General features: G+C 38.6%; 1 protein-coding gene across 1 annotated transcript; it reads left to right on the plus strand.

Moving 5' to 3' along the window:
- Positions 1–31,419: 31,419 nt before the first annotated feature.
- On the plus strand, positions 31,420–87,307 carry STMN2 (stathmin 2). The gene is made up of 5 exons (XM_008000946.3): positions 31,420–31,606; positions 58,191–58,286; positions 62,808–62,980; positions 76,077–76,268; positions 85,962–87,307. Exons 1-5 carry the CDS (start codon positions 31,588–31,590, stop codon positions 86,019–86,021), a joined length of 540 nt encoding a protein of 179 aa, XP_007999137.1. The 5' UTR covers positions 31,420–31,587; the 3' UTR covers positions 86,022–87,307.
- Positions 87,308–144,179: the final 56,872 nt, after the last annotated feature.

Here is a 144,179-nt window from a genome sequence, read left to right on the forward strand (position 1 = left end):
GCGCTCTTCTAAAGGAATATGCAGGAATCAAAAATAAACTAAGAGCTATATTTTCTTCAGGTTTATGTTCAATGAATTTGCCTAACTCACAAATCCTGTTAGTCTAGTATAGATGAATCTTCTGTCTCTTTTGAGGATTGCTTCTAATGAGTGGGCTGTGCTATGAAGTTTGAGTGCACATGCTTGTGCTGTGGCTATAAAATGGTCAGAGTGATTTCTATTATCTACAACAAAAAACAGTCTTTCCATTACACGCACACACACACACCCCATAGTAATTTACATATAATTTTAATACACTGAGGGCTACCTCAGCCAGGCTGCAGGAGTTCTTCTAGATTCTAGCTCATCATCAGTAAAGATTTCTTTACCTCCCTCCTTTCCATGCACTTATCTGTTCCACATTTCCACACCACACTACTGCACCTTTCCAAGGTCCTCTTCCTAGAAACTCTACCCCTAAACCCCAGAATCCCCTTCTTATCCCTTCATACCAGTACAATGATTTCTGGCTTGCAGGACACCACTTCCTAAATTGTGAAAAATAAACTAGTAGCCTGATGAAGAGTCTCCACTCACACCTTTGTGTATTTAGGCAAGCAAGGAGGAAAGGTAAGTTACTGACATCCCAAGTTAGAATTCCAAATGTAATTTTTCAATAGAAGCAATAATATAAATAAAAATAGGTATTTAATGTTATTCGTATTGTTCTTCAGTTTCTTTCACTCATTTTATTCGTCTATTTATTTAACAAAACATTTTATTGTCTTCTGCATTCTAGGTACCACTCATGAATCTGGAGATATGATCATAAGCAAACAGATAAAATTATGGAATGTTTTATGGATTGGTTTTAATACATAAGCATGATATATAACATTGATTCTATAGGAAATTGTGTACTGAGTTCCTGACAACCAACTTACAGCATACAAAAATCCTATCAATTAGTTGAGGAATTCATAGATATGTCTGTATCTGTGCATATATAAATGCTAATTTCTCAGTCAACAATGTAATAGTCCATTCATTCATTCATAGACACACAGATAAATATGCATCTATCCATATAGTACGCCATAGGAACTGGTGTCCAGACCTCAAATCACTGGTCATAACCTCTTCTCATTTTTCTCCAAGACACCATATCAAATTTATAACATGTATTTTAAGTCTAAAACAAAGTTCCAAATCTAAATACTTTTTAGGTTTCTCTATGAATAATGCATGGTTACTAAAGGCATGTGCTTTAGAATCAGACAGATCTGGGTCCAAATCTTAGTATTTTTGTTGCTTTGCACAAGTTATTAGACTCTCCCAAGCCCTAAGTTTCCACCTATTAATATTACCTATTAATGTTTGCCTATTAATATTAAGTATTCACCTATTAATATTAAATGGGAACAACAGTACCTATCTCATAAGGTTGACATGACAATTAAATCAAACCAAATATAAGCATTACAAATATATCTTAAGCCACTAGTACAAGGTAAATATTTTTTAAAATTATACCTATTTATATGAAATGGTTATACTTCACCTATTTGTGAGCCAACATCAGAAAAAATTAATTGATTTGGAATCCAGTTAGGAACAATAGGCTCTGCATCCTCTTCTAATGAAAGTACATAGGAACATGAAAGTAGATAAGTCCTATTTTGTAGTTAGGTAATTTTATTTTTCTTTCCATCTCTAATTCTTATGATTTTATCATGCTTCATAATATGTGTTTAAATATTCCCTTTTACAAGACTCAAAGGAGGCAAAGATAGTAATTCCATGAATACACTGATATGGTTTGGCTCTGTGTCCCCACCCAAATCCCACCTTGAATTGTAATTATCCCTATGTGTCAAGGGTGGGACCAGGTGGAGGTAATTGGATCATGGGGGCAGGTTTCCTCATTCTGTTCTCATGATAAGTGAGTGAGTTCTCACAAGATGTGATGGTTTTATAAGCATCTGGCATTTTTCCTGCTTGTACTCACTCCATCCTGCTGTGCTGTGAAGACAGTGCCCCCTTCTCTTTTGCCTTCTGCCATGATTGTAATTTTCCTGAGACCTCCCCAGTAATGTGGAACTGTGAGTCAATTAAACCTTTTTCCTTTATAAATTACCCAGTCTCAGATATTTCTTCATAGCAGTGTGAGAACAGACTATTTCAGTATGTTGGTACCAGGAGTGGGATGCTGCTATAAGGATATCAGAAAATGCAGAAGCAACTTTGGAACTGGGTAACAGGCAGAGGTTGGAAAAGTTTGGAGACCTCAGAAGAAGACAGGAAAATATGACAAAGTTAGAACTTCCAAAGACTTGGTGAGCTCAGAAGACAGGAAGATGTGGGAAAGTTTGGAACTTCTTGGAAACTTGTTGAATGGTTTTAACCAAAATTTATCAAAACCAATGGTTTTGATAGTTATATGGGCAATGAAGACCACAAGGCTGAGGTGGTCTCAGATGGAGATGATGAACTTCTTGGGAACTGAAGTAAAAGTGACTCTTGCTATGCTTTAGCAAAGAGACTGGCAGCATTTTGCCCCTGCCTTAGCAATCTGTGGAACTTTGTACTTGAGAGAGATGATTTACGATATCTGGCAGAAGAAATTTCTAAGCAGTAAAACATTCAAGAAGAAGCAGAACAGAAAAGTTTGAAAAAATTTGCAGCCTGACAATACAATAGAAAAGATAAATCCATTTTCTGGGGAATTCAAGCCCATTGCAGAAATTTGCATAAGTAATGAGAAAACAAATGTTAATCAACAAGATGATGGAGAAAATGTCTCCAGGGCATGTCAGAGAACTTCATGGCAGCCTGGAGGCCTGGAAGGAAGGAGGGAAAAATGGAAGGATGCCTAGAAAAATGGTTTCCTAGGCCAGGTCCAGGGCCCACCTGCTCTGTGCGGCCTTGGAACATCGTGCCATGCATCCCAGCTGCTTCAGCTCCAGCTGTGGCTTCAAGAGGCCAGTGTACAACTGGAGCCATCACTTCAGGGGGTGCAGACCCCAAGCCTTGGCAGCTTACATGTGGTGTTGAGCCTGGATGTCCAGGCAAAAGTTTGCTGCTGGGGCGAAGCCCTCATAGAGAACCTCTGCTAGGGCAGTGCAGAAGGAAAATGTGGGGTTGGAGTCCCCACACAGATTCCCCACTGGGGCACTGTCTAGTGGAGCTGTGAGAATAGGGCCACCGTCATCCAGATCCCAGAATGGTAGGTCCACTTACGGCTTGTATTGTGAACCTGGAAAAGCTGCAGACACTCAACTCCAGCCCATGGAAGCAGCTGGGAGGGATCCTGGACCCTGCAAAGCCACAGGGCTGGAGCTGTCCAAGGTTGTGGGAGTCCTCCTAGCATCAGCATGACCTGAATGTAAGACATGGAATCAAAGGAGATCATTTAGGAATTTTAAGGTTTAATGATGGCCCTATTGGATTCCAGACTTTCATGGGACCTGTAGCCCCTTCATTTTGGCCAATTTCTCCAATTTGGAATGGGTATATTTACCCAATGCCTGTACTCCCATCATATCTAGGAAGTAACTAACTTGCTTTTGATTTTACAGGCTAAAAGGCAGAAGGGACTTGTCTTTTCTCAGATAAGACTTTGGACTTGGAGTTTGGGGTTAATGCTGGAATGTTAAGACTTTGGGGGACTGTTGGAAGGGCATGATTGTGTTTTGAAATGTGAGGACATAGACTTGGGAGGGGCCAAAGTGGAGTGATATGATTTGGTTCTGTGTTCCCACCCAAATCTCACCTTGAATTGTAATAATCCCCACAGGGAGCAGGTGGAGATAATTGAAATATGGGCACAGTTTCCTCTATGCTGTTCTTGTGATAATGAGTGAGTCTCAAGACACCTAGTGGTTTTATAAGCATCTGGCATTTCCCCTGCTTGCACTCACTTCATCCTGCTGCCCTGTGAAAAAGGTGCCTGCTTCTCCTTCCCCTTCCACCTGATTGTAAGTTTTCTGAGGCTTCCCCAGCAATGTGAAAATGTGAGTCAATAAAACCTCTTTTCTTTATAATTACCCAGTCTCTGGTATTTCTTCATAGCAGTGGGAGAACAGACTAATACATACACAGACCTGAGAATTCATATGAACACTCCATTCAAACTCCAAAAAAACAGCTAAAAATCATATTTTTTTCTTAATTAAATATTTAAATCCATTTGACCAAACCTAGGGGTCAGAAATGGATCAAAATGATATATGAATTGTCAAATAATCACTCCCACAAATGATTTCCTTATAGGACTTAGAAATTACATTGATTGAAAAATGCATGCTATTTATCACATAAGTCTGTTAGCTAAGACATCTCCTTGTAACACAGCTTTGTATCACCTCTTTCCCCAGGATAGCATTGCAACATACACAACCGGCCTAGGATTGAGATTGTTCTGAAGGAGAAATACGTTTGCCTGCCACTCTTCCTGAAAAGTTTCTGTGGTAAGGACACAGGTTTGTATGTCTTTGTCCCAGGAATCCATCCTCTAGTTCATTTTCTCAGCCTTTGACATTTGAGGAAAAGTTCTTGTCACTCAAACACCAAGCAGGAAAGAACCAAAACTGATGTTTAATTAACCTTCTTAGTGGAAAATTAAAACCACTCTTTTCCCAGTAATAAAAGTCTTTTTAAACCCTGAGAGAGGGAGCAGTGGAGTCAATTAAAATTAAAAATCTTTGGCAAAAGCAAGAATACCTGACCCCAGGGTTGAAAGTGTTCTATCTAATCTGGCATTGTCAATGCTGGAGGATGAAACCTCTTCCTAAATGGTTAAACTTTTAGACACCGAATATAAAGAGAATTTGAAGTTTCTCTGATTTCACACAGTACCCTGGCCTTAAATGTGAAGGGCAGAATTCCTTCTTCACCAGAATTTTAAGAATTTATTATCCTCATGCGTTTCCTTCTGCACAAGTGATTTTCCCCCTCCTTATTTGTATGTTGTGCTTAATCTGCTCGTTTGATTTGCTAGTCTTTTAGGTCTATCTTGAAAATAAGAATTAGGACAACACTAATAATATCAACAAATAGACATAAAAGAAACACAATCATTTTGTTTTACCTGCATAGTTTCTTCCATCTTGTTTTTGAAGAATCCATGTCCATACATATATCTTTGCAGATTCTGTGCATAAATCAATAATAACTTGTATATTGAAAAATACATTGAAACAATTTCATTGTATATCTCTTTCTCTTATTAAGCTATAAGATCCTAATTACAGAGTCTATGTCTTATACATCTTTGTAGCATGGCATATGATAGTATCTGGAAATTTTACTCCTGTTTTTAATACATTTACACTTAAATAAGAGCTACCATGAAATATTTACAGAAAATTCAACGATGAGTTTGGGTTGAAATTATTTAAAATGAAGGCAGTTTGTGTCTGTCAAATATTGAAAACAACATCTAGTTCTGATAACAGAAATGTTTGTATGAACTTTTGAACTAGAAAAGTATATCATTTTCTATGACAAAAGTGACATTGTAAATCAGTGAGGGAAATATAGGCACAGTGGCATGCACCTGTAGTCTCAGCTACTCAGGAGCTTGAGGAAGGAGAATTCCTTCAGCCCAAGAACTTACGGCCACCCTGGGCAACACAGTGGAACCCCATCTCAAAACAAAACAAGACAAAAATCAGTGAGGAAAAGATAGATGCTTTAAAATGATGCTTGAGGAAAAAAAAGATAAAACTAAATCTTCATTTCAAACTGAAAGCAAACAGATCAAAATGGAACCAAAAAAGACCCTGCATTGCCAAGACAATCCTAAGTCAAAAGAACAAAGCTGGAGGCATCACGCTACCTGACTTCAAACTATACTACAAGGCTACAGTAACCAAAACAGCGTGGTACTGGTACCAAAACAGAGATATGGACCAATGGAACAGAACAGAGCCCTCAGAAGTAATACCACACATCTACAGCCATCTGATCTTTGACAAACCTGACAAAAACAAGAAATGGGGAAAGGATTCCCTATTTAATAAATGGTGCTGCAAAAATTGGCTAACCATAAATAGAAAACTGAAACTGGATCCTTTCCTTACTCCTTATATGAAAATTAATTCAAGATGAATTAGAGACTTAAATGTTAGACCTAAAACCATAAAAACCCTAGAAAAAAACCTAGGTGATACCATTCAGGACATAGGCATGGGCAAGAACTTCATGTCTAAAACACCAAAAGCAATGGCAACAAAAGCCAAAATTGACAAATGGGATCTAATTAAACTAAAGAGCTTCTGCACAGCAAAAGAAACTACCATCAGAGTGAACAGGCAACCTACAGAATGGGAGAAAATTTTTGCAATCTACTCATCTGACAAAGGGCTAATATCCAGAACCTACAAAGAACTCAAACAAATTTACAAGAAAAAAACAAACAACCGCATCAGAAAGTGGGCAAAGGATATGAACAGACACTTCTCAAAAGAAGACATTCATACAGCCAACAGACACATGAAAAAATGCTCATCATCACTGGCCATCAGAGAAATGCAAATCAAAACCACAATGAGATACCATCTCACACCAGTTAGAATGGCGATCATTAAAAAGTCAGGAAACAACAGGTGCTGGAGAGGATGTGGAGAAATAGGAACACTTTTACACTCTTGGTGGTACTGTAAGCTAGTTCAACCATTGTGGAAAACAGTATGGCGATTCCTCAAGGATCTAGAACTAGAAATACCATTCGACCCAGCCATCCCATTACTGGGTATATACCCAAAGGATTATAAGTCATGCTGCTATAAAGACACATGTACAAGTATGTTTATTGCAGCACTATTCACAATAACAAAGACTTGGAATCAACCCAAATGTCCATCAGTGACAGACTGGATTAAGAAAATGTGGCACATACACACCATGGAATAGTATACAGCCATAAAAAAGGATGAGTTCATGTCCTTTGTAGGGACATGGACGCAGCTGGAAACCGTCATTCTCAGCAAACTCTTGCAAGAACAGAAAACCAAATACCACGTGTTCTCACTCATAGGTGGGAACTGAACGATGAGATCACTTGGACACAGGAAAGGGAGCATCACACACCAGGTCCTATTACGTGGAGGGGGGAAGGGGGAGGGATAGCATTAGGAGATATACCTAATGTAAATGACTAGTTAATGGGTGCAGCACACCAACATGGCACATGTATACATATGTAACAAACCTGCACATTGTGCACATGTACCCTAGAATTTAAAGTATAATTTAAAAATAAAAATAAAAAATAAATATCAAAAATGTAAAAATTTTTAAAACCATATAATAGAAAAATAAATGAGGATAAATCTTTTTATAACCTGCGAGTTGGAAATATATTCCTAGTTCAAAATTTAGAAGCAATAAGAGAAGTAAAATCTGACTACACTAAACAAGAAATTAAAAATTTGTATGCAAAAAGATTAGAAACAAAGACAAAGGACAAACTAAGAAAAAAATACAAGCAATTTATGTCACAGACAAAGGGATATTTCTATGGTACGTAGAAACATGGGCAAAAGATGTGAACAAACAGAACACAGAAGAAGAAATGAAACACATGAGAAGATAATCAACCTAACTCACAAATTAAAATTTAATTAAGATATCACTTCACACCTATAAGACTGGCAAAAATCCAAAAATTAGACAATACATTATTTAATTGTCATGGAGCAACCACGTAAGAGTTGGAAATGCAAAAAGGTGTAATACAGAGGGGGATTTGACAGTATCTAGAAAAATTACTTATACATTCTCTTTTTGACTCAGCAATATCATTTCTAGGAATCTGCCCCAAAGTAAAACAAAATTATGAAATGTTTTATGCAAAAGATTATTCACTATAGAATAATTTTAATACTTAACTGGAAATAACTCAAATATCGTTAATAGAGACTGGCTAAATAAATTACGGTAAATTAATACTATATAGCCATAAAAAGGAATAAAGAAGATTGCTATACACTGATATGAAATATTATCTAGGATATAGTATTAAGTGAAAAAAATGCAGAATAACATATACAACGTGCTATTTTTATATAAGAAAAAGAATTTGCATTTATTTAGCAAATTACATTTATAAAGGGAATTTTTTGTACTAACCAACAACTTGTTATAAAAAATGAGTAAGAGTAGCGACCAGGTGTGGTGGCTCACGCCTGTAATCCCAACACTTTGGGAGACCGAGGTAGGCGGATCACGAGGTCAGGAGATCGAGACCATCCTGGCTAACATGGTGAAACCCCCTCTCTAATAAAAATACAAAAAAATTAGCCGGGCGTGGTGGCAGGCACCTGTAGTCCCAACTACTTGGGAGGCTGAGGCAGGAGAATGGCATGAATCCAAGAGGTGGAGCTTGTAGTGAGCCAAGATTGCGCCACTGCACTCTAGCCTGGGGGACAGAAGAAGACTCTGTCTCAAAAAAAAAATAAAAAATAAAAGAGTAGCTACAAAAAGAGAAAAGAAAGAGAATGCAAGGAATTGCAATTGAACCAAAAGCCCTAAAATGTGAAAATAAAGCAAAAACAAGCTAATTGTATATCAAATTAGAGATATAAACACAAAAAATTATTTATATAGTATTTTGATTTTTCATATTTAGTGGAATATAATATGTTTCATAGACAGAGTCTGAAAGAGATCTTAACAGCAACCTAATCATTAATAATAACAATGTTAATTTTATTTTGCTATTCTATACGTATTAGAATAATGCAAATATATAATTAAAGTTAATGTTAAGTAAAATTCGATCTCACCTAAAATTTAATCATTGAATAATTTAATATTTGATTTCACTTAAATTTAATATTGCATTAAAATTAATATGTTAATGTTATTACATAATTTAATATTACAAGCAAAATTTAATATTATTGAGCAATAAAATACCCATGTAAGAGAAAAGCAATAAAAGTATATATTCAAAAAGTTGAATTAATCATATTACCAAACCAGCATTATCCTAATATCAAAGCCAGAGACAGACAGAAAAGAAAATTACAGACCAATATTCCTGATGAGTATAGATGCAAACATCCTCAACAAAATACTAGCAAACCAAATTCAACAGCCCATAAAAGGATTATACACTCTGACCAAGTGGGACTTATTTCCGGGATACAAGGATGGTACAATGAATGCAAATCAATATATGTGATACACTACATTAATAGAATAAAGGACACAAATCATATGATTATCTCAACAGATGCAGGAAAAGCATTTGACAAAATTCAGCATCCTTTCATAATGTAAACTGTCAACAAATTAGATATAGAAGGAGTATTCCTGAATACATTAAAGCTACATACGACAAGCTCATAACTATCATCAGAATCAGTGGCACAAAGCGGAAAGATTTTCCTCTAATATCAGGAACAAGACAAAGATACTCACTCTCACCACTTCTATTTAACATAGTAGTGGAAGTCTTGGCCAGAATAAGGAAGCAAGAAAAAGATAAAATGCATCTAAATTGAAAGGAAATAAATAAAATTGTCTCTGTTTGGAAATGACACTATTTTATATATAGAAAATCCTAAAGACTTCACTGAAAAATTATTGGAACTAATAAACTAATTGTGTAAAGTTGTAATATACAAAATCAACACACAAAAATTAGTAACATTTCTGTATACTAACAAGTATCCAAAAAGAAATCAATAAAACAATTCAGTTTACAATAGCATCAAAAATAAAATAAAATACTTACAAATGAATTTAACCATGTAGATGAAAGAGCTATACACTGAAAACTATAAAACATTGATGAGAGAAATTGAAGATGTAATAAATAAAGGGAAAGTTATTTTATGTTCATGGATTAGAAGATTTAATATTGTTAAAATTTCTATACTGTAATTTTGATGTACAGATTCAATGCACTCCCTATCAAAAAGTTTAATGACATTTTTCACAGAAATAGAAAAAAAAATTCTAATATTCATAGGGAGCCACAAAAGACTCTAGTCAAAACAAACTTCAGCAAAAATAACAAAGTCAAAGACATCACATTACCTGATTTCAAAATATACTTCAAAGCTGTAGTAATCAAAACAGCATGATACTGGCCTAAAAACAGACATACAGACCAATGGAACAATTGAAACAAATAGAGACCCCAAAAATAAACCCATGCATTAACATTCAATTGATCTTGAACCAAGCTGCCACATAACAAAGCTTTATGGGAAAGGGACACACAATGGGGAAAGGACACTCTCTTCCAAAAGATTTTGGGAAAACTTAATATTCACATGCAGAAGAATGAACTTTGACCTTTATCTGACATCATCCACAAAAGTCAACTCAAAATGGATTAAAGATCTAAATATAAGACCCAAAAAGGTAAAACTACTGAAAGAAAACACAGGGGAAAAATTCCTTGACACCAGCCTAGTCAATGATTTTTATAATATGACTGCAAAAACAAAGGAAACAAAACAAAAATAGGCAAATAAGATTGCATCAAACTAAAATCCTGCAAAGCAAAGGAAATAATCAAGAGTAAAGACAATGGAAGAAAATATTGGCTTTCCTATGGAATGAGAGAAAATATTACACACCATATATCTGATAACAGGTAAATACACAAAATACATAAATAACTCAACCAACTCAATAGTGAAAAAACAGATAACATGATTTTTAAATGGGCAAGGAACTTTAAAAGGCATTTCTCAAAAAAAAGACATACAAATGAACAGGAATACGGAAAAATTGTCAATATCACTAAATACCAGGCAAATTATATCAAAAAACTATGAGATATCATTTCACACCTGTTAGAATAGCTGTTATAAAAAAGATAAAAGATAACAAATATTGGCGAGCATGTGGAGAAAAGAGACCCCTTCTACACAGTTAGTGGAAATGTAAAATAGTACAGTCACTAAGGAAAATAATGATCCAGCAATCCCACTACTGGGTATATATTCAAAGGAAATGGAATTAGTATATCAAACAAGTATCTGCACCCTCATGTTCATTATAACATTATTCACGATAGCCAAAATATTGAATCAACCCAAGGGTACATAGATAAATGGATATGGAAAATATATTGTATATATACAATGGAATATTATTCAGCCTTAGAAAAGAAAGAAATCTTGTCATTTGTGACAACATAGAGGAACCTAGACACCTTATGTCACCTGATATAAGCCATGTACAGAAAAACAAATACTGCATGATCTCAGTTATATGTGGAATGTAAAAAAGTTGAATTCGCAGAATCAGAAAGTATCAGTGACTTTATCAAAATTGTTGCCAGGGGCTGGAGGTGGAGGGTTGGAATAGAGAGATGGTCAGATGGTACAAAGTTTCAGTTAGAATGAATAAGTTCTGGAGACCTATTGTATAGCATGGTGATGATAGTTAATAATACTATATTATACACTTGAAACTTGCTAAGAGAGTAGATATTAAGTGTTCTAACCACAAAAAAAGATAAGTATGTGAGGTGATGGATACGTTAAGTCACTTGATTTAATAATTTTCTAATATTCTTGGAATCTTCAAAAAGTTCATGGAAATGTGTATTACAGAAAAAGCTAAGCATGGATTTCAAAATGTTTATGTACCAAAATAAATTCATACAAACTTGTTATAACTTGTCTGAATAAGCTCTAGTTTGAGGCAGTAAGAATAATTCATCAGTCTGAAAAGAGCCCCTATCACAGCAATATGGATCCTGCTAAAATTAAAGTAAGAACAAACACCAAATTTGTGGTGTAGCTTGGGTGGGAGAATGATGAAATCACTGATGCTTTACAAAAAGTTTATGGAGACAATGCCTCAAAGAAATCAGCAGTTTACAAATGAATAACTTGTTTTAAGAAGAGACAAGATGATGAGGATGAAATCCACAGGCACAGAACATCCACATCCATTTGTGAGGAAAAACTTAATCTTTCTCATGCCCTAATTGAAAAGAACTGATGATTAATGGCCAACACCATAGACATACCAATTGGTTCAGCTTACACAATTCTGACTGAAAAACTAAAGTTGAGCAACATTTTCTTCACTGGATGCCAAAACTGTTGCACCCAGACAGTTTCAGACAAGAACAGAACTTTCTATGGAAATTTTAAACAAGTGGGATTAAGATCCTGAAGCATTTCGTTGAAGAATTGTAGCAGGAGATTAAACACTGCTTTACCAGTATGATCCTGAAGACAAAGCACAATCAAAGCAATGGCTACTAACTGGTGGAAGTGGTCTAGTCAAAGCCAAAGTGGACCAGTCAAAAGCAAAGGCCATGGCAACAGTTTTTTGGAATGCTCAAGGCATTTTGCTTGCAGACTTTCTGGAGAGCTAAAGAATGATAACATCTGCTTATTATGAAAGTGTTTTGAGAAAGTTAGCCAAAGCTTTAGCTGAAAAATGCCTAGGAAATCTCCACCAGAGAGTTCTCCACCATGACAGTGCTCCTGCTCATTTCTCTCATCAAACAAGGGGGCTATGTTGCAAGAGTTTCATTGGGAAATTATTAGGCATCCACTTCACAGTCCTGATTTGGCTCCTTCTAAATTATTTTTGTTTCCTAATCTTAAAAAAATCTTCAACTGGCATCCATTTTCTGCAGTAAATAATGTAAAAAGACTGCATTGATAATGCCAACTTCCCAGGACTCTCAATTCTGTAGGAATGGACTACATAGCAGGTATCATTGCTTACAAAAGTGTGTTGAATTTGATAGAGCTTATGTTGAGGAGTAAGGTTTGCACTTTTTATATTTATCTTTTAATTTCATTTTCCACAAACTTTTAAAGTCCCCTCGTACATATATCAAAACATCACATTGTACACCATAAATATATACAAAGTTTATTTATCAATTATAATTTAATAAAGCTGGGAATTTTTTAATTTTAGTTAAAATATTTTAATATTAATTCTGAATTTTAATTAATATTGAATTAATATTTGAATTCGAAATATCATTATAAACCCATGATTTTTTTCTTTTTTTAGAAAATACAAATTTCCTAGCTCTGTCCACTGAAGAGGTCTAGAAGCCTCTTGAATGACAACCAAACAGCACTAATTCTTTAAATGCCATTCCCTACTAAAAGAATTCAGGGCCTTCAAAAAAAATAGTAGATTCTAAGTGTGTATCTGGAAATATACAAGATGAACATTTTGCTATCCCAAAAATCAAGTAAGTTATGAAGGTCAAAGTGTCATTTTCAAAGGGCACACAAGTCAACATGAAAGAATGCCCCCTGGCCAAATTTGAAATGATTTGAATATCAGAAATAATAATGAATGTAATAGTTTAAAACACATCGAACATAGATATGTTAAATGAGTAAATAATAATAATAATAATAAAGAGAGAAAGTAAAAAAACAAAACCTATTTACTAAACAGCATTTTTAAATTTCTACTTAAAAAATATCAATCAGAAGGATGAAATTAAGGGTCTATTCTTACTCTATTAACTACATTTCAGAGTAACAAAATAACTCTGCTTCATGAAGGAAAATTCTTCTTTACAGAATGATGTGGGTGAAATTTTAGAATTCTTAAAACCACGTTTTATTACTCCAAATAAAATAACCAATTCAATCATCATCAATGGATGAATCATTAGATTGTGGGGAACTTTACAACGGAGGGATCAGGACATCACTACCCATAACCCGCTGATCATTCTTAGCGTCACAAAAATATGGACAATTCATGATTCTTAATTTGTTAATTTTGCCAAGATTTCTGAAGGAATTATAATTAAGGGTATGATACATTCCTGGCTTAACTAGAATGGAGACACCAAAAGCCACACTCCAGTAGCCACTATCTAGAAATTTATATACCACACATATTCCACAGTCAACAAGATTTCTTGAAGATCCCATAAATAACTGAAAATGCCTTCTCTAATAATTCCCAGTCAACTCCCAGACAGACAGCTCTCCCTGAGATTTTCAGCTAGGAAGAAGAAGGGAAATTTTTTCACCAGAGTCTATACTGCCCAAGGCAATCTATAGATTCAACACAATTCTTATCAAAATACCATCATCATTCTTCACAGAACTAGAAAACAACAATACTAAAATTCATACAGAACCAAAAAAGAGCACACACAGCCAAACCAAACCTAAGCAAAAAGAACAAATCTGGAGGCATCACATTACCCAACTTCAAATTATACTACCAGGTGGCCGGGCGCAATGGCTCATGCCTGCAATCTCAGCACTTTGAGAGGCCGAGGCGGGCGGATCACGAGGTCAGGAGATTGGTACCATCCTGGCTAACACGGTGAAACCCTGTCTCTACTAAAAATACAAAAAATTAGCCAGGCTTGGTGGCGGGTGCCTGTAGTCTCAGCTACTCGGGAGGCTGAGTCAGGAGAATGGCGTGAACCTGGGAGGCGGAGCTGGCAGTGAGCCGAGATCGCGCCACTGCACTCCAGCCTGGACCACAGGGCGAGACTCCGTCTCAAAAAAAATAAATAAAATCAATCAGTCAATAAATCAATAAATCTACCAGGCTATTGTTACCGAAACAACATGGTATTGGTATAAAAATAGGCACACAGACTAATGGAACAAGATACAGAACCCAGTAAAGCCAAACACATCCAACAGATCTTCGACAAAGCAAACAAAAACATAAGGTTACCCTATTCAGAAAACGGTCCTAGGAAAACTGGTAAGCCATATGTAAAAGAATGAAACTGGATCCTCATCTCCTTGTACAAAAATCAGCTCAAGATGGATCAAAGACTTAAATCTAACACCTGAAACCAAAAAAGTATAGAAGATAACATTGGAAAAACTCTTCTAGACATTGTCTTAGGCAAAGAATTCGTGACTAAGACCCCAAAAGCAAATGCAACAAAAGCAAAAATAAATAAATGGGGCCTAATTAAACTGAAAAGCTTCTGCACAGCAAAAGAGATAATCAGCAGAGTAAATAGACATCCCACAGAGTGGGAGAAAATATTTGCAAACTATGCAATCAAAAAAGGACTAATATCCAGAATCTACAAGGAACTCAAGCAAATCATCAAGTAAAAAACAAATAACTGCATCAAAAAGTGGTCAAAGGGCATGAATAGACAATTCTCAAAAGAAGATATACAGCCAATAAACATATGAAAAAATGCTCAGCATCACTAATTATCAGGGAAATCCAAATTAAAACCACAATGAGATACTACCTTATTCCTGCAAGAATGGTCATAATTAAAAAGTTAAAAAACAATAGATGTTGGCAGGACTGTGGTGGAAAGGGTACACTTTTACACTGTTGGAATATAAATTAGTACAACTACTATGGAAAACAGTATGGAAATTCCTTAAAGAACTAAAATGGTCTACTATTCGATCCAGCAATCCCACTACTGGGTATCTACCCAAAGGAAAGAAGTCATTATATTAAAAACACACAGACACATGCATGTTTATAGCAGCACAATTTGCAATTGCAAAGGTATTGAACCAACCTAAGCGCCTATCAACCAATGAGTAGATAAAGAAAATGTGGTATATATACACCATGGAATACTACAAAGCTAAAAAAAGGAACAAAATAATGTCTTTTGCAGCAGCTTGGATGGAGCTGGAGGCCATTATTCTAAGTGAAGTAACTAGGGAATGGAAAACTAAATATCGTATATCCTCACTTATAAGCGGGAGCTAAGCTATGAGAATGCAAAGACATAGGAATGCTATAATAGACTTTGGGGACTCAAGGGGGAAGGTTAGGAGTGGAGAGAGAGATTCAAGACTACATATTGGGTACAGTGTCCACTACTTGGGTGACAGGTGCACTAAAATCTCAGGAATCACTACTAAAGAACTTATATCCCAAAAACTATTGAAATAAAAATAAAATTTTCTAAAATAAAAAGATAATTAAAAAATAAAAAAGAGCAAAAAGCAATAAAATATAATACGGAGAAGCAAGAGAGAAAACCAACAAAACCAAAAGCAAGAACTGTCAAGAAAAAGAGAACAGACAAAAGGTACCAATGTCAAGAATGAAAGAGGAAACACAACTAGAAATCCTCTTACAGATATTACAAGGATAATAAGGAAGTAATACAAACATTTGCATCCTTGAAAAACAAATAACTCTGTTTGTATGATAATTGTATGATTATGCTGGAAAGGGAATGCAGATGGAATATAACTAATTGGTTCTGGGTTGTCTGAAGCTTCATGATCTCCCATGAAATTTGCACATTTTTACTGCATGATTTTTTTCTCCTATTTTCAGAAAAGAAATAGGGAGTTCCATAGAAATACACAAAATAAGCCAAATTAAAGCATAAGGAAAGCTTTTAGTGTCAACAAAAATTTAAAGTTGAGCCCCTGGTTTGACTTAGGGAAGGAAGTCTACTGGAAAATTACTAGAAAGCAGCATATACTGAAAGAGGGGGAAATCTCAATGTTTCTACAGTGTGATAAGGTTCTTCAACAGAGTGAGCAATGAGATATGTTTCAACAAACATATTGCCATACCTTTGTCTATTCCAGGGAATACTAATAAATTATAAATTATCTCAAATTGAGAGGAGCTCCTATTATATGATTGCCTTCTAAAGCCCTTATGTAAACTAGCCTAGAGAAACAAAAACTCCAAGAAAGCAAAGTAGAAAATACTTTTTAAATCCTGGTTATTTAAGAACCACACGAACTAAAATTCATAGGAAGAAAAAGGAGTTTGAGTTTAACTGTGAATCACACTAATGGGAATTTAGTTGCTAAGTCACAGTATAAAAAGAAAATAAATACCAGTTTATGTCAGGCTAACAAATAGTTTATCCTTTATTCTAAGTAGAACTTTTGTTCTTTAAACAAAATTTAATAACTTTTATTTTTGGACATATAAATACAGAAAATCCAATTAGGATATATTTGAGTAATTATTCAAGCAAAAGAAAGTCCCACTAAAGTAATAAATAGTGTATAGTAGTTCTCTTTCCAGTTTTCTTTGTAAGTGGAAAGGATCAAAATTTACTTTTTAAAAAAGTAGATATTAATATAGGTGATACAGTAGTTGCAAAGAATACCATAGTTGCATACTGTTACGTTAAATGGTGGATGTGTTTTATCATCTTATCAAGGGAATAGATGCAAGTTTATTAGGATGGCAAACTCAGTGAGGGTATCAGTTGTCCTGGACATACCGATAAGGCTGCCATTTTTTTAAAGTTCAAGTTAAATGCATAAGCAACTGTATGTAAATTTGTATATGCTTAATTTACTACAGAAATCAGCATATAATTGAAGAGGGAGAAATCCTACATTTTACATGTTGTTTATGCTTAAATGCATACATAAAAGCTTATCTTCATTGTTAAAGAAAGCTTTATATGTTAGTTCAGAAAAAGGTTGATCTTGAATATAACTTTCGTTACAATTCCAAATCGCTTTTTAAATTTTTCTCTTATTTTCAATTGTGGCAAAATATACATAACAAATCAATTTTATTTTAAAATATTTAATTGACAAATAAAATTGTATATATTCAAAGTATACAATATGATATATTGATACAGATATACCTTGTATAATGATTACCACAAATTAATGAACACATCCATCACTTCTCATAGTTACCACTTTGTGTGTATGTGAGATGAGGACATTTAACATCTTTCCTCTTATCATATTTCAAGTAAACAATATAGTATTATTAACTATAGTCACCATGGTGTACATTAGACCCCCAGAACACATTGATTTTATAACTGAAAGTTTATACCTTCTGACTGACATTCCCCCCTTCCCCCACCTGTCTTCCCCTGAAAACAGCCATTCTACTCCCTGATTCTACGAATTTGATATTTTTGATTCCACATATAAGTAAGATCATACAGTATTTGTCTTTCTATGTCTGGTTTATTTCACTTACCATAATGTCCTCCAGGTTCATAGATATTTTCACAAATGGCAGGATTTCATTTTTTATGGCTAATTAATATATTCTAGTGTGCGTGTGTGTATATTTAGAGAGAGAGAGAGACAGAGAGAGAGATTTTTCAAAAGAAGACATACAAATGGTCAACAGGTACATGAAAATGTGCTCAGTATCAGTAATCATCAGTGAAATAAAAATCAAAACCACAATGAGATATCACCTTACACCTGTTAAGATGGTTATTATCAAAAAGATGAGAGACAAATTCTCAAAAAGGCAAGGATGTGGAGAAAAGGGAACCGCTGTGCACTGTTAATGGGAGTGTAGATTGGTACAGTCATTGTGGAAAACAGTATGAAGATTCCTCCAAAATTGAAAAATAGAAGTATCATGTAAAAAATACATGCACATATATCACTTCTGTGTATATATCCAAAGGAAATAAAATCAGCATCTCAAATAGATATCTGCACCCCCATGTTCACTGCAGCATTATTCACAATAGGCAAGGTATGGAAACAACCTGTGTCCACCAATGGATGAATGGATAACTTAAGTAATTTTTAATGAAAACTCCCTTTGTTTCTGAAAATGCTATTATTTCTAATATATGTTTGTACTTGTTATTGTGTTCGTTTTTAAAATTTTGCCTTTTCAAAACAACGTAATAATTTCCTAGCTTCAGGCACCTCTGGCCTGTGCTAATATAATGATGAAATGATCAGTTCTCTCTGAGAGATTTTTCTGATACTGTCTTTCCTAAATGTAGTCTCCAAACTCTGAACAATAAAACTCTTAAGATATACTTTTCACTCAAGTAATCCTTGTTGCTTCTCAAATGGCCCACTCAGTTTACTTTTATACATTATAAGGGATGCATGCTGGAAATAATTAATATATTATATTATTCATATATTAGTTATCTCACCATGAAGGATACTAAAATAAATAATCCAGAGACACCTGTTGGGCTCTAGTACCGAAAGAGTCCTCTCCTTTCTTAAGTAGGAATTATAATTCCTGAATTCCCTAACTGTGTAAAACCCTTCTCATTATAGGTAAAAGAAAAAGCTATGATTTGTGGTGCTTATCCCTTAAAGTGGAACCCTGTCATAAGCCCATTGCTTTTCTTAGCATGTCTCTTGACTCTGTTAATTCATGTTTGTTTGCACGTGATAGTGGCAGCAGCTTAACTACTTGAAGCCTCAATAGAAAGCGTTCTGGCCTCACCTCTCATACCATGACTCCCTAATAGAGTGCAAGCCTCATTACTTTAAAATAACATCCAGCACCTCCTAGCCAAACTTATTCCCAGTTATAAATTTTTACTTTGCTGATTCCCATATAATAGTCAACTCTTGCTCCAATCTAAGAGCAGCTACCTTACTTTCTCTTCCTGGTAAAGATAAACTTCATGACTATTTAACTGTTTTTGATAATGCCCTATCCTGACTTGACTAATGTTTTCCTAAAAACTTCAATATGTTTTTGTTGATGACTCATCTCTTTACAGTTGTCTCTGTATATTTTGTGCTAGGCACTCTGTTACAGAAGCTCCCTTATTTAAAATTTTAAGTTAACATGCCTTAGAAGTTGTTCATGATTTCAGCTTTGTTGCAGGTTGGGTTCCTGAGAAACAAAATCTAAGACAGAGATTAGTTTGTGTAAGACATTTATCAGAGTGTACACTTGGGTTCAGCACCTCTGGAAGGGAAATGGAAAAAAGGCAAGATTGGACAGAGGATAAGATTGGACTGTGATGCATTCTTAACCAAGACCTCAGGCAACCCTATGGAAAGCTCTGAAGCTGGGATGACCTTTCAGAATTATTCCCCATTACAACAAGAAAATCAGACATTTTACTCAAAATCAATCAGTCACTGGAGGTAGGCTTCCCCTGAAAAGAGAGCATGACCTTGGACAAAACAAGTGGAGAGAGCAATTTCTAGGAAGAGTTGATGGCTGAGGGCCTAGGTCCTTCCGTCCTAATGAGGAATGCAGCTGCCACATTGCAGTTTCTCCTATAGGCATGACATAAAAACAGAAGTTTTCTAACTTCTTGAGATACCCCAATCAAACATAAGGAAAGAAATAACTTATTAGAGGCAGTTCTACATACAAAGGAAGTCTTAAATATTAATTAAAGCCCACACTTCTGATACTAAAAGGATTACTTTATCCATAACAAACTACAATGCACAAAGCACTTCTGTGAGGGTCAATTTTATGTGTCAACTTGACTGGGATACAGGGTCCCCAGATGCTTGGCTAAACATTATTCTGGATGTGTCTGTGAGGGTGTTTCTGGATAAGTACAACATTTTAATCTGTGGATTCCCACCAAAGAGGGTGGGAATCATCCAATCACTTGAAGGCCTAAATAGAACAAAAGGCTGAGCCCTCTCTGCCTTATGGTCTTCGAGCTGGGATGTCAGCCTTCTGTCTTCAAACTTGAACTAGGACTTATACCATCAGCTCTCTTGATTTTCAGGCTTTTGGATTCAGACTGAAACTTACACCACTGACTCTCCTACTTCTTAGGTCTTTGAACTGCAGAGCTTGGGTCCTCAGTCTCCATCATCATGTGAGTCAATTTCTTATCATAAATGAATGAATTAATTAATTAATCATATTTTAGATATGGAAATATATGTATAATATATATGTGGTATTGGTTCTATCTCTCTAGAGAACTCTAACATAACTCCCTATTGATTTTTATATTCTTGGTGTTAAAAGAAAGCTTCTCCTCTAATTTCATGACTCCAAAAGTACTTATTCAAAAATAACAGTCTTTCCCTCCAGAAAAGAAATCTCAGCATTGTCTAATGAACAGTGATGTATTTGGACATTCCCAAGACATTTACTCAATGGCACCCAAGTATATGTCCAGTCCTTCGGTGCACATGCTACATGAAATACCCACAATGGCAAAGGCAAATTGGTTCAAACTTTTCAAAAATATTTATAAAGACATTTCCCTTGAAAGATTCACAGGCAACCAAATCTTGCCTTTTCTGTAATTATAACACAGGAAAAATTGTAAAGGTAGAACAAAACTCACAACTCCACTTCAAGGATAATTTGAGTACTTACAAATGGATTTATTTACTTACCCAAATCACAAAGCCTTTAAGCAGGCTTTAAGTTTTATGATTAGATTGAAGCTTTCCCTTGCTGAAAGTCTAACATTTAAACTTTGCAGAGAGAGAAAGGGAGTTGTGTACAGCTGTGTACTTTATTTCCGTCTTTACAGGTGAAATGCTTAAGGGGCTACATAAAGCTTTTCCTTTAAAACAGAACCTTCATTGATTTCACTCTCAAAGTCCTTAAAGTGTAAAATGATATTTTATTTTTTATATAAACATTAAATAAATTTTAATGATTTCTATATTTCTATTTTGAAAAAATCCAAATTTATAGGAAATTTATATGAGCAGTTTAATGAATTCCTATATGCTCTTCACCTACATCACATTTGCACATTACTTTATATTTCTCCTTCTTTCTGTCTTTCTTTTATATACACTCATATATTCATATAAATAATAAAGTTATTATTGCTAATGTTCATTGCTATTACCAATGGTTGCAAACTCCCAGTCTTTATTCCTAAGTACTCCAGTGTTTATCTTCTGTAAGAATAGCAACATTTTCTTACATAAACCAACATGCAGTTATCAAGTTCAGAAAATCTAATATTGATATCATATCATAATATAATATACAGTTAGCATCCCAATTTTACCAATCATCCCCAATCTTTATGTGGTTTCTTTTTCTTGATCCAGAATCCAATCCAGGATCATCCATTGCAATTAGTTATCATCTCTCTTTAGTTTCCTTTAATCTGTAATAGTTCCTCACCTTTCTTTGCTTTTACGATATTGATATATTTGAAGAGTACAGGCTAGTTGTTTTGTGGACCTTCTCTCAATGTGAACTTCTCTGATGTTCTGTAACAATTTGTTTTTGCAAGTTTGGCAGGAATACCACAAGTAATATTGCTTCCTACTTGGTGCACCTTAATGCCAAGAGGCACATGATGTTAATTTATCACATTACTAGTGATGCTAACTTCAATCACCTGGCTCAGATGGCATCCACAAGGTTTCTCCATGTAGAATCATCAATATTTTCTTTGTGATTGATAAGCGATCTCTGGGGAAGTCCTCTGAGACAATGTAATTATCTGTTTCCCATCAAACTTTCACACAGTAGTTTTAGCATTTGTTAATGATTCTTTCCTGAGTCAATTATAACTATAATAGTTGCATAATTTTTTAACTATCTTTTCTTCTATGTTTATTATGTAACATTATATCATAATGAAGAATTTTTCTTTCTCTCCCATTTATTTATTTAGCTTCAGCATAAAGCCATAGATTCTTATTTTATTCAGTGGGTTACCAGATATTAGTTATATTTCTGTTGATGGTTAGATTGTCCTATAATAGATTTAGCCATCAAGAGACCTTCAAGCTGGTTCTTGTGACCTTTAAGCAATCTCCATTTTTCTAGAAATTCCGTACTTTTGGGCACAGTAAAATGCTTCAGACTCAGGTTGAGTTTTCTGTCTCAGCTCTGGATTCGGCTATGGCTTCAAATTATTCAGAAACCATTATGTGGTTTATTTAAGTCTACCCAGAGTGTTTGTTATTTGTTCCTTCAATATGCTCCCTTAGGAACTCTTTTTCCTATGTAATTAGATGGCCTTCCCATGTTGATCACATGAAAATGTGACCTATACTTTGACAAGATCATCCTGCCTTTCCAACATTCATCTTGCCCTAGTTTCTTTTAGTGGAGAATGGTATTTCAAAAACAAAATCTGGATGCCAGTTGTGCTCACTGTACCAAGGTGTAATTGTTTCTAAGCTCATTCAGTGAATAGAGCTAAGAAATATAGACTTTTAATATAAATGGGATATCCTTCAAATCATGAATTAAGAAATATATTTATTATTAAGAAATATATGTGTGTGTATGATTCTATCTCTAACTCCAATCTAATGCCACAAGATTCTTTCCTGCTTTCCCCAGTTCCATATATGTACCTTCTTCTTCCCCAGTGAGAACACTGGCACCCAACAATGAGATTATGTTTACCCACTTTCTTAATCCCACTAGATATATAAAATAGTTCTAGAATTTCCACAGCCATACTATACACACAAGAAACTATTAAAGAGTGTTCAAGATTTTTTGCAGGTTTTTTGTCTTTAAGGGTATGTAGCAAAGCACTGTTTAAAAGTATAAACTAATAATATTTAAAATTGTAACAATTAATATTTACAGAAGAATTCTATATATCTTATCTAAAATTTCCACCCTAGCCTTAATGACAATGTAATCTACATCACGAAATCCCCATAAATTCTCACTTTCCTTCTGACCACATTACCTTATTACGTTCTGATCTTGTCAGGTGTTTTCAAAATCTAATGTCATACACAAGAGTCATACCTAAGAGTTACAAACTGAATTTCCTAAAGAGACACCAATGAATACACCTCTACAGAACACACAACCAGTAGACATTATATGGGGAAAGACACCAGTGAGAGTCAGCCTTAGAACTATATTGAAAAGGGCCATTTCAAGTGTTTCAAGCCACTACTGCTGCTTGTAAACTCCAGAACACAGGACCCATGGACTTACACTTCTTAATGCAAACATATTAAGGATCTTACAACATGAATATTCAGCCCCACTGGAGATCTAACCCTGAGCTCACTAAAAGGCCTCCAAAAGTAAGAAACTTACAGAGGTAGGTCATTCAAACAGACAGTTTCTACCGCTGCCAACACTGCCAATTGCACAATTTTTTATATGGCTCAGGCACTTCTAAAAGGTGTTAACTCAAACACATCTATTCCACATGCCTCAACTCTAGGTCCCTCACAGTTGCTGTTACTTATATATCCAGAGCCTCAAAGTCATCTATGGGATGTCAGGATAGCAAGGAACGGGTGACTAATAATGCAACTTATCATTGAACTGTTTTGTCATGAATTAATTCAGAAACTTCACAACTTGTTTAAATTTACCTAGAATGTTTGTTCTTTGCAAGTAGACCAAATGCATTAAGGTGGCAACTGATAACAACTGATTATTTTTATGTCCCTTCTATATGCACCCAAAAGATTATTTTTCCTATTTAATTAGATAGGCCTCTCATGCTAATGACATTGAAATGTGACCTATTCTTTGTCAAGATCATCTTTGTAAGGACTAAAAAATATTCTACTATTTCTCATATTTTGTGGGGAGCCTGACATGGTAACTTACCAGAAAATATGCAAGACACCAAATATCACTAGCATTTTTTCCTTAGACTGAAATGTGTGATCCGCATTTATAACTAGGACCAAAAACCAAATAACGCAGCTCAAGTTTGAGAAGTCCAACCAACCAGCATAAACGTATTGGCTAGACTAATCTAGCTAATAAAATTCTTCCTGACTATTTACAGGTCAACCATCTATTGAGTCAATACAGTAACCAATACCTGGATAAACACTTCAGGAAAAGTGGAGGCATTAATTTGATTTTTAAAAAAAGAAACATAAATAAGGTTGCCCAAACTAATCCATGGGACTTGTTCTCCTAGTTGGTTATAGACCATTTTAAAACTAAATACAAGACAGGATTTCTAATGTTTCTCTTGACATTTATGATGGTCCTCATACCTTTTGCATTTTCTTCTGAATGAGATGCAATTACTTAAAAATGACTATACTGCCATTATGCTAGGCTGACACTCAGCTATATCTGAATCTATGTAGGCTGCTATGACAAAAATACCATAAACTTTATAGCTTTTAGACAACAGAAATATACTTCTCACAGTTCCCGAAGGCTAAGATTTCCAAGATCAAGGTGCTGGCAGATTTGATTGCTGGCAAGGGCTTGTCTTCTGGTTCATGCATGGCATCTTCTAGCTGTATCCTCACTTGTGAAAGGAGCCAAGGAAGCTTTCTGGGGTCTTTTGTATAAGGTTATTAATCCCACTCATGGGGCACCCCTGCTCATGACCTTATCACCTACCAAAGGTGCCACCTCCTAGTACTATCACCTTGGAGGTTAGGATTTCAACATATGAATTTGAGGGGGGACATAAATATTCAGTTCATTGCAATTCTGCATCAAAAAGACTGAAGCTATCACAGCTCACTCAGCAGACTTTAACTAAAAGAGGAACAACGTTACTATAGTAGAGAAATGGTACACTCCTAGCTTAACTAAGGTGAAGGGCTCAGCAGAAGTCCAGCAGAGTTCAACAGCAGCCACACCCAGAAATAAAACATCACTTTCTGTCACTTTTAGTAACAAGATTTCTCCAAAAACTCATATAAATAAAGTTCCCTTCTCTGATAAATGCCAGTCTGCTTTGGGAAAATGCTCTCCTTGATAGGTTTTAATTAATCAGCTTGCCCATGGACAGAAAACAATATTTCACTGTTCCTCAGGCTGCTGTAGGTTTTGTTTTTATAACTCCCCCCTTGCCTTGGTTTTATGACTGATCTCCAGCACATGTGAATAAATATCAGCCATGCTTTTAATTAAACTGAGTTATTCTTTGGTGAGATTATCCTGAATTTAATCAAGCTTCAAAATTGGCTTTCGTTTGCAGAGGGCAGGAATAAGTGACTACATCGGAAGTAGAGAGTCATATCCAAAATGTAAGACAGTTTATAGGACAATTGACCCAGTTTCTACAAAAAGCCAATGATGAGAATTTTAAAAATGAAGGGAGGATTGTACCAGATTAAAATAGATTTGAGAATCACAAAAGTGAATAGAATATGTGGACCATATTTGGGTCCTGTTTTAAAAAAAGCAACTGTATTCTTGAGACAATCATGAAAATGCAATTATAATTGTTAAGTATTTTAATAGAATTGTATTTATGTAAGAAAGGTTCATGCTTTTAGAGATACAAGCTTAACTACAAAGGGTGAATTTAAATGATGATTGTCACTTCCTTTTAAAGATTTCAGCAAAGATGAAAAAAGAAAAAGAAACAAAAGCAATAAAGTTTTGGTAATTTCTTAACTTGACTAATACAAGTTCATTATTTGCTCTCTTCTGTCCATTTGAAATAGTTTATGACAAAAATATAAGTACAATACTTCTATATTTTGATGTAAATTTTCAAGTTATTGAAATCTTCTTTCCAAAAGAGGACATTTCCTGTACATTCTAAATAAACCCAAATAACACATCTGCAAATCTCTGGGAAGTTTCTTTTCTGCCGCAATAGGCAGCATTTGCCGCCTAACTGCACATTGCTCTGTTTTTGCTTAACTGAACTAAAAAGATAGGTGTAATTCAAGGAGTAATCAAACCAAAAACAGAAAAAGCCATTAAATATGCGACAAGAGAAAAAAAAGGAGTGGAATGGGGTTCTGTTGTCTACAGTTGAGTTCAAGTCTAATGTGTCTTTTTTTTCTTTTTCTTTTTCTTTTTTTTTTTTTTTTTTTTTTTTTTCCGAGACGGAGTCTCTCTCTCTTGCCCAGCCTGGAGTGTAGTGGCACGAACTTGGCTCACTGCAAACTCTGCCTCCTGGGTTCACACCATTCTCCTGCCTCAGCCTCCTGAGTAGCTGGGACTACAGGCACCCACCACCACAACAGGCTAATTTTTTTTGCTTTGTTTTGTTTTGTTTTTGTATTTTTAGTAGATACAGGGTTTCACCGTGTTAGCTAGGATGGTCTTGATCTCCTGACCTCATGATCCTCTCACCTCGACCTCCCAAAGTGCTGGGATTACAGGCGTGAGCCACCAAGCCTGGCCAAGTTCAAGTCTCAAGTTACTGTCAAATTAAATTTTTGATGACTTTTTTTTAAAAATACTACCTACATCCATTAATTCAATTCCATTTGATAAAACAGCAGGATGGGGGTGGGGGAAGTTCAGAGGGTCAGAAAATTAGTTAATAAATGACTAATGGGAGAATCTCCCAGGAAGGCAGTATAATAAAATGCTTTTGCTTTTCTCTTCCCTACATCATCCTCCTCCTCTTTTTAGCTTGATTTAGAAAAATAAGGTTCTTAGGCAACTAATGTTATTGTACATATAATGCAATCCTCACAGTAGGGGTTCTGTTTAAAAAGTAAAATAAATTGAGGCTTGTGGGATAAACAGAGTGAGTCACCCTTCTCCTAGATTTCTCTTCCAGGCACTTCAGCGTTGTCTCCACTATTTTCTCATTTGACGGTTGTAAACTAAGATGCTGAGTGAAATCTCAAGGGGAACCAACTTCCCAGCTTCAATGGTGTCTAACTAACGTTCTCCCTGGATTCAAGCTGTAAATCAACTCATGGAGAGAGGGAAAAAGTTAGTAACAGTAACTGCTGCCAAGATAGTGAGTAGTTTTCAACATTATCAATGTAATGTAAAGATTCAGCTCATTAAATTTATCTCAAGCCCTTCTTATGATTAGAACAAGTTTATTTCCAGAAAAGTTCAATTATAAAACTATCAATAGGATTTACTAATTTCAGTAAGTCATTTTGCTTCAGGGTGAATTATACCAATTATTAATACATATAAGTCCCATTTGGACATAAAGAGGACCCTAGGTAGATAAAAGAAAACAATAATTAACTAATAATTGTTCATTTTTAAATAACCAATTTAAGAAGAAAACAATAAAGTATGTTTGTTCTGTACTTCAGAAATAACTCTAACACACTGGCAAAATCCTGAGCAATACAGAGCTCACTGCTAATAAAGAACACTAGCTCTCCCTCCTTGGAATGACTTTCCTTTTGAATAAACCGTATTAGACAGTTCTATTAAAGGACATATGATCCTTTTTTTATTAATCCTTTTTTTCATTAATCTATAAGAATTTAAACATGGCAAAATAATCAAAATGTTAATAAGTCAACTATTTTTTCATGTGTGATTATTTTAGATGCATCTCTAAATATCTTCAGCTGTAACTATTTTATATCCTAAATTTCTAAACATCTAAAAAAAATTCAGTGGATTTTATCTCTCATACTTCTTTTGTAATCAACCGAGGTCAGATCAAAACAATTAATTTGACCTTAACAATGTTTCTCTTATCACACTAACTTTTAATAATCACTTTAGGATTCTTTCCCAGGCACTTGATTATAAATAGCAGAAAATCATATGACTGTGTTAGATGGCATCAGCTAATCCTCCAAAGCAACTGTTACTCTCTGGTTTGGAAATAAATCAACACCTCAGGCCTCCTCACAGAGATAATACACAATAGGCTGTAACCCACAATAATTAAAATTTCTGTTAGCAAGTCTTTGATTTCCACAGCTCCAGCTTACTGCTGTTAGAGTAAACAAAACTTAACAATGGCCATTTACTGTTGTGAGCTCCACTCATTTAGGTTCTTTGGGAATAGGGAAGGATATAAATAAATAAACACTGGTAAACAGCCTAATACCTGCTCCCAATACAAGCTAAGCAAAGGAGGTTAGAAGTATCCATATGGTTTCACTGGATTCAACCATCTTGAATCATTTTCAACAGTGTATTATTTATTATTTCACAAATTGTTTTTAACTATCTACCATGTGAATCATGAAACCAACCACTAGGAAGGGTACAAAGATACACACTACTCATTCTATACCCTTCAAAGGTTTAAATGTATTGGAAATACTAAATATAGTCATAGTACTTAAAATTACTAAATACCCATGATGGCTTAGACGGTTCATACAGGATAACCCTTCAGTCTACCCAAATCCCTGCAAGACAGATACTGGTTGCCCTTAGTTTACATTGTGCAAATGTAGTACCTATTCTTTGAGTGTCCACCCATTCCCATCAAAATCATTTGCTTCAAGAAAAGCCGATCTCATCTCCAGACCTCTGGTGCCAACTGTATCTCTATGGTTAGATAAAACAGCAAATGCACTTTTATTATTAGAGCCAGTTTGGGTTATTTTTTCAAATTTTTGCAACAAAAGGTGATCCAAAATACACAAGATCATATTCACTGCCCCAAATTAATATTTTCTTAAAGAGATACGTGTTATATTTTCCTTCACCTTCTATTTTTTAGACATTAAGGAGAGGCTTGGCTAGCATCACAAAAGTCTGAAACTTCATCAAATAAATATTTGTTGAATAAATTAGCTGAACAAATGAATGAATAAGTGAATAACATATTGAATATGAAATAATTTTCTGTTCATATTTTGCCCTTACTTTCCCATGTGAATATGCGTGATAGCATATTGTAATGATAAAAGAAAACAAAAAATAATTTGATAATGGCACAGCCATTTGAATTTATTTGGTTTTTCTTAGCTGATTGACAATTTTGCCTAATATCTCTTTATTCTATGGTAAACCATATTAACCTACTCTCTTCTCTGTTTGACATTATTTAAAAATAATTCATAACTGACGTTAGGTGGCTAACACCTAGAAAATCAGAAATAGAAAAGAGTCACACATGTGACACTTAGGGCAGTAGAATGAGGGTTTTGTTTTCCTCATAGTGATCAAAAGTGCAATCAATTTCATTCAGCAGCCAACTGCAGTTGTTAAAGACGTTAATGCTATGACTTAGGGCCCTTATTCTCCAAAGAAGCTGAAGAATGTGTAGAGATGACACACAGCCTGAGGGGAAAGGGTGTGGTGGGGAGAAGAGAAATACTTTGAAGATATTAGTCACACAGACATGTTGAAGATCCTTCACCTCATGAGTGATAACTACTCCAGTGAGAGGTGATTAACTCTTACATTTAAAGTGGGAAATGCCTATATATACAGAGAAAATGGTTATTTATTTCCGGACCCTGCCAACTTCCATATCACTCTCTTGCTGTGTCATAGTCACAGACCTGTTCAAAGACAGGAACTGTAATTTCTAATCTTCCTGTTCAAGAAATAATTTTATTGATCTCCACTTCATCTTTTATTTTCCCCATGATTCAGCAGGTCAAAATTGTTCCAGTTCCAGTAGCATCCTATCATTTAGCAAAATGTCTATGAGGGTAAAATCTCTTAAAAGTGAGTAGGAGGTGAAGAAATTTATTTCAGCACCAAGGAGAGTGCCCTGCTATTTTCAAATGGTTTTATGTGTTTGAAACTGTGTATTGTTCCAGAGGACAGAAAAAAAAATTGAAATGTGATTGGACAGAAAGCTGCTAAAAGCTTATTTTAATGAAAAGAAAAAATCTATTCATTTTTCAGAAATTAAAAACTTGCCAGGGTTTCATACCTGTTCATGATTGCAACAATGTGCTCTTCTTTCAGCTTTCAAGTATGTCAGAATTAGTGATTCTTTGCCTATTTTTCTAATATTAAAATCAGTTTCTGCATGGAATTAGACTGGCTCAATAAAGTCACAGAAGTGTTAAATTAGCAGTAATTAAAAGCTTCATGCAGCAACTGCTAAACTTTTTCTCACCATTTTCAGAGCTGTGCACATGGTAAATGCCTCAGTATATATTTAAGTCAAGTGAAAGAGAACAAATGAATGACTGGCATCCATTAAGTGAGAAGGAGAGACTAATGAATGCCTTGTTTGTAATGAAAGTCATTTTTTGCAACTAGTCTCAAAGATCCTCACATACGACATTGCTCAATCCAAAACTTGAACACATCTTTCCTGGGCCTGCATAAATGTAGTCTCTCTGGATCTCAGAAAAACAATGCCCCAGACCACACCTTTCATCTCTTCTAAGTTTTCCATGTAAAGCATTCTCCTTAGAGCCCTGGAAAGGTTACTAAAATTTTGACCCACTTAATCCTACACCTTCAGGGCAACATGGCATTCACCTGTGGTTTCCTTAATGCCCAAACCAGTCAGCCAACCTGGTTCTGCCCTGTTAACAAATGGACAAGACGCAGGCCCCAGAGGTTAAACTTTCCTCCTCTTCCCCTATGTCCCCAGGTGGACCATAATTACCATCCCTATTCTCAAGCAACCAGGCAGTCCCTTGCTCTGTGCCAAGGGAAGAAAACACCATGCTTCCCTCTCCTGAGAGACCTTCAAGAGTTTAGAGATGCCTAGGTCCAGCTGTGCTAAAAGATGAAGGACAATAATGCAAGTCTGCTCTGAGCTGCCACCATAGCCAGACATAGGGTAGCCCTGAAAGACTAGAACCAAGGACAGAGCCAAAGGTGAAAGAAAATATGAAAAAGTGAAAACACAGTGTTTAAACAGAATTTTCCAAAAGCCTGCATATAGTGAGGACTTCTCAAGCCTCTGAATCCTTTTCCATTGAATTGTGCAATGGCACATGTATGAGCAAAGTCAAGACTCCTGGCTCCTAGGTAGGCACAGCCCAGTTCTTAGCTCCTAGGAAGCTTCAGGGCTTAAAGCGCCACTCTACTTGGACTGTACTATCAGGCCCCCAAAATGGGGGGAGCCGGCGGGGAAGGACTGATTTCCATTTCAAACTGCATTCTGGTACTTTGTACTCCAGCACCATTGGCCGATCAATATTTAATGCTTGGAGATTCTGACTCTGCGGGAGTCATGTCAGGGGACCTTGGGAGCCAATCTGCTTGAGCTTCTGAGTGATAATTATTCATGGGCTCCTGCCTCTTGCTCTTTCTCTAGCACGGTCCCACTCTGCAGACTCAGTGCCTTATTCAGTCTTCTCTCTCGCTCTCTCCGCTGCTGTAGCCGGACCCTTTGCCTTCGCCACTGCTCAGCGTCTGCACATCCCTACAATGGCTAAAACAGCAATGGGTAAGGCACTGCGCCTCGTTCTCCGTTGGCTCTACCTGGAGCCCACCTCTCTTGAGCTCTAGAAGCATTCAGAGATATTTTATAAAGAAAAAGACGTTAATGGTAATACAGGACCAGGAAGGACAGGGCAGTTCTGGGGGAGGTGGGAGGGCAGAGAAGAGGTCTATGGAAATCTAAAGCGAAGAATTTCTTTTAAAAGGTAGAAGCAGGTAAGTTGCTCTCCTGTGGGTAGGGAATTTATTCTGTTTCCATATTTAAAAATTAGTACTCAGTCCTGAGGGGAGGAAGCTACCTTAACTGTTTGCTTTAAATGGGCTTAAGGGACGTTTTGGAAAGTGCTTTATAACGACCTTTTTTTTTTTTTTTTTTTTTTTTCTTCTCTAGTTTAAGAAGAAAATAGGGAAGGGGAAAAGGGAAGGTGGGAGAAAGGAAAAAGAAAATTGCAAAGTCAAAGAGGTCCCATCCCGCTGTTTGAAAGATGGGTGGAGACGGGGGGGAGGGTATGGAAAGAACAGGGCACATTTTACGGTATTGTCTGGTCAGAGAAACCGCTAGTCCTGGGGTGCGGTGCAGGGAGGTAAGACGGCGGGGGACAAGGGTGGGGGCAGGACCTCCGCTCCTTTGTTTTAGGGCAAGGGAGGGGAAGGAGAGAGGAAGTCGCGGAGGGCGTGGAGGGCGCGGGTGGGCAGCTGCAGGGGCGGGGAAGCGCGCGGTGGGGAGGGGTGGAGGGACAGCGGCTTCGAAGGCGCTGGGGTGGGGTTTCTTTGTGTGCGGACCAGCGGTCCCGGGGGGAGGCACCTGCAGCGCTGGGCGCACAATGCGGACAGCCCCACCCAGTGCGGAACAGCGCAGCCCCGCCCCCCGCCCGGTGCTGCATCTTCATTCGAAAGGGGGTCGGGTGGGGAGCGCAGCGTGACACCCAGAAGCCCAGCCCTGCGGGGACAGCGGCGCCACGCCCCGCGCTCCGCGCTCCCTACTCCCCGCCGCGGCTTCCAAGAGAGACCTGACCACTGACCCCGCCCTCCCCACGCTGGCCTCATTGTTCTTCTTTTGAGAGAGATGGGAAAAGTGGGTTAACATTTTTCTTTTCGGAAGCACATTACATAGAGTGTTTAGACATAGACACAGATAAAGGGTTCTTTGAAGACCTTTGATCGTTTGCGGGAAAAGCTTCTGGAACCTAGACATGTGTGTGTATAATAATAGAGATGACATGAGACCGTAATATAAAGCAAAAGAGGTCAAAGTCTTAAGTTGAGCCACGCGAAATTTCCGTTTTGTGGGTCAGACAGTGCCAAATACCGGCAATTTCATAAGCTCAGAGAGACAGACAGTAGAGACACAGGATGACCGGAAAAGATTCCAGATTCAGGGCCTTCATCCGCAATTGGCCTTCTGCCTTGAGTGCCCATGGTTCTGGCGCTCAGTGGCCCCGGGATGGACAGGCAGGGTGGGGCCTGGGGTCCTGTGGCAGCTGGAAGCACGTGTCCCCCGGGACTCGGTTGCAGGATGCGGAGACAGGGAAAACTGCCGAAAGAGCTCCATCTGCGCGGCTCCGCCCTGCCCCACCCTCCGCTCTGAGCTGGGGAGACCTCAGGCTCCGAGACTGGCGGGGAAGAGGAATATGGGAGGGGCAGTTGAGCTGTATGCAGTCCCGGAACCTCTTTTTTCAGTCCCGCAGTCCACAACGGTCCAAGCACCCCTTGATGTGCACAGACCCCCGGCGTGGCTCTCAGCCCCAGTACCGAGCTCCTCCCAGCGGAGCGGGTGGCTCTGCAGAAAAGCTGGCTGGAGCCCCGCCCGGCCACACAAAGGCGCGGCCCCACCCAGCCCCGGCGCGAGACCGCAGAGGTGACCCCTTCCCAGAGATTCAGGGAGGGCTCTCTCTTCTTGCCCACCCACGGTCCGCGGAGCTGGGGGCTTTTTTTCCCCCAGCCCAAGCCCACCGCCCACCTCTGTTCTCTATGATTTTCCGGAATGGAGACCCCCCGAGGGGCTTCTGTAAGGAAGACCCTCGCTCCTCCAGCAGGGCGCGGCTCGGCCCTACCCCTCCCAGCTGAGGCCCAGAGCCGCCTACCGCTGGCCGGGTGGGGGCGCACGTGGGGATTGGGTGCGTGGAGCGCAGCCAACCCTGCAGAGTCCCGCGCCGCGCCCTGCGCTCCCCTCCCCGGAGCTGGGCGCTCGCCCCCGCGGTGCAGCCAGGGAGACCGGTTTCTGCGCAGTGTCCTGAGCTACCCCAGCTTTCCACAATTCGCAGTTCACTCGCACGTCCAGAAAGGTTCTGAAAATGGGTGGTGGAGGTGACGATCTCGCTTCGCTTTCTGCACCCCTCAGAAAGGTTTCCGCTGCAGGCTAGCGGCTGCAAACTCATCGTCATCATCAGTATTATTATCATTTAAAATCATTATTATTATTTAATGATTAGCCTTATTTGTTCTCATTTGTTCAAAAGGGACGTGGATTGCTCTTGGTTAAGGATTAACCCTTGTTGCGTTCACTTTGCTTCCTCCTAATTGCCCTCATCCCTTTCCCCCACAAAAAGGAAATTTTGTCTCCAGATGTTCATTTTAAGTTATAAAGCAAATATATTTTTGCTTCCTGCCAGCATTATGTATGTTCATGTGGCTAAGATACATGTGCAGGTGCTTGCTAAGAGCAGGGTTTGTGTGCCAATGATTGCTGGAAAATTCTCTGCAGAGAATTGTTTGTGGCTGCAATGGATGAGAATACACATATATAATTGAGATGTTGTGATCTTCAACATAAGGTTATATCTATAAATATATAAATATAGTTTATGCACAAAATTTTAAGTTTTTTCCCCGCGAAACTATTCTTCCAACTGCTGATTCTTGATACAGCCTCAATCCTACACAGATACATGGTTCGTGAAATGGTAGCCTCCATCCCAATAAAAATCCCACCCCAAATACGACAAACGCAAGGATCCTTTCTGGCCATAATTTAACTACATTTGCAAATCATGAAAAGAACACTACTTCTGCAGTATTAATAGATTTTGAAATTAATTCCAATTTCAAAGACAATTAATTGTCAAGGCGAGTGCTTTTTTCCTGATTCATTAAACAATTACATATTCAGCATGATTGTAAGAGGTGCATATAATATTCCCCATTATCTTTTCTAATGAAGTGGGCACCTTCTGAATGGATCTATAAGTAACTAGAAATGAAAAGCTGAGGATTTGGGCAGGATTTCAGGATAAAGCTGAAAGAAATGGCAGTAGTTTATCAATTAATCTCATGTATTTAGTTTATACCAGGTGAGTAAGCTGAGCCTGCAATAAACACACTCTGACCCAGTGTAACACGTCGCAGGTAGCTAGAATGATAGGATAAATTCATAGACCTGGTGGTGTTTGTCTATGCGTGTTAACATTCTCTGAAAGAGAGTATCTTTTAAAATGATAATTAAGATTGGACAATTTGCGCTATTAAAATCTAGAACTTTAGTCATAATTCACAATGTTTTTACAATAATGTGACTTACAGATTTGTAGTACATTTTTCTATTCTAAAACAGAAATGAGTGGTTTTATTGTTAGAGCTATTACCTCGTTAATATTTTTAGCAAACTTTTATTTGTCGCATTGAAAGCAGTTTTAATTACTTTGGGTTTTTATTTTTCAAATTACTAATGGATAGACTGTGGAATAAGCATTTGATCATTTGGCACAATATGACTTCCCATCAAATAGCTCATGCTCAGTGATTAAAAAATGCTACAAGAGGCTACATTTTACTCAGATTCAGGAAATATCCTTTCAGAGTGCCACAAGGCTGATTCATATAATAAAATAGTTTTCTTCCCTATAATTTAAGATCAAGTAGTTACTTAGGTCTGTAAATACCTAGCAGTAGCTATCAAACAGAATGTTAAAGTTAAATCTGTACAACTAACAATGAAGTGGAAGATTACACTGTTATCTGTACAACTAACAATGAAGTGGAAGAATCAATTACATATTGAATGGAAGATTTTCTCATTGATAAATTCAGACCATCTTTAGGAAAATTCCGGATTTATCAATCACCATTATTTTTTACTTCAACTGAGTGTGACTGATCATATGCTCAGGCTACCTTGGTAGCTCATTGCTCACAAGAGCCAGAAAAAAAGCTGGCCTCCGAGCCCGAGGAAGCTCACAGCACAAACCTAGGCCTGGGCGTGGCCACCGGGAGCTGCTGATAGCGAACCCCAGCTCACACCAGTTTGGTTTTTGGTCGTGGGAAGAAAAACATATATTATCCTGTTGACACAAGATCTGTGACCTTATATGAAAAATGGTAGAATTTTTTCATTAAAAAAACAAAATACTGAATTAGCCAGTGACCCAGATGTTTTCAGAACCTAGACTGGTTCTGTCAATTGGAAAACCTCGGTGTCTGCATTAACTTTTCACCACACTAGAGGGCAATCATGTTCTCTAAAAAAGTAGATGATTGATGTAAACGTAGTTCCAAATATTAATTGTTTCATAAAATCTTTTCTTTTACCAGGAACATTCAACTGTTTATTCAATAAGCTGATGCCATGCTTTACCCTAGTGGATGAACAGAGCTTGTGCAATTTTCAAGGAGACAGGATGAAATGAGTGGTCATAATCTGAAAGTAGATACAGGCCCTGGTGAATAATTCCCTGATGGTTTTACTTCTCAGTTTTATTACATTGTTCCTATAATACCATTTATGTTACTTCTGAGATTTTGTAGTGGATAAATAGTAGAAAAATGTCAGTAGTAATAGCAAAATTATTTAGCAGCCGAATATTTTAATGCTTAAAAATAAAGGAATAAATTAAAGAAAATCATTGTTTACTTCTTCATCGATCTGAAATGTGCCCCCTGTTCAGAGCACATCTGAATATCAGAGTCTCCACCTGCAGAGAACATGCAGGTTAGTGAGTAAAACAGGCAGGTATGTGATACTGAGGAGGTGTACCAAAAACAGACTGCTATTATTTTTCCCATCTTCTAAGTCTGTCTGTCTTTTCCGTTTAAAGATACTTTTTTAAATCAAATCCAATGTGATTTCAATCTAATTTTATCAGATTTCAACAATTATTGAGCATCTCCTTGTAGTGGTGTTCTGTTTATTAGAAAATCGATGTTAATTTTAATGAAGTAAGAAGAAATATAAAGCATAATTTGGGGTATCATCAAAAATGGATTTTTTAAATGTATGCATTGATAGAATTATTTTTCTATTATATTTTATGTAACTCTAATCCATCTGTAAAATATTTAATAGTGTCATATTACTGTGTTCCTCAAACTTTGATGTGCATATGAATTACCTTTGATTTTCATTAAAATGCAAATTCTGATTCAATACATCTGACTTGAGGCAGACATTCTGTCTTCCGAACAAGCTCCCAGATGATGCTGATTCTGACCACCAAACACATCAGTTTTAGGGATATTAACTTGTAATATACAGGTACCCCTCCTAGTAAGCTCTGGTATTATGTCTTAACATTTTTAAATCCATGGCAATCTTTACAAAATATTTTACTTCTGAACTCATATACTTAGGGATTTTATTACTCTGGGAATTACGTGTTCTGCACCATCACTCTCTCTTAATTGGATTTTTAAAATTATATTCATATTGCAGGACTCAGCAGAAGACCTTCGAGAGAAAGGTAGAAAATAAGAATTTGGCTCTCTGTGTGAGCATGTGAGAGAGAGAGAGAAACAGAGAGAGAGAGAGAGAGAGAGAGAGAGAGAGAAAGTCTGCCTAAGAAGAAATGAATGTGAATGCGCCTTGTGGGACAGTTGACAAGAATGATAAATCAATAATGCAAGCTTACTATTATTTATGAATAGCAATACTGAAGAAATTAAAACAAAAGACTGCTGTCTCAATATATCTTATATTTATTATTTACCAAATTATTCTAAGAGTATTTCTTCCTGAATGCCATGTGAGAAAATTCTTAAGAATTTATTGAGTATGACTGTATATTTGAAAAGAGTGTGAGTGTTTTCTTCTGCTTATCTAAGTCAATAAAGGATCTTCATTATTCAATTCTAACTTTCTAAGAAAGTCAACTTACAGATAAAAAAGAGGATCTTCAAGGAATAACATCAAAGACATAGTCAGGTCTCCCATGCAGTGACTGGCTGACCATGCAGCCATCACCACCTTTCTGGAAATGTTATGCTGCAAAAATAATACGATACCTGAAATATCTCAAATTTAAAATATAGCATTTCCCAAATAGGGCACTAAAAACATGATCCCAAATAAAACTAGCTTCAGGGTTTGCAGAATATACTGTTACTCAACACAAAGTTGGACTAAGTCTCCAAGTTAGCCATTCAGTTGTTGTTAACAGTTCATTTCAGGGTCTCTCAGAAGCTGGGAAACTTTCCATTTTTGCAATTTCTTGTACATTGAAGGAAAACAAGACACACTAAGACAGCATTACAAAAGTAATTCATGTTTTAAATGTTTAATTCTGGCAATCGGGCGTGGCTATCTGTATAACCTCATTTGGAGATGACAAAAATCTAAACTTGAGGACCTCGAGTCAATAAGTCTTCCTAACTATTTCTTTACTCGAAAATTTTCCTGCAATGGTGCTTTCTTTCAAAAGTTTTTCTGGTGTATTCATACATTCCAGATTCTCTATGGGAAGTAACTTTTATCGATTGATTTAACCCTTGTATAGCACATATAACACGGAAGGCAGTGTTCTAAGAACTTTCCACATATTAATCACCTAACAATCCTAAGAAGTAGGTTCTATTGCAGATACAGAAACTGAGGCACAGAAAGTTGAAGTATCTTACCCAAGATCACACAGTTAGTCAGATCCAGAATTTGGACCCAGGCCATCTGGCTTCGGAATTCATGTTTCACCAATTCCTGCTAGTCTTGTGTCTGTTCCATGTTAGCGGTGCTCCCACTGCAGAGGTCACACCTGTGATACCACCATTTTATTTAAACAGACCTGAGATGGTCTTCTCCTTTCTGCTCACAGACTCACCTTGAAGAGAAAATACTTCTAAGTTGACGATTAGTTTTAACAGCTTACCTGGAGCTTATTCAAATAATTGTCATGATTTAGGCTTTGGGAGAAAGAGCTGTGAGGCTGTGTGGGTTGTAATGTATGAGACACGTGGCATTCTGCAGGCTCAGCACAGCATCGATTTCTGGCGTGAACACACTCTGATGACCAGTTCCAGAAATAACGTTGACTTAATCCCCTCAGTCCCGTCACAGTTAGCACATTTCAAAATGGCTCCTTAACTACTTCCATAGGCCACAGATATGTAGTTTTAACATTTTGTTGAATAAAATAAATTTACACATGCACATTTAATATAACAGATATTATTTCAAGATTCTCATCATAGTATTACCACCAAAGCAGGCAGGCAGGCAGGAGAGAACCGTAGGAAGGTTCTGAATCCCTTGTGAAACATTTTTAATTATCTTTAATAAAGGAATCGGGCCCTGTCATTTGTCAGGGAGACATCTGCAGTAGTAAAACTTGTGTTTATAATAACCATTTTTATTAGTCATGATTAAAGATAACATTTTGTGTACATTTGTTCTCACAAAACACTTTTATGTGAATGTAAAGGTTAATTAATGCATTTCAGCAATCATTTTGCTAGTCATCTGGAAATATAGCTTCTCTAGGAATTGTACTTAGAGGAGGAGTCACATATTATACTATAAAATGGTAACAAAAATATTTTAAGTTTTTCTTCATTTGTTGTTGATCTCCAGAGTAAAATATTTAATACTCTGGAAAATTGTAGGTTTCAAAATTTATTTATGGCAAGAAATAGATAATTAGAGTTCTCATAGAGCACATTTAAAATAATTTATTTTTATAGAGCAAGAATATTGCCTAGGACTGAATTTTTTTTTACAAAGATTGTAAAGCAAGGTCTGCAAGAGTGCCTATTTAGCAGTTATTCTTCTGGAATAATTATATTTTGGATGTTGGAGTTTGTACATTATCCATTAGGACAAGTACCCAATATAACAATAGATCATCAGGATAATAAATCTGTCTATCTTTTAGTTGTATGTCTTTATATCAGGATAAAGAGAATTGAGTAAAATTTATCTAAACCTAGTCCCACAAATACTTTTACAAGAGAGCGTGTTAAAGTGTAAATTAAATTTTTATTAGCATTCTACTTTGTCTTTTGGAAGATTTTTTTTTCCCTATGAAATGCAGCCATAAAGTTTAACTTCCATTAACAGAGCTGCTCACGGTAAACCTATTATAATAATAGTTTTCCAGTTTGGGCTTCCTAGTGAGGAACAACCTAACTCATATGAAACAACCCCAATTTATAATATATTGACTGTTACAAAACTGAGACCAGAAAATCCCATCATGATGGTACTGTTATCATTTCCAGACTCTCAGGGGAAGAACATCAATCATCACAGACATTGTTAGGATAGACTTATTGCAGCCTCCCTGGTAACTCTGCTTCAGAACACAATTATTTTTATTACTGCAGAGTTATTTTTTATTTCCAACAAATATATCTACTGTTATTATTTCAGTCTTACAGCTTTATCTGAGAATTTCCAATTAGCACCCTTCTCATAATAATTATTCAAACACATGAGAAATTACCAAAGTTGTTCTAGTCTTTTGATGACATATTACATGATCCTGCACTTTTGTCACTTTAAAAATTATCTTTTTATTCTACTTCTGATGATTTTTTTCTTATATAGTTTTTTAAAAGGAGCAGGTAAGCATAGAAGACTAAAAAATGTTCGAAAGAAAAATTAAACCACATGATCTATCTATATGGGACCTTGCCTTTTTTAGAAAACATTCACCTGCTTCATCCTTTTTAATCTTCATATAATCCCTCTGAGATGGGCATAGTACACAAGTTGTCTTATTTAAAGATTGGTGAATTTAAGCTCAAATAATTTATTCAGTGGCAAGCCTCAGAGGCAGACTCGGGACACAGATCTAATGTATATTATATATATATAGTAATATATATGTATTACATATAATAAAGTTGTGTATATTATTTGCCTATTATAAAATATTTATATGTAATATATAAATATGTTATATATCATGTATGTGCCTATTTCATACATATATACACATTCATACAAAATAAGGTTTAGCACTCCCTCCACTGTCCTGTAATAAAACATGCACAGTGAGAAAAGCCACACACTAAGCATATTTGTCTTTAGTTTAAAGTCATTCATAGTCAGTGTCACTAACTAAAGTAAAATGGATTGGAGCACCAACTTTGTTCTGAAGCCTGTGCTAGGTATTACAAGAACAAAAATAAAAATGTTCCTCACTCTTGGAGGATTTAGTCTTTTGCAGAAAAAAAAAGATCCTGTACATGTCAAATTTATAACTATAAATGGAAGTCACCATCTCACAATTTCACCATCTTAACAATTTTATTATACTGCCCTACAATATTACAGGATAGTACATAATGATACACTAGCAATATCAACTAGGAAGTACTAAGATCCACCAAAAGGCTGAAAAATTTAAATATTTAATGAGTCCATCAACCAATCTGGCCAGAGAATTCTTTAATTAAAATGCTTCCCAAATTTTACTGAGAATCAGCAGTGTTTGAGGAGCTAGCTTCCACCCCCAGAGGTTCTCACTGCATGGGTCTGAAGCAGGTCCCATGGATTTGCATTTCTAACAAGCTCTCGGGTGGTGCTGATGAGGCTGATTCCAAACCACACTTGGAGTAAACCTAAAATAGCAGTGACCTGTAAGGTCCCCAAGCAGCAGGCCAGGACAGCATGTGAGTTACCTCTTCTCTGGAACTCTGCAACAAGGCATCAAGAGGTCAGAGCCTAAGTTCCCATCAGCTCTGCCTTTCTCCACCAGTGCTGCTGGTGCTGCGTGGAAGGAAGAGCCCAGAAGGGATTCTGAGTTTTAGTCTTTACTCCCGCTGACTCACCTTGGTCAGGTCAGTTTTTCTCTCTGTTCCTCTAATTCAGCATCTGTAAAATAGCCATGTGAACTGCCTTGTCCATATCAGAAGGTCTTTTTCAGACTCAAGGAAACAAACGTGAAAGTGATTACTGTCTGTCAAGAATATATATAATATATTTTTGTGTATATATATATATAAATGCAAGAAGTTGAGTTTTTAAATTGTCATTAGATATAATATAAATACCCATGTGCATGCATTTAGAATGAGTAAAGAGGAAATAAGGAGCACAATCAAAAACTGAGTCATTTGCTTTTTGAAAAATACTTTCTAAGTAATGAAAAGTGAAATAAAATGTTACTTGAGTCCCTCTAACAACAGCATCAGACATTTTGCAGTTCTTGTGATTAGAACCCACCTGGCCAGCCCTTCTTCCTCCTAAAGAAGAGCCTTCTTCTTAAATGAACGTTGGCTCAGAAGAAGCAATTAACTCATCCGTCGTTTTATTACAGTCAGTCCACACCCAACTTTTCCCCAACTCAATCTGCTTTAAGGGAAGGGTGGTAAGTGGTGGCCCAAGATGGCAGCCATCAAGCTTAGAGAATCTCTGGAAGCAGGGGTGCCTCCAGCAAGTAGACACTGAAAATAGGAGAGGGATGATAAGCCAGAGATAAAACTCAGTACTTACTTTGCTTCTGGTGCATGTCTACCCCTTCCTGGCACCACCTTGACACTCTACCCTCTGGGTCCACCTTCCTGAGATGGTACAAACTCTGCTTAGACAAAGCAGCCCATGTCCAAATGTGTTAAAGTTTAGTTTAAAGCTGCCTTCAAAAGTTAAAACAGAAGTGTAAAGCTCTGTGCAATTAAAAGTAATCAGCTTGTCTTGGAACTCAAAAGAATGTAAAATCCTATGAAAATTAAAAAGCAGTACCACAAGTTCCCCCCAAAAGTCCTTAGGTCAGTAACTGTTCCTGTTACAGGTAAGAGAGAGCTCTAGTGGATTAGAGGCATGTGTGGGTATCCAGTGGGCATGGTTTTAAACCATGCTCGACTACTCACTATCTGAGAATTCTTAAGCAAATTTGTTAATCATTTCTATATTACAATTTTCTCAGTTATGAATGGGAAAACAACACCTAAATCACATGGTTGCTAAGTAAGCAATTGATTGTTGAGCATTTGGTAATCAAAAATATTAATCCCCTTCCCTGATTCCCTAGATAAATGATGAAAATACTAAATAAAAATAATAAAAATTTTTAAAGTAAACATCTCAATTCTTATACTTCATTAATTTCTACATGTATTACAAACCTAGAAATTACTTGGAATTGAGGAAATGATTACTGCTCAATAATTCTCCATGGTAGAAGGAGAGTTGGTATCATATCCATGAGACAGCAGCCAATATAGTATATCTCCAAGGAAAAATCCATTCTATGCAGTGCCAGAATTTAATAGTTAAGCATTTTATCTTGGTCACAGCACAATAAGCAAGATGGGTATTTAAAATAAAAGTATATTTATCTTGCATATATTTCTTATTTCATGTTTCCCTGTCATATTTTATATCTCACCCTACTTCAAATACCTATATGCCTTCAGTAAAACTGAGCCGTCTTGCTTACCCAGGAAGGTTCATCATTCATTAGAAATAAAAAATGACTTTAGAAATATTAAAATATAAAAGTCTACACTGAGGTCTTTTGAATGCAGGAAAAAGAATTATATCACACACACACACACACACACATATACATGCACGCATGCATACACACGCACAGAACCTCTCGTTCTTTCTTAACATCAATCCATCAGTTTCACTCCCACCCCATATCACCTGACTGTGCACAATATCTTATTGCCACCTCCCAGTCTCCTCCATGCCTGGCACCCTCCTGGCTCTCCTGCTTCTACTTTAAACACCCTTCCTTCAGCTAGATCTTTTCTTTCAGGGATGCTCCAGTTACTTTCTTATCTGGATCAATTTAGCCTTCCTCTTCTTCACCCATTAGTGGATGAGCACGACAAAGACACTTGAGTCAAATAATACAAACAGAATATACCTTAGAGGAGTGTGGTGACAAAAAGGATATGGATACTTAGAGTTTAGGACTATTATCTCAACCACGCATGAAAGCAATGCCTTTACAATCAATAGTGTTTCAGGTACCAATCAATAATCTGTTATTGCTTTTTTTTTTTTTTTTTTTTTTTTGAGACAGAGTCTCGCTCTGTCGTCCAGGCTGGAGTGCAGTGGCCGGATCTCAGCTCACTGCAAGCTCCGCCTCCCGGGTTTACGCCACTCTCCTGCCTCAGCCTCCCGAGTAGCTGGGACTACGGGCGCCCGCCACCTCGCCTGGCTAGTATTTTTGTATTTTTTAGTGGAGAGGGGGTTTCACCGTGTTAGCCAGGATGGTCTCGATCTCCTGACCTCGTGATCCGCCCGTCTCGGCCTCCCAAAGTGCTGGGATTACAGGCTTGAGCCACCGCGCCCGGCCTGTTATTGCTATTTTTAAAATCTATAAGGTATCAGTAAAATGTAATTGCTAGAGCAACAAAGATATCTTGTGAAATAAAATTAGTATTCATCTAGCATCTGAGTACAAAGGTTTAAGGGAGGATAACTACTAATACCAAAGCATTTTAAGCATTTTGTTTTGCCTCCAAAATATCAAATCATGTAAATGTATGGTACATAAACCAGGAATTATATTTATGACATAGCTGCAGACATATTAAGAGAAATATGTGCTTATACTTACTAGTATAGTACAGTTCTTTTTCATATTAGATACTGTTGATGATAATCTGCATATAAAAATCCTCAGTATTTTTTCACATTTATAAGCCATAAAATACAGGTAATAAAATATGTTCTACTCTCTCATAAACATGGAATAGTGACAAAGGAGGAGCTTTATATGAAAGCACCATTACAATTTAAACTCTCACAAGGTCATAATATATTGCACTAGGCAGGAGAGTTCAGCTTTGAAAAAAATGTAGGCATTTCCCTTACTTATTTAAAAAAAAGAAAAAAAAATCTAATGAGGTTGTGGAATGCAGAGCCAAAGCATGAAGGTGGAAATAAAAGAATTGCAAGTCTTATGAACCAAAGACTTGGTTGATGATGTTTTTCAAAAAAGGTTTTGTGGTAAAACAAATAAGGTAAATGAAATTCAGTATTTAGGATGAAAAGTTTTTCTAACTTCAGGAACAACATTGAAGAAATATTGAACTAAGCGACTTTGAAAGAATCAAATTCCATTTGTTGAAATTTTTCTGAGAATGAATTTTTTTAAGACAGTTTACACAGTTACAGTGTGTATTAGTTATGGATTGTGACAAGCTATATTACAACTTACCCAAGATAAGAAATAAGGAGGCCGGGCATGGTGACTCACGCCCGTAATCCCAACACTTTGGGAGGACGAAGTGGGCAGATCACGAGGTCAGGAGATCGAGACCATCTTGGCTAACATGGTGAAACCCTGTCTCTACTAAAAATACAAAAATAATTAGCCAGGCGTGTTGGCGAACGCATGTAGTCCCAGCTACTCGGGAGGCTGAGGCAGGAGAATGGCGTGAATCCGGGAGACGGAGCTTGCAGTGAGCCGAGATCAGGCCACTGCACTCCAGCTTGGGTGACAGAGCGAGGCTCCGCCTCAAAAAAAAAAAAAAAAAACTGGACTTTGTGTCCAGCTTGCATAGCTGAAAAGAATAAAAACCTGCCCACTTAAACTCATTGCAAAAAGAAGATGTCACTCCTACAAATAACAAAGAGCCATGAAATTATTCTATCCAGAAAACTATATGTTTCATCCCTTTGGATAAATTTTAGAAGTGAACTACGAATACATACGGTGAGGACAGCCAGCTGAGAAGTCAAGGAGGATTTCTCAAACTTGCTGCTCAGAAAGATCATGCTCTCCACAAAACAAATAATAGCAGGCTTTCCAAGTCAACCTTGAATCCAGCTTTCCTTGATCTTTCCTTCTTGTGAACTCTCACAAGTTTACTATCTAACAATGAATTTGACTACTAGCCATATACCATCTTGTAGCAATATTTGTTATCATGTTCCTTGTTATTTATCATTCACCTACTCTGTTTGAGCCAGCTACAAGTCACATGTCCCATGTACTTTTTCCTATTTGATTTTTATAGCACTTTGAGACATGTCTCATTATTCCTGATTGACAGGAAAGAAATACAGAAGCCATGGAAAGTTGAGTGACTTGCTCCTGATCACAAATGTGGGCCAGGGAAGAGCCAAGTTTCAAATCTAATGCTCTTTCCACTGCATTCTAGATTCCTCATTTTGAACTTTTTTTTTTTTTTTTTTTTTGCACTATAGACTTTTTTCCACATTTTGAACTATTTTTTTATTTTTTTGCACTATAAACTTTTTTTTTTCTCTTATACCCAACTATACTAATGACTTCTTTTAGACTAGAAACTTGTTTCACTTACTTTGTCTTTCTTCGCATTGCTGCATTTTTGACCAACATGTATTGGGTACTTACTGGGTCAAGTACTGTGATTGTGCCAAGTATCTTATAGGAGGATTATCATCCTCATTTTTACAGGTGAGAAAGGAAAGGAGGTAAAGTCACAGCCGACAAAAATGGTAGCACCAGGATTTGAAACAAATCAGTCTGACCCAAGTTGACCTCGTTAAACACTGTACACATAGTCTTTAAGAGACATAGTGAGAGCTCTAACTGTGTTTGGTGATTTGATTATTATGACAAAGTAAGTAAGAGAAGCAGGGAGAATTATAAGAAATAAGGCTCCACAACACTTGGCTATAGCAAAGCCCCTTAAAACTTCAAAAGGTCACCCAAAGAATAAAGAACAGGCAGGGCTCGGTGGCTCATGCCTGTAATCCCAGCACTTGGGAGGCCAAGGAGGGTGTACCACCTGAGTTCAGGAGTTCGAGACCAGCCTGGACAATATGGTGAAACCCAGTCTACTACTAAAAATACAAAAATTAGCTGGGCGTGGCGGTTGCCACCTGTAATCCCAGCTACTTGGGAGACTGAGGCAGGGAGAATCGCTTGAACCCAGGAGGTGGAGGTTGCAGTGAGCCGAGATTACACCACTGTACTCCAGCCTGGGTGACAAGAGCAAAAAACTCTGTCTCAAAAAAAAAAAAAAAGAATAAAGATCAATTTGGAGAAATTAATGCTTATTAGCAATGTCTTGTACAGCACATCAGTTTCTCAATACATTATCTAACTCAATCCTTACAACAATACCCTAGCCCCATTTTGTGGATAAATATACTCATGTTCAGAAGGTTGAATAAATTATCTAAGGTTGAATAGTTCCTGACCTAGAGCTCGAATCTTCAGTCTCTATCATATTCTTGCCCTTACCCTGGGGTAACTAACATTCACTCACTAGTATAGGAGCTCAAATAAGCAAGAGAACATATAAATGAAGACAAAGGAGACATTCACCTGCCTTCTCTTTTCCTTACATAGAGAAGGTTGATTAACTGCTATTGTGAAGTTTCCTTTTGAAGGATAGAAATGAGAATACTTCCTTAAATTTTGCCTCTACACCAAGAAATTAGAGTGGTACCACCAAGTAGTTCCATTTTCAAACTATCACTGTAGCTAAAGCTGTGTGGTGAGGGCCAAGGAAGAGAAGAAGTATTCCTGCACTTCAAAATGCACAGAAATACCAGTCAGTAGCATAATATAAAGGAATTTAGTGGACAGAAGAGTTGACATCAATCTGGCTCCAGGTAGGCTCTTAACCCCTACCCTACACTTCTTCTTCATGGGGAAGCCAACTGGGCCACTGGAAGATTCAGCAGCTACCATTTGCAGCTAAGGGACAGCCCCTCCCTGCTTAGCAACCAATGAATATGCATTTATGGAACACCAGCTAACTGCAACACACACTCGTCGGTACGAGGGAAAATACAGCAAATGTTAAAGAAGATGCCTTCCGTTGCCCTCAAGAAACTTAAGTATAGTTGCAAGGAAATGATTAGCAGCAAACAAAGCCATAGAGAAGGGCTAAGGTCTGTGAAACAAGCCTGGAAAATAACCTTGTCCTTGAAAAAAAGAAAGAAAGAAAGAAAGAAAGAGAGAGAGAGAGAGAGAGAGAGAGAGAGAGAGAGAGAGAGAGAGAGAGAAAGAGAAAGAAAGAAAGAAAGAAAGAAAGAAAGAAAGAAAGAAAGAAAGAAAGAAAGAAAGAAAGAAAGAAAGAAAGAAAGAAAGAAAGAAAGAAAGAAGGAAGGAGGGAAGGAAGGAAGGAAGGAAGGAAGGAAGGAAGGAAGGAAGGAAGGAAGGAAGGAAGGAAGGAAGGAAGGAAGGAAGGAAAAGAAAAGAAAGAAAGAAAAGAAACTCCAAGCCCCTTGTGATGGAAACCATTAAGTTTGCTTCACTTCTGTTTTTAGGAAAATACAAACCCAGTCTTAATGAACCTCAAGGCCACAACTACTGGAGACATTTAGGAATTGTTACCACATTCTAATCTATATATCCTCTGGCCCTTCTTGTTATTATTTTGTAAAACTTTTGAAGATCTGAGCAATGTTTAAAACCATGAATCCCACTTTTTTTTATAAGTAATATTTAGGCTGAATAAACAAGAGAAAATAGGACATAAAGGGGAACTAACATTGTGCCTTCATTTATAATGTATTCCCAAGTTGTGAGTTTGGTTTATCAGCAATTTATCATGCCAAATTCCAAGTCATATTTATCTATGCAGATCAAACACTTGATTCTATTTTTGCCTTAATTTTTTGGGGGGGGGGTATGTTTATGACCAAGTCATATGGTATTTTCTGTGACAGATAAAATGCACAGGTTATTCCAATCTGACTCAGCCAGTCATAGCAACATGTAGTCCTTCTCATGTCTTAAGAATGAATATCAAGGATCCAAATGGAGTTCCAGATGGTATCCAAAAAGCTTATATTTTATGCATCACTTATTCTGTCTAACAGTAGAAAAAGAATATTTGAAGCCAAAAATAGACCTTACATGTAGTATGTGGAAGAGTAGAAATTGCCCTGATAGTTTAACAATTTGAAATTTGAGATATTAATTGCTTTATGAAGCATTCGTCACGTCATATATAATATTTTATGCCTATCATATATATACTTATTATGAAATATAAAGAAATTATGCATTCTATCTAACTAAGACTTTGTATCCTTGGCCAATATCTTTCCATTCTACCACCTCCACCTTAGCCCCTGGAAACCACCCTTCTACTCTCTGCTTCTACAAGTTCTACTTTTTTACTGAGATCACGCAGTATTTCTCTTTCTGTTCCTGGCTTATTTCACTTGACATAATGTCCTTCAGGCCCATCCGTGTTGTCACAAATGACAGAATTTCCTTCTTAAGGCTGAATAGTATTCCACTGTGTATATGTAGCACATTTTCTTAATTAATTCATCTGTTGATGGACACTCAGATTGATTCCATATCTTGGCTCTTGTGAATAATGATGCAGTGAACATAGGAGTGCAGATAATCTTTTTGACATACTGATTCCACTTTTTGGGGATATATACCCAGTAGTGGGACTGCTGAATCATCTAGTAGTTTTTTTTTTTTAATTTTTTATTTTTATTTATTTATTTATTTATTTATTTTGAGACAGAACCTTGCTCTGTCGCCCAGACTGGAGTGTAGTGGTGCCATCTAGGCTCACTGCAACCTCTGCCTCCTGGGTTCAAGTGATTTTCCTGCCTCAGCCTCCTGAGTAGTTGGGATTACAGGCACATGCCACCATGCCCAGCTAATTTTTATATTTTTAGTACAGACGGCATTTCACCATGTTGACCAGGCTGGTCTCGAACTCCTGACCTCAGGTGATCCATCCACCTCAGACTCCCAAAGTGCTGCAATTACAGGCGTGAGCCACGGCACCTGGCCTAGTAGTTCTGTTTTTAATTTTTTGAGGAACCCGCATGCTGCTTTGCATAATGGCTCTAGGAATTACATTCCACCAGCAGTGCCCAAGGATTCCGTTTCTCCACATTCTGGCTAACCAATCTCCTGTCTTTTTGAGAACAGACATTTCAACAGGTGTGAGATGATATCTCACTGTGGTTTTGATTTGCATTTCCCTGATGATTAGTGATCTTGTGCCTTTTTTCATATAACTGCTGGACATTAATATGTCTTCCTTTGAGAACTGTGTATTCAGGAGAAAATAACCACTTCTCAGAGGAGCTTTTATTTCAAAGTATCCAGAAAAAAAAAAATGTAATGGAAAATTTATCTTAGAGTAAGTTGTCTTTTATATTTTGACCCTATTTGTAACATAAACTGGATGACAAAAAACTGGAATGCAAAGGCTTCAGGAGGATTACTTACTTACATTGTATATTGCCTTAGGTTCTTTGCAGAAAATTATACTCATTAAAGTTCAAGGCTGTGATGTGATAAAACCTGTTTCAGGAAATGAGTCTACATCGCAAATCTTGAGGAAGTAACATTTGAGTTTCAAAACAAAAAAGCAATTTTCAATGTCATATCTAGGTTAACCCAAAAGATTTATTTCACCCTATTTAGCTGCCTCTGAAATGGATGCTGAAGATAATTACACTGTGGAACAGACAGTACGATGCTTCACACTCACCTCACAGGCTCTGTTATTCCCACATACTGCCAGAGATACTCCAAAATAAAATCACTGCAACCTTTTGTGTAATATCAGGCAGTTATAAACCTTGACAGTATTATTTTCTATTTATATATAGTATATGTTATATTTTACAAGTATAGAATATAACATATTTTATAAATATAAAATAGAATATATTTATTCTATTCTCTTTGACACAAAGTGACCATAAGACATATTACTTAAGTATGACTAGCAAAATCTTGGGGCTTGTCGTTCAGGTGGAAACTCTTACCTAACTGTTCAGTTTTTCTTCACTGCACCATTTACATAAGGCAAACTAATGCCACAAACTGTGCAAAACAATGCACAGTGTTTAAATGAGTGGCTAAAACAAAACTCTAATGAATGGGGTTTGAAAAAATGCAACTTTGAGGACACTGTTGAGTAAATGCTACACACTGCACATTTTACAAAATTTCGTTGAAGAACACGTGGATATTCTTTTTAGGATTATGGAGGGAAGCAAAATTTCGGCTCCTACATGCAGCTTTTGTGGCCTTTGTCTGAAATAGTTATCTTCCATTAATTATTTAGATATCATTCCTAAGACAACATTTAGGGAGACTGCCTGAAGTACAATTTGTCCACTACCCAGATAAGAATTCTTTTTGGTGGAACGTTGATAAATATTACTTGGCAGTAACACCAAGTTAAAATATTTGTTTCACAGTTGATGTTAATAACTATTATATATAAAGTGAATTTTATAAGGCATACTCAGATCTAAAACAGCAATAGGGAGGCTCTTCAAATCCATTGAAACCTTATACCAGCCTACAGAAGTAAGGTTTTTATGCAAATTCTCCAAGAAATATGCTCTGAACTTTTAATTCCTTAGATTGATAAAGGAATTAAATCATGATATAACTAATAGGTTTGTGGTACATATTGCTGCTGCTTAATCTAACTCCGTGTCTTCCCACTGTTCTATATAAATTTGATATTTCATTATCTGAAAACAGTCAACCCCATCCCATGGTGATAGCTCTAGGACTCCTTTTGAGTTCATTAAATCTGTATTCTCAGTCTCCAAACTTCTGGTTAATTCAAGCAGAAAAGTCAACTAACCCATGAACTGAAATAGTGTCATCTGAATATTTTTTTATTTTGCAGTGTGATAAAAGTCTCACACTTTTTATTTCTAAAAGTTTCTGCTTTCATTGAGAGTATAATAGGCAATCCACCCTTATGTAGTCTTATATACAAAGTCATAGTCAGGCTAAATTCAAACACCCATGTGAGATAGAAGCCAAGGTTTATTTTCTGGAGAAAAGTCACACATTACAACAAAGTCAACAATGAAGCCAGCATCCTTATCACTGGTGACCAAAACATTTGTGACTCTGGGCATTGGCCCCACAAATGCAATAATCATTCTGCATAGGAAGTAAGTTTTGCTAATTAAAAATGGATCTAATATATTTTCTACTCTTCAGCCAAGAATTAAAGAGTAATAGTGAGAAATTTAAATCACTTGGGTGCTACATTGAGCCATTTTGGAGAAACAGTTCAGAGAATGTCATGGCAGCCTCAAATTGCTGCTCAGGAGCAGCCCAGCTCAGAAGATTATAGGAAGGGAAGAGCATAGTCATTCTTACGTGAGAACTGTCATTAACCAGATGAACAGACTCTCCATTTTTCACCCTGGCTTTGTCTCATTTAAGTCCCAACCAATCTACCTATCATTTTAAGTTTTACTATCTGGTAGTATTTAGGGGCTTGGCGTGGAGAGGAAACCCTCAATACTCAGAATTAGACTTGGTGATAAAAATCTTGACACATAAACAGAATAAGGGCTTTCATTACTCCTTTAAACCACAGTGTCATTCAGTCTCCAAAAAGGACTGTAAGAATTTCTTTCATCAGGGGAAAGAAAAAAAGGACAAGAGCCTGCATGATGTAGCGGAACTCTCATTAAACACAGCAGGAGCTTTAACTGGAATCCAGGGTAAGGTGAGGTACCAGGTTAGAACAATTTACTGCTTCTATTACAATTTTGATCACAAGGACTGATTCATGTCATCTAGTTTCTTTTCCTTGTCACTATCACTGGTGCCAAGAATACATCAAATTGAAATTTAAGAGCCTCATATGTTTCTGTATAACCCAGTGATGGGTTGTACTGCTTTGACCTTCTTCAATGTCCCTTTATTTGATTTGATATCTATTCCCATAGAAAAACTATAATGCTTTGCTTGGTCAAAATATTAATCTTTCAAAACCTCCCTGGCTTAGAAAACCATAATTTCTGTAGAGAGAGACGGGTAGAATGTGGACTGAATCTAATTTTATTCTAAAGCAATTAGCATTACATCATCATAGCAGAAATATCTAGAATATTACCTCATGTCAGTGATCTTCTGAGATGTTAAAAAGGAGTATTTAAAAATCTGAGTTATTTCTTTTTCTTTTTAAATGTTACATCATTAATTACATATTCATCAGCCAAAATAGTTTATGCTCCGAATTTGAGCCGATATAATATATAAGAAGTGTTCAAAATGAAATTATTGGCCGGGCGCGATAGCTCATGCCTGTAATCCCAGCACTTGGGGAGGCCGAGGCGGGCAGATCATGAGGTCAGGAAATCGAGACCATCCTGGCTAACACAGTGAAACCCCGTCTCTACTAAAAAATACAAAAAATTATCCGTGCATGGTGGTGGGCGACTGTAGTCCCAGCTACTCAGGAGGCTGAGGCAGGAGAATGGTGTGAACCCGGGAGGTGGAGTTTGCAGTGAGCCAAGATCGTGCCACTGCATTCCAGCCTGGGCGTCTCAAAAAAGAAAAAAAAAAAAGAAAAAGAAAAGAAATTATTTTAGTCTATTTTGTCTTTTAAAAAGAATATCACAGGGATGGACCTCCCAAAAGGATTTTTAAATGGGATTACATATCTGACTTTTAAAAAAAAAATCTGACCTTGAATTATAGTGCCCCAAAGTAAGCAAACTTCCAAACACACACAATATGATCAGAATTGAGTTAAAATTATCATCAGGGGCTTAATTTCTGAAATTAAAAAGGAAATGTTATTTCCTTACGGAAAAAAAAAAAGGAACCAGAAATGAACTGCAAGGTAGCTGATTTCTGTCTATGTTAAGACTTAGGTAATGAGAGAAAGAGAAAAGGGAGGACGGAGTTAGGAGAAGAGCAGCGTTTAACAATTGCGGGTGCAAGACTCAGGTCTTTTTAGAACCCATTTGCAGAGAACCTGGTTCCTCCCATTAACTGCTGCCATTTTAAATCCTGGCAGCAGCTCTGAGGACTGCAGGGTCCATAGCCAGTGCCCCACTCTACCCAGTTTAAAGACACCACTGCCTGGAAATGACAGGGGTTTTTTTTCCTAAGGAAAGAAGTGCTTTCTGCCACTGTATATATAAGCTGGCAAGCTTCAAATAAAGTGCTTTTGTCCTTTCTGTCTATCAGAAACCGTGCAAATCGAATTGCCGTAAAACCAAGGGCAAGAGACATCTATCCTGCATTCTTTAGCATCTGATTTTATCCTTTACTTTATCCCCAGGCACTTTTCAAAAGGAAAAAATGAGGTTGCATTTAAATTGAGTATTTAGGACTTACCAAGAAAACCTCCCACTAGGCTAATATGATTGCAGGGAAAACAAGAGAAAGGAAAAGTGGAAAGGGAATGTGCTAACAGATCTGGGCCTCATCAGCAGAGCCGTCCTGAACACAAGGCCATGGTCAGCCATCTGGTCCTGCAAACGACGTTTTCTTTATGGTCATTAAGAACACCAATGTGTCGGGACACGAACAAATATTCCTTTCAGAGATTATGACACATTTTCTCCCAAAGTAGTATCTTAATGACATTTCCAGAGCATTCTTTACTATCTTTTGTATGTGATCAGGAAGTCTAATACATATCGCTACTTCTTTTACAAAACACAGCATTAGCCAAAACTAAGGTGTCAAATAAAATTTTGCCTAGGATGAATAAATGGAAGAAATTCTTATGATACTGCACTATCAATTCCAAATTAAATAACAACAAAATGATAAGTGTTAAAATTCATGTTAATGGTTGTTCCCACACAAACTGGAAAAAAAAATCTTTCTGAGAAGAGTCTTTCACGAGTTAATCCTACCTTTCAAAGTGTTCAATGGCTCCAAATTCAGTTACTGTTCCCTATCAGTTCTTCTTTCATTAAGTCTCTTCCCTTTTTTTTCTCTTTGCACTATTTCCCTTAGCCAGGTACATAACCTGATGTGCCTTATTCATTTATGTCTTAAGTTTGTTTCCTGATGACATACCTTTCCAGCAATGCCATCTGGGGAGTTTGGGCAACTGTACCACGTTAGGAGGAAACCCTTCTTCACAGAAGAGTGTGCCTTTGCTTCAGGGAAGCAATCAGGATTTACTTGGACTGTGGTTGCAGCTCACTTTTAAGGATCTCCCTAGAATGCAAGCAACTCATCAATGAGAATCTGTGCAGTGGCTGTCACTGGGTAGCGTCATGCTATGTGGAGTCATAGCCTTTGATACAAATAACAGTAAAGATAAGAATGCTATTAAAGGAATCACCCACAGAGGTTAACTGGGTTTTGTCTCCAGACCACCTGGAACAAGAAAGAACATTTTTATCAGTCATTTTCTTAGTTTTAGCTGCTAAAACAAAGTACCATAGACTAGGTGGCTTATAAACAACAGAAATTTATTTTTTACAGCTTTGGAGACTGGAAGTCTGCGATCAGGCCACCAGAATGATCAGATTCTAGTTAGGGCCCACTTTGGGTTTGCAGACTGCCAATTTCTAGTTGCATTTTCATGTGGCAAAAAGAGATTGAGCTAGCTCTCTCTGGTCTTCTTATAAGGACACTAATCCCATTCATGAAAGCTTCACCTTCATAACCTAATTACTCTCCAAAGACCCCACCTCCAAATACCATCACATTGGGAATTAGATTTCAAATACAAATTTTGGGGGGACACAAATATTCAGTCCATAATACTAATGATTATTCATTACACATAGGGCTCTAAATGTGCTGGCTCCTGACAATTTTTACTCTAAACTCTCTTTATTAGCTTGTCAAGCATAATTAGGGCAGTGGCCTTAGTGAAAATTATTGAATTGTATTTCCTAAGGACAGATATTGAGGAGTTTTTCTTCACTAAAAATTCATGTTCTGCTACAGCTTTCATCTGTTCCTATTTTGTGAGATGGAAAATCTTTTCTTTTATTTTTATGTTTGGATTGACCCTTCTTAATAAAGTCAGCATGTAATATGCTTCATATGCTTCTAATATGTGCTTAATTTTGCAAAATGTTTTGGATACCAGATTGCATTTCTCTTCCAAAAAAAGGTACCAGCCTACAAAACCTTGCTGTTATTGTTTTCAATTAGTTCATGGAATTAAATGTATTAAATCACCAAATGTTTTATCCTCTGGCAGAAATTATGATTCTCACTGAACATCCATATGAATCTGGATCTGGCTGGGCCTTTATTAAGTGACACAATTTCACTAACCGAATAAACAAATGATACAAAGAAATTTGGTTTAGCCTTCTAAAATTCCAACGGTGTTCAATAAAGTGTCTCAGAATGGGTGTTCCAGGACTTTTATGGCACAAGACAAAATGTATTGCTTATTTTAAGAAAATAAGCTAAATAATGAGGAGATTCTTTTAGCAGATCCTCAGGATGTGTTAGGTTGAATCATAGGCAAATGATATTTGATCTTTGCACCTGTTAACACATTGAACCTCACCCTAGAAATGTAGAGCTAGAAGAAAGCCTTCTGGCAGTTTTAAAATAGATTGATTTACTGCAATTTATCCAGAAGCTTCACCGTTTTCACTGGCTACATGTGACTTTGGCCTCTGTGGAGCTATATCCTCATTTGTAAAAGTGGTGGTGAGGTAGGTGGACAGTTGACTAAATAATCTGTTAGAATAATTCTAATACCTGTGGATCTAAAGCATCCAGGGGTTGAATAGGTTTCTTTCTGGCCAAGGAAAGATGGACCTGTCAATAATACCCAAACTTATCTTCTGAGAATCCTCTTTCCCAAGATACCCACTCTCCCTTGGGTTATATTATCGTAATGACCAGAAGCCCCTGCCAAGAGGCAACTGTTAACCTGGGAGGTCTATATTTTAGGTCACAGTCATCTGCTTATACTTTCTCACAAGTTAGTGCACAGTATACCCATCATTTTCTTCCACTTTCCTTAATTTATTGATTTTACTAATTGCATAATTAATAAAGATAAGATTTTACCTCCTTGCTCCCATCTGGTAGTTTGCAGATACCTGGCCTGATGATAACTGACAGTGATGAGATACTCACCAAGTTTACCGGGGCAGGAGGCCTCCTAGAGGAAAATGAGAAAATGAAATGGGGAAAGGGAGTGAAGGACTAAGGAGGTGACAATCTGGACTCTTGCAATTGCATGGCAAGATCGGCACCCAAGCTGGGCTGCAAGGGAGGGAAGGAGATCCTCATCAGACGTAATCAGAGCTCAGATCCAGGGCTTTGGTGTGTGTAGAAAGAGGGAAAGACAAGAACTTAAAACAGAGCTACCATTTGACCCTGCAATCCTATTACTTGGTATATACCCAAAGGAAAATAAATCCTTCTACTAAAAAGACACATGCGCTGGTATGTTCATGGCAGCACTATTCACAATAGCTAAGACATGGAATCAGCCTAGGTGCCCATCTATTTAGGTTGGATAAAGAAAATGTGGTAAATATACAGCATGCAATACAACATGGCCATGAGAAAAAATAAAATCATGTCCTTTGCTGGAACATGGATGCAGCTGGGATCCATAATCCTGAGTGAACTAACACAGGAACAGAAAACCAAATACAACACGTTCTCACTTATAAGTGGGAGCTAAACACTGAGCACACATGGACATAAATATGAGAACAATAAGTTCTGTGGACTACTAGAGGGGGAAAGGAGAGAGGTTTGTAAAACTACCTATCAGATACTATGCTGAATACCTGACTGATGGGATCTGCACCCCAAACATCAGCATCAGTAATATTCCCATGTAAAAAGACTTCACATATACCCCTTGTATCTAAAATAAAACTTGAAATTAAAAAAAAAAAAAAAAGAGGCTGGGCATAGAGGCTCACACCTGTACTCCCAGTACTTTGGGTGGCCAAGGTGGGCGGATTGCTTGAGCCCAGGAATTCGAGACCAGCCTGAGAAATCTGGTAAAACTCTGTCTGTACAAAAAATACAAAAATTATCCAGGCATGGTGGAGCGCACCTGTAGTTCCAGCTACTGGGGAGGCTGAGGGGGGAAGATCACTTGAGCCCAGGAAATGGAGGTTGCAGTGAGCTGAGATCACACCACTGCACTATAGCCTGGGTGACAGAGCAACTCTGTCTCAAAGAGAAAGAGAGAGGAAAGAAAAAAGAAAAGATGGACAGATAAGAAAATGCCCTTGGAGATTAAGAGAAAGCAGCAACATAGGACCCTGGATAACGTGTTTGTTTAATAACCATCCTGATGAGTTCTCTGACTATTCCCAAATGAGTACGAGGCAATTCAGGCTGAACCAGCAGAGGAGCCCTCCAGAATCTTATTTATGTACAACAGACTTGCATGCACATTTACTAGAATGAGCCCTTCTCTCTGGTAGTCATGTCTGTTTCCACTGATTCCATCTGTTTCCTCTCTCTCCCTCCTATCCTGCTAGATCTTAATTCCTTCGACCTTCCCTGTTTTTCTAAGTCCCTTTCTTTCCCTTGTTCTTTAACCTGCTATACTATGCAATTCATGTCCTCTGCAATAAGGAACATGCACTTCAGAGTTCTGTTGACATCTTGTATTGATTTATATTTAGTGAAAGAATGCAAAGGAGTCTACCTGGCAATATTCACTCTGCAGGAAGCAATAATTATTATTCAAATTAAAAGAAGCAGTAAAGGGAAATTCAGAAAAAGTGAAATATACTAATCTTCAGCTTTTCATTTCAGCCTACAAGGAAAAAATGAAGGAGCTGTCCATGCTGTCACTGATCTGCTCTTGCTTTTACCCGGAACCTCGCAACATCAACATCTATACTTACGATGGTGAGTTACCTATGATAGACATGCCCCTGCTAGCTAGATCATTAAGAAAGGTTGATATATATTTGTTTCTCACAACTCCTGATATAATCATATCAATATTTTGTAGATCTCACTATTGACTTGCTGTGTCTAGCTATTATGTCCAATTGATTACCTATTGCTCAAAACAGTTTGAATTTGGTGCTAATAACAACACATCAATGTCTGTTAAGAAATGTGGATGGATTCTTATTAACAGCCACATACAGCATATCAACATCCACAATATGTCTAAGGCCTTTCTTTGCAAATAATATAATAGGCTAAGACGTAATTGGAGTAGATCATAATTTATAAGAAAATGCTTTATACTTAGAAAACTCAAGAGAAAGAATCAACAACCATCACTGTTTTTGCTTTATTGTAGTCTTTATATAGTTTCTATATTTGGTGTATACATATCAACAAGCTAATGATAGTAATAATCATTGACTCAATAAATAAAACTGACTTATGACTGAGGCCCTAGATAAAGAGATTCTGTAAAAAAAAAGCCTAAAGAATTAGCATGGCAATTAACATTATTGAGGTGCAACTCTTTAGGTTTGATTTATCCTGATTCATTTTGCTTACTTCGGCTCTGCCACAATCCACATGACCTTGGACAAATGGATACTTGGATTATCTGAGTCTCATTTAACTCTAGCATCTTTCTCTTGAGGTTGTTGTGAGGTTTAAATGGTTTAATGCAAGTCAAATACTCAAAACCAAGCCTAGCTCTTTATGTCACTCTACAATGATAGCTATCATTATCAACATCATCCTTACCTAATTGAGTTAATTTAACTAAAATATTTTATACAGTTCTATGTATCCTAGATATCCCTAAGGCATATTTTGCTAACTCTCAGGCTCACAATTATTTTTCTTTTCCACATATGTAAAGAAAGACATTAAGGACAAGACAAACTGACCTTGTGGCGGTTAACCCCTTCTGTGCCTTTAAAGCCTATTCGAGGACTCAAAGGCATTTTCCTTCCAAAGTTGTTCTATCATGGCACAAAAATCATAAATGCTAGTTAACTGTTCCATAAGGAAGTGTTCTCCATGTGAAAGGAATTCTGTCTCCAAACAAAACATTCATTAGAATGCAGGGCCAATGCCTACTTTGTACAAATTCATTCGGTCAGCAAATAAATTAGACAGACCTTTATCATTTGCTAGATGTAGCTGTGACAAAGGATCCAGCTATGTTTCTTACGAGACTCTAATGTCTAACTATGGATTGTCACTGAGGATCCAGAGTTCAATATGGCGTAGTCCTCACCTTTAAAGAATTCAGGGCTTAGTAGAAGAGTCTTACATGAACGATCAGAATGTAGAACACAGAGTAGTTAGGACAAAGGAGCCAGGGATGGTTTTTGCTCGGTTAGGGATTGAAAAAAGGGGAAGAAAAAATGTGAAGTTATGTGTGAGCTGATTCTTGAAATAAGCTGTTTTTATTTGCCTGTGTTCTCTCATAATCCTTTTCCACAGGCTTCTATAATTTTTATTGAGCTGTATTTAAAGTTGAAGTTAAATAGACAATTCAACAGTGCTTGTAAACTGTGCTTCCTAAAAGAGTCTGTAGAGAATTTGAAATTTCTGCAGTCTTTAACTTGACCTGATATTTCTATGTTGGATAATAATGTGACTTGTTTATTACAGGCAAACATTATAACAAGAAATTATTATTATTGTTTACATTTGTAAGCACTAAGTATTTGGCTTGTGCTTTGCATTCAGCATCCTTTATCTTTTAATCTTCACAACCACCTTAGAAAGAAGGTACTCTTTTTACTTCCATCTTTTAAATGAGGAAACAAAAGCATAAAGAAGTTAATTAACTTACCTAGTGTCACACAGCTATTAAGAGGGGCTTACTATTTGGATGCAAATATAGGCAGTTCTAATTCCAGAGCCTCTAACCTAAGCCATTTAAAACACTATCACCTTATCAAATAAGCTGTTTTTATTTGCCCTTGTTATCTCATAATCCTTATCCATAGGCTTACATACTTTTTATAAAATTGTATTTAAAATTTAACTATCATCTTGGATGCCATCAGGAAAATGAAAAACATTTTTACATTTGTGAAGGAAAAAGCCCACATCATTTCCAATATACTTATTGAGTTAGTTTTATCTAGACTATCTATTAGCAGCTAAGGATCTGAGGTCAAGTCCTGCCAGTCTGGCATTTTACTTGACCACAGCTTCTGTGTGCACTAACCAGGCTGCTAAAAGAACATTAATGGGAGCAGAACCTGCTGGCTTGGTTGCCACAACTTTAAAAAGATATTAATAAATTAGAGAGCACTTAGAGGTTAGGAAATAATACGGTGGTAAAGATCTAGAAACGGTGTCATTCTGGGGCACTTGAAGATGTTTAGCCTGGGGGAACAACTTGAAATGGAACATAACTGTTTTCAAATACTTGCAAACTGGTGGTGCACCACAGAGAACGGCCTAATCATGGGTAGCTTCACACCTCAAACAAGGATCAGTGGGCTAAAACCAGAGAGATGGAGTTTGGTACTCAAAGAATGCTCATCTGAAATTGAGGGCTGACCAACGAGGTTCTTTTAAAAATCATTATATTTTACTAAATTGTGAGTTCTGTAATTATAAATGTCCTAGCAGGTGCTAGTTATCATCTTTTCTATTATAAATTATACTATTTTATATTATAATTTCTATTATACAGGCTTAAAACATAAGAGTCTGATAATCTGCTTATCTTTAATACATAAGCCACTGATAGAAAAAAAATGGCTAACCATTCTTCAGTTCTTTTTCTTAACTGACAAATAAAAATTGTATATATTTGTGGTGTATGGCATATTTGGAATTATGTATATATACATTAGAGAATGGCTAAGTCAAGCAAATTCATGTATGAATTACCTTACACACCTATCATTTATTTGCGATGAGAACAAAAAATCTACTCTTTCAGTGATTTTCAAGAATACAGTACATTGTTATTAACAATAGTTAGCAGGTTGTACAATAAATCTCTTGTGGCCAGGCGCAGTGGCTCATGCCTGTAATCCCAGCACTTTGGGAGGCCAAGTCAGGCAGATCACGAGGTCAGGAGTTCAAGACCAGCCTGATCAACATGGTGAAACCCTATCTCTACTAAAAATACAAAAATTAGCCGGGCGTGTTGGTAAGCGCCTGTAATCCCAGCTACTCAAGAGGCTTAGGCAGGAGAATTGCTTGAACCTGGGAGGCGGAGGTTGCAGTGAGCCGAGATAGCACCACTGCACTCCAGTCTGGCAACAGAGTGAGACTCTGTCTCAAAAAAAAAAAAAAAGAAGAAGAAGAAGAAAAAAGAAGTATCTTGCATTTGTTCTGCCTGTTTAACTGAAATTATGTATTCTTTGACCAACATCTTCCCAGTCTCCACCCCTATCCCCTGGTAACCACAATCCTACTCTGCTTCTCTGAGTTCAATTTTGTGAACAGTCCACATGTAAGTGAGATCATATGGGATTCGTCTTTCTGTGCCTAGTTTATTTCACCTAGCATAGTGTTCTCCGGGTTCACCCATGTTATCAAAAATGACAGGATTTCCCCCAACTTTTTAAAGGCTGAATAGTATTTCATGTGTATGTGTACAAATTAGATTAGTCGATGTTGCCCCTCCCTTCTCCACCACAGTGGCTCTTTCCCTAGCTCCAGCCGAGGTACACTAGAAGAGGATATTCTAAGCAGCCACAACACAGGAGCAAAGACATTACAATGGGGTGTTGGCCTATTGACCCCGTTAGACTGTAAGCATCTTGAAGACAAGGACCCCATCACAGAGTGATGCTGTCATCCCTGGAGTGGACACTGTGCATGATTGATGACTGGAAGCAATGAATATACAGAAGGGCAAGACAGAAATCAGCAGGATGCTTTGCATATCAGCAGTGACTTTGCCAAATATGCCCAACTGTTCAGGGAGTTATATTGGTTCTAATGTAGCTTCTGTGATTCCTAAGCACAGGAATGGTGATAATATATATAATGGTGTATGCATATATATTCATATCTATATAATGATATCTCATTATATGTGAGAACTGGAGGACTCCATTATTTTTCTCGTCTAACCAAAAAGTGCCTACAGCTATGATAATTTCCAAAAAAAATAAATCTGTGCTGCTTGATTTTCATGCAAAGCTCATATTTATTCAAAAGGGAAATAAAGCTTAATTTAAAATCAATTTAGGCTAGGTTTTTCTAAGTATGCTTACCATTATTCAACTCCCTATAGGTATTGTCAAATTTCCCAATATTGTAAATATTCTGTTAAAATATATCCATAGTTATACTAAAGACAGAGAGGTCTTATATGTTCTAAACAACACAGAGTAAATGCTTATAAACAGCATTTTATTCCTATCTCCCAGAATAACAACACTACTTCCAATTGCTGGAATCTAAATTATTAAAATAAACCCATGCTGCAAGCTTTATATGCTTAACATTTCTCAAATGTTCATTTTTCAGATATGGAAGTGAAGCAAATCAACAAACGTGCCTCTGGCCAGGCTTTCGAGCTGATCTTGAAGCCACCATCTCCTATCTCAGAAGCCCCACGAACTTTAGCTTCTCCAAAGAAGAAAGACCTGTCTCTGGAGGAGATCCAGAAGAAACTGGAGGCTGCAGAGGAAAGAAGAAAGGTAACTTTTTCCACAGGTTTTCCTTCACTCTCTCCCTCCCCTGCTCCTCCCTCTCACACATGTGGGCACACACATACAGAGAACAATGGCAGCTGAACCTGCGCCATCCCAACATGTATAGGTTTTCAGTAAACACAGAGCTAGGCTAGTTGGGGTAAAAAACTGTAGATAATATGCTAATTTTAGGCTAGCCAAACCAGAGCTCTCAGAAACCCAAAGAACTTCAGTGCTGTAGTGCCCCTTCCCCTATATTGAATCCCCTTATTATAAAAGCCTCCCTTCCCTAGACCATCAGGCAGACGCACTGTAGAGAAAACACAGCCCTGTCAAACTCCAGTGGTGGGGAGGGGAAGGAGTGCTGCTTCCTCCCTCTCAGGATCTGTGTTGCCCCCTGTGTCAGGCGTGGTTTTCCTTAGAATTACAAATTACCAGATCTTCCTCCAAGATCTTTCCTGCCCGGATGCTGTTCTCTTGTTCTCTTGGCCACAGGGTAAGGGCCAAGAGCTTGCCCCTTTCCTCCTCAGAGTCCCACTGCCTGCCCTGGAAGTTGGTCCTTCCAAGATCAGGACCTTCTCTGAGAGCTTTGAATATGTTCTTTATCTTTTTCTAAGCCTTGATGATTTTTTTTTCTCTTTTTGCCATTGGTCCCTGCTTGTATTGAAGAGTTTTCCTTTTGCCAAATTTTTAATTTTCCATAATCACATGGCTAAGAGCCAAGGGTATTAATATTTGAGAACATTCAGGAATCCTAGGGACTCTGTACACAGACAGAAGTTGTCTGAATGTGCCTGTTCCAACCATGTGGTTATGGTAGTTAATCCCATCAAGGTACTCTTGATCATCCAAAAATTGAATTATTTTAGATAATTCATCTCCTACATTGTATTTCCCATTACTTTTTATGATACAATTTTAGAATCAGGTAATCACTAAGAACATGTTTCCTGCTTTTATGATGTTGTGTTTTTGATGTTTTCTGTAATTTTATATACATTTTATATACTATACATCTGTATAGTGTTCTGTAATAGAACACTATGCTAGGTGAAATAAGCTAGGCGCAGAAAGACAAATCCCATATGATCTCACTTACATGTGGACTGTTCACAAAATTGAACTCAGAGAAGCAGAGGAGGATTGTGGTTACCACGGGTTAGGGATGGAGTCCGGGAAGATGTTGGTCAAAGAATACATAATTTCAGTTAAATAGGAAGAACAGTTAAATAGGAAGTTTTATGATGTTGTCTGTAAAAAGTCAGCCAACACTTTGGACACTTCTATGTTGGATAATTAAAAAGAGAATGAAGATAGTCCTTCTCCTAAAGATTGAATTCTCCAAGAAAGAATGCAGGACAAACACAGATGTGCTGTGTATAGTATATGTGCATATATCACACATATATGTACACAAATATGTGTATTATCAAATAATGAGGCTCAAACGTTAGAAATCCTTAGATTAAATTTTCTAAACAAGAAAACACTAATATTTGTAGTTGAAATAAAATCTGCCTATGATGTGTAACATGCTGATCTCAATTTTCACCTAAAAGTTATGTTCTTCAAATGTCTGATGAGTATTTCATATATATATATAAAATTACAACGATAATTGGTATATAAAGATATCTATATTATAGATATATATAGCTATCTCTATATATTACATATACCAATTATAGATATAGATATAACAATATATGTTATATCTGTGATGTATATATGTGATGTATATATGTGTATATACTGTAATTATATATAATATTGGTATACATATACCATAATTACATATTAATATGTGTGTGTGTATATATATATAAAATACTAGTTATCGTTGTTCTAGATTTAAAAAGCAGGAACCTGAGCTACTAACTCGACTATATATATATAGGAAGTTGCTTTAAAACATTTATATCAGTTTTTTGCTGTTATTTATAGTTTATTCTCATAGTAAAGCTAAAATAAATTATTCAAAGTTAGCAAAACTTTGCTGCCAACAGATATAAGCAATGCCTAAAACAGTGGAGAGCATGTTGCACCCAAAGCAGTTTAAGTTCTGACCCAAGCACTGGCATCTTATAGGCAATAGGTAGAGATGTGAGTCATAGGTTGACATATATTGAGATGCTGTGACTTGATTAGAATACAGAGCCAGTGACTGAGGTGAAATTAAAACTCAAACCAAAATTCAACATCCTGATTTAGGATGTTGCTGGTGTTTCTAGGTAATATACTTAATTTGAAAGAAATAATTGAGGATAAAAAAAGAACTGGGATCATCAAAATTAACTAGGTGTTCTTATAAAAGTCCCTGAGGTTACTAATTAATGAATCTAATAAAGCTCCTGCACCCTGACAGCAAGAAATTATCAATGATTATACATTTAAATAATTGAATTGAACTAGAAACCGGCCACATGGTTAAAAGACATTTACAAATGTAATCATCCAGTGTTATGATGCCCAGAAAAAAAGTATTCCTTGGAACACTGTAAAAGCCGTATTCCATCACCTTTCCAGTTATTTGTTAAAAATTTTGTAATGCAAAAATCACCATACAGATTATGTCCTAGTGGTCGAGTTTTATTTTTATCTTTTTATTTTTTGTTGTTAATGGTAGAGTTTTAATTAAAAGAAAATACAACTAATTGGCAGCAAGTGCCAACTTTAAAAAATCACTAATTGATTTTACTCTTTTGGGTTATACTGACTTAATTAGCACTAATTTAAAGAACTATTAATTCTCTTTTAAGAGTCTTTAGCAAGTGCATATATCTCAGTAATTATGTTAGTAAGGACATGCCTATAACCAAAACCCAACTCAACTAGTTAAAACAAAAAGCAAATATGGAACCAAAAAGTCTAGGAGTGGCGACAGCATTAGGAACAGCTGGATCCAGGGATCACAGTATTATCAGAAAATTTTCTTTTAATGTCTGTCATCTCTTCCTGCACTTAATTGGTTTCATTACCAAGAAAGTTAAATTTCAATAGTCAGTTCCAAATTATTTTTCTCGCAACTTAGTGACTCTGGCAGAAACAGAACTTCTTTTTCCCAATATTTAACGAAAGTCCTGAAATTGAGTTTCAATGGCCTGACCTGGATCACATGTCCAACCTAGAATCAATCATTGTGGCCAAGAGGATGTAGTAGTTTGATTTGCTAGCCTGAATCACATGCCCACCACTGACCTGCAAAGGAGTTTAACTAAGATCTCTGGGGTACGAATTGTGGAGGGTAGTTCCCCAGAAGAAAATCGAGGTGTTCTCCCAAGAGGAAGGGGTAATGGATCTTAAGAAAACAAAACTATAGATGTCTACATTTTCTATCTATAAATGTTTAGTGTTCCTATAACAAGTAGAATAATTATTTAGTTCATACACTATTCAATTTGCAACACTCTTCTGTTGCCCTGCTACAGTTATTTTCTTATAGATGGAATGAAAACTATCAATCTAGGCAGCTCTGTGAAACAGTACTGTCCAAGGAATATAATGTGAGCCAGGCCGGGTTTGGTGGCTCATGGCTATAATCCCAGCACTTTGGGACGCCGAGGCAGGTGGATCATCTGAGGTCAGGAGTTCAAGACCAACCTGGCCAAAATGGCGAAACCCCACCTGTACTAAAAACACAAAAATTCACTGAGCATGGTGGCGGGCACCTGTAATCCCAGCTACTGGGGAGGCTGAGGCAGAAGAATTGCTTGAACCCAGGAGGTGGAGGTTGCAGTGAGCAGAGATGGTGCCATTGCACTCCAGCCTGGATGACAGAGCAAGACTCCATCTCAAAAAAAAAAGGAAAGAAAGAAATATAATGTAAGCCATATGTGTATTTTTAAATTTTCTGCAAGCCACATTTTTAAAATAAATGTGAAATGAATTTTAATAAAATATTCTTCACCCAATATATTCAAAACATTATTTCAATATGCATATAATCAATATAGAAGTATTAATGAGCTGTTTCACATTCTTTTATCATACTAAGTATTTGAAACCCAGTGTGTATTTTACATTTACAACTCTTTTCAGTTCATGTTAGATATATTCCCAGTGTCTAGTAGCCAAAGGCAGCCAGTAGCAGATACAGATATTAAAACAGAAAACATCTAGGGAATAATGGGGAAACTTTAGGCCTAAGTTTTTAAAATCAATACCAGATAATTATTCAGATTCAACTTTACTTTTACATATATATATTCTTTAAAAATTACATTGATATGGGAACTCGGAAAGTTCAAAATACATTTCCATTCTATGGCTTTAATCTTTACATCGTCAGAGCTAATGCAAGTGTGAAGTTTAGGATGCACTGTAAGTAATAGGATCTTCTAAATCTCATGCCCTCTTGTTCAGCTACCTACTCTATTTCTATTTCAGTTTCTCACTGTGGGGAGGGGACTTCTCTGAACCTGGGTTTCATCTCTTACTCTCTTTCATGGTAACCAGGTTTTCCTTTGTAGCACCTAGCACAATTAGTAAGTAATTAGTATTTATTGGCATATTAGTATTTATATGCATACGTATTTATTTAACCCTATGTGTCCCACTAGATTATAAACTCCATGAAGATAGAACTTGTCTTTTGTTTAATAGTGCTTGGCAATAGTTAGTACTACAAAAAATATTTTTCTTTCTTATTCAACTCCTGTTAGCCATTGCCTGAGTACTACAAATATTTTTAAGTGAACAAATAAATAATAACTTACAGGGCCAAATGTGAAAGTGGCAATATATAGCTTGTTTTGATTTTTTATTCCATCCTCCCATCCTAAAACAATTACAGGCACTAAGTTTCCAAATGACATCTGAAACAGCACTAAGGAATTCCTAGTCTGGGCAAAATCACTCAGTCAACAAATATTTATCAAGCACTTACTATTTGGCAGGCCCCGTTCTAGGCACAGGGGATACTCATCAACCTTACATTTGAGTGGGGGAGAAAGAGCTAATAAATACATATGCAGCATATTAGATGACACAAAATTAGCAGGACAAAGAGAACTGGGGGTGTGGGGGTAAAAGAAGCTATAATATATAATTATTACTATATATAATAATATAATTATTGGATAGTCAGAAAAAACCTCTTGAGTAAGAGAACATTTGAAAAGAAGCACAAAGGTAGCAAGGGAGTAAGGCAGGCAGCTCTTCTCTGGGACCTGAACATTCAAAGTAATGAGAGTAGCAGGTATGAAGGCCCTGAGATAGCAATGTACACGGTGCGTTTGAGAAATAGCACACAGGCCAGCATGGCTGAAGCTGAGAGAGCAGGGGGAGAGTGGTAGCAACTGAATTCAGAGGTAGCAATTAACGACTTTGACTTCGCATGAAATGGGAGATTATTAAGGATAATAAAACCATTTCACTACTTTATGTGAGTCGCAGCATCTTTTTAAAGAAGTATCTGTTTTTTAAAAGGGGGAGATGACTAGAAAAATAAATAGTATTAGATAAATAGAGAAAACAGGACAACGTTCTAGACTAAGACAGTGATTCCAGAACTACGGATCCACAGAGGCAAGAATGCAGAAAGTGTGTGTTTCAGAGAAGTGGGTAGACCAGTGGGTTTGGACTAGTGGATTTGGATAGGGAGTTTGAGAGTAGTGAGGTGAGGTTAGGGAGGGCTATGAATGCCAGGTGAGTGCGCAAATTCCATTATATAAGCAGTAAGGAGTCACTACAGACTTTCCAAAAATACATACACGTTCCACCTGGCCCACAGGTTAGCAACATTCCATTGCCCTGGACCTATTTCCTTTCCTATAAGTTACAGGTTTCTGAAGATTCCACCTAGCGAACATATTACTTTTAAATAAGTATTAATAAATTATCTTACCATGATTATAATCAAAGGAATCTGTAATTGCTAATTATTTCTGATTAAAAGATAAAAAGTTTTGCACTAAATTGACATAATTCTAACTCAAAGTAAATATACAGATAGACATGGATATAGATGTGAAATGTGATTTCTGTTAGGGCGTTTTAAACATAAAAAACCTTATGAGTTCTCCTCCCTCCCCCTACCCTTAATGCCTCGAAGGCCTCTTCCTGGGACTTCAGGGGTCCCTTCAGGGAACTAATGACCTAGGCTGTGTTTGGGGGGCTTTCTGGATTTATAGCTGGAAGGGTGCCACAGAGGCGTCTCTACTTGGGCTCAGATTCACTTTGTGTTCAATGTTTTGGCAATTTCCTCACCTCCCCACTCCATCTGTTGACATTACTGCAGCACTGACCATCTGGTTACTAGGTTGGAGGATACTCCCTCAGGCTTCTTTGAGGCAGAATTAATGCTCCAGTGATTAGCTAGTAGAAGAAGCTTGTCATAAAAAGAATAAGCCCTTTCCCTGCTTTTTCTCCATTCTTTGATTATTGCTGGTAGTCCGTGATAATCACTTCTGTGAGTCTGTATCAATCTCATCTGGGCAGCTTGAAGCTCATCTCCTGAAATCAAAGTTTCCATAATGCAGCTGACCCACAAGGGTAAAATGACATGAACACTTTAACCATCCATTTATCATTTATTCATTCATTCAACCAACATGTATTTGGCAAGAGGCAGCAGAGCTAGCCTAACTATACATCCCAGTTGGCCCAGGACAACTCCAGCTAACTCTTGTTGTTTTGATACCATTATTAATTATTTCTCTTTTATTCTCATAAGTGTTCCAGCTTGGACAATCAATTACATGGGCATCCTTAGCAGGGCACAATGTTTAAGAGCATCTTTAAAACATTGTCTTTAAGAACCTGTGGTTAAGAGAATATCTGTGTTCAAATCCTGGTTCCACCACTTACAAGCTGTGTGACCTCAAGCAAGTGACTTAATCTCCCTATGTCTTCTTTCATCAATCTGTAAAATGAGACTAGTAATAGAACTTATGCCATGTAGTTAGTGTGAGAATTGGAAGGTTACTCTACATAAAGACATATAACTGGCATGGTAAAAGGGTTAACAATTACTATGTGAAGATGCATCCAGTTTCTGACCTTGCAGAGATTATCTAGCAAACTCATGACTTTATAAAGAAAAGAAGTTTCTCATTAACAGAGACTGAAATGCTACCATACAATACATTGCTTTTTTTTTTTTTTTTTTTTTAGACAGAATCCGGCTCTGTTGCTCAGGCTGGAGCACAGTGGTGCCACCTTAGCCAATTGCAACCTCCACCTCCCAGGTTCAAGCAATTCTCCTGCCTCAGTCTCCCAAGTAGCTGGGATTATAGGCACCCACCACCACACCCGGCTAATTTTTATATTTTTAGTATATTTTTATACAAGGTTTTGTCATATTGGCCAGACTGGTCTCGAACTCCTGACCTCAGGTAATCCACCCACCTCAGACTTCTGAAGTGCTGGGATTACAGGCATGAGCCAGAGTGCCCAGGCAATATTTTAAATATTATAAAATATTCTTTATCAAATTGCATGGAAGAAAAGAAAGTTTGATAGGTAATAGATATATAAATAGGTCAGGCCAATTAAAAGTGTCTTGAAAAAATTAATATTGTGAAAACGAAAGGATCTTAATGACATTGATATAATCTCACCCTAAAAGAGATTAAATTAAAAAGCACCCTACTCGAACCAGTCCAGCGAGATTTCATTAGCATGCTCTCATTACTGGCATAATCAGCTTCAAAGTCACTAAGCCTCTGAAAGGAAGATGTGTTGCTTATTCTTAATAAAATGGCATAAAAGTAGATCATTAGTCACCAAACATGATAGACTTACCTTTTCCATTTGTTGGTATCTCACATTGTAGATGGCAATTAAAATGGAATCCAGGGAAAGAGGGGGTGGTTTGTATAGCAATGGATTATGAAACAAAGTACTGGATTATTCACAGCTTGACATTCAGGAAACATTCTGCTCCTTACAGAATATGGCTCGTGGGCCACAGAGTCTTCCTGTGTGCTACCTTCTCGGTGAAGAAGAGCACCCCCACGTTTCTTTTCCTAGGAGCTAATCACAGTAAACCCATTACACACTTTAGCAGGAGGGCTCATTCTAAAGGTCTTTGGATTTTAATCATTTTTAATTTCCTGTTATGCTTCGGGCTCTTCAGCGCAAAGTGAATATTATACTCTTTGGTTTTACATAATTATATTTAATTGTCATATTTCAACAGGACATTATTTGTGACTTTAGATGGGTCGCAATGGTTTTTCATTGTTAGCAGTAAAGTCAATAATTACAGACACATCACCTAACCTACTTGTGTAAAGGCATTTTTGGTACTAGAAGATTTAGTGTCTGATCAACGGTCCTGGATAGCAAGTAATGTATCCCCCAAATAATGAAAAGTGACAAGAAAATAAATATGTTTACTTCAGAAATAAATGGAAAATTAGTGCTATCTAAAATGTAGTCTTAAGTCTCATCTGTGTACATAAAACAAAATGAGTTTTATGTACCAGTTACTCAAATTTATCTTCCACTTCATTTGTACAGTAATTAAACTTTTATACTCAGTAATATAAAAATTGGTAATTAACCTCTTTGCAAAATGTTAAAGTGTTCCTAAATGTACAATAAGTCTCCTTCCCTGTCTCATTGTTTTTCCCTTCATGTACCTCTCATGTAATTATTTCAATGATTGAGTTCAGTGTAAGGAAGTTTATGCCTAGGAAAGGTGCTCACCAGTAATGTGCCTCAGTTCCCATAATAGCAAGATCGAGAAGGTTCCTTAGTCTCCCGGAATGTCACGTTGAACATCTCAGTTCTATATTTTGCCCTGACATTTGCATTATATCAGCTGATCATTGTCTTGCCCTAATTTTCCATTTTAATATTTTAGTGACCTTCTATGTTAGGTACAGGTTATTTAGAAGTGTTCCTCCAAGGCCAGATACTTTTTCCTTGGACAATTTATTTTTAACAACTTTTAGTGATTCTCTCACTTCACCACCCTCCCTGTCATAAGTCCATGCAATCCCAATTCCTTTCTGCTAATCTGCACCGTCTGCACAGTCAAGATATAAAGTAAGAATACCTATTTGAACATGTAGTGAGAACTTTACTTCTTTGCCAAAAATGAAGGAAAATGCTGCCACTTTTGTACATCGCATGTTTTTTATTCTACAGCCTCACTCATTTCATGTCATGTTTTAGTGCAGTTTTCTGGACTAACTGCTTATTTTCTCATTGATTAAACTGCCTATTTGCTCATTGGAATCGGAACCAATTTTCTTCCTTGAGGGTCTGACTAGAAGATTAAACTATGTTCATGTGAGAATCAAGTTCTACCTAAGAAATGAGTTAGAGGAGTCATGGGCAGCAATATCTATCTGGATGCTACACTGTGAAAAAGGAAGGGAGGTTATGCCTTTCTGCCCCGATGGGGTAGCAGAGACCTTAGGAACTGGGGTAGATGTCCCCATGGTTATTAGCTCCACTGAATATTTTGTTAAAAAATTGGCTGCCGGACAGGTGTCGTGGTACACGCCTGTAGTCCCAGCTACCCGGGAAGCTGAGGCAAGAGAATCTCTTGAGCCCACGAATTTGAGGCTATACTAAACTAAGATCACACCACTGCACTCCAACAAAGCAAGACCCTGTCTCTAAATTTTAAAAAAATTCAGTGCTTATGAATACAGACGAATATAGGAAGTTATAAGTATTTCCTCAGGATAGAATGCTTTCCACCATAATTGACTTCACATCCTGTATTTTTGTGTGTGTGGACTTAAGCTTTAAATATTTGAAACACAGACAATTATTAGGTCCTGCAAATGTGTGAGTCGAGATAATAGTGGATATAACATTCCCTTCCAGAGTGTAAGAAAAGGCACCACAGAAGTGAGCAGCCCTGAAGCACAGCTTGGCCCAGTTTGGCAGGTCTCTGTGAGTTAGCAGCAAACTCACGTGACCACACTCTGTACTGCCTTCTGTTTCTGTTTCACCCCATTAATTGTGCTAAAGAAATGCATTTGACACCTATGCTGTGTAATCTCATTTAGCCCCAATAGCTACAAAAGTACTAACCCCATTAAATTGAGGCATTTCAAACTGAGCCAAACGTTGCACTCCAGTAAATGCAGTAGGCATTGGTTATAATGGGAATTCTCCATTATTCATAATGGGAACTGCAGGAGTTTGTTCATGCAGATCAAATGTGTCCCACCAAGGCAAGAAATATGGAAAAGTGTGTGTTGCTGTATTACCTTGTAATTTCAAAGCCTTCCCGTCTGAATCTTATTTTCATGCTGTTTCCTCTTGACTTTGGTTCTTTCACAAAGGAAAATTAAGAACGCAAATGTAAACATTAAGTTAAAACACAACTAAACAAAGTGCCAAATTAATTGGAGCATCTGAAAATGAAATATTTGGCAGTTGCAGTGGCCTCTTGATACTAATGCGCAGTAACTCTCTGTAAGCTGATCCTGTCTGAAGAGCAGCAGGCGCATGGCCCCTGGCCATGAAGTCTATCTCAAAGCGCCAGGGTCAGCAAAGCAGAATACAAACCCAGGCTTTCTGAATTCCAGGTTAGGGCTCATGTCACTGTGCCACAGGAGTTTCTGTGGAAAGGCTACTTTTAAAAAGTGGCCATTAAAAATCCAGGTGGATCCTATCTAGGGCAGTAATGGAAACACTGATCTATGAGGAGCAGGAAGGAATTGTTAAACCACTGAGTAGTAATGCTACATTGCGCCTGGCACGGTGGCTCACGCCTCTAATCCCAGCACTTTGGGAGGTTAATGCGGGCGGATCACGAGGTCAGGAAATCGAGACCATCCTGGCTAACACGGTGAAACCCGGTCTCTACTAAAAATTCAAAAAATCAGCCGGGCCTAGTGGTCTCTACTAAAAATTCAGCCGGGCCTAGTGGCAGGCGCCTGTAGTCTCAGCTACTAGGGAGGCTGAGGCAGGAGAATGGCGTGAACCCGGGAGGCGGAGCTTGCAGTGAGCCGAGACCGCGCCACTGCGCGATTTACACACACAGCTCTCTCCCTGTAACAATTTGGTAGTCCTGATAACAGCAAATAAGGAAAGTCTAAGTAGGATGCTTTACCGACAGTCCCACCTAGAGGCAGGAGAGTGAACCAGCTATTTTATTCATACTTCTTCCAGAAAGTCTCCATTGGAGTTTGAACTCAATTTATGTTATACTTTTCTTATTATTTTTGTATTAGTTTTCCTGAAACTAATACAAAGTAAAAAAGTGTTGGTTCCATGGGTGCAGCACACCAACATGGCACAAGTATACATATGTAGCAAACCTGCACGTTGTGCACATGTACCCTACAACTTGAAGTTTAATAATAATAAATAAATTAAAAAAAAAAAAAAAAGAAAGTGTTGGTTCCACTAAAAATGTCCTGAAACCTGCCAAGCACAGTGGCTCACACCTATAATCCCAGCACTTTGGGAAGCCAAGGCAGGCAGATCACTTGAGCCAGGAGTTCAAGACTAGCCTGGCCAACATGACGAAACCCCGTCTCTACTAAAAATACAAAAATTAGCAGGACATGGTAGCACACACCTGTAATCCCAGCTACTCAGGAAGCTGAGACATGAGAATCGCTTGAACCTGGGAGACAGAGGTTACAGTGATCAGAGATCACGCCACTGCGCTCCTGCCTGGGTGACAGAGCAAGACTCTATCTAAAATAAAAACAAAAACAAATAAATAATAAACTGTCCTGGAACCATTATGGGGTTAAAGCAAGAGGCAGGGCTGGTTTCCAGGATTTTCTGTCTAATCTCCAGTGAGCCACAGACCTATTCCTGATCAACTTCAGAATAAACACATCAATAAAGAAGTGTAAGGCTGTCCAACCTTACCATTTCTGTAGAATTTTATTTGAAGAGAAGTTTCTCCTTTCTCCAGGCCCCATATTGTTTATACAACAAGACCTTTCCAGTAAATGCCCACAACCACTACCATCAACTAAAATGTTTTCCCATTAATGCTTTCAATGGTAATCAGTATTTAACAGGGCACTTAGGAATATTTTTTGATCAACCATTGTTTAGATATTCCTATTTATAATTACTCTTGTGAAGGATCGCCTCAGGGTATCAGCTGATCCTAAGAAATTATCTAGGAGCCATGAGTGTGTAATAATTTAGTCTTAAACCTGGATAGGTCAATATTGGGTAGGACTTTTCTCAGCTGCATAATGGGGAGAATAAAAAGAATATGGAAAGAAGTTACATAACACATCCTGGGTCACAAACAGAGGTAAGACTTGAACACAGACCTGACATCAAAGCCCATGCCAGTAGGACTTACAAAAGGTAGACTGGACTACCTGCATTTGAATCATTAGTGATGCTTATCACTGGGCTTCACTGAAGAACCTTGGAATCAGAATCTCTGGAGGTAGATGCCAGGCACCTGCATTGTTATCAAGTGCTCCAGTGATTACCATCCACTGTACAGAGCCATACAGCCTCCTGACGCTGGAAGAAAATTACAGTGCTCAAAGTGCGGGGCAGGGTGTACATCTGGATCTAAATCACTGAGCAACCACAGGGTTTCAAGAGAGGGTCAAAACAAAGACTTTCTGCTCTCTGTGGCCAAATGAACACTAAGTTTGCACTGTTCTCAGATCTCCAAAGAGACTTTGGTGTATGGGGGATGGGGGTGGGGGAAAGGGAGTGTGAAATAAAAGGAGAAAGTGAATTTGATGATTTGATTGATGAAAGTTGAAAGGCCTAGCCTACAATTGATTAAAAAACAATGGATCACAAAGATCAGAACCTGCCTCAGTCCTCAACCATTTTCCTCAGGCTTTAATGGGATATTGCCATCCAGTAATTCATTATAGCATTTTCTGTTGCATAAATGCTTAGCAACAACTTCTTTTTTAAAAAAAATTTGTAACTCCTCAATGAGGATTAAATGCTTCTTCTTCTAAGACAGTCTGAAATATATTCACAGCTGAAAATTCAGCTAACCGCATTTCCCAACTAGCCACATTCTGTAGAAAACTCTAAGCCATGCAGATGAGTACAGACTTGACAATAGTGCTCAAGGCTGGAAGTACTATTCATCGGAAAAGAACGCTCCCTCCAATTGGTGGGCTATTATTCTGCTAGGTTTATGTTTGGATAATTATAAGATGGCTATGTTTTTCTTCCCCAGTCTCAGGAGGCCCAGGTGCTGAAACAATTGGCAGAGAAGAGGGAACATGAGCGAGAAGTCCTTCAGAAGGCTTTGGAGGAGAACAACAACTTCAGCAAGATGGCGGAGGAAAAGCTGATCCTGAAAATGGAACAAATTAAGGAAAACCGTGAGGCTAATCTAGCTGCTATTATTGAACGTCTGCAGGAAAAGGTAATCTCAGCAGAGTCCTGAGCAGATGGATATATTCATGTGCAACACAGCTGGGTGAACTTCCATGTGCCTGAGCACCAGAGACTAAGTCAAAATTTGTTGCAGGTGTGAGGACAACTAACTCCCATGGGCAGGGTCTCACAGTGCAGCAATGACTTAGCAGGGGGTGCAACATGGTAGAGGAATGGGAATCCAACATTAAGGCTGGAATTTTTTCAATTTTTCCCATGATGAGTGGATTTAGGGAGGCTGATTCATGCTTTTGAAATGTGTAAGACTTCTATAGAAGCCTCATGAGGCAATCTATAAGAAAAATGTGATGTTGGAAATATTAATGTCAGTATATTATATTGATATAAAATATAAATAACATTTGATTTAATATTTAACATATGGCTTTAAATATATATATTTAATTAAAATGTTAAATTAGAAAAATATATTTGCCAGAAAAGGCCAGGTTATTTATGAACACTGGTAAGCCCATTCTAGTATATAACAGCATCACATGGGACCATAGCAAAGATTAGCTCATAGGGGATGTTTCCTCCAGTTCTGGTATCCTGGTGCCCTTCTCCTCAACAACCTAAACGTATACTCATTCCCATGAGTCAGGAGGAGCTGGGCTGGAGTTGCTCTGAAAAACGCTCTCTTTCACTTTTGTACTCTCTATGCTGTTTCCCACCTATCCCCTCAAAAAACCTTTCCTTTGAAAATATACAGTATAGCTATGAGTAGTTTAGCTGTGTCCATTTCCAGAAATTGGATTAAGCATTGAGAAACAGGATGTTTGAGAAAGATGCCTCAATCCTTTCCTGAGCAGTCAGTCATGCTTCCCACCAGTAGCGAGTGCCTTTGTGTGATAAGCATTGGAGATGCAAAGCAAAACAGGAGTGTGCCTGTCATCGGAGCCCTAAGAGTTGTCAGATGAGCCTCCTGTTTTCTGACTATTTCTCAGAGTTTCATGTCTTCTATTAGAGATGTCCCGTCTCATCTAAGGTTCAAACAACCTTATCCTAGGGTTCTGATGATTCTATTTTCATTCTCAGTCTCTGACTGCAAATACCTAGCTAGAAACAAAGGAAATCAGGCATGAAACCTTTTAAGGATACAATTACATGGAGATCTTCATTTGTGCTCTTGAGGAATTTTTGAAAGCATTGCTGGGGAAGGGTGTGTGGGCTCTGATGCAGCAGTAAGAAACTGAGGCTCTCAGAGGTACATGGACGAGGACTGCTGACTTGGGCAAGAGCTGGAATAGTTATCTGATGCCTGATCCAAAACATCAAAGTTCAGATTAAATTTTTATTTATAAGTTGGTGTTTTTATACTCTCAGAACAGTGTTATTGCTTTTCACCCAAATGAGTCAAGTCACGATTTGGAAGAGGCAACAGAATTTGGCTCTCTCCAGGTGATTTATGGTGGTATAGGAACATATGTTTTACTCAGATACAGGAGAGCAAAGTTCCATTTGCTGAAGTTTACTCCCATGACCATAAACCAGTCAGTCTTCTTCCATCTGCCCCCATTTTGCATTTCTCTAGAGAACTAAGGATGTTCCTGCTTGACCAGTGCTCGTAACATGGACAGCAGAGGGCCACTGTGTGATCTCTTTGAGATCACTGTGACTCAACCTTCATCTCACATCCTAGGCCCTAAAAAAATTAAATGACGTTGCTAGGAACGGTACCTGCTGATCTTATTGCAGCATTCTCAATTAGGCCTCAATGCAAGATTTTTATCACTGGAAGTCCCAGAGCATTTTTATTTTTCAAATTGCACATACCCAAACACAGGGCATAGCCTCCTTTTTTTGTTTGTTTGTTTTTTTGAGACAGAGTCTCACTCTGTCACCCAGGCTGGAGTGCAGTGGCACGATCTCAGCTCACTGCAATCTTTGCCTCCTGGGTTCAAGTAATTCTCATGCCTCAGCCTCCCAAGTAGCTGAGATTACAGGCGTATAGCACCACGCCCAGCTAATTTTTGTATTTTTAGTAGAGACAGGGTTTTGCCGTGTTGGCCAAGCTGGTCTCAAACACCTGACCTCAAGTGATCCACCCGCCTCGGCCTCCCTAAGTGCTGGGATTACAGGTGTGAGCCACAGTGCCCGGACAGGGCATATCCTTCTTGATTTCAATTGTAAAATAGTTCATAAAATTTCCATATTTTATCTAGTATTTCCAGAAGTGCTAGCTTTTAATAGGCCATTTTTTTCTTCTCTGTGTGTTTTTTCTCTTTACCCAGCCCAGCCATGCTCAGCTCGTTTTCTCAGTCTTTCCACTCCCACCCAAATTTAGTGCCCTCCTCCATACATACATACATGCACACCTGCAGACCACTTTTCCTGCAAATAATCAACCCGAAGAGTGCTTAAAATTCCTGACATCAACCCACAGAATCTCCAAGGATGGGACCCAGCTTCCATGCACTTTGAAAACTCTCCGTATGATTCCAATATGCAGCCAGATTTGCGAACTAGTGGTTTGTAGCCTTTTCTGATTTAAATCTCAGCTGTCAGCATTCTATCCCATGTCAAATAATGCAGCCAAGATAATTTCTAGGACCACATTTTTTTCTGGTATTTCATACCTAATGAGGTGTTTTTCAAATCTAATAGGATCTTTGGCCAGTGTCAGTCAAGATCTTTTATCTCCTCAGTAAAGAGGAAATACCAAATTTACTTTTATTTGATGTATATCACATAGGTGGATTTAGTACAAAATTGTTGTTTACATATTGTGAATGTGTTTGTGTATACTAAAACTACTTTGCTTTTTCCTAAAATAAGACAAAGTTTTATATTATAAGCAATATTTAGCATTTTGTTTGGATGAAGTTATTCCTATGAAACTAGAAATTTAAAAGAGGGTCAGTAATAACAGTAAAGCCAAAAGGCATGAAACTGCCAATGTAACATAAGCTGTTCTGAAATCTACCATATCAAAAGATAATTATGCTGGGCATGGTGGCTCACACCTGTAATCCCAGCACTTTGGGAGGCTAAGGCAAGAGAATTGCTTGAGGCCAGGAGTTCAAGACCAACCTGGGAAATATAACGATACCTCATCAAACAAAAATTTAAAAATTAGCCAGCAGTGGTGACACACGCCTGTAGTCCTAGATACTCCAGAGGCTGAGGTGAAAGGATTGCTTGGGCCAAGGGGTTCCAGACGGCAGTGAGCTAATATCGTCCCACTGCACTTCAACCTGAGAAAGAGAACAAGACCCTGTCTCTAAAACAAAAAGAAAAAAAAATGACTACTTCTGAAATGATACCTATTAATGAGTTAATCATTCAATGAATATGTCCTGAGTCCCTACTATATGCTTAGGAACCTTTGTAATATCAAAGGTATTTACCAACCATGTCTTTCCCAATACAGACAATAAATAATTCAACAATAAATAATACAGCACCAACAATTAGAGAATAAGACAACATGTAGTACGGTCCAATATAGACAGTAAATGCAAAGACACTGAATAATATCAGTAAAAGTAAATTCACATCAAGGTAAGTTCACACCATGCGCCCACCCTTTTGATAGCCCTCACTGGCCCTATCAATGAAGCAAGAGACATGATACAACTTTGTGCAAGCTTTTCCACAATCTGCCTACCATTCAGCACTCAGTCCCTTTTCCCTTCAATTAAGAGAACTGAGCATTCAAGCATATTTTCACTAGGATGCCCATAATGGTATCTTCAGTGTCACTGACTGACAAATTCCCATAAACCTCTCAGAGCCCCAGTCATGTTAGCTCAAAGCCTTTAGCTCAAACTGAAAGCCTAAAGCAAAAGCAGCCCTGGCTGCACTTCAGAATCTACTGGACAGCTCTTTAGGGATTCTGATTTAATTGTCTGGAATGGGGCCAAGGACCTTGTATTATTTTAAAGGCTCACTAGTAGGCTCTAATATTTAGCCGTGGTTGAGAACTACTGTGCTAAATGTTTCTTAAATATGCTTTGTGATGTCATCATAAATTGTATGTTAGTATTTTTTGTCTTTGTTGCATAAGTGTTCTTTCTTCCTCCAAAGAAGAATGTTACACTCATTTTTTATTTCAGTTTCCTGTTTTTATAGCACCTCATCTTAACACTCCAGGCTATTACATAGAAAAGAATCAAATGTGGAGAAGGCTGTGGGAGAAGGGATGCGTGTGCCACAAAGACCTGCATTAGCTGATCTGTTGATGTCACATCCAGGACTCAAAAGACTAGTCAGTGGATTATGACTGATACACTGGTGAAGTTAAAAATGTTCTTATTCTTAGAGTGATATGAGAAGTAGAAAGAGGGAGAAACAGAGAAGGGGAGGAGAAGGGAAGAGAGGAAGCAGAGAGAAAGGAAAGAGAGGGAGGAAAAACACCTGTTCTTGCCATACAGGAATGATTCAAGACACTTTCTTCCTCTCCTGATGTGTCCCTTTCTCCCCTAATGCACTACGCAGCATCCTGCAGAAAATTCACCACCTGACCCTTTTAGGAACCCTGAGTAGTAGGAGCTCCGAATGACCCAATCAGGAATTGCAGTGAGACAGTTAGTTTTGAAAAATCAGTTAACGCAGGTATAATCATTTTAACAACAATACATCTACTCACTAAACATATAATTTTAATGTCAAATATTTAAGTGGAAACTTATTGACCAATCTTTTGATGTAGTTGGGCCCAATATCTTTTCAAAAAATTGATCAGTTAATGGGAGTTCTATGGGGGTTTCTTTTCTTGCCATTATTCACACTCATGTCACATTAGCTATGATTTGCAGTTTTAATTTCTTTAAAATAAGGTAGGGATTAAAGACATTTGCAAAATAACCTGGATATAGACTTTTTACAACTTTTCCATAGCTTTTATAGTTGATTCACACAGTATCTACTAAATAGTTCACTTTCTCACGTATTTCCAAAGGTTTCTCTCGACCCTCACAATTCTCCATCAGTGTAGCCTTTAATTAAATTAGATAGTTAAATTTTCAAATGCAAATTGCTAAACAGGTGTGGAAATGCCATTGGCAACACAACCAATGAGAAGGAAAGTATGTGGCGATACTAGGGAAGAGCCTTTTCCTCTCAAGCAACTCAGCCTTTAGGAGCCATCAGATAGCAGGACGGTGGAAGGAACTGAGACGGTTAACACGGCAAGTCACTAAAGAGGACTTCTACTGAACCTTGCTTAATTCCCCACTTAAACCAGATTGTATCATATCTTCTTTCTTTTATAATTCTACCATATCATCTTAGTCAGTGCCAAGACTTCCGAGCTCATAACATGGTAACAAATACCAAAGGAGCTTTCAGTATTGTTTAGAAAGGAGAGAAGCAAGTAACCCAAACAAACTTGACAACAGCTTTCCCCTATCCAACCATAAAGTACAGTACTTAGGAAATAAAAGAAATTGTTTCACTATAATTCATCATTTCACTTCTAATATCTAGAAAATGTCAAATGAAAATATTATAGCCATTATTTTAGTGGCAATAGTAGCACATAATATGATGTAACTTAAAATGATAAAATATTTTCAGGGAATGAGATTCTGTGATTCTTTCCCTAAGAGGTAATTTTGATAATATGTAACTCTTCTATAAATGTCAGTAGTCTTGGGGACACAGGTGGTGTTTAGTTACCTGGAAAAGTTCCTTAGTAGTGATTTCTGAGATTTTAGTGCACCCGACACCCAAGCAGTGTACACTGTGCCCAATATGTAGTCTTTTATCCCTCGCCCCCACTCCCAACCTTCCCCCACAAGTCTCCAAAATCCGTTATATCACTCTTACATCTTTGCATCCTCATAGCTTAGCTCCCACTTATAAGTGAGAACATGTGATATTTAGTGCTCCATTCCTGAGTTACTTTACTTAGAATAATGGCCTCCAGCTCCACCCAAGTTGCTGCAAAAGACACTATTTAGTTCCGTTTTATGGCTGAGTAGTACTCCATGGTGTATATATACCACATTTTATTTATCTACTTGTTGGTCAATGGACACAGGATGATTCCATATCTTTGCAATTTCAAGTTGTGTTGCTATAAGCATGCATGAGCCTGTGTCTTTTTCATATAATTACTTCTTTTCCTTTGGGTAGATACCCAGTAGTAGGATTGCTGGATCAACTAATAGTTCTACTTCTAGTTCTTTATGTTCTCCATAGTGGTCATACTAATTTACATTCCGATCAACAGTGTGAAAGTGTTCCCTTTTCATCACAGCCATGCCAACATCTATTGTTTTTTGGCTTTTTAATTATGGCCATTCTTGCAGGAGTAAGGTGGTATTTCATTGTGGTTTTAATTTGCATTTCCATGATGTTGATAATATTTAACTCTTTAGTTATAGATTTCAGCTATTATCAATTTACATCTATTGCATTATTTTCATCTTTTGTTTTCCTATGATTCTGATTCACAAATAGCATTTGTGCAACCACTTACTATTGAATTTATGTGGTGAATGAATAATGAAATAGGAAAATGGATTAAAACTAGTCTTTATTAATTGTTTGCTATAGGACAGACATTTTTGGATGTACTATCACATTTCGTCCAAACAACAACGCTAGAAGAAAATACTGTGATTATCCCCATTTCACATGTAAGGAAGCTGGTCTTTAGAAAGATTAAGTCATTTGGCCAAGATCACAAGTAGACACAGAGACTAGATTTGAACAAAAGTCTCTTTGACTCCAAACCTTTTTACTAGCTGCCCATGACTCCCAATCACCATCATCTCAATACATGAACATGTGCTTTCTTAGCTCACACAACTCACTTCTGACTCCTCTTTCACATTGCAAGTGCATAGTCATCAGTAAAAAGAACGATTTTTTATTATATTGACCTCATCTTGAATTTAATTAGGCTCATATGACAGAATTCCATAGATGAAATTGGCATCCTAGGTCATATAGTCCAAGTCTTTGTTTATATTTGATATCTAGTGAGATTAAAGGGACATTAAAAAGTAAAGAAAGAAAAGACTCCATATTTCTTACCTTCCAGGAGAGAAACCTTTCTATGAAATTAGAGGAAAGAATTAGAGGACCAGAATTTTTCCCAAAATCAACTTTCATACTTTTTTCCATATAAAAGGCATAGTTGCACACAATGCTAACATACTGTATTACATTTCCTTTATATTGATGGGAGGAAGGAGGTAAATTGCAGAAAACATTGTAAATTTAGATATGCTTGGGCCTCTGACAGTGGCTAGCAAATATCAGGAGCTCAATAATGAAATAAATATTATCAAAGAGTAGTCTTCTTGATGAACCTTCTCTGAGTATCACAACTGCCTTAGGAACCTCTGGATTCAAGGTTGATAATTGCGAACAGTGAGCTGATAAGAAAAACAGACTGTGTGGGAAATTATATGCTTCCTGCATGACTGCTTTGGTTCTCCCACATTTGAAATAAAGTCACATTAACATTTCATGAGTAGATATTTGATAATGTGAATGTAAAGTGTTCGAATAATAGAGTGACTAAAATGCCTGAAAACAAATAATTTTTAATTAGAAACTCATAATTATTTATTTTCTCTTTTTCCACATTATTTCAAGCTCACAAATTATATTTATTCTTTCCTATGGCAAAATCCATTTCGTTAACACTAATTTTGAGTTTAACGAGAAGTGTACTCCAAAGTAGTCTAATAATACTAATTATAATGTTTCCTGCTATGTTATCATTTGAATTTATATGAATCTTTAGACTTGAGGCTTCTTTTTCCTAGCATAGTGATGGTCTGGGCTTTTTCTCAATTTTTGCCAGAGCTCAGCTCTCACTAATTAGTTTCTTTCTGCATGAGAAAAGAATTTGCTTCATCTTTTTCCTCATAATAGCAGAACAAAAAGAAGAATCAGCGGCATCCATGCTAATTTCCCCTGTGACATTTCCAAACAGGATTTGATTTCTCTATACATGCCTTTTTCCTTCTCTTCATGGTTTTTGAACATATGCAAAAGCTCATTTAAACCAATTAAATATAATTGTTTTTAATCCCTTTCTCTAGAGTCAACTTCCTGCTTACTCCAACTCTGTATCTTTGAAGGAAATGTAGGGTGGTTATGCCTTTTTTCTCCCAGAATCTACACTTGAAAAGACACATTTTTCCATGCAACTATAAAATGTTCTCCTCACTCAACATCGAAATTGTATAGCAGTGATTAAGAGGGTGAGCTGTAGAGCCAGGTTCCCCGGGTTTAAATCCCACTTGTTAGTATCGTGAACATGGGCAAGTTACTTTACCATTCCTGTGTTTCAGTTTCTTCATCTGCAAAATGGGGACAATAATAGAATGTCCACTATAGGATTATTGTGAGGATTAAGGGACCTAATACGGGTAAAACCTGTACTGATGCAGGTCGGGTACATATTAAGTGTCTAATAAATATTCATTATTATAATATAAAGAAGCCTATAAATATAGAACCCTTGAGATTAATAGAGTTTAATGATAAGATTTACTTTATAGCTGGTCAAGTTTATTTCCCCTGAACTAAAAGAATCTATGGAGTCTCAAGTAATTTCTGGAGCTTCAGAGGGAAGGACAGAAGCAATATAAACAACATTCTAAACAGAAATATAAATAATACTAACAATAATTAGCATCTTAAAATTTCAATTCAATGAACATTTATTTAGCACCTATGATATATGCAAGACACTGTGATTTTAGTCATCTGAGGTATAACCATATACTAAAATATACTGGGGCCACATTTTCTCCATCAGTTCCCTCCTCAGGAAGTTCAGTTCCCAACTCAAGGCTAGTACCTTGGTTCCTTACGAAAATAAACATCCACCAATCACATGCTATCTGCAAAGCTCTCTGCTAGGCCCTGCAAATGGAAGAAAAATGAGAAAACATAGTCCAGGCCCTCAGTGAGCTTACAGTCAAATATAACAGAGGAGACAAGAACAGAGAGGGTCATAATAGAAGCTAGAATAAAATGACTGCCGAATAAAAGGAAAGACTTATGCAGGTGTTCCAATGGAAAGTGAGATAAGTTTGCAGATTAGTCTTTGCAGTCTCACAAAAATCTTTGTGGAGAAAAGGACAGTGGTCATAGGGTTTAAAGAGTAAGTTTACAATCCTGACCAGTGGAGATGAAAGACTAGCATTGAAAATTGCATGACAAGACAATTCCACTAAACTGAAACATCAAGTGTGTGTAGGAAAAGATGGGGGTTATGACTGGAAAAGTCACTTGGACTGCAGCTATGAAGGGCCTTGACAAACAGGTCAAGGGTTTAAGAAGCAGTATAGAAAGTCTTCATGCTGAATCTAGCCCTGCCAGAGTGTCCATCAGGATTATAAAGTCCTTAAAGTATTAGTCAAAAGGAATGACATCATTAGAAATGATAGAGAAACAATAATGTGATGTTTTATTGCCTTTCTCTGGATTTACACTGTGATCCTAATCTTCAAAATTATCTTAATAACATGAACTTTTGGTCATAGTTTTAAACAAAAACAGTGTTAAATATATTTTTTGAAACACGGTAAGTCTTATAAGATCTTTTCTAACATGACATTTTGTGGGGCCTCTATTTTCCTCTCTTCTGAAATGAGAAAAGCTCCTAAAAGTAGACAACAAACTGGGTTACTTCTAGTCAAGCACATGGTATGCAAAGGACCAGACAACAAGGGCCTGTGACATTTCTTCTTCCTTTTGTGTTTTTTAGGAGAGGCATGCTGCGGAGGTGCGCAGGAACAAGGAACTCCAGGTTGAACTGTCTGGCTGAAGCAAGGGAGGGTCTGGCACGCCCCACAATAGTAAATCCCCCTGCCTATATTATAATGGATCATGCGATATCAGGATGGGGAATGTATGACATGGTTTAAAAAGAACTCATTATAAAAAAAAAAAAAAAACAGAATCAAAAATTTAAAAAAATCAATGCGGTCTCTTTGCAGAATGTTTTGCTTGATGTTTAAAAAATACCTTGGATCTTATTTTGTAAATACTTACATTTTTGTTAAAAAATACAAGTATTGCATTATGCAAGTTATTTCATAATCTTACATGTCCTGTAACAGGCTTTTGATGTTGTGTCTTTCCACTCAAATGAATTTGCTAGGTCTGTTCTTTTTGAAGCTCCCCATGTCTAACTCCATTCCAAAAGAAAAATGAGGTCAGTAGACAGTCTATGGTGCTAGAAACCCACCATTGCCTAATGACCTAGAAGGCTTTGTTATCTCTGAGCTTGACTAAGACCATACCTAGATCACAGGTATTATGACTCCACATGAACCTTCACATTTGTTCGCTCATAATCTACTTACTGCCTAAAAACTACAAAACCAGGCTAAGAAATACCACCAGTTAGAGCATTTACTTCTGCTTCTCCTGGATTATGTGCTACAAATGTGCTTTGACTTTAGAAAGGGATGGATGAGAAGACAGATCTGAGACCAATCTGGGTAGAAGCAAAAAGTTGAACCTTTGAAAGTGCTGAACACAAATCCAAATTCGAATGGTTCAAGCAGCCGTGAAATCGCTCTTCATAAAGTGGGCTTAATTCTCTAGTTTAAGTTCTTTTGATGGAATGAATTAATTAATGTGTCAGGTGGCTTATTTGTGGATGCCATGATTGATGATGTTCATTTTAAGCTCTTACCTATAGTACAAGTACATGATGCTACTGAATATTTTTCCACTTGGAAACTGTGAGCTGGTTGTTGCATTAAAACACACATACAAACAAAATCAAAAACACTGCGGACGTTCACTCAAGCTGGTCTTTCTTCCCCAGTGTAAGGCAATCCTGCCTACTAACAACACCAACAACAAAACACTCCATCTGTGAAGCTGACGCAGCTAAGGGGGCTAGGCAGGGCATTTGTGCCAACTAAGAATCACCAGATACCCAACATAAGTACCTATCGCAGTTTTGAAGTCGTTTCTCCCCAACTCCCAACTCCTGAAGGTTGCTGCCTGCATATTTACTCTTCATTAGTGCTATTTTCCTGTATGTCATTGTGAGCAAGCTGTGATTAATAAAGAATTGGAGTTCTGTGAACTAATAAAGGTTTGGTCTGTTCTCTTGCCCCTTGGTGTGTCTGACCCTGGCGTTCAGATTTTAAAAGGGTGGCCACTGAATTAGACAATCTCACAAGCAAAGAGATAATAAGGAGAGTTTGAAGGAAACCAGTGCCCTGCTGAGTCATTTCCCTTTGGGAGCAGCAGGCCGCATCTCTTTTCTCGTGCCCTCTGATGGACCAACACAGCGGGAGAGGTCTTCAATCTGTTCCCCTTAAAAATATACAGGACTGAACAAGGTACCGCAAGATTCAGACTGATAATTCTGAGGAAGAGAGCCCTTTTTGAAACATTGAAGGTTCCTGGCATTATCTCAAGTTCTCCCCTGTGGCCCACAGAACTCCTCCCCCAGCCTAGGCCGTCTGTTAAGATGCGATCCCTGCCGTACTGCTGAATTTGGTACTGCCAATAAACACACGGCACACATGGGCACAGCAGGGTCCTATCAGTGACCCAGATGGATCTTACAGGACCAAAGGAACCACATCCAGTTTTAGCAGAAAATCATAAATAATTGAAACCACACAGACTTGTGAATAAGTACTGTGGGCTGTGGTCCATAGGAGCTCTAACAAGCCAAGTTTAGGGTTGCGGCCACCTGGTCTCTATTTTGAATATCCTTTAATATTTGTGGGAATCTAACACTGCTACAAACGATGCCCATGCTTGATGTGATACACATGAGCTTCCAATTAGTATGAAATGAGCTGTCTCTTCATACTGGTTTTATATAGCTTAGTTTGGAAAACATTACTCATTGGGTCAGACCCTGTCATAAGCCCTGGAAACATGAACTTGAATGACCACAAGAAGCTCACAGTCCAGTAGCTTATTTGGGCCCCAAAACAGCAAACACAATATGTTGGTCAGCCTCTGCAGCATATTGGGGGGAAATAGATCATTTCTAAGAAGTTTCTGAAATATTAGAAATAGTTGACAAACTTCTCACAGTACCTTGTATGAGAACTGAAACTGCTGACCAGTCCAACTGCCTAATCTCAAAGATGAAGAAGCAGGCTGGGCACGGTGACTCATGCCTGTAATCCCAACGCTTTTGGAGGCCAAGGCAGGCAGATCACTTGAAGGGAGGAATTTGAGACCAGCCTGGGAAATAAGGTGAAACATCATTTCTACAAAAAGTAGCAAGGCATGGTGGGGAGCACCCATAGTCTCAGCTACTTGAAAGGCTGAGATAGGAGAATGACCTGAGCCTGGGGAGATCAAGGCTGCAGTGAGCTGAGCTCGCACCACTGGGTACGCACCAGTCTGGGTGACAGAATGAGACCCTGTCTCAAAAAAAAAAAAAAAAAAAAAAGAAAGTGAAAAAGCAGAGGAGGGAAAGGTGACTGGTTGGCTCCAGAACACAGTGCCTACATCTCATGACTTCTCCCCTTATTTGAGGTTCCTCAGAAGAACATCTCCAAGTTGGGTGCAGCATATACTGCTTGGGTGATGGGTATACCAAACTCTCACAAGTAACCACTAAAGTACTTAGGTAACCAAATACCACCTGTTCCCCAAAAACCTATGGAAATAAAAAAGCAAAAAAAAAAAAATTTAAAAACAAAAATTAATAAAAGAGCGTAATTCACAGTGCGGGTAAAAAAAGAACACCTCCAAACCTTCCAGACCAGTGAGGGAGAATTGTATCTAGGAAGCTTCCCTAGACCAGGGGGCCTCAAATGTCAGTGTGCTTACGAGTTACATGAAGGGTTTATTAAAAACAGATTGCTCAGTCCTGCCTCCAGGGCTTTGGATTCCTGAGGTCTCTGGAAGCCTGAATATGTGTGTTTCTAACATATTCCCAGAAGATGCTAATACTGTTGTCTGCAGCCCTCACTTGAGAAGCCCTGCTGTCAACAATGCAACTGATCCAGGTGTGTGGATTCTCTGTGGCTGCCACACTGAGGGCATTGTTTCAATTAGGGAATGTTCCATTGGAGGCAGGGCATAAAAAGAAACTCATTCACTCTTATTCAAAAATGTTTGGGAGTGGGAGGATGCAAAGGAATCCAAAAAAAAAAAGCAAGAAGAACAGCTGTGTTTTGCAGGATAATAAAACAATGGAAGCAATCGTGCACCCAGGGGCTGGAATAGAGCTGAGGTGGAAACAGAGTACCAAGGTCTTGGCATCTCTCACACAACATGATTTCAGTAAGTCCCAAAAATATGAAGATGCTCCCCACCTTTTAACAGTGCTTTTTCCGAGGATTTGCCATCCTGTGAATTACCCAGTTTGTTAGCCTGGTTCCATTTACAGATTTTTTTTCTTTTTTTCTTTTTTCTTTTTTTTTCTTTTTTTTTTTTTTTTTTTAACAGCATCTTGGCTTCTTCAGCACTGTGTTTAAATTGCATAAATGTCTTTGAAGTGTTCTGTGAAAATTCACAAAGTTCCATTGGTTTGATGATTCACCCTCCTCTCCTATCTCTTCTACACCCAAAAATGTATGGAACAACTGAATGTTGACAAAGGTCATTCTCTTTCCTAGCAAAAGTCTGGCCTTTGTGCTCTTCATCAGCCTTCACAACACTTGAGAGGAGAAAACAATGGGGGGAAAAGTGCTAACAGGCATATTGTGACCCATCTACCCTCCTCCCCCTGAGGGAGAGGTTGAAAAGGGGGAGACATGACTTCTGTGGCTTTAGCAGCCAAATAACCCATCATCTCTCTGTTCCTAGCCCCTGGACAGGACATCCTTGTCGTCTAATCAGGCCATTTGCTGAAACTGCTGAGGCAAGCACAGAGCCCAGAGCAAAGATAAGGCCCCCAAGCTCCCCCAAGTTACCTGAGTCGTCTTGGATTCCTTACTGTCCCCCATCACCCACCTCCAGTTGAGTATCAAATAGTGTCAATTTGACCTCCACACTGTCCTGCAGTACTTGCTTCTTTTCTACTTCTAGAACCACCGTCTAGTTTGGGTCCTGGTAGACACTTGCAGCAGCCTTCTAACAAGTCTCCTTTGCTCCAATCCACAGCCCCGACACATAGTGATCAAGTCTCTCCAGGACTCTACTGCCCCCCCCCCCCCCCCACTATCTGCAGAATGCAGTCTGCACTCCTCTATATGTCACTAAAGTGCTCATAAATCATCTCTCTTTCCTCAAGAACACTACTCTTGGCCAGGCACCGTGGTTCACACTTATAATCCCAGCACCATGGGAGGCCGAGGTGGGAGAATCACTTGAGCCCAAGGGTTCAAGACTAGCCTGAGCAACACAGTGAAAACTTGTCTCTATGAAAAATTGAAAAATTAACTGGTTGGATGTGGTGGCTCACACCTGTAATCCCAGCATTGTGAGAGGCCGAGGCAGGTGGATTACCTGAGCTCAGGAGTTCGAGACCAACCTGGCCAACATGGTGAAACCCCATGTCTATTAAAAAAAAACAAAAAATTAGCTGGTCATGGTGGCATGCACCTGTAGTCCCAGCTACTCAAGAGGCTGAGGTAGGAAGATCACTTGGGCCCAGGCTGTCAAGGCTGCAGTGAGACATGATTGCACCACTGCACTTCAAACTGGGCAACACAGAAAGACCCTATCTCAAAACAAAACAAAACAAACACTACTCTCGTTGAACCCCAAACTATTCTCTCTGACATGCCAATGACATGACATTCAGGCTTTCACACACACACTGTACTCTGTGTGAAATTATCTTCACTACAGTATAACAGGAAAAGCTAAGTCAGGCTGTCATAAAACCCCCAAATCTCAGGAAATTAAAACCACAAAGGTTTATTTCCTACTCCTGTTACATGTCCAACCTGCTCACTGTGGATTCTTCCCTATGCTGTGCCTCACTCTGGAGCCAAAGGCGATGGAGCTGCCTCTATCTGGAACGTTGCTGGTCACTGTAGAAGAAGGAATGTGCACGCTTGTCAAATCACGCGCTAGCTCTCTTAAAGCTTCTGCCCAGAAGTAGCACACATCACATCTCATTGGCCAAAGCAAGTGCTATGATCCCATTTAACTCTAAATGGGTAGAAAAGTGCAGTCTCATTGTAAGTTCAGGAGGAAAGTCAGAAATATTTATTTGATGAGTCATAAAAATGACTGTCACACTGCTAGTCACTAAATACTCAGTTCAATCTCCTTCCTCCATGTAACGTACACTCACATTGTCCCCAAGATATAAAACCTCCAAGTATCATTTGGTCATGGCATCAAGTTCAATGTCTTGGGTGGTACACAGTTCTCTCTCTCTCTCTCTCTTTCTCTCTCTCTCTCTCTTTCTCTCTCTCTCTCTTTCTCTCTGTCTGTCTCTCTCTCTCTGTCACACACACACACACACACACACACACACACACATTTAGACATGGGTTCTTTCAACCTGAGAAACAAATAAATCAAAAAGACAACATTTCATTCCCTGAATATTCAATACGTAATGGCAAAATGGGACAGGATAATCACAATAAACACGCTCATTCTAAAGGATAAGAATGAGAGCAGCACCACATTTACTGATCATATAAATTCTGGCATTATTGTGAGGCCCCTCTACCCTTGAGATGGGACACATTCCTTGACTCTGTCTCCATTATGTTCCCAGAGAAGAGCTCCTCAGTCCAACATTCTTCTTGACTCTTGGCTCTGTTCTCTAAGCAAATCTTCCTATTTCTTTATTCTCCTTGGTCACATTACAAGGACATTGAGAAATATGCCTGCTTGGAATCTGAATCTCCTTGGAAGCAGATTTCTCGGCCTGTTTGCCGTCCACCAAACCTGGGGACTCAAGAGTCATTAAGTTTTTACTGATCACCATATTGGTTTAGATCCTAGCAGGAAACAGAAGGCACAGTAAAAAAAGAGTAAATAAAGAGAATTGAATGACAATTATATTAAAGGGTGTGTGAATGACAATTATATTAAAGGGTGTGTTTTAGTACATTTTGTGTTGCTATAAAGGAATACTCAAGACTGAGTAACTTCTAAAGAAAAGAAGTGTATTTGGCTCACAATTCTCCAGGCTGTTCAAGCCTAGTATCAGCATCTGCTCAGTTTCTGATGGGGCCTCAGGAAGCTTACATTCATGGCAGAAGGCAAAGGGGGACCAGGCATGTTACATGGTGAGAGAAAGAACAAGAGAGAGCCCCCAGGCCCTTTTAAACAACCAGTTCACACGTGAACTAATAGAGCAAGAACTCTCTCATTACCATGAGGAGGGCACCAAGCCATTCATGAGGCATCCATCCTGCTGACCCAAACACCTCCCACCAGGCCCCACCTCAAACACTGGGGATCACATTTTAACATGAGATTTGGAGGGGACAAACATCCAAACTATACCAGGGTGTTGGCAGATTAAGAGAAACCAACAGAGGATGATGAAGCACTGCCTGACCAGAAATTATGACCTTTAGGAGAGGAACTCAGCCTCCAACAAATGCAGCCTAGCAATGAATGATTTGGGAATAAATATCTCAGTATCTTTCTTCCCTCACCCTTCAATCTCTAGCCAAGGTTTCACACTGGCCAAATCCAACCAGAAATTAGAGGGCAAGGGAGTCCAGTTGTCTTGTGTATAGAACTCAGCCTCTGAGGCTGAGCAGGATGAAGAAAAGCAGAGAGAGAATCCTGAGGGGCAAACAGAGTGTTTCCTCTCTCTCCCCTGAAGACACTGCCGCATCTGCAGTCTTCTCAAGGAGGTATGCTGAGTATCTTCCTCACTCTCATATGTGACTTCTAGATCGTTCTAAGTCCTTTCTAAGACACCCACTCCTGAAGTTCATGTCTCCAATCTATTCAACCACTTCGCTTCTTTGTTGGTGTTCACTAGTAAGTATCACAATGCTTCCATTATCTCCATTCCATGCATGCCAGTTTCTGACCACCATCTCCTGCCTCTCCAGCCAAATTTCTTGAGTAGCTTGACTCCTATCCTTCAACCTCACTGGGATTCCCATCAATTTATAGAAGCTTTCCATGTCCTTTATCATCCTTAGTCTTCCCTCCTTACCCAGATTAAATTCTAATCATTCAATTATTGTAATCTCTCTCATATAACCCAATAACTCCCTTTCTTAATGTGTTGTTTTCAGAAGGTCAAACCCATAATGCTAACTAAATTAACTCTCCACCTAATCCATGCCTGTACCCATACAGATGAACATAATTGTAGAAATAAAATAGCTATGCTGACTGGTATCTCTTTAAATTCATGAACATGAACCTCAAGTGAGCCCTTAATTTTTCCTGGCAATCACACTATATGTCCCTAGTCTTATACTCTCTTAAACCTCCTCAAACATCCAACACCTCCTCTCCTATCCTCAGCTAATGACTTTTCTTCCTACTTCACCGGGAAAATGAAGCAATTAGAAGATAGTTTCCATAGACTCCCTCCAACACATCAACCCACCTACCACCCTTATGCTCTGCCTTCCAACTACTACTGCAGATGAGTTCTCTAAAGCCAGTACTTCCTCTTGTACATTAGATCCCATCTCCTCTCACCATCTCAGGTGTATTGCTCCAGAAACTCTCTTCTCTCCCTCCCATTTCATCATTTTTCTTTCTACAAATTCAGCATAAAACATGCTATTATTTTTTGCACCTTAAAAAAATTTTGGATTCCATTTTTCCCAGCAGCTGTTGACATACTTCTCCAGTTCACTTTACAGCAAAACTCCGAAAGCATTGTCTCCATTCTCTGTCTTTCATTTATTCCCTCTCCTTCTCTCATAAACCCTCTCCAATAAGGCTTTTGCCTTCATTCCACTGCAGCTACACTATTCTTGTCAGGTTACCAATGATCTCCATGACGCTAGATCCAACGGTAAGTTCTCAGCCCTCATCTTACTCTACCTATTATTTGACATAACCGATGAGCCTCCTCTTTGATATCTTTCTTCACTTGGCTTTTCCTACCCCACACCTTCCTGGCTTTCCTCTCATCTCAGTATTGCTGCTTCTCTCTCTCCTTTGCTGCCTTTTGTTCTACCCAAACTCTAAATGTTGGCATGCCCCAGGGATCAGTCTTTGGTCTCCTTCTTTTCTGTATCCATGCTTACTCTTACTTCATTGGATGATCTACACCCATCTTACAGTTCAGACATCATACATATGCTGCTAGTTCCTAAACTCATTTTTCCAGATTTGTCACCTGAACTCCAGTCTCATGTGACGAACTGACTACCTAAACATCGTCATTTGTATACATAAGTGGCATCTCAAAACACATCCAAAACAATGCTCCCAACATTCCCTCCCAATCTCTTGCATTTTCATTCTTCTAATTGCTCGGCCAAAATTCTGGTAGTATCTTTGATTCCCCTTATTCTCTACATGCCCCACAGACAAACATAAGAAAATTCTGTTGCCTCTATTCTCAAAATCTGCCTATCTAGATGGAGATATATGTATAGATATAGACCCTATCACCTCTGTCTAATCTACCATCATCTCTTGTTTGGATTATTGAAATAGCTCCCTAGCTATTTGGAAGCAGCATGATGTGCCAGACAATAATTTGGACTTTTGAACAAAATGCTGGATTCAAAGTCCTCCTTTGTTACTTAGCAGTCATGTGACAATAAACAAATAGATTAATCCCTTTGGCCTCTGTTTCCTCAGATATAAGGAGGAGGATAATAATAGTACCAACCTCATAAAGTTTAGTGAGAATTAAATGTATTAGCAACTTGAAGCACTAAAAGCAATGTCTGACCCCTAGTGAGTCATACATACTGTTATAAAGTATAAAGTAGTCATTATTTTTGTTGTTTTTATCTAAAAGGAACTGAGATACAAGCTCTTTAATTATAATTTCAACTTTATTTCAGATTCAGGGGTACATGTGCAGGTTTGTTACGTGGGTATACCACGTGATGCTGACGTTTGAGGTGCAAATGATCTCATCACACAAGTCCTAAGCATACTACCCAATATTTAGCATTTCAGCCCTTCCCCCCACTCCCACCCCTATCTAACTAGTACTTGGTGTCTATTGCTGCCATCTTTATGTCCATGGGCACCCAAGGTTTAGCTCCCACTTACAAGTAAGAACATGTGGCATTTGGTTTTCTGTGTCTGCATTAATTTATTTAGGATTATGGCCTCCAGCTACATTCATGTTGCTGCAAAATACATGATTTCATTATTTTTTATGACTGCATAATATTTCATGTTGTATGAGTACCACATTTTCTTTATCCAGTCCACCACTGATTGGCACCTAGGTTGATTTCATGTTTTTTGCTATTGTGAATAGTACTGTGACGAACATGTGAGTGCATGTGTCTTTTTGGGTTTGGGGAAGGTGATATGATTTGGCTGTATCTCCACCCAAATCTCACCTTGCATTGTAATAATCCCCACAAGTCAAGGGTGGACCCAGGTGGGTATAACTGAATCATGGGAGCAGTTTCCCCCATGATTCTCATGGTAGTGAATAAGTCTCATGAGATCTGACGGTTTTATAAATGGGAGTTCCCCTGCACAAGTTCTCTTGCCTGGCACCATATAAGATGTGACTTTGCTCCTCCTTCACCTTCTGCCATGATTGTGAGGCCTCCCCAGCCACGGGGAACTGTGAGTCTATCAAATGTCTTTTTCTTTATAAATTACCCACTCTCAGGCAGTCCTTTACAGCAGTGTGAGAATGAACTAATACAGGGTGATTGGTTTTGTTTTGTTTTTTTTTTTTTTTGCTTTTGTTTTGTTTTGAGACAGTCTTACTCTGCTGCCCAGGCTGAATGCAGTGACACAATCACAGTTCACTGCAACCTCAAACTCCTGAGCTCAAGCCATTCTCCCACCTGAGCCTCCTGAGTAGCTGGGACTACAGAGGTGCACCAACATGCCCAGCTGATTTTTTTAAAAAAAATATTGTAGAGATGGAGTCTCACTATGTTGCCCATTTAACCCCTGGGCTCAAGTGATCCTCCCACCTCAGCCTCCCAAAGTGCTGGGATTACAAGCATGAGCCACCACACTTAGCATTTTTGGTAAAAGAATTTATTTTCCTTTGGATGTACACCCAGTAATGGGATTTCTGAGTCAAATAGTAGCTCTGTATTAAGTTCTTTGAGAAATTTCCAAACTGCTTTCCACAGTGGATGAACTTATTTACATTCCCACTAACAGTACATAAGTATTCCCTTTTCTCTGCAGCCTCACCAGCATCTGTTATTTTTTGTCTTTTTTAAAATAGCCATTCTAACTGGCAGGAGATGGCCTCTCACTGTGGTCTTGATTTGCATTTCACTGATGATTAGTGATGTTGAGCATTTTTTTCACATGTTTGTTAGCCATTTGTACATCTTCTTTTGAGAACTATCTGTTCATGTCTTTTGCTCATTTTTTCATGGGGTTATTTGTTTTTTGCTTGTTTGGTTGTTTAAGTTCCTTGTAGATTCTGGATATCAGGCCTTTGTCAGATCCATAGTTTGTGAATATTTTCTCCCATTCTGTAGGTTGTAGGTTTAATCTATTGATAGTTTATTTTGCTGTGAAGAAGCTCTTTATTTTAATTAAGTCCTATTTGCCAATTTTTGTTTTTGTTGCAATTGCTTTTGAAGATTAGTCATTAATTCTTTCCCAAGACTGATGCCTACGATGGTGTTTCTTGGGTTTTCCTTTAGGAGTCTTATAGTTTAAGGTCTTACATTTCAGTCTTTAATCCATTCATCCTGAATTAATTTTCATATATGATTAAATGTAGGGATTCAGCTTCCTTCTTCTGCATCTGGCTATCCAGCTATCCCTACACCATTAAATGAATAGGGAGACCTCTCCCCATTGCTTATTTTTCTTGACTTTGTCAAAAATCAGATGGCTGTAGGTGTGCAGTTTATTTCTTTGTTGTCTCTTCTGTTGCATTGGTCTACATGTTTGTTTTTGTATTGATACCATGCTGTTTTGGTTACCATAACCTTATAGTATAGTTTGAAGTTAAGTAGTGTGATTCCTCCAGCTTTGTTCTTTCTGATTAGGATTGCTTTGGCTATTCAGGCTGTTTTTTGGTTCCACATGAATTTTAGAAAAGTTTTTTTCTAATTCTGTGAAAAATGACATTGGTAGCTTGATAAGAATAGTGTTGAGATACAAACTTTTCTTTCATGAACTTTATATTAAACTCATTCCAAATAGCTATTCAAAATAATTTTTATAGTTATACCTAGACAACTTACATTCTCTTAGAAGTTTTATTAGAGATTTAAATTTCAAACACATATTTGTCTGCAATGAGAACCTATATATATATATTTGTGTGTGTGTGTATATATATATATAATATATATATGACCATTTTTGGAACACAGTAGGGTATAAATAAACATATTTATTCTCACAGTTTTTGTAGCCACAGAGAGCAAACATATTAGCCACATACCTTTACTCTGATGAAGGAATACATCACCCAACAAAGCATAAGAATCAGTTACAACTTCAAACTGTTGTCAACAACTTTCTATATGTAATTCATTTGTTTACTCACTAACAAGCACTCACTCGGAAGCAATATTTTGCTACTATAGCTCTTTCATTATCTACTGGAAGATGAACAATTAATGGTAAATTATATACTCTAAGGAAATAGTGGGAGTAAGAGAATGACTCAAGGATTCTCCCAAAGTTTCACATCTTGAGTAACACCTATCTTGGAAACTATTAATGTTCACACATTCAATATGAAATTAATGGTTACAGAAGAAAGGACATAATTTCTAGTATAAGGCTATAAACTAAGCATAGTTACATATTACCACAAAAGAGATGGGAAAAAATCTATTAAACGTGAGCAATGTCTACTGTTACAGAATATATATTACAGAATCAAATGCAACCTTCTTAATTAAACTAGATTATATTTTTTGGCTAGGTTTTCATTTTTGTAAAATGATGTTAATACCAAATATATGAGAAGAGCAAGAACAAAGTGCTAGAAACAAGGCAGTCTTTTGGGAAAAAAAAAAAATTACCCACCTCCAATCTGTTCCACGCACTCTAACCAAGGAGGGAGAGAGGTGCCTAAAATTGAAATCTGATTGTGTCACTTCTCCACTTAAAATATTTTGGGAGATTCTCATTGCCCTTAAGATAATTTAAATTCTGTAGCATAATTTAAAACTTGTGATCTCACCTCTTTCATCTCTTACCAGAGCCTCATAACCTATATAGCAGCCTCATTTCCTTTGGTTTCTAGAAAATACTGTGATTTGCTATTCCTAACATTTAACAGAGTGCCTAGTTTATAGCAGAAGTCTTATAAATACTTATGGAGTGAATGAATGAATGAAAATGAATGGATAAAATAAAGAGAACACATACTTTTTAAATGGTTTTGATATTCATCTTCTCTTTTCATAGTTGTAGCCCACAACCGTAGCCAGTGACAACTTTTTTTAAGTGTCTGGGTAGTAAAAAACAAAAGAATCAAAAACTCAGATTTAAAAGTAATCTCAACAGATTAACAAGCTGATTTTTCAGTCACTGGGCAGGTCTGCATGTTGTAACACTTCAGAGCAGACAGAATAACAACTTTGTAATTTTCGTGCTATAAACCAAGGATGATAATTTTGAATATACACGTTTTGAAATCTAATTTTTTAATTAAAATGTTTAAAGTCAATGGTGAGTTCCTTTCATTTCAGTGATACTATAAATGATTTAAGGAACAAAATTTTATCGCTTCTCAGCCTTTTGGCTAAGATCAAGTGAAGGAACAAACTTTTTAAAAATCATAATTGAGAAGTCACCAGTTGGATCAAGATGTAGGGCTGGATATATTCATGTATCACTGCCTCTGCTCAAAACCTGTGAAATGGCATCAAAGATATTTAAAGATAAAATAATTCCACTGCAGTAATGGAAAACAAAGGTTCTATAACCAGGCCAGAAATTTTGAGCAACCTCCAAAAGACAGATGGACTCAGATCTATAGAGAAACTCAGCTGGTAGAAGCCATGTATTGCAGAGGTATATGCAATTTGGGGGAGCCCTAAGCCCAGAGTTGAGAGGCAACAGATGCTAAAGCAATCAGATATCAGAGTGCATATTTAATTGAGAACATGTTTCTTGAGCATCCAGTCCAACTGACTCCTTTCTCCTTTCCAGGTTTTGCTGAGCATCAGTCAGTGATCACTTTTTGGACTCACACTAAAGCAATCCTAAGAGTATAAGCCCTAAGGACACAGAGGCAGAGTAGTGCCTCAGATAGCTACTCACACCAAAGAAGCATAAGAGTACACATATCCACAAACAAACCCTCTCTCTATACAGCACACCCTCCCTGTCTCTGTATTCACCACATGAAGTTTATGCTAAATAGAAACAGCATTCAAATGCCGGCAAACAAAAGCTCAGAAATAAAGAAAAGCATGCCACAGAGAATCACAATATTTGAGAAAAACAAATGCCATAAAATAGAGACACTAAAATAAAACAAACAGAAACAAAAACAAATGAACAGAAAATCTGAGATTGGCTTAATGAAGAAAACAGAGGGCTTTGAAATAAGAATAGCTAATATCCTTAAATGAAGAACAGAGCATATCACTCCCATTAAAAGAAAAGTTAAAAAAGAAGGAAAGATGGGTGGAGGGTTCCAACATTCATCTAAAAGCTCTTCTAGATCACTTAGATTGGAGAGGGGAAGTTCGTGTACAAGTTCATGTACAAAATAAAGAAATAATAGAAGAAAATGTTCTAGTACTAATGCAACGTGAGTCAGAAAGAACCCACCAAGTGCCAAACAGAGTGAACAAAAAAAGACTATCCCCATACAAATGCTCACGTTTGAAACTTCAAATCCTTTAAATTTCAATAGAGGTAAAAATAACTTACTTATGAAGTAACAAAAACCAAATTGCCTCTGAACTTCTTTTGGCAACTCTGAATGCTAAAAGATAATGGGTTAGTATCTTTAAAGTCTTGAGAAAATAATTTTGAACCTAAGATTCTGTATCCATCCAAATAATCGATCATATGTGAGTTCAAAATAAAGACAGTTTTAGACATATAAGAACTCATAAAAGTTACTTTTCAACTTCTGAAAAATTAGTCAAGGTATACCGTGTTGATATAAAAAATCTGTAAGATTATAACTATTTTAATTATTATTGATGAATATGCCAGATATTATCTAATGTCATTCAGCATCATTCCCATTTCCTCCATAGTCTTCCCAGGGACTAGAAGTCTGTGAACTGCATTTCCTTGTCTTCTTTGCTACTGGAGTTTCTGATACTCTATAGATTCTTGCAATGCCATGTACCTGCATCTGATTTGGAAGATGGAAGGGGACCAGAGGCCTTTCTCGTAATTGGCAGTGAATGTGCGGATTTCAGCAAACATGGTCTTTTAGGTCAGCGATGTTCAATCTTTTGACTTCCCTGAGTTACACTGAAAGAATTGTCTTGAGCCACACATAAAATACTAAGGATAGCTGACGAGCTTTAAAAACATCACACAAAAAACTCATGATGTTTTACGAAAGTTTATGAATTTGTGTTAGGCTGCATTCAAAGCTGTCCTGGGCTGCATGCAGCCCATGGGCCACAGGTTGGACAAGCTTGTTTTAGGTAGTTATGTTTCCCTGACAACCTGTCACTTTAGGACAACTGTGCCATGGTGGTGGCCTTTCCTACCATCTTCTGGTTCCTGGGTGGCAGTAGGAACTTCCTGATTATCTGGATCACAGTTAAAGTGATTGCCTTCTGACTTTCACTCTTTCAGCACTTCCAAAGTTCTAGTAAAGCACCTAATTTCTTCTAATCTCTTTCTGTTTGACATAATTAGAGTCGTTTCTGACATTATTGTGATTGCTACTTGTCTTTTTGTTTTGTTTTGTTTTGTTTTTGAGACAGGGTCTCACTCCGTCAACCTCTGCCTCCTGGGCTCAAGCAATCCTTCCACCTTAGCCTCCCAAGTAGCTGGGACTACAGGCACCTGCCATCACACTCAGCTAATTTTGTGTCTTTTAGTAGAAATGGGGTTTCTCCATGTTGCCCAGGCTGGTCTCAAACTCCTGAGCTCAAGAGATTCACCCACCTTGGCCTCCCAAATTGCTGGGATTACAGGCATGAGCCACCACACCTGGCCATGCTAATCATCTTTTTAAAAGCCATAACTACATGGAATTTTTTTAAATGCCACCCAAAAATTATTTTCATAAAGAGAAACTCTCTGGAGTCTAAATTCAAATCAGACTTCTTTTCCAGCCCCATACCAGGCTTCTCCCACTATGTTATCACTAAAGAATTCTATATACTTAAAAATATAAGAAACCTCACTAAAAACAGATCATTCCTTAAGAGTTTTACAAAATCCATAGTATTTGTAAATTTTTGTGCTGGACTCTTTAAGTTTTCATGTCCTCCAGCAACTGCAATGAAATCTAGAAAGGTTTTTGCCACACAGTGAAACTTACTCTTATGTAATATGTTTATTTTAAAACCCATGAATTTCAATGTCTCTACAAAGAGAAAAACATGTAAAAACTACCCCAAAATGGGTTTGACTCTGTCTATAAATTTCAGATAAAATTCTACCCCATGAATGAGCCAAAATTTAATTTTTATGACAGCACACCAAGAACAAAACCTATAAATTTTTAGGTAGGGGCCAATTTCTGAAAGAGATACCCAGATTTCAGAAGAGTTTCCTTACTTATTTCACAGTTGAAACCCTATGAAGTGTAAGTTAAACCTAAGCAAATCAACGGTCTAGGTCTTTGAATGGCGTATACAATAAGACACTACAGAATGAGCAATACAACAAGCCCAGAACAAAAGTAGAACTTATTTAATGCAACTGGCTCTGTGCCTGGCATGCAGCAAACTTTGTAGAATCTGTAGAATTTCACTGCAACAACTTCAGCTCCATATTTCTCTAGTAACTAGCTCTAAGGTTCATTGATTCATTCAACAAGCATTCATTGAGGATCTACCATGGAGTTTACTCATTGGGAGAAAACTTTCACTTCCATCCTCTATCCTTTGCACTTTCTTCTACATACAAACATGTGCTCATTCTGTTCATTGTCTTATCTTCTACTTGCAATATACCATCCCCATAACTGCCCTTATTTCACTCCTTCTCTTTCAATTTTTTTTTTTTTTTTTTTTTGGAGTGCAATGGTGCGATCTCGGCTCACTGCAACCTCCGCCTCCTGGGTTCAAATGATTCTCCTGCCTCAGCCTCCTGAGTAGCTGGGATTACAGGTACCCACCATCACGCTGGTGGCTCCTACCTGTAATGCCAGCACTTTGGGAGGCTGAGGCAGGCAGATCATGAGGTCAGGAGTTCGAGACCAGCCTGGCCAACATGGTGAAACCCCGTCTCTACTAAAAAAACACTCCTTTTCTTTCTAATTAATGTTTGTATTCAACATGTATGTGGTGCTCCCTGCATACCAGACCCTGCACATAAATGAATAGAACCTGATCCTCAGCTTTGAGGCCATGTAGATGGTGATCTACAAAAAAAAAAAAAGGCAAAGCTAAAAAACAAATGTAGCTATCTCATGCTCTTACAAAGGTTTCCAGTTACCCACTGGAAAGTCTTAAGCATGGCATAAGGGAATTTCCACAACCTGATCTCTGTCCTCCTAGCCAGCTTTACCTCCTACCACACCTCCCTCAAACTTCACCCTCCCACGTTACCAAAAATACTCACAGCTCCCATATACTCCATGCTCTTCCTCAGGCCCGTGCCTTTGCTCATGCTGTCCTCTCTGCTTGGGATGATTTTGCTCCTCCTCCTTGTTTGCCTGCCTCCTCCTGCTTCTCAGACATCCAACGGCCTCCTTCAGGAACCTGTCTTGAACACATCTCCATGCCCCCCGACTTCCCCAAGTTGGCTGGCTCTCCGCTCTCCTTCTGTAACCCTCTGCGTTTGCCTCTATCAACAATTATCACATTGCAATTGAAATGATTTAGGTTTTACCCATTCATTCCACAAACTTTATTGAGGAGCTGTTAAGTGCCAAATATTTGTCGAGGTACTTAGTACATCACGGTGATCAAAATGGACATGCTCCTTGCTTTCATAGACGTCAAATGATGAGGGGAGGTGGACAGGAAATAAGTATAATCATTCACACAACTTGGGGAAATGGCCATGACAATTATGAGAGCCATGCTCTATTACAGAGAAAAGGGAGAGATCAACTAAGATGAAGTGGCCCAAAAATTCCTATCTGAGGTGGTGACAGATGCCTGGCACGTAGTAGGTACTCGATAAATGTTTCCTTGACTATAAACTGAACAAGTAAGTCTATACAGGAATGAATGATAAAAGTGTACATGGCAGATATGAGGTATAAAAGAACGTGGTGGATATGGGAAGGCCAGTAAGTAGGAAAAGAAGTGGTGGTGGGGCAGAGAAAGGGGAGAGAGGGAGAAAAAGAGAAAGACGGAGTGGTCTGTTTCCTTTGGATTGATTCCCTTTCTTGAGAAAAATGTAAGATCACTTTTGACCACCAGGGGGCAATGTCTGATCACAGGTGACAACCACACTTTTGACTCAGGCCATCATTTTGTAAGGAGGCACTCCTGTGTTAAGAAATAGAGGACTCAGACCTAAAATGTTATTCATTTCTTTTACATTACTAACCAATACAAAATCCTCAAAGATGACAAATACTGTATTTGGATTTAAATGAATTAAAATGGAAGAAAAAAGGCATTTCATATTCATGGTTCTCTAAGTGTCCTTATCTGATGGAACAAATCTCCACTTCCTAATCATTTATAATTTCCATCACTCAGCTATAGGTCACAGCAGGTATTAATACTGGATGAGAAGGAATTTTCTGGTTTTTATTCAGTACTTATACTGTTCAAGCACTTCCAACCTGTGCTTCCTTCATATTGAATAGCCTTGCTTAGCTTCCTCATAACTCATTGAGATAGATGAGAGGCAATTATCATTTTTGTTTGGCAGATAAGGAAACACCAAAGAGCTCTCTGCTGGTTAAGGCAGAATTGAACATGGCCACCCAAGTTTGACAGGCTGCCCGGGAGTCCCTTTCATTCACCACCAGCCAAAATGAGCAAGCCCTGGAGCACTGCCATTTCTTGGAGAAAGGCAATGACCGGGTGCTTTCAGAGTGATATCTGAGACACCTAGAGATGTTATTCCTGTCAGAGCACATCGGGACCTGTATAAAGAACTTAGAGCCTGTGCTGGACCCAAAGAGGAGTGTTCCCAGAGGCCTTGGCAACATTTTCACCAGAAACCATTAATAGGAGAGACGAGATACTGTTCCAGCAAGTAAAATGCCATAAAAGTTGGAAGGAAATAATCCAGACTTTGCTACCTGGTTATTCAATCAGTGGTCATTCATTCAACAGCACTGCATGAGTAACTGTGGGGATAGCAATGTATAAAAGATTGCTCTTGGCCGGGCGCAGTGGCTCATGCCTATAATCCCAGCACTCTGGGAGGAAGAGGCAGGCGATTCACCTGAGACCAGGAGTTTGAGACCAGCCTGGCCAATATGGTGAAACCCCGTCCCTACTAAAAATATAAAAATTAGCCGGGCCTGGTGGCACATGCCTGTAATCCCAGCTACGTGGGAGGCTGAGGCAGAATTGCTTGAACCCGGGAGGTGGAGGTTGCAGTGAACCAAGATCATGCCACTGCACTCCAGCCTGGGCAACAGAGCAAGACTCCATCTCACTCATATATATAAATTACACCTATCCTGAAAGAATGGAAGTCTAATTATGAGAGCATAGTATATATGTATTAAAACATTTTCAAATAATACTGTAAAACACTTTCTGAGAGGCAGAATTTCACAGAGATTGTCAATAAATATTTATTGATCACCTACTAAGTGCAGAGCATGAGTGAGATGAAAGAGTATGGAAAAGGCACTGTGGTTGCCCTTGCAGACTTTGTACTCCAGTTGTAAAGAGTATGTTTGTTCTGTTTATTAACTTATTCAATGAATATTAATGGACCACCCACAACATGTAAAGTACATGCTAGATAAGAAGAATATTAATAACCCACAATTACCTGCAAGAAACTCATGGTCTGGTTGGGAGCTGGCAAGCCTATAAACATACCGTTTACTTTCTTTCTTTTCTTTTTTTTTTTTTTTTTTTTTGAGACAGAGTCTTGCTGTGTCACCCAGGCTGGAGTGCAGTGGCACAATCTCGATCTTGGCTCGCCACAACCTCTGCCTCCCGGGTTTAAGCAATTCTCCTGCCTCAGTCTCCCAAGTAGCTGAGATTACAGGTGCACACCACCATGCCTGGCTAATTTTTTGTATTTTTAGTAGGGATGGGGTTTCACCATGTTGTCCAGGCTGATCTCAAACTCCTGACCTCTGGTGATCCTCCCACCCTGGCCTTCCAAAGTGCTGGAATTACAGGCATGAGCCACCGCGTCCAGCCCAAATCATTTACTTTCAATGCAGTGTGTGTGTGTGTGTGTGTGTGTGTGTGTGTGTGTGTGTGTGTGGTTATATATACATATATTCTTACAGCGAGATAGAGAAGGAGAAAAAATAATTTATATATATATACACACACACACATATAATTTTACAACAGTGAAGATTGGACTATTAGTTTATAGATAGGTAGATAGGTAGGTAGGTAGATAGATAGATAGGTAGATAGGTAGGTAGGTAGGTAGATAGATAGATAGATAGATAGATAGATAGATAGATGGATGATAGTCATTAAGGTGGGCATGAGAACTAGGAGAACTATCACAAAAAGGTGACATTTGAGGAGAGTCTTGAAGGTGTTTTCCGAGTAGACTCACGAGTGAAGGGTCTTCCAGGTAGAAGGAACTGAGTGTGCAAAATACAGAGTGAAGAAATGGCACCATGCTTCAGTCATCGCTGAACCACAGTCAAAGTTCAGTAATCATGGGACATAATCCCAGTAGTGGGTAGAGACCAGATAGCAAAAAGGAGGGAGATTTCAGCTTTATACAATAGCAAGCCTTTGAATATCAAAAGAGGAGACTCAGACAATCACATTTTCATCTTCAAAAAATCATTTTAATTCCTGCAAGGAGGATTGTTTGCAGTGGAACATGATTAGAGGCAAGGAGATAATTAGGAATGTATTTCCATAGTCCAAACAAAAGCCAATGAGAGGGATGGAATAATTACTTAGGAGGTAGAACCAAGATGACATGGTAGCCAATTAGTGTGGAGAATATGGGATGAAAAGTGTCAAGGACAATGTATCTCTATTGGGTGTTCTTAATTTCTACCGGATCTTGATTGGGTGTCGTCAACTCATACCCTGGTTGGCATCAATAGGAGAAAAACTGTAGGAAAATGAATGGGAAAAGTGAAAGTTAAAGTCCTCAGATTTAAATACGTTCCACTCAAGGTGCCAGCAAAACAGCTGGTAGACATGACCCACTAGTTGAAAACTAAGGTAGCCATAGAATACTTTCTGGAAAAGTTTGGATCACACTAGGCCCAGAAGAATAGGTAGCATTTGTACAGGGAGGTGCAGAGGTGGAGGTGGAGGGTGGTTGGCAATGGAGAACATTCCAGGTAAAGGAATATTCTTATATTCTTAAGGAAGTCAAAGAGGTAGCAACAAGGATAGCATATGAGATCAACCTTAACAAAGCAAATTGTGAGGAAAAGATGATGTTCACAGACAGAATGAATCCAGGGTCAAGTACACTCTGAGGAAGGATATTCTGGTGATAAGATGCAATCTATGGTTGCAGGGTGTCCAAGGGAGAGAATACAGTCATGGGTTCTTAGTTTCTGTTTCCAGTTGGACCAGTAAAGCCCCTTCCTCATCCCTCTTTCCTGCTTATCACTAGAGACAGAAACTATAAGCCATGGCTTCAGGTTGCTAAAAGCCTAAAACAAACAAACAAAAAAAAAAAAAACAGAACAACAGCAACAAAATAAGTTAGGTTGGATAAGCTTGGTTTAGAGCCTAGAAAATCTAGCGAGGGTGACAAATGGGAGGTTAGTATATTTTTCAGGGCATGAAGGATGTAAAAGAATGTCATCTTCCTTATCAAAGTAAACTGCAGAGTCTCCAAAATGTAGTATCCAAAGCATAGTCTCCTGTTACAAAGAAGAGGTGATATAATAATGATACTTGCTAATATTTACTATATGCTAGTCACTGTGTTTTAAGGACTTGACATATTAATTCATTTAATGTTCCCAGGAACCATGAAGTAGATATTATTATTAGTATTATCATCTATGAATAAGATAACTGAGGCACAGAAGTGTTCAGAGACCTGCTGAAGATTACTGTATTAGTCCATTTTCACACTGCTGATAAAGACATACCCAAGACTAGGTAATTTATTTAAGAAAAAGAAAAAAGAGGTTTAATAGACTCACAGTTCCACGTGACTGGGGAGGCCTCACAATCATGGTGGAAGGCATGTCTTAAATGGCAGCGGGCAAGAGAGAATGAGAGCCAAGCAAAAGCAGAAACCCCTTATAAAAACATCAGATCTCGTGAGATGTGTTCACTTCTATGAGAACAGTGTGGGAATGGGAGAAAACACCCCCATGATTCAATTACCTCCCACTGGGTCCCTCCTACAACATGTGGGAATTATGGATGCTACAATTCAAGACGAGATTTGGGTGGAGACACAGCCAAACCATATCAGTTACACAGCTAGCAAGTGGTGGAGCCAGAGTCTAGCTGTGCAGCCTGCATCCTCCATTGCTTCACTGCATTGCCTCTCAAGTACTTAGCTGCTCTCACTCAGTACCTTCCCTTTCTCCTTGAGCTCATCCATCAGCATCTTTGTTAACACTACCATGCTGATCCCAGTAGCAGTCTGCTGCCCTGTCCCCCTAGCAGTGCTGACACAAGCCAAAACTTGTTTTGTTTTTTTTTTTTAAATAAAAAACAAACTCATTAATGAGAATAAAGTGGAAACACAGGAAGAATACTAAGAAAACCAATTCGACTTATGAAACATAAATCTCTAATCCTTTTCTAGCTCCCTTACCCTGTTCCTCATGATCTCCTCAGAACACGATACTCATTCCAAGAGCTGATATCCCTGAATACTTCTTGCCTGATATCCTCACCTTCCAGCCTTTTTCATGTGGTAAAACCATCTTTAAAACATGCAAAATGGGAGCAAGTATTGAACTGGATATCAAACTTAGAGAAGATCCTTCTTAGTGGAAGTTCTTTCTCATTTCCCTGGACATACCTAGGACTCACCTGCTCCCCAGGTGGTTGGCATCACACATGACTTCATTCTTCCAGTGAGGTTTCCTGTCCAGGATCCCCATGCCCACAACTCTCACCCTGAACCATGTTTTTAACTCTTCCAAGTACCAGAGCATTTCCTAATACACTTCACTAAACATCGTGTCCATGTAGGAGGAATCACACACCTTAAAAATGGAAGTATTTCCTCACAAAGTGCCAGATGTTAGGCCAGGGAGGAGGCATTGGGCAGAGAAAGGAAAGGACTGGGTTGAAAACCCTTATGTGAGTTGGATAAGAGTTGAAGACCCCAAAATCGCAAGTCCGGGTGACAGAGAACTAATTATACTGAGAAAGAATATAGAAGAGGAGTTGGTGGGAAGAAGTGCTTTTGGCAGGGGGTTAAACAAAGAATTTGCTCTTACGCAAGCTGTCTGTGAGGTGAGGGAGAAAGATCCAAGTGTAGATGCCTCATGGGGAACTGAACACCTAGGACTAGAGGTTGGTGCTAGAGTTACAGATAAGGATGTCATCAGCATAAAGGTGAGAAATGACAAAGAATTGTTCCAAATTTTAAGAGAAGAAAAAAAAATATCAAGAGGCCAGAATTCATAGCAACTGGATACCATGATAAAAAAAAGAAGAGGAAACCAGGAGACAAATGAAAAAGGAAGAGTGCAGGAGAGAGGGGAAAACAGAAATATTGAAGCTGCACAGATAATAAAAAGATTTCTGAAAAGAGAGAGCATGTGACTTAAAAATTCTCATGTGGCAAAGGATGCCACAAATAATAGAAGATAAACAATAGACTAGGAGAAAACATCTTGAATTAGTCCTTTTGACCTGCTATAACAAAATAGCTTAGACTGGATAATGTATAAATAACAGAACTTTATTGCTTACAGTTCTGGAGGCTGGAAGTCCAAGATCAAGGCACCAGCAGCTTCAGTGTCTGGTGAGGGCCTGTTCCTTGTGCCTTCTATGTGTCCTCCCATGGTGGAAGGGTAAACAAGCTCCTTTGGGCCTCTATTAGAAGAGAATTAATCTCACTCATGGGGGCAGAGCTCTCATGGCTTAATCACCTTCTAAAGTCCCAACCTCTTGCAGTACAATACTATTGCCTTGAGGATTAGGTTTCAACATATGAATTTGGCGGGGAGGGACACCGATATTCAGACCATAACACATCTAAAGTACATATAGCAAATGAGTTAATATTAATATGAAAAAATCTGCCATAGAAAAAGACCAAAGAATATGAACAGTAATTCACAGGAATGGAACTGAAAACAGTCAGTTCACATCCGAAAAAATACTCATAATCTTCAGTGATCAAGGAAATGTAAATTAAAACCTATCAGAAGTATTGACAGCATCTGTGGTTGCCAGGGTGTGGGGAGTCCAGCTCTTTAATACATTGCAGGTGGGAGTGGAAATGCCTGCAATCTTTTTAACAGTTATCTTGTGGCACCTAACACATTCCAAAATGCATTGACCCAATGATGCGCCTCAACTTTGAAAAACTGTCACATAGAAATAAAAGCACCAGTATATTTAAAGATAATTGTATTTGAATGTTGGTTGTAGCATTTTTTTTTTTTTTTTTTTTTTTTTTTTGTCAGTGGAGAGTGGAGGGAATAACTTGAAACATTGAATCCAGGTAATAAAATAATTGCATAATTTATGGTATATTTGTACTAAGAAATATTGTGTATCCATTAAAAATAATATATGTTTTAACCTGAAGGGATGTGCTATATTTTAAAGCAAAATATAAGTTGTAAAGTAATATTTATAATATGATTTCCTTTCTGTAAAAAATAAGGGGGAGAAACCCATATTTATGCGTGCACAGTTAACTGCATTTGCATATGCACAGAGAAAAGAGTGGGAGTATGCCACCAAATTAATAACTTTGATGACTGAAGTGGGACAGGATTGGAGGGGAAGGGAAATTGATTAACATTTTCTTTGTACACTTCTGGATATAGTTTGATTGGTCACTATGTACATATATTTCATGGGTTTTTTGGTAAAATCCAAATAAGTAACTGTAATCAAGAAGTTGTAAAAAGTATCAGAAGCCACATTCTTCTAGAAGGATGCACACTGTAATGACCAGACAGGTTCTTCCTGTTCACTGCACAGAAAAAACCAATTCACTGTGCAGCAGAGAAAGAGTTTTATTAATTCGAGGTCAGGCATATAGAAGATGGAGTTATTATTCAAATCAGTCTCCCTGAAGGCTCAGAGGTTAGGACAATTTAGTGGGCAAGGGACTAGGGAATGGTGCAGCTGATGGGTTGGGGATGCAATCACAGGGATATGGAAAACTGAGTCCGTCTCTGGGTAGGGGACTGACCACAGGACCAGTTGAGTCATGAGTCCAGATGGAATTGGTCTGAAAAACATCTCAAAAGACTAATCTTAGGTTCTACAATACTGATGTTATCTATAGAAGCAATTGGGGAAGTCACAAATCTTGTGACCTGTGGCTGCATGACTCCTGAGCAGTAAGGGATTAGAGAAACTACACCCACATTTTAGTAAAATTCAGGCACCTCCCATAATCTCATGGCCTTTCATTAGTTTTACAAAGGCAGTTTTGGTCCCTGAGAAAGAAGGGGGTTCATTTTAGAGAGCGACTATTATCCGTGTTTTCAAGTTAAACTATCAAGTAAATTCCTCCCATGGTTAGCTTGGCCTAGGACCAGGAATGAGCAAGGTCAGCTAGCCTGTGAGGCTAGAAGCAAGATGGAGTTAGCCATGCTAGACTTCTCTCACTGTCATAATCCTTGTAAAAGCAGCTTCAACACAAAGACAAAGCCACTGGCCATAGCAATAAGGAGACAAAGCTCTTTAGGAAGCTCCTTAGGAGAGCAGGGTTCAGTAGATGAAACAGACAGCAGGAAGAATCCTGGTTTCAAAATATTCCAAAAGAAGTGAGTAGTAGATAGATTCTTACAGAAAGTTAATATTCCCATGGGGGTTGAATACTTAGTATATATATTTCTGTTTGTATAAAGTTTCCCATTTTATGAAAATAAACACACACTGTGGGAGATTTCACACCAATAAATAAAAAGAAAAGAAAAAAATGCACGCAATAACTTGTTAAAAGCTTTAAAAGACTTTCTGGTGCATTATCCCATTTGGCCCTCACAGGAACCCGGCCCTGTCATCAGGATTGCCTTCCCATTCTACACATAGGAAAACCAAATCACAGACAATAAAGTGACTTTCCCGAGACACACAGCTGCTGAGAGGCCACGATGGCTCAACAATCAGCGCTCCCAGATTAAGCCTCTGTATTTCATTTAGCAGAAGCCCTAAAGTGCAAAAGTTCCTTCTGGCCTCCAAGAGAAGCAGGTTGGAATACGGAGAACTCATTCCCATTGTTGAATAAAGAGTAGATAAGGCGAACCCTATCTGAGTCAAAAATAGTTTCACCGTACCCAACCTGAGGCAGGGGGTGGTAACAGAGAAGGCAGCCAGATGGAGGCTTCTATTCCTTTCTGCCATGAGCTCCCCATGACCTCAGGAAAGTAACTTCACCTCTGTGTCTCAGTTTCCCTCTCTCTAAATGGGATACCCTATCTTCCTCCAAAGAGAAAGGGTGCTGAGATCAATTGGCCTTTGTCTACAAGAGCTTTGAACTTGTTAGTAGAAAGTACTACACAGGTCGCCTGATCCTGCTCCTTTAGAAGTGACTCTTTGAGAACATGTTCAGGAAGATGATTTATGGCCTGGTCATTCCACCCTCATTCACCTCATGGTGGGAATAAGCCTGCTAAGGGCGTCTAGGAGACTAAATATAAATTGAAACCACGCCTGCTGAAAGCTGCTGGGTGCCAGGAGCTGTCAGAAAAGCCTGCTATCTTTAGTAGTCACCATTTGTGTGAAAGAATGTGACACACCAAGGCCAAGGCCAAAGGGGACTCACCTTAACCAAAGAAAACCGTGTGTGTGTGTGTGTGTGTGTGTGTGTGTGTGTGTGTGTAAAATATAGTCATGCAGATAGATTCCAGTTCCACTAAGGAAACTTCATTTATCTTTCCTTGATTCAGGAAAACAAGTAGTAACAGCCTCAAAACACCTTCTTTGGGGTTACTGAAAAGCTAAGAATGAGTAAGCAACCATATATATCATAGGTGTTGAGAGATGATGGGTTTGTGTGCATTTCCTATTCACCCAGCAATACAGTAAACTCCTGAAGCCAAAGACCTTTCTTGAGATGGTCTATTTGGTGTCTGCTCTTCCTCCTGCCCTGCCCACTCCTCACATACGGTGTCTGAGGCAGGGCTTTGCACACAGAGGCTCATTCAACACTGACGTTCAGATGCTACGTGTTCACAGCTTAAAGATTTTTTGGGCATTCTACAGAAAAAAAGCTGACAAGTGACAGACATTGAATTCTAACGTATGGGATTATAACTAAAATATTACCCAAACTAGTAGCACACATTTAGATGGTTATAGCCTAAGCACAGTAGGGGTCCTTTTGTTATTAAAAAAAATTTTTTTTAGTAGAATAAATAGATTACCTGACATTCTATGCCTCTCTACTTATATACACACTCAAAAGCAACCCAGAGATGTTTATACACATAAAAAATCAACCTTCTCATTACTCATCGAGCTCAAGACACATACTATGGGTTATTTTGCTATATGGTACCTAGTATGTGGAACCGAAAGTTTTGGAGAGGTTGCTTGTTCGTTTCAGGATTGTTTGCTTTTCTAAAACACAGTTCCTTTCTTCCAGGAGGTCACAGAAGGTTGAAGGAGACCAGTAGTTGAAACTAATATCTTATATGTCCACTGTTAAAGTTGAATGAGTATCCACTCTATATAAGACACTATATGAGACTCTAGGGTATGAAAACGTATGAGGTAAACCCTCTGCTTTAGGGTCTTCATGGATGGTTACATTTAGTTTTAAATACTTGGTACACCACACCTTTCCAAGTTTTATTTCTTGCCTATCAAATGCGCCACCCAAGGTAGTGGATGGCATAGCTATAAAATGAATAAAGCCAAACACCATTTTTCCTAATCCCTAGGTCCATAATCCTTGATAAGCATCATAAAAGAGAAATGCAGTGTAAATAGAGCACCCAGGGCATCATAAAGTGTAATGAATAATTTGCACAGATCTATTTTTCAATGAAGAAATAACTTTCCTTGGATCTTTCACATTAGGACACAAGAGAGTTAAAATAAAAAAAGAAGAAAGAGAGGCAGCAGAGCAGGGAAGAGAACAAGGAAGAAAAAAGAAAGAAAAAAAGAAAAAGAAATCTTTCTGTTGTTTTGAAAACTGGATCAATTCTTTTTTTTTTTTTTTTTTAATTCTATTGATTCTTAGAAGAAATGAAGTCACTGGATCATGTTTCTGCTTAGAGCCACAGTAGTTTCGTTGCCAAAGTTACAAGCTCCTTCCTCCCATTAGAGGAGCCCTAGGCTCCAAACTCATTATTACTTCTCTCCGTCCCTGAGTTTGTCCACAGAAGTGGCCTCCCATCCCTTGCTTCTGTACCTGTGTGATGGAATCAGTGTCAGATTTCAACTTGGAAACCTGGATAAACTCAGAGGCTGTATTAATCCTGTTTGAAACCTACCAACCATATGACTTAAAAAGAGGATGAGAAACTAAATTCCTGGTTGAATGAGTTGAGGATTTCCATAGCACCAGAGACAAAACAGACTGAGGAAAACAGAAAACATCTCTAGCATGTGGCTAGAGGCAGAACAAGCCCTAACATTTAGACTTTGAAGAACCACAGCTGGGCCTAAGGGACAATCTGGAAGTGAGAACATCAGGCTCTTCAAAGAAGCTTCTGTTAATGAAGGCTGCTTCAGGGCCAGGCTGCAGCTCAGGCTGTAAGCAGGCCATCAATCAACACTGAGTTCTCCTCCTGGGCACCTGACACTTCACACATCAGTCTAGTTTAGGCAGGCTGAGTATTCCTAAAATTAAAATGCCTGTGTTACACTGACCCTGAAGATAAAGGAGGGGCAAGAGAAAGAATGAAGAGGCAGAAGGACTCAGGCATAGGACTGAGATCACCGGGCAAAACACTGCCAATCTCAAGATCTGATTTCATTCCCAATGTCCAAGTCACAAAAAAGTTCTTCTGACATATACAAGAAGTCCAGAGTAAAAACTCCAGGAGATGGAAGCATTTTCATTGCCAAAATTGAATTCCTTGGCCATTTTAACTCCTCCTGAATTCCCGCCCTCAGAACATTCAGGTTTACAGATTGACACCTGAAGCACAGGAGCTCATCAAAGTTTTGACAATTCGCCAAAGATCATCGTTAGTCTCTGGTGACAATACCACTAGTGGGCACAGAGCCACAGAGTCCTAAATGTCAATGAATGATTTTGTTTTCTTTGGAAATACTGATCTTGAATGATCAGGGGTCCTACAGGCAGAGGGGGAAGAGATCCCAATGTGTGTGTGGTGGCTGGCAAATCAAGTAAGCACCCAGTTGTTTTCTCATAGGGTTCCTGAGTTCACACCATGTGGCAGGAGGCACTGTTGCAGCTCTCGGCTCCAATTTCCATCCCCTCTGTGTTACTAACTCCTGTTAGCATCACATCTAACCCTTTAATTATTTAGGAATCTCGTAAAGCATGATTGATCAACCACTCTCATTTTACAGAAATTTTAGTTCAAATACCTATGAGAGTATGGAGCAAATACCACATTATGTTATACACACACACACACACATATATATATATATGCAAGTGAAAACCATCAGTTCTTATCATGAGAGGGACCCACATCCCTTATTTGGTCAGTTAGTTTAGCGGGTGCTTGACACTGAAGAGAAATCTCCAAGGATGAAGCAGAATTTAACTTCTTTTTTTTTTTTTTTTTTTTTTTTGAGACAAGATCTTGCTCTATTGCCCAGGCTGGAGTACAGTGGTGCAATCATAGCTCACTGCAGCCTCAAACTCCCGGGTTCAAGCAATCCTCCTGTCTCAGCCTCCCAAGTAGCTGGGACTATGGGTGTGTGGCATAACTCCTGGCTAACCTTTTTTTGTTTGTTTTGTAGAGATAGTGTCTCCCTATGTTATCCAGGCTGGTCTCGAGCTCCTGGGCTCAGGCAATCCTCCTGCCTTGGCTTCCCAAAGTGCTAGGATTACAGGAGTGCGCCATTGTATCCAATCAGTTTAACTTCTTAACCCATGTTCTACTTCCTCAATATTATGATTCCTCTACTCCTTATTACATATGCCTTGTTTTCTTCCACCATTGAAATTGCTCTCCAGAGTTTCCTCCACAATCTAACATCTTGTGGGCAGCACTGAATTAGGTATTCTTAAATGACTTGCAGACCTTGGCCTGGAATAACCCAGAGCCTCCCTAGGAAAGGCACCTGGGCTTCGAGCAGCACCTCTACCCTGCCTTTAATCACACCTCAACCCCCATGACACAAACCCTGTAAGTATTGCCCAACCCTTGCAATCATGTTAGGAGTTGCCCCAGGCTGTTGGGCAGAAGTACTCCAGCACAGAGTTTGGTATTATAGCTTTGCTCATAATATATTCTGAGTTCCCCATGAAGTTTCCAGGCAGAAAGATGACAAGATAATGAGGCATATGGGGTCCGGAGGTGATGAAAGAGCTACTAGTGATAAGGGGATTTATGAGACTCTTTCCACTAACTACTCTCCCCACTTTGTCACGATGACTAAGACAAAGTTCTGGTGAACTCTCCTGCAACATTCTGGCCCTTCCCAGTAACTTATCGGCCACAAAAAATTATAAAATAGCCATAGTGCATCTGTCTGACATGCTCTTTTCTCCCATTGCTGTTCACAGCACTGTAATGAAATTTTTCTTTTCTTTTCTTTATTTAGACAGAGTCTCATTCTGTCACCCAGGCTGGATTGCAGTGGCACAATCTTGGCTCATTGCAACCTCCACCTCCTGGGTTCCAGCAATTCTCCTGCCCCAGCCTCCCATGTAACTGGGATTACAGGCACCCGCCACCACGCCCAGCCAATTTTTACATTTTTAGCAGACACAGGGTTTCACCATATTGGCCAGGCTGGTCTTGAATTCCTGACCACAAGTGATCTGCCCACCTCAGCCTCCCAAAGTGCTAGGATTACAGGCATGAGCCACCTCACCCGGCCCTAATTCTTTTTCTTTCTTTCTTTCTCTTTCTTTCTTTCTTCTTTCTTTTCTTTTTCTTTTTTTCCTTTCTGTCTTTGTTTCTTTATTTTTTTGAGACAGAGTCTCATGCAATGGTGTGATGTCGGCTCACCACAGCCTTGACCTCCTGGGCTCAAACGATCCTCCCACCTCAGCCTCCTGTGTAGCTTGGACTACAGGTGCCTGGTCAATTTGGCTTTTTTTTTTTTTCTTTTTTTGTAGAGATGGTGCCTCACTATGTTGCCTAGGCTGGGCCCAAGCAGTCCTCCTGCCTCAGCCTCCCAAAGTGCTGGGATTATAGGCATGAGCCACCACATCTGTCCTTGTAATCTAATTCTTTCTAAGGAAGAAACTATAGCAGAGAAGGAGAAAAAGAAGAGATGGAGACATCTTTTAAAAATATCCAGAGTTGGAGATTTCCTAATCTACAAATTTATAATCTCTAAGTGTTAGAAAGAGCATAAAGAATATCTCCTCGGCTGGGCACAATGTCTCACACCTGTGATCCTAATACTTTGGGAGGCCAAGGCAGGTGGTTTGCTTGAGTCCAGGAGTTCAAGACCAGTCTGGCCAACATAGTGAAACTCCATCTCTACTAAAAATACAAAAAAATTAGCTGGGCATGGTGGCACACGCTTGTAATCCCAGCTGCTTGGGAGGCTGAGACATGAGAATCGCTTGAACCCTGGAGGCGGAGGTTGCAGTGAGCAGAGATAGCACCAATGCATTCCAGCCTGGGTGACAGAGCGAGACCCTGTCTCAAAAAAACAGAAAAGTATCTCCTCAAAGAACGCTACACTTGTACTTACATTCCTCTGCCATTTTCCTGCCCAAGAATCCATGTCCTGCATGTGACTGCTACTGAAGAAGGCAACACCCACTGAGCTGGCCATCCCTTCCATGCCAATACAGTTCAGCATCTCAAAAGGGGACGACCCTGAGGCCCAATCTCAGCTATCCTATTACCATTAAAGTGTTGTGTCAGCATGCAGCCTGAGTTCATTTTCTGAAATACATCTCTTCTCTTCATGTTCTAAATCAAATACAAGGGACTCCTGGCTTGGTCTTATTGCTGACATCTTTCTTGTTCCTTCCCAGGTGAGCTATGCATGATTCTCTCCCTATATTTCTCATCATAAATCAATCCCTAATTCCTTAAAGTATTAGCAGCTACCTCAAGGGCTTGTGGTGAGGACCAAATTAAGCATAAATAGAAAGTATGTAGGGTGGCAGCCAGCACATAAAAACACCTCTACCAATATCGACTATTATTAACTATTATTATCTATGTGCATTTCTCTTTATTCCACCCATATAAGCATCTTTTGAGGAGAGGGACAAATGAGTCTAAAAACTGGACCTGGCATTCTCAATGCAATGGCACCTAAAAGACTCAAGAGAAGGACTGAACTTCCCTCCTCCATGAGACATTACAGCCAAAATAGCCCTGCCCTTTCCCACCAGGAAGTCACATTACACACATGGGTCTTGTTAGCATTTCGTTCACCATGACTATTTTGACATTTCTGTTGTTGTCATTGCTCCTAGATACTTAATATATGCTTTGAATTACTTTCCTTGAAAACAAACAAAAACTCTCTACACAGGTTTTGATTGGCTCAAGTCCTTCACTAGTATTTGCTTCTCCTTCAGTTTAGCATTACCAACAAGTTGTGATGTACTAATTATATTTCTTTCCTAAGGATTAAAAGGCACTAATTGGAGTAAATACGCATGAAGGCATCTGTAGGAATATTTAATTAAAACACATCTGGGCAGTTCATTGATTGCTCGGTGAACACACAGAGCACTGTTTTTGACAAACACAATTAAGACTCAATATTTATTGATTCTACCATGTGCAAGTTATTATGGCAAGTTTCCTATGTGGAAAAAATGTAATTTTATGGGAAAAAATGGTTGTTAATTGAAATATATGTCTATATACAATGTGTAAGATGCATAGAACAGACCTAATATAAAGAATCACCGGAGGTATTTCTTCATCAAGCACCAGCAAATACCTGACATTCCCTACACTGAGCTCACAGCAGATATCAGGAATGCATCATGGCTCAGCCCAGACAAAGCCCTGGAACCCTCGTCAACACAACTCCTTAGGAAACCTACATGAATCAATCAGAGTTTATCTAGTCATTCATTTGCTCAGCAAATATTTATTGCTCACTTACAATGTGCCAGGCATTGTCATAGGTGCTGTGCTGTAGCAGTAGACAATACAGAATTTGGTCCCTGCCTCCTGGAGGGCTCATGAAATGAGGCTGGCATTCAGTACAAAAGCTTTTCCCATTCCTGACTTAGACTACCTTGTGCTATTATAATTTGTCTATTAAAAGATATAAGACTAGAGAAAGAAAGCACACAACTACTCTGTCTATAATTTCCAGGATCCAGGACTTGAACTGGGCCAACAAACTGGAGGAAGAAAAGTATTCTAGATTATGTGCTAGAAAGCGGGTATATTAGTCAAGACCTCTTTGGCTACAAGTTAATAGAAAGTCCAATGTAAACTCATTTTAAATGGGAGAGAAATTTATTGCTTCACTGTTTTGGAGTCTGAGCTGTTCCCCAATATCTCATAATCATATAACTCCTAATTATTACCTGGGCATGTGGCCACTTAGAATAAAAACTACTTTTCCAAGCCTCCTTCACACTAAGCTTTAGCCAAAAAGATATAAAAAGAAGTCGATTTGGCAGCTTCTAAGTATCTTCCTCAAGAGACAGAGTGCACATACACTTCACCTTCTTTCTTATGTCTTCTTCCTTCTAGCTGCCTGGAAAACAGAGGTTGTTATCTTGGACCTTAGGATAAAGGTCATATCCTAGGGATAGTGGAGTGATGATCTGGAAGAATTCGGAGTCTATGAGGACTTTACCAAGTGGAGCTGCCACACTAGCCCTGTCCTGAGTTCCTCCAGACTTTTACATGAAAAAGAAGCATCCATCCCACTTAAGTCATTGTTATTTTAGGTCCACATGATTCACAGTGAAGCCTGGTCCTAATGACATACTCACATGATGGGAAGTCTTGCATTAGGGTGGGCCTTGGGAATGGTGTGCTCCAGTGACTCTAGCTCCATTCCTCTGAAATACTCTTGGCCTCTGCTCTCCTCCATGAGCAAGACTCATCTCAGACTGGTAATGATATAGGTGAAGTGGTTCTAGACCCACTACATCTGCACATGACAAGATCTCAAAGAAGAAGGTAAACGTTGCTTCCAGAAGTTTTCCCAGAAAAAATAAAACAAACTAAGGAGTCCCCAACAAACCTCTCCTCTTGTATTTGGACCTGAATTGAATCCTGAAACGATCAGTAGCAAGTGGACAGGATTACCCTTTGACCAAACAGAATCACTCATAGAACTTCCAATAAGCTTATAAACTGGTGAGAGAGGGTCAGATGGCTGAGCAAATCTGACATTGTGATAGAAAACAGGAAAAGTAATGATCAGCATAACAAACCATGCAAAACGTGGTGGTCTAGAAACAACAACTTATTTAGCTTACAAGTCTGAAATTTAGACAGGGACAACCATCTCTTTTCTACATGGCATTGGCTAGGATAGACAGGTTGCTTGATAATCAGTGGGGGCGCTCCTTACTCCTCACTCTATGTGGTGTCTCTACATGGTCTTTCCAGCATGGTGGCTTCAGAGTCACCAGACTTCTTCCACGATGGCTCAGGGTCCTGGAGGCACATGTCCCAAGATAGTCAGGGGAGTGCTACTATCTTGCTTTTTCTAACTTAGCTTCATTTCTATTACATATATTTGTAGAAGCAGTCTAAAGGCCCACCCAGGGCCAAGGGATGGAAACATAAATTTCATATATTTATGGCTCAGTGGCAAGGTTCTGAAGAATATGTGACACTGGAATTATTGTTGTAACTTCTTTTGGAAAATGAAACCTGCCACAAGGAAAATGGGAGCTTGATAGGCCACCAAAAATATTCATCGCCAGTAGATAAGTCCTATATACAAACACCCACCTGCTTGCTGTACAAAGTGATAGGTGCTTTAAGGCATAAGATGCAACCACAAAAATATAAGTATGAGAAGTAATGCTTAGGTTAATTAACTTGATTTAGCCATTTCACAATACATATATATGCCAAAACATCATGTTATACACCATTAGTATATACAATTTTGTCAGTTTAAAATAATAATAAAATAAAAAAGTATGCAAAGTGCTACAACAGTTCAAAAATGCAAGAGATTATATTTCTGATTACAGGGGTGTGCAGAGAAGACAGCATTTGTAAGTGAGTCATGAAATATAGGAAAGGTGCGTATATGGGGAAATATAGATAAGAGGATTCCAGTGACAGATCAAGTAAGTAAATCCCAAGATACAAGAAAGTGTGTGAAAGATAGAATTCCAGATTAAGGGACTCCCATAGGTAAATCCAGAGGAGGAGGTGCCTAAGCAACAGTGCTAAGTTCATTCAACCAATTGCTCATCTCTTATACTTATTAAAGATTTATAATAATGTTTTCCTAAGACTCTCCTCTGAAAACTGTTGGCAAAATAATATAAGTAATTGAATAACAGGTAAGCAGGCCAGCAGACAGGAGAAAAGAGAGGTGATAGGGGGTGGTGGAGAGAGAAAGAAACAAAGTACCTCCATAGTAGGCACCCTCTGTTGGAAGCCGCCAGCTTACCTGATTGACTTAATGGCTGCCTACACTGACTTCATGGCACTTGGGCTGATGATCCATCTTAATTGATTTTGTGCCACTATAACAAAAGACCTGAGACTAGGCAATTTAGAAATAACAGAAATTTAATTCTCACCGTTCTTGGGGCTGGGAAGTCCAAAATCAAGGTGTCAGCAACTGGTGAGGGTCTTCCTGCTGTGTCCTCACAGGGAAGAAGGCAGAAGGGGCAAGAGAGAGAGTGATCCCACTCCTGCAAGCCCTTATTATATCAGCATTAATTCATTCATGAGGGCAGAACCCTCCTGGCTTAAACATCTCCCAAAAGGTCCCATCTCCTAACACTGTTTCATTGGAAATCAAATTTCCAGCACATGAGTTTGGAGACACATTCAGACCATAGCACTTTCTATAAATGAAAGGGTTGATTTTAAAATCACCAGGTGCTCTCAGCCTATTTCACATAGAAAATAATCATGTTTCTTCACAACCCAGATAAGCAGGATTGAGGGCCAGAGGTGACCTGCTCTTGCACAGGGGCTGTAGCCCCCTAAGAGCTGAGAAGATCAATATCCCACCACACATATAACATGGTTTACGTTACAGTGGGTCCCAGCCTCAGTTGCATGCTGAAGTCCCTTTATGAATTTTTATAAGATTACTGATATAGTGGTCTCTCCCAATATTGTGAATATAGCCAGGCCACAGAATGTTTTGAATATTTGCTTCATGGTTTTTGAATACATTGATTCAAATACAACCTGATCATCAAGAACTCTCTAGAATTGACTCTTACATAATGAAGTCTTGAAGGCTTAATAGTTCAGAGTTCATCTTCACAGTTGGAGTTTCTACCTTGTAATAATATTTAATCATTTCTCTACAAAGGAACAGGAATAACTCTGTGAGTGGAGGGGAAAAGCTCACTCTAAATGTTTGTATTATGCTAAACTTCCAACTATGTAGAAGATCTGGACAATTTTTTAAAATTTCCAATCCAGATGTGTGATTTTATTTAGACTCCCAGGGGAAACCTCTTTGTTTCTGACATTCCTAATAAGAAGAGACATTTTTGTTATTAGACATTGAGGAATTTGAGCATAAATAACTCAGGCCGGGAGTGCTCTTTGTGACTCAAATGTACGTATCTCCAAATTGGTCCCTGCCCATGATAAAACAGGGGGAAAAAAACTGCCTAACTGCCTATGACATGAGATTTTCACTGACTTGGCAATACATTTTCCAATAGAGGAGTCAGGGGTAACTTATGTAATTTTAGTAGCAAAAGCCCATGGGAAGTTTCCTACCATGGATTATATTCTTTAGTTCATCACCACAATCATAACAAGAGTTAAGAAATGCTTTCAGCCACCAACCAACAGTGAATTCACTTCTCCTTCTTGGGGTCTAGGCAACCCTGCCATGTGCAGCTTAGATCCCTCCGCCTCCACCAGAAGGTTCCAGTTTTCCAGAAGAATCTCAGCCAGCTGCATGCTGTTGTCATTCTAGTCTGGTGAAAAGCAACATGTATCTCTTTTTTTTGTCACCTGAAATACAAAAAGGATTATGACGTTTTGGGTACTATTGCGGGTTACTGGCCATAGATGGATATAGCAGCTCTGGGGTGACTCAGTAGTGAGGCTCAGGAGGAAAGGGGGCTTTCTGCAGTCTATAACTTGGGTTGAAAACTGTTGATGATGCATTTGAAGTCAGACCACCTAGGTTCAGGTCCCTGCTTAACCAATTGTTAAATACATCTTGAGTAAGTCATTGAAACTCCAGACACCTCATCTGTAAGATGTAGTTTGATCATAAGTTTTGCAACTATCTCAGAGTCAAAAATACAGCAATTGGAGCAGTTTGGTTTCAGTAGTAAGCCACTCTAAGGGTCAACAGTCTATAGTGCAAAGTATATGGGGTTTTGAACCATAAGATATGGATAAGGCTCTCAGCTGCTCTGAGCTTCAGTTTCCGCCTCTATCATATGGGTAATGTGAATCAAAGATGGTCAGTCAGGAAGCTTGGGGTCATAGCCAGCACTTGCACTTGGTAGCCTTAGGCAAATCACTTAGCTTCACTGAGCCTCAGTTTCCTTCACTGTTCAGAGAAACTAATATCTATTTTTGTATGTAACTGTGATTTTTAAATGGAATAATGAACACATATAAAGAATATTGTAGGGAAATATCTAGCATATAGGAGGCACTTAACAAATGGAAACCATTATTATTTTTGTCATTATTTTGTCATTGCTATAAAGAACTACCTGAGACTGGGTAATTTATAAAGGAAAGAGGTTTAATTGACTCATGGTTCCACATGGCTGGGGAGGCCTCAGGAAACTTACAATCATGGTGGAAGATGGAGGGGAAGCAAGGCACATCTTACACGGTGGCAGGGGAGAGAGAGTAAGGTGGGAAAGTGCCACAGTTTTAAACCATCGGATCTAATGAGAACTCACTATCACAAGAACAGCAAGGGGAGAATCCGCCCCCATGATCCAATCGCCTCCTACCAGGTCTCTCCCCTGACACACAGGGATTACAATTGCAGATGAGATTTGGGTGGGGACACAAAGCCAAGTCATATCAGTCACTATACGTAAATGTATCTTGTAATTGTGTACAACGCTATACACATATCAGTTAGTATTAATTTATCTTTTCCTCCACCATGCCTAAGGATGTCAACACAGTGAAATGCCTAAAAGTATTACCTTATAAAATTAAATAAGTTAGCTTGGAATCAGAAACAATAATTCAAATAAATATATTTGAATAGTCAAGAGCTTGGAAAAGGAATCAGGCTTCTTAGACTAAATCCCAGCTGTGTGCCCTCAGACAAATCACTTAACCTCCCTGTGCTTCAGTTTTGCTATCTCTAGAATCGGATGACAATTGCATCAATCTCATATGGCTGTTATGAGAATTAAATGACTTTAATAAATTAAATAGTTAAAAGTCCTTAGAACATGTCTAACTCATAGTAAATTTTCAGTAAATGTTGACTTTTATTTCTGTGTGCCAATGGCTATGCCAGCCTAATTCTTCACAGATATTCGCAGATCATTATGCCAGCCTAATTATTCTCCTAAAGGGCTCACAGTCTAGGAAGACAATAGACTCTATAAACAGCTTTGGGGCCACCCCAAATGGCACACTGTGCAAATTTGAAAAAGCTGCCCCTTTCTCAAGACATTTTTTAAAAATGTTTAATATTTGTGAGTACATAATAGGTGTATATATTTATGGGATACATGAGATGTTTTGATACAGGTATATAATGCATAATAACCACATAATAGAGAATGGGGTATCCATCCTCTCAAACATTTATCCTTTGTGTTACAACAATCCAATTACACTCTTTGGGTTATTTAAAAATGTACAATTAAGTTATTATTGACTAAGACACTTTACTGCCATCTGCCAGAAATTTTCAAAATAAATATACAATAATTATTTGTATGAATGACGCCCCCCAGGCTTGTGCAGTGCACAGCTTTAACGGCCACATATGTGGGCCTTGTATAACTGTACATTAAAACTGCATGCATGCACACAAGCACGCGTTTTATTAGCAACAGAATAAAGAACCAAGGGAAAGGGGGCACTGGGAAAGAACAAAGGAGACTTTGTGGAGAAAGTGACATTTAAATTGGGCCTTGAGGGATGAGTAGAAATTTATCAGGTGGAATTGAGAATGGGGGAATGAAAAGGGAAATCCAAGCAGAGGAAACAAAATAAGCTAAGTTCAGAAGCATAAGCTCATCTACAGACTGGAGAGAGGAGTTTAATTTGTGAGCAGAGAAGAGGAAAAGGGTAGGCCTGGTGGGAGAGGGTAGGAAGCAAAAAGAAATTGTAATTTAGACATTAGCTCTCAAAATGTAGGTGCCACCTGCAACAGAATCAGCTGAAGCATGTGTTAAAATGCAGATTCCTGGGCCTCACTCCAGACCTCCTGGAGGTAAAGCCTGGCAATCTGCATTTTAATAAGCATCTCAGACAACTTTTATGTTTAATAAAGATTGAGAACCACTATTGCAGAAAGCAGAGAGCCATCCCAAGTTCTGAAATAGAAAAAGACCCCATAATAAGTTAGTTTAATCTGATGCTTTTCTTCCATTGGATGGAAGGGAAGATCTCCATGACATGAGGTTGCCCAAGTGTGCTCATTTAGTCATTTAGTCCTTTGCAGGGACAATGTGTGGATTGCAGGGACAATGTGTGGATACCAGGACGGCAGTGGTTAGTGAGCAGTAGTTAGTGACCAACTTCAGGAGGTAGGAGAGAGAAACGAAACTAGAAACAGTATACATGTTCATCAAACCCAGAAGGGCCAAGTCAACCATTGTGTATAAACCACACCAAGAAAACAACACGATAGTTTTAAAGAAAGAAATGAATACATATATATTATATACATATATTTCCAAGAAATATTGTTGATTGAAAGAAGCAAGTGGCCAAACAAAACAATAGTATAGTCTTCCTTCTTGTAAAATAAACACAAGTACATACACACACAGCGATGTCCCAAAGTGCACATGCATGTACGTAAATGCATACAAAATGTTTTCAGAAGGATCCCCAATGCACGGATGGTAACAGTGACCTCCGGGAGGGGGGAAACCAGGGAAGAATGATCAAGGAGACCTCAGACTGATCCTAACACTCCATTTTCATAAGAAGAATGTATTTGGGTACTACTATATAATTAAAAATTAATTTTGAGACAAGATCACAAATTAAAATAGATCTGGTCTGAAAACAAATTCAGCCCACTTCCCAATTTTGCTTCCAAGGTAGCATTGACCAAGCTCTCACATATGTCCCACCTCCATCAAGTCAGAGCTAGAGATCAGGCAAGACTATACCAAGGCCTTCTGCCTCCCAATAATCCAGGGCCAAGCTGAAGCTACTAATCTGAATAAACACAAGAAATAGAGGATTCTTAAGTGCGCCATCCCATTCTACACAGGATTTTCTCTGTAACCAGCATGAAATAGTCCTCATGTGCTGAAGTGCAGCTGTTGCTGAGCAACCTAGCAGGAAGGATTTTCACTGCAGCAAAAGCTTTATGGCTTTGGAAAAAGGAGTGCATGACCACTCCACTGAGATAATAAAGAACGAAAAGCCCAAGTATGCATTTTTCCCTCATGTGTTTTAAGTTCTGTCTCTAGTATCATGGAACTGGAAAGATATTCTGCTAGGAATAGCTCATGGAGAAGCAGGTCTTCCATTGGGATTTGCACCAAGGGATATAGCAATATAAATACCGAGGTAACACTTAATTTTCTCTGTGCAACCATTGTTAATTCATGCAATATCCCTTAGAAATGCCTGTAGTCAACTGAAGAAAACCTGTTGAAGTCACACATGAGAAACTGCCTAGAAGCCAAACTTCGTTGTTAAATTGAATTAAGTGTTTTATGTGTCGCTTTTTGAAAAAGAAACTGCATGACACATTTACCAGACCAGAAACTGCAAAAATACTTGAGTTGTTGCCCTCTCCCAACTGAAACTAATGCATGTCTTGATTCTTCTATAGCGGTATGTTTTCCACTGAAAGATCACAGAATGGATTATTTAAGGTAAATATGGGTTATCATAAAATGGGTCAAATAATGCTGTCTGGTCAGTGATGCCCAAGGCAGAGTGGTAATGCCTAATGAGACCCCAGAGGCGACACATTACTTTGCAAATTCTGTTCTCCCTGGTGACTCAGCATGACACTCATTGCTCACAGAATTGTCCGCAGCATTCTATTTCCTCTTCTTACTCTTCTGCATGTTGCAACAGAATGGATCAAAATAAAGCTTTAAACAAGAAACCATTCTGAGTTTTCCATTTTAAGTTATCTTAGTTCATAGTTAAGATGGGTTTATAGATAAATATCAGGCTTCTCAACACACATGTAATACAGTATAAAAGATGCAAACACATTATACCAGATGGGGCACTAGTAATCGAAAAAGGTAGCAATGAGAGTTTTAGTATTCAGGGTTGGGGTTGAGATGCAGAACAGTTGAGTACTTTAAAAGCAAGATCCACCTTGGTGATGAGATCGCAGACTTGGACTCAGTAAAGGTTTTGAAGCAAGATTTAAATTACGTGAAAAAAATTCCAGGTCAGTTTAGGCTGCTGGAGCAAAGGTGGACTCCTCTACTCAAGAGCTCGTGGAAGCTGTGATCTCCCTTTCAAAGGGCACTTCCTTAATAAATAAGCTATAAAAAAGGGGAGTGTGGCTAGAGAAAAGGGATACATAGAGATACCCTCCAACTTTTGTTTTACCTTTCCTCTAGGGAATATGTTCATAAACAACATTTATTGACTTATGTAATAACTATCATATAGCATCTACTGTGTAAGTGCTGAAGACATAAGTGTGTGTTAAACACAACTCCTGTCTCTGGGGACTTTATGATGTATTGAGAGAAAAAAGAACAAGTAAACAATGAGTGTACAGTAGAAGTATGCAGAACTTGCTATAAGAGCTCAGAAAAGAGTCCTAAACCCATCTTGGGGCCCTGGGAAGAGAAATGCCATGTAAGCAAATAAACTGAATTTAGGAATGCTTTCAGCTGCAAGTAACAGAAACTCTAACTTACAGCAACTTTAACAAATAGTAAGAATTCTGGAGGTAAGTAGCTGCTACATTTGGTGAGAGGTTGACAATGTGTTGCAGGCCATCTTGTGTATTTCTTGACTTTTTTTTCATATTTGTTGCCACATGGTCGAGAAAGGCTGCCCCAGCTCCAGGCATCACACCAAGGGAGCATGGGAAAGAATTGAATCAGCTATATCTGTCCCATTTTCATCAGGTTAATAAAAATCTTTCCCAGAAGCACCTCCCCAATAAATTTATTGATACGATCTATGGCTCATAATAAGATTACATGGCTTTCCTTAGCCACTAGGGAAACTTGGGAGTATAAACATTAAATAATTTAACTTCTAGAGTGGGAGATGGCAAGGGGAGATGGTGACTTTATGCATCAACAATGACTGCCACAGACAAACAGCTATCAGTCAGGAAAAAAGTGCAGGTATTCCAAGCAAAAAGAGCAATGTGTGCAAAGGTCTGAAAATGACAGACAGTGTAATACAACCTAGGAAATGAATGTATTTCCAAGTAGTTCATGGTAAGATGCAAATAGAGGCTGCAGTGTGGGATAGGGCTGGAGAGGCAGTATTCTGGACTTTATCTTGTGAACAATAGGAGATATTTTAAAAGTTTCGAATCAGGAAAAGTCATAATTAGGTGTTTGATTTTTTTAGTGTATTATTTAGAAAGTTTATTCCAAAGTTCAAAGTGGGTTAAACAATAAAATAGATACAATGCTTCATGTAAAAATCCAGAGAGAGAACAGGCTGAGGCACAGTTCTATCAGGGGTCAAACTCAATTTCTCTATAATTGTCTTGGTTCTGCCATGCTCTGTGAAATGGCCTCATCTCAGGCTGGCTTTCTTCAAGGACTCAAGGACTGTGATGAGTATCTACAGCTATATGCAAGCTCACTCAAATGTAGCAGAAAGAGATGACTATCTCTTCCCACAGCCAAAGGTTTGATGTTCATCACATCTACCCACAGCAACACCTAGATTAGTGTTTGATTGAGAAACTGGGTACTGTAGCCTGATGAAGTTGACACACAAAACTGTCCATCTCACATGCAACAGGAAAGAGTCGCTAAAACACTTTTCTCTAGGACCAAGATTATTTTTGTCCCTCACTTTGGAAATGGCTAGAAAAACCAAGTTATTTACCATAAGCATATCTACCATAAACATTCCCTTAATGAACCATCCCCTGTGTGCAAACAGTGTGAAGCCAAGGAAAAAAGAAAAGGATTGGATCTAGCCTTTCACAGGGAAGGTTTACTGCAGAATCAGAACAAGACAGAGGCTATCAGACGGAAGGAAGTCCACTTATGGGCAGAGATATGTTATTCCTTCATATCGGGTTAGTAAAGATCTGTTTAAATATTAACACTCATTCTACAGGTAGAAATGTAAAATAGTGAACTTTTTTTAAAAACCAATTCAATGCTACGTATAAAAAAATTTTGGCATGGTTCATACCACTTAACTCATCAAATACTTCCGGCACTCTATTTCAAAAAATAATCAGAGATTCAAAGAATGAAGTGAGCAAGAATGTTTATCTCCGCATTCTTTATGGCACCAAAATATGTAAACATCCTTAATATTCCAAAATTGTGGTCCACTGAAAGACTAAATACTACACAGCCATTAGAAAGTATGGTTTTTGTTTTGTTTTTGTTGTTTGTTGACAGAGTCTCACTCTGTCACCCAGGATGGAGTACATCGGCGTGATCTCAGATCACTGCACCCCCTACCTTCTGGGTTCAAGCAATTCTCCTACCTCAGCATCCTGAGTAGCTGGGACTACAGGCACCCACCATCACCCTTGGCTAATTTTTGTATTTTTAGCAGAGGCAAGGTTTCACCATGTTGGCCAGGCTGGTCTCGAACTCCTGACCTCAAATGATCCACCCACCTCGGCCTCTCAAAGTGCTGGGATTACAGGCTTGAGCCACCGCACCTGGCCAGAAAGTATGTTTTAAAGTAACATTTTATAAAATTAGAACACTGTCAATATTAGACAGATCAACGAGACAAAATTAACAAGGATATTCAGGACTTGAACTCAGCTCTGGACCAAGTGGACCTAATAGACATCTACAGAATTCCACCCCAAATCAACAGAATATACATTCTTCTCAGTACCACATCACACTTATTCTACAATTGACCACATAATTGGAAGTAAAACACTCCTCAGCAAATGAAAAAGAACAAAAATAATAATAAACAGTCTCTCAGACCACATTGCAATCAAATTAGAACTCAGGATTAAGAAATTCACTCAAAACCACACAACTACATGGAAACTGAACAACCTGTTCCTGAATGACTACTGGGCAAATAACAAAATTAACGCAGAAATAAGTAAGTTTTTTGAAACCAATGAGAACAAAGACACAACATACCAGTACCTCTGGGACACAGCTAAAGCAGTGTTTAGAGGGAAATTTGTAGCACTAAATGCCCACAGGAGAAAGCTGGAAAGATCTAAATTCAACACTCTAACACACAATTGAAAGAACTAGAGAAACAAGAGCAAACAAATTCAAAAGGTAGAAGACAAGAAATAACTAAGATCAGAGCAGAACTGAAGGAGACTGAGACACAAAACACCCTTCAAAAATTCAATGAATCCAGCAGCTGGCTTTTTGAAAACATCAACAAAGTAGATAAACTGTTAGCCAGACTAATAAGAAAAGGGAGAAGAATCAATAGACACCATAAAAAAAAGATAAAGGGGATATCACCACTGATCCCGCAGAAATACAAACTACCATTAGAGAACACTATAAACACCTCTACACAAATAAACTAGAAAATCTGGAAAAAATGGATAAATTCCTGGAAACATACACCCTCCCAAGACTAAACCTGGAAGAAGTTGAATCCCTGAATAGATCAATAACAAGTTCTGAAATTGAGGCAGTAATTACTAGCCTACCAACCAAAAAAAGCCGAGGACCAGACGGATTCACAGCCAAATTCTACCAGAGGTACAAAGAAGAGCTGGTACCATTCCTTCTGAAACTATTCCAAACAATAGAAAAAGATGGACTCCTCCCTAACTCATTTTATGAGGCCAGCATCATCCTAATATCAAAACCTGGTAGAGACACAACAACAACAACAAAACTTCAGGCCAATATCACTGATGAACATCGATACAAAAGTTCTCAATAAAATACTGGCAAATCAAATCCAGTAGCACATTAAGAAGCTTATCCACCACAATCAAGTCAGCTTCATCCCTGGGATGCAAGGCTGGTTCAACATGCACAATGCAATAAGCATAACCCATCATATAAACAGAACCAATGACAAAAACCACATGATTATCTCAACAGATACAGAAAAGGCCTTCAATAAAATTCAACATCCCTTCATGCTAAAAACTCTCAATAAACTAGGTATTGATGGAATGTATCTCAAAATAATAAAAGCTATTTATGACAAACCCACAGCCAATATCACACTGAATGGGCAAAAGTTGGAAGCATTACCTTTAAAAACCAGCACAAGACAAGGATGCCCTCTCTCACCACTCCTATTCAACATAGTATTAGAAGTTCTGGCCAGGGCAATCACGCAAGAGAAAGAAATAAAGGGTATTCAAATAGGAAGAGAGGAAGTCAAATTGTCTCTGTTTGCAGATGACATGATTGTATATTTAGAAAACCCCATCATCTCAGCCCAAAATCTCCTTAGGCTGATAAGCAATGTCAGCAAAGTCTCGGGATACAAAATCAATGTGCAAAAATCATAAGCATTCCTATACACCAATGACAGACAAACAGAGAGCAAAATCATGAGTGAACTCCCATTCAAAATTGCTACAAAGAGAATAAAATACCTAGGAATACAACTTACAAGGGATGTGAAGGACCTCTTCAAGAAGAAACACAAACCACTGCTCAAGGAAATAAGAAAGGACACAAGCAAATGGAAGAACATTCCATGTTCGTGGATAGGAAGAATCAACATCCTGAAAATGGCCATACTGCTCAAAATAATGTATAGATTCAATGCTATCCCCATCAAGCTACCACTGACTTTCTTCACAGAATTAGAAAAAAATACTTTGAATTTCATATGAAATCAAAAAAGAGCCCCTATAGCCAAGACAACCCTAAGCAAAAAGAACAAACCTGGAGGCATCATGCTATCTGACTTCAAACTACACTACAAAGCTACAATAACCAAAACAGCATGGTACTGGTGCCAAAACAGATATAGAGATCAATGGAACAGAACAGATGCCTCAGAAATAATGCCACACATCTACAACCAACCGGTCTTTGACAAATCTGATAAAAAGAAACAATGAGGAAAGGATTCCCTATTTAATAAATGGTGTTGGGAAAACTGGCTAACCATATGCAGAAAACTGAAACCGAACCCCTTCCTTACACCTTATACAAAAATTCACTCAAGATGGATTAAAGACTTAAACATAAGACCTAAAACCATAAAAACTCTAGAAGAAAACCTAGACAATACCATTCAGGACATAGGCATGGGCAAAGACTTAATGACTAAAACACCAAAAGCAATGGCAACAAAAGTCAAAATAGACAAACGGGATCTAATTAAACTAAAAAGCTTCTAAACAGCAAAAGAAACTATCACCAGAGTGAACAGGCAACCTACAGAACGGGAGAAAATTTTTGCAATCTATCCATCTGACAAAGGGCTAATATCCAGAAACTACAAGGAACTTAAACAAATTTACAAGAAAAAACCCCATCAAAAAGTGGGCAAAAGATATGAACAGTCACTTCTCAAAAGAAGACATTTATGTGGCCAACAAACAAATGAAAAAAAGCTCATCATCACTGGTCATTAGAAAAATGTATATCAAAACCACAATGAGACAACATCTCATGCCAGTTAGAATGGCAATCATTAAAAAGTCAGGAAACAACAGATGCTGGAGAGGATGTGGAGAAATAGGAATACTTTTACACTGTTGGTGGGAGTGTAAATTAGTTTGATCATTGTGGAAGACAGTGTGGCAATTTCTCAAGGATCTAGAACCAGAAATACCCAGCAATCCCATTCTTGGGTATATAACCAAAGGATTATAAATCATTCTACTGTAAAGACATATGCATTCATATGTTTATTGCAGCACTATTCACAATAGCAAATACTTGGAACCAACCCAAATGCTCATCACTGATAGACTGGATAAAGAAAATGTGGCACACATACACACGGAATACTATGCAGCCATAAAAAAGGATGAGTTCATGCTCTTTGCAGGGACATGGATGAAGCCAGAAACCATCATCCTCAGCAAACTAACACAGGAACAGAAAACCAAACACTGCATGTTCTCACTCACAGTGGGAGTTGAACAATGAGAACACATGGACACAGGGAGGGAACAGCACACACTGGGTCCTGTCAGTGGGTGTGGGGCTAGGGAAGAGATAGCATTAGGACAAATACCTAATGTAGATGACTGGCTGATGGGTGCAGCAAACCACCATGGCACTTGTATAACTATGTAACAAACCTGCACATTCTGCACCTGTATCCCCAAACTTAAAGTATAATTTAAAAAGAAAAAAGAAAAAAAAATAACATCTGGGTTGCAAGGAGAAGGGAATGGGGAGTTGTTTAATGAGTACAGTCAGTTTTGCAAGATGAAACATTTCTGGAGACTGGTTGTAGAAAAATGTGAACGTACCTAATGCTATGGAATGGTACACTTAAAAATGGTTAAGATTGCAATTTTATGTTATATGCCTTTTAGCCACAATTAAAATAAAATCTTTTCAAAAACAGAAACAAATATTTATCATTAAATGAAAGGATACAAAACTGCAAATATGATTCAAGTTTTACAAATAAACAAATGTTAAAATCTTAGTATCTCAAGTTCATGTGTTTGCAAATTATTTTAATTTTGTTAATTTTTAGCAATGAGAAAAATAGCTAGTGTTTACGAAGCTGTGTGTTTTTACACTATCTCAATCCTCACAACAATCCTACGAGGTGGTGACTATTAAATACTAATTTTACACATAAGAGACAGTGGTACCATCCAAAACTGCAGAGCTAATATGTGACTGGACTACAATTTGAACTTATGTCTGTATGAAAGTGAAATGTACATTTTCTTGGATTTTTACAGTCATAACACTACTGAATGTACAATATGAACTATTATTTGGCATTGTTTGGGTTATCTGTGAGTAAGAAGGTCAAAGTAAATATATATTGGTCAACCTACATCAAATAGTCTGGATCAGAACAAGTGCTGGTTAAATAACCCAGACGCCAAAATTGAATGTAGATAAAAATGTTTCAACTAGGATTTGCAATGATTACGGACACACTGGGTTAGTGCTAAAGCCTCAGGGAAACCCAAGAGACACTGAATGTGTCCAGAATCAGTGGGTTCTTCGTCTCACTGACTTCAAGAACGAAGCCGCGGACCCTCGCGGTGAGTGTTACAGTTCTTAAAAATGGGGTGTCTGGAGTCTGTTCCTTCAGCTGTTCAGATGTGTCTGCAGTTTTCTTCTTCTGCTGGGTTCGTGGTCTCGCTGACTTCCGGAATCAAGCTGCAAGCCTTTGCAGTAAATCTTACAGTTCAAAAAGGCGGCCTGCACCAGCTACACTTATTGTAAGGAGTGAACAAAACCCGCTTCAGCAGTACACGGGGAAAACCGCAGTGGGCTGCCACTGCCCGCTCTGGCAGCCTGCTTTTGTTCCCTTATCTGACCCCACCCACATCCTGCTGATTGGTCCATTTTACATAGAGCTCACTGGTCCATTTTACATAGAGCTGATTGGTCCATTTTACAGAGAGCTGATTGGTCCATTTAGACAGAGTGCTGATTGGTGCATTTACAATCCCTGAGCTAGATACAGAGTGCCAGACAGAAAAGTTCTCCAAGTCCCCACTAGGTCAGCTAGACACAGAGTGCTGATTGGTATATTTACAAACCTTGAGCTAGACACAGAGCACTGATTGGTGTATTTACAATCCCTTAGCTAGACATAAAGGTTCTCCAAGTCCCCACTAGACTCAGGAGCCCAGCTAGCTTCATCTAGTGGATCTCGCAGCCACACTGCAGAGGGAGCTCCCAGCTACTCCCTCGCGGTGTGCCTGCACTCCTCAGCCCCTGGGCAGTTGATGGGACAGGCGCAGCAGAGCAGGGGGCGGCGCTCATTGGGGAGGCTCCGGTGTGGCGGGCTGCATGTCCTGAGCCCTGCCTTGCGGGGAGGCAGCTGAGGCCCCCTGAGAAATCGAGCACAGCGCCAGCGGGACAGGACTGCTGGAGGCCCCGTGCACCTTTTGCAGCTGCTGGCCCAGGTGCTAAGCTCCTCACTGCCTGGGGCCGGCAATGCCTGCCAGCCACTGGGAGTGTGGGGCCCACAGAGCGCATGCCCACCCGGAGCTCGTTGGCCCATGAACCCCATGCGCAGCCCGGTTCCCGCCCCCGCCTCTCCCTCCACACCTTCCCGCAAGCAGAGGGAGCCAGCTCCCGCCTCGGCCAGCCCAGAGAGGGGCTCCCACAGTGCCATGGCAGGTTGAAGGGCTCTTCAAGCGCCGCCAGAGTGGACTCCGAGGCTGAGGAGGTGCCGAGAGCAAGGGCTGCTATCATGTTGATACTTTTCAAATAGACCTGAAGATTTTGTGGTACAAAACTAATGGTCAGGAGGCTTATGAGATTGTCTGGTGGAAAAGATATGGGTGGAAATAGCTTTACTAGGGTCAGGAGTGGAGACATGGGAAATAGCTTTTAATGTGGGTTGTCAGAAATACAGCCTCTGGATTTAAGTCCCAGCTCACTGATTCTCTCTTACTAGCTAGGTATCCATTAGGCAAGTTAATTATCTTCTCTGCTCATCAGTTTTCCTATGTGTAGAATGGGAATAATCTTCTCTTCTCTTAGTCTGTTCAGGCTGCCTAATAAAATACCATGGAGTGGGTGACTTATAAACAACAGAAATTTATTTCTCACAGTTCTGGAGTATGGTAAGTCCAAGATCAAGGTGCCAGTAGTCTTGGTATGTGGTGAGGGCTCATTTCCTGATTTATACACAGTGCTTTTGTGCTGGGTCCCCACCTGGAAAAGACAAACAAGCTCTCTCAGGTCTGTTTTATAAGGGCACTAATCTTATTCATGAGGGCTCTGCCTTAGGACCTAATTGCGTCCCAAAAGGCCCCACCTCCTAATACTATCACCTTGGGGTTAGGATTTCTACATATGAATTTAGGGGGGACACAAACATTCACACCATAGCACACCTCATAGGGGTTTTTGAGGTTTAAATAATCTTTGTAATGCATCTAGCATTGTACCTGATTATTATGATAACTAATTTTAGCTATTATGATTATTTCTCTTAATCTCACTGTTTTAGTTGTCAATCACAAAATATGACCAGTCAACTTTTAGTTGTTACATTATTTCACCTTTAAGTGACTAATAAACAGTGGTGTAACATTCAGGGAAAAGCCTGATTTGTAACATTTGAAGATTATCTGCAGTGTAAATATTCCTGAAGTGGTAGGTTTAATGACTGGCTCTCATAATTCCCAAATATTTAATAAATCAGCTCTAACAGGATGGTGCAAGCTAGCTCCAGATGGCTCTGGAACTACCATCTTATTTTCTCTGCCAAGGTTTTCCCCTGTCAAACATTCATGACCAATAATGGCCACATAATTTGCTGGCCCTCATTAAAATAAAATTTAAAATATGAGTCCCTTGTTCAAAAATCACTAAGAATTTTAAGATGGTGACAGCAGAGCATTAAAACAAATTCGGGACCCCTGTGAGCCTGGGACCTGTGCAATAGAACAGCTTGTACACCTGTGAAGTTGACCTTCTTCATGACTTTTCTAATGTTCTCCACTACCTTCAGACCACTACTTTTTTTAAGGGCTATAGGCCATGGGTAGTTCTCAGGGATTCAACTTCCATATCTCAACGTCCACTTTTCTAAAACTGATTTGTCAGGGAAGGCCTCCATAGTAGAAGTCATCCTTTCCCAACTTCCCTTTCACGAATATTTTTTGGCTCATTTCAAAACAGTCTTACCTCTTACCTGTCCAGCATCTAATCATGCTGTATAACCCAAAACTGTTAAAATAGTCAGACACTTATTTTAACCAGGGTGCCATAAGTATACAACAGAGTCAACTCATTAAAAGTTGTGTTTCTGAAGAATATTTGCTTTTATTTTATTAAATTTTTAAAGTTATTAAATTATTTGTATTGTTTTAACTGCAATAATGCCTATAATGATCATCCAATATGAAAGGTCTTTTTTTAAAAAAACACTTAGAGCCTTTTATTCATAGGAACAAAATACACATATGTTGCTGAGAAATACAACACGGTGACCAACAGAAAACTTTCAAGTGTAAAAGTGTATGACATTAAGGTAAAGTTATTAGAGAAAAGAAGAGAGATACAAGTTCTAGGAGAGAAAGGAATGATGTAAAATATTTGACTGATATAGAAGAACCTATTTATGCATTTTTAAATGGGTCGTAATTCCATTGGATTATATGCCACTTGGGTTCATTAAAATGAGGGACACATCAGTTTCTGCTAATTGTCAATATGTATAAAAGGCTAGTAACTATTTAAATGCTAGAATTATTTGATGTTTCAAATTCAGTTAATGGGGATACAAATAAAATGTTGAAGACTGATGCTCAAATTGAAAAACTATGATCCAAGAGATGTAAAGGGAATTTGCTACAATAAAGAGAAGCTGATAAGCAGGACATCTACCAATAGTACACCAACAACACAAATCAAAGTGACCTTTATTCAGCACAAGAAGGTCACATTTAACAAAGTTCAAGAGGTGAAGAAGGGCAAAAAGGCATCAGGACCTTCCAATGAATGGTAGCCCCAGTCGCTACAGAATTTCCAGGTATCCAGCAGTTGGCATCCTTCATCTTATGTTTCTCCAGGAAAGACTGCCCTTATTTAAAGTTTCCAACACTTCAGTTTTTAACCTATGACATTAATAAATTTTTCACTATGTGCTGCTAATTTACTTCATATTGTCTCAAAAATAACACATTTATAAAATTTTAGATTTACGCTAAGGAATTGTATCCTTAAAATAACACATTTGATGTGCTTATACATCTAATACACCAAAATACTCAAACTTAAAAAAAAAAAGTTCTCACACTGTGCCAGTTAAACTCATTTTGTGTTCTCACTGCTGAACCTATCAGAAACCACCATCCTGACTGAACCTGCTGGTGGCCTAAGCCTTTGATCTTCCAAAAACTGGTGGATATAACTATTTGATTATTTAGGAAGGAGTTAGGCTCTCTCTTCAACCTGAAGGACTTGAGTCTGTCTCCAAGCTAGAGAATATGTCTGGTTACAGGAATTCCCAAAAGTGACCAAGAATGTCATTTTTTTCTCTCTCTCAACAAAGAGGTAAAATGATATCATTCACAAGGTTCATGTAATGCATTTTATTTGCCACTGTGCAATGAAAATAGGCAAATGACCTGTTATAAAACTGTTAGAACTCTTATAACCAAAGCCAGCTGAACTTTAATGACACCAGAATAAGGAATGGAAAAAGCTCCCAAACATTTATTTAGCAATATTTGGGTTTGAGTCAATCAAATAAGAAAATAATTTGCATATAGCCAAAAGTTTGACTGTGGCTTTAGGCTTTTACAACTCAAAAAGAAAGAAAAACAGAGAGATAAGCAAGGTAGTAAAGAAATAGGAAATAGGAGATATGCTAGGTTTCATGACTCTATGGAAAATTTATTAGAAATTATTAGGTCTAGAAAGTTATTTCTTTACATAGGTATTTTCTTCCTGTTTACTACTACACCACCAAATAGCTTATCCAAAAAATTTGAGACAGTCTATTTAATAAATAAATGTGTAGATAGATAGATAGATATTAATAAGACAGATAAGTAAGTAAATCTTGGAAAGGGGAAATAAGGGTAATGAAAATAAAACCAGAATTTAATTCAATATATTTAATACATCTCATCAAGTGCTTCACACTTGCTAGAAATAGGCTATGACTTTAGCTTCAGAAGCCTAGCAGCCAATACGGAAGAAAAACCCCAATCAGGGAAAATGTATCAATCCCATGGAGGAACTTGCAGTCAGAAAAGCCTATATTTGAATCCCAGTTCTAACCAGCTATGCAGCCTTGAGTGCAAGTCATTGAACATTCTAAGCCTCAATTTCCTCTTCTATATAATGGGAATGATAATACCCGACTCTCAGAGCTGTGAACTACACAAGTCAAGTCTCCAGCAAAACACCTTACATTAAGCAAATATTTAATATGAGTCATCAGTTAAACAATTCACACTATCAATAGAATAAAAAATAAAACCAGTTGCTGGGGACCAACTAGCAAATCGCTAACCGACTAGTACCAGCAGCAATCCAATGAGACTCAAGTAAGGAGAGGAAAAAGATCCTACACACTTTAGCAACACTGGAGGTTTGAATCAGTTACTGTAAACAATAAAATAATGTACACATGGACAGAAATTCGGCAGTGATTTCAGGCTTCAACATACAGCATATGGGCTTGGTTGTGTGCGTGCACGTGTGTGTCCACGTGTATGTGTTATACTATTGTTTTTAATTTAGTAGTCCCTTGACTAAATTATCTCTTCACAGATTTGCCCAGGTAGCTTCAACACTGACCTTCCTTTTTCTGTTTTCTTTTCCTTTTTTTTTTTTTTTTTTTTTTTTTTTTTTGAGACAGAATGTCTCTCTGTCACTCAGGCTGGAGTGCAGTGGCATGATCTTGGCTCACTGCCTTCAGCCTCCCAGGCTCACACAATTCTCCTATGTCAGCCTCCCCAGTAGCTGGGATTACAGGCGCCCTCCACCATGCCTGGCTAATTTTTGTATTTTTAGTAGAGATGGGGTTTCATCATGTGGGCCAGGCTGGTCTTGAACTCCTGACCTCAAGTGATCCGCCCACATCAGCCTCCCAAAGTGCTGGGATTACAGGTGTGAGCCATGGCCTGAGCCACAACACCCAGCCTTCCTTTTTCTATTTTTTCTTCTTTATAAGTAAACTGGGCTTCTTGGCTCTGCACTCCTCTCTCCCACCTTCCCATCCATCAATGGAGGCTGCGCGCTTTCTCTAGCAGAAAAGGCAAGTGGGTCCATTGGACATGACTAACATGATTATAATGAGTCAACCAGCGAGAAGTGCTGGACTCACTAACCAGGTGGCGGATTTCTCTACTCGATCTCCCAGACTTCATGTACACCAGCCCCCTTTGGCCCAGCCACATCTTTCAGCTCGATTTACTGGGATCCCAGTCAGCAGGCTCATGCCTCTCATTCTACCTCTGAAATCCTCAATTGCTGAGCCATGATGATTTTTCCACACCTCACCCCAGGGTGTGTCAGCACACAAAGCCAGAGAGTTTGAATCTTTTGAGCTCATTAAAATAGATGTGCAACTGGGGTCTGCTAACCCTGCTCTCCAGTGTCCACAACTCTGGCTCTCCACACTCTGCTGTCCCCTAAACTCACAACACAACTAGATCCCATTAATAAGGGCACACTAGCTGTCCCTAAAGGTCTGGAAACAATAAGGTCATGCTTATTCCCACTTGAGCCTGATTTGACCTGCAGTGGGGCCATAGCCCGTGCAGCCTCCCACATTAGCACTCCTCGGAGGCCATAAAATACACCAATTAGAGGCCAAATCACACTTTCCCTTAGGGGCCAATGTTTCCGTATTTCTCAGGAAACATATTATTTTTATCCAAAACTGATACGAAATACTCCAAAAAAGAAACCTTTAAATGTATGATCAGAAAAGTAGAAGTAGAAAACAACTAAATGCCCTTTACTAGGAAAATTAGTCCTCCCTGGGAAAGAGACAGATTTGGTGGGAGAGGGAATCTCTGGAGCTCAGATAACAGCAGCATGGAAGGAATATGTTTTTATTATCAGAGAAGTTAGAAAACAGTAGGGAAAACCCAGTTAGGCAAACTTGACAAGAAAGCACATCACATCAGTCAACAGCAAGATTTGAATACCTGCCAAGCACGACTTGTGATTAGACAGGGAAAGCAGCATCTGGCTTAAGACCTTGAGTTTTGGTGTCAAGTTGATTTGGGGATCATGTTCTGGGTTCTTACTGAGGGTTGTTAACCTGGCTGTCCCACCTACTAGCTGCAGGACTTGGGGTAAATAACTCAGTAACTTAAACCTCAGTCTCCTCTTCTGTAAAGTGGAGCTAATCATATCTCTTCCATAAAACTGCTGTGAGTTTAAATAGTTTAACTTATTAATGTGCAGAGACCAGGGTTGGCCAACAAATATTTACAAGTGCCTGTTACGATCTAGACAGTTGTATAAGAAATAGTTACTTCTCTCCAACAGCACATAGTCTAAAGAAGAAGAAAAGGGCAAATGTCTAATTATAACATAATGCAATACCTGTTCTAACTGAGGTTGGACAGACTGCTTTGGGAGCACAGAACAAGGGACATTTTCCTAGTGGAGTCAGACGCAGATGCTGGTTGTCTGATCCCAGGACCCCCACCCTGTTTTCAGCATCATGTCCTACTGAAGGAGTCCTTGAGCACCAAAGGTTCTGATAATCAGTCTGGCTCCCCACCTTGCATTCAGTGTGAAAAGATTCCAAGTACAACTGGCCACCTTCGACCACCCTGTTGGACCCACTGAAACCAGTCATATCTGGATCTATGCTCTTTTCAAAGACTATCATAAAACAGATCCTCTCTCAAAGGATTTCAGCCACTTCTTTTATTTTCTTGAGGGCCTTTGAGTCCACTCCACATCACAGAGTCCTTCAGCTGCAAAGCAATTCTTCCATCAGAAGCTTCCTGTAAGGACAGAAATGTCAAAATCAATTTTCTTGAAAAGAAACAAAAATGACTTTTTTCCCCAAATTGTCTTTATGGTAAAATTTATGAGAATAGAAGCATATCCCAAGGGGTGCGATGGAAGGCTCATTTGAAGGATTATTTTAATCTGGACTGGAGAAAGCCCTGGAGAAATCAGTACCAAAAACTCTACTGATCCCCAAGGGACAGACTAAATGTCTGAATGTGTCCGCGTCTCTAACAGCTACCGTTCTTTTGCAAAGAGCTTGTTGTATCTCACAACTATTGTTTTAATAAGAAAACTGAAATAGCTGGAGTCACGGACAGAGGCTGGCACAACATATTGCAGAGAGCTCCATGATGGGAGAGGCATGCCCAGGTGCCAGGGATTCTTGGAGAGGCCCAGAGCCGCATTTAGCTGTCTGGAGCTATAGGGAGCGCTAAAATCTTACTGAACCATATCTGAGAGCACGGCCCACTTTAACTCAAATCACTACACAGAGCTCATTACAGAGTGGTCAAAATGTGATCTGGTCCCTTTTCCACAAAAGAAGACGAAGTTCTGAAGTAAAAATTAGAAAACACTCTCCCTCATTCTGTCACTACCCCCACTTAAATAATTTAAATAGAATTTAAAAGTTGTCAGCATAGCCAGGCATAGTGGCAAGTACCCATAGTCCTAGCTACTCCAGAGGCTGAGGCAAGAGGATGGCTTAAGTGCAGGAGTTCTATAGCCTGGGCAACATAGCAAGACCCCATCTGAAAAAAACAAACAGAAAGAAAGAAAGAAATTGTTGTCTGGGCACAGTGGCTCATGCCTATAATCCCAGCACTTTGAGAGGCTGAGGCAGGTGGAATGCTTAAGATCAGGGGTTTGAGAGCAGCCTGGGCAACATGGCAAAGCACCATCTATACAGAAAATACAAAAATTAGCCAGACATGGTGGCACATGCCTGTGGTCCCAGCTACTCAAGAGACTGAGGTGGGAGGATCACTGGATCCAGGGGGGCAGAGGTTGCAGTAACCTGAGATGACACCACTGATGTTCAGACTAGGTGATGTAGAACAAGACTTTGTCTTAAAAAAAAAAAGATGTTCGGCTTTAGAGATGCCAAATCCCTATCCTTCTCCTGGCCCCCACTCCCTGCAGGCAACTGTTACTGAGTCTCAGGAAATAGAGCACTATAGGGATAGCTCAGGCAAACCATGAGGGCTGATCAACAGGAGCAATCACAGCAGTGGGCAGAGCACAGCAATGGGAAAGCAGGGTCCACTTCAGGAGAAGCCCTGGCAAGCAGGCTGATAGCATCTGGGAAGGCAATCAGAGCTCAGGTTTAAGCACATCCACAAGGACACAGTGAGACAAGTCCCAGTCAGAAGGGCAATGGCAGTAGAGGCTGCAGAATTTCAATACAGGAAGAACTTACACGGAGCATTTTGGTTGGAAAAGAACTAGAGAAGCTGTATTTGCATAATACTCCACACAAGACTGAGAAAATGTTGATTATCTATATCAAAAAGTAGGTGTACCATGGAGAGTTGAGAGGAGAGCTAAAGCCTGCAGGACCAAGAAGTTTCCTGGATTCAGAATTCTCTGAGGTCATCCCCAAGCAGAATGGTGGATTCAGAGCCTGTGGGGGCAGGCTCTGGCTGGAGAACTCAGCTGCAGGTGCTCTGTCCCAGCAGACAGGAGGCAGGGGGACAAGGAGGGCTTGTTACCACCCCCGGTGTGATGCAGCAGCTCAAGCATTAGCAGAGGGACGTGCATCCTTGGTTAGCAAGCAGATCCATGAGGATGTCTGGAAGTAAGGAGGGACTTGATAGGTCTGCTTAATTGCTTCCTGCCTCAAGCCCAGATTGGTCTGGGAAAGAGGCAGGGCCCATTCTGCAGGTGGGAGATTGCATGGCCAGCTGTGATGAGCTGGAGAGTCTGAGTAAGGGGAAATGGAAAGGAAGGTGGGGGTGGGGAGAACATGCTGAAATAAATCCCTGAATGTCCTGGGGCCGGAGCCGGGTCACTCAATGTGGGGAAGGAACTTCCTTCCCTCTTTCGTTATTTTCCTTCCTCTCTCTTCCTCCTCACAGGCAACCAGCTAGAGGCAGGATGAGCTGTCTCAAGGAAGAAGAAATCAAAACAGCCTTTAAATTACTGGAGGTCATGTCCTGTTTGAAACAACAACAAGAAAAGAGAGCAGAGTGCTACCTCTCCTGCAGAGACCTTGCTGCCATGATCTCTAGCCAAAGAGGTTACATTAGTTCCATCTTCACAGCCCAGGGACTGAGGCTTGAACCCACAAGTCTCTCTTTCTCACTCCTTTGAAGAAACTGCTAACCACTTCCACGTCAACTGCTGGAAGCATGTGTTTCTTACTGCAGACATTTCTGCAAAGCCTTCCCCTGAGAGC

The sequence above is a fragment of the Chlorocebus sabaeus genome, chromosome 8 (assembly GCF_047675955.1).
Source record: "Chlorocebus sabaeus isolate Y175 chromosome 8, mChlSab1.0.hap1, whole genome shotgun sequence".
NCBI classification, from domain to species: Eukaryota; Metazoa; Chordata; class Mammalia; order Primates; family Cercopithecidae; genus Chlorocebus; species Chlorocebus sabaeus.

What these genes read in the sequence shown, in the direction of transcription:
- STMN2 (XM_008000946.3), top strand. An exon ending in CAACATCTATACTTACGATG is followed by an intron (nt 58,287 to 62,807) that starts GTGAGTTACCTA and finishes TTCATTTTTCAG; the next exon opens with ATATGGAAGTGAAGCAAATC. An exon ending in TTGAACGTCTGCAGGAAAAG is followed by an intron (nt 76,269 to 85,961) that starts GTAATCTCAGCA and finishes TGTGTTTTTTAG; the next exon opens with GAGAGGCATGCTGCGGAGGT.